Below are 144,179 nucleotides of genomic sequence, written 5' to 3' on the forward strand. Positions count from 1 at the left end.
AGTCTTCCCCTCCGGGGGTTTAGGGCATGGAAGGAAGGAGGAAGAAGTCCGGGAATGGTGACTGAAGTAAGGCAGGGTCCCTGTTGAACACACACTCGGTGCCCACACGGTTCCAAACACTTGTGGATTAATGCTCTCAGAAGACAATGAGGTGGGGACTCTTTTTATTCCTGTTAGGGAGCTGAGGCCCAGAGGGGTTAACTAGCCTGTCCAAGGTGGCACAGCGGTGGAAGCAAGACTAGAACCCACAAAGTTCTGTACGAGGCTGGGGTGGAGGGTACGAGGATCCATCCACCCATCCATTCAGGACATGTTTGTTGAGCACCTACTGTTCCCAGGGCCAGTGCTGGATGCTAGGGAGAGCGCAGAGACCCCACAGACGCGCGCCTGCCCCCAGGGAGCTGTTCGCTGGGGAAGAGATTGGCAGGGAGGGAGATAAATAAGTAAAACCTGTCATTGGCGATTCCTGCTGTACATAAAAAACAGCAGAGGGGAAGGAGGCAGGCTGGGGTGTGTTTCGATTTTAAATAGTGGGGCGGGACCTTGTGGGCTATTTGAGACTTTGGCTTTCACTGTGAATGAGGTGGGAGTCATGGGGGGTTCTGAGCAGGGGGGGACACCGGGATGACAGGCGTGGGGACGAGGATGGAGCTGCCTTTGAGTGGGCAAAGGTGGAGGGTTCGGTTTCAGACGTGTCCATTCGACCTGTTAGTGTGCATGTGGTCTGGGTTAATCCGAATAAAACACCTCGCATGGACCTGGCAGGCACACGGGGAGCCACGGGCGAGCTGGGATCGCCGCTACCGCTGCGGCGGGTATTATTACTACCGGAACCCTGGAGGGATCGCTTCTACGTCTTGGCTCCTCCCCGGGCTGCTGCCTTGTCCCGTGCGGCCACCAGGTGGCGCCAGCGCACAGCGGGCGGGCCCGTCCCTCCCAACTAGCCCCGTTTGGAGGGGATCCCTATGTGGGGGGGCCGTCCTGTGCTCTGTAGGTCCTATAGCAGCATCTCTGGCCTCCACTCACTCGAGTTCAGCGGCGACCGCCCTCCTCCCCAGGGTGACAACCTAAACCACCTTCAGACATTGCCAATTATCCCCTGGAAGGAGAATTGCTCCGAGGCAGTCAGGGCCCCTGCCTTGGTCCCTTCTCCACTGGGTTCATTCACTGCTTGCCCTATGTGTGCTGGACTCAGAGCCCAGAGGACCTCCCGCTAGCAGAGATCACGCCCAGACAGAGCTGGCCTCCAGGGGCGGGTTAAGCATTCCAGGCAGTGGAAGACCAAGGGTCAAGTTCATCCCTCGCCCCCTCCATGGGGGAGAGGAGCCCTGGGTTCAACCCAGGTTTTGCCAGTTATTAGCTGTGTGACTTAGGGCAAGTCACAGTAGCTCTCTGAGTTTCCCCATAGGTAGAATGAAGTAGGAGTCCATTTTGGAGCCGAGCCCCATGCTGGGGCCTGGGATCCAGCCGCAGGAAGGCCACCGTCCCCCGGCAGGAGCTCACAGGCTTGGACGAGGTGTGGCGTCTGCAGGGTGCATGCTGCATGTGCCCACACACTCCCCGACACTCCCGGATGCTTCTCTGCTTACATTTTCTCCACTCCATCACCTAACATACTAATTATTATACTCACTTCTCTGGTTTATCATCAAGCTTCCATGTCAAGCATGTGAGCTCCCTGAGGGCAGAGGTTTTTGAAGTGGTTCACTGCTGTATCTCCGGGCCTAGGACTATGCCTGGCACACAGTAGGGGCTCCATTTGGTTGGACGAATAAATTCCCTTCTTCCATTTTTGCCCCACCTAGTCCATTCTCAACAAGGCAGCTTAGGGGAGCCGGCGGAAACCCACCTCAGGTCATGTCCCTTGAACTCTTCTCAGAGGGAAAGGCAATGTTCTCCCTATGGCCCGCACAGCCCTGCATGACCTACCCCGCCCCCCCGACCAATCTCATCTCCCGCCATCCTCCTTTCAGTCACTCTGCGCCAGACACGCTGACCTCCTTGCTGCACCTCACACACATCAGCATACTCCTGCCTCAGGACCTTTGCACTTGCTGTTCCCTCTGTCTGGAACTCTCCTTCCCCCAGATATTGGCATGGCTCCTTCCTTTCCTCCAGGTCTCTGCTCAAATGTCACTGCCTCAGAGGGGCCCCCTGCCCAGACTCTTTCTATCCATCATCAGATTATTTTTACAAAACGTATCATTAGCAGAAAGGATTTTATTGGACTGATAACTTCTTTATTGTTAGTCTCTCCCCCCGCCACACACACACACACAAAAGACAAACCCCTTCCCTCTTAGAGCTCATATTATAATGATCCTGATGGTCAGGAGGGGCCTGTTTGAAATGGTGACATTTGAGTTGTGACTTGAAGGACGAGAAGGGACTGGTCATGGGTGAAACTGAGTGAAGGTCTTTTCTGACAGAGAGAATAGCAAGTGCAAAGGCCCGGGGGCTGCTCAACCCTGACTGTCTAGGCAGGCCCTGTTCATTTGGGTGGTGGTTTCCCAGGCCATGCCCAGCTGCTGGCTGAGAGCCCTGAAATCATCAGGAAGCTGTAGAGTGTAGCTGGGGGCTGGGCCAGACCTGGCCACACAAAGGCCCATTGATAGCCAGGCAGGAACGGCCCGAGGTGGCCCAAGCAGTGGCTCCCTCTTGCCAGCTCCCAGGAAGCTCCGGCTGGAACAATTGAAAGCCCGGAGCTCTCGGTAGACTCCTGTTTGCCAGGGTAGGGGAGAAAGATGCAGGCACGCAAGACACGCAGGGCAGGGGTGGGAGGGCTCTGAGGTCCCACAGCCTTGTTCTAAATCCAGCCCCGCCCCTGGCTAGCTGAGTTGACCTTGGCCACATCACCTCACTGTCTGAGCTTCTGCTCACCCCTAAAACAGGGTGAAAAATAGGACCAACACTACAAGGATGGAGGAGACCATATACGAGAGCAGCGGGAACCAGACGTGACCTGGCACGTGCCTGCTAGCAGGTGGCCAGCCGTGGTGTCGGTCATGGGGGTCAGCCGCGGGGGCCAGCTGCGGTGGCAGTTGTCGGGGAGGCTCTAGCAGGACTAAGCATGAAGACCAGCAGGGGAACATGGCTTGGGTTTCTGGTTCAGACAAACCTGGGTTTGGCTCAGGTTTCCTGCTTTCTGGCTGGAGGCAGGTGGGACTCTCCCCAGGCCAAGCCTCAGTTTCCCCAACTGTAAGGCAGGGATAACAAGAGCCTTACAGGGGGAGATGACTGTGAAAGAGCCAGCATGGCTGACAGGCCGAGGGCTCAGTCTGATGACCGAGAACAGAGAAGGCGTCAAGCCACACTGGAGCCGGGAGGGGAAGGAGGATGTGAGCAGGGCCTCGAGGCAGGTGGGCGACCCCTGCACGTTCGTAAGCTGGACCACAGGTTAGGGTAGATGAGCACATCTCAGGCTGGGGGGGCAGCAAGAGCAGAGACCCTGGGAATGGAACACCACACAACAACGACCTGGCCCCGGGCGTCTTGAGAGATCCTGCTAGAAAAGCTGGCTGGCCCCAGACTGGGGACAGCAGACCTGGAATGTGGACTTGGGCCTGGGGCGACGGGGGGGCTTGCAAGGCTTGGGAACTGAGGGCCACGCCATCGTGCCCTTGAGTGTTGGCACAGCGAGGACACCGCGCCCCACGGCTTTGTCCCCAGCCCCCAGCTCGGGGCCTGCCACACGGCTGGTGCTCCAGGAGATGGTTTTGACTGAATCCGTGAATGAATGGGGGCGAAAGCTGGGCCTTCGCTGGCCCTTTTCCGCCCATACAGCGCCGGGGGCCTTAGAAAAAGCTACGACTCGTACAGTCTTGTTTACTGTGCATCTACTACGGTCCTAGTATTGGCACAAGCCAGGAACGAAGCAGATCTAGTCCCAGCAGGCGAGGCACAAGGAAACCAACAAATAGCATTCTATCGGGTAGTGTTCAGGGCTAGGGAGGAAGCAGGATGGGAGTGTGAGGGAGCGAGGAGGGGGACCGCCGGAGGAATAGCTGAGGGAAGGGCATACCGGGCAGAGGGACTGGCACAGGCCAAGGTCCTGAGGTGGGAATGGGCTCAGTGAGATGGAGGGGCAGCTAGGAGGCCCAGGAGGCCAGGGCAGAGAGAACCAGGGGAGAGGCGCCCAGGCCCTGCAAGGCCTGTGGGGTGAGGAGTCAGGAGGGCACGTCTGGAAGGTTTTGAGAATGGCTTGATCTTATCTGCATCATAAATCCTCCTTTCAAAGGGCTTAATCATTGTTATCCCCATTTTACAGATGAGAAAGCTGAGGCTCCAGAGTTTTAATGATTTACCTTAGGCGCCACGGCTACTAAGAGGCAGAGCGGGGGTCCAACCCCAGCCTGTCTGTCTCTGGGGTCTGCAGGGCTGGAAGGGGTTGAAAGCTGCCTGCTGGACCCAACACAGTTCTCCCGAGTCATTAGACTGGGCCCAGAGCTCACCTCTAGCAGCCAGGAAGTGCCCTGGGGAGGTGTCCCTCACCATGCCCCCAGGGGCAGCCCCAGGGTGCATCCACACCCTTTCACTCTCTGGGCAGTTCCGGTCATCAGCACCAAGGCTGAAAGCTTTGTGGGAGACTGAGTCCAAGCTGCCACCCGATCTGCCCTCCTGCTTTTGCTATGTGGCCTTGCATCAGCGCCCCACCCTCTCTGGGCCTGCTACGCCCCTCCCTTTGTCCTAAGAGTCCCGGCCCCCTGCTGCTACAGGTACCAGGCTGAGGGCAGAAGGGCAGGCAGATAAAGGCAGCCCAGATGTCTGGGGGTGCAGCAGGGCTCAGGCCCCACCCAGATAACAGGACCCACGAGGAGGGAGACTCCTGTGCCAGAACCTGGCCACCCTGTCCCTCCCACCCCTCCCACATCAGGTTTCTGGGGGGCGGTGTCCACACTGCCTGACCCACTTCTCACGCTGCCCCCTCCTCAGTGCCCTCCAACCAGGTTTCCACCCTCTGTGCCACCAAATGGCTCTTGATGTCACAATTCCTGCTGCCAAGTCCGATTGTGGCACCCTGCGCTCATGGTTGCCTCTCAGCAACGTTCTTGCTGAGCTCTGTCTTTGGGGACACTGCCGCCACCGCCCCCCAGCCCCGCTGGTCCCCGTCCTGGGTGACCTCCCTCTTCCCGCTGCTTTAAAGAAACGTGTGTGTGTGATGAATGATCTCGGATGCCCATCAGCATCCTGATCTCCCTCCTGGGCTCTGCACTTAAAACATCCTAAAAAGACATCTTGATTTCCCCAAACACATATCCCCCTCCAAGCCCACCCAGAACCTCCAGTCTTCACTTTTCTTTTACTTCTGTCCAACTCCACTGCCACCACCCTGGTCCAAGCCACGTTTGCTCCCAACGGCAGCCAAAACAGGTCACTCCCCCGCTGAAGCTTTGCGTGGTCTCTGGCTGCTCTCCCCCAAACTCCAAAGTTCTCCCCATGGCCTACAAGACCCTACATTGGCCTCCTCCCCTCCCTTTCAGCCAGACTGGCTTCCGTTCACTTTCTCCAGCAAGCTAAATTCTTTCCTGCCCCAGGGCCTTTGCACTTTGCCCGTCCTCATCCTGTAACCCTCTTCCCTGTTCTCTTCATAACTGCCTTGTTTCTTTTAAACGTCATCTGAATCATTACCTCCCTAGAGCTCTCCTCCCTGACCATCCAACAACCGAAGGAGCCTGACCCTGTCCCTGGTCACTCTCGACACCATCACCCTGTTCATCTCCTTCATAGTTGTTAGCACGTCTGGAACCCACTTACTTACTTTTGTATTATCTCTCTACCCCTCCTCCCCAGAATGTTGGTTCCATGAAGGCAGGGATTTAGGTCTGTCTTGTTCGCCGCCAGAGATGGAAACCAGGAATGCAGCAGTGTCTGGCACATAGTAGATGCTCAATAAATATCTGTTGGCCGCAAGGATGGCTGCATGGACAGGTGGCTAGGCAACCAGATAAATGAACTTAAACTATACCTGTCATCGTACCACTCTCCCGCTCAAGAACCTTCCTTGGCTCCCCACTGCCTATAGAATAGACAACAAACTCTTTGTGCCTTCAAAGCTTTCTGAACTGGTCCCAAATAGGATGGTGACTGCACCCCCGGCAGATAAACAAATCATTCATGCTAAACCATTAGGAAGGGGGCCAGTTAGCCATCTGGCTCCCCATCCCGGCCAGGAGCCATTTGAGAGCAGGGTCTCAGTCATCTTCGTCCCTGTGTCTCAGCATGCAGCCCCTGGTCAGCAACATCAGAGAGGTTTGACAAATAAATACAAGAATTAGTGAGTGGCTGAGTGAGCGAGTGAAAGTAGCCCACTGTGACCCGAGCAGCCAGCAAGTAGGAAGGCTCCGAAGCAGACGCTTCAGACCCAGACAGCGGACCTTTTCAAATTTAGAAGATGGGAGTAGTTTTGCTGTTCAGGTGACTCTTCCTGGTCAGGGTTTCAAAGTGTATAAAGCTGGAAAGTGTGGTGACACGGAAACTTTGAAGCCTGCCAGAAATGAGGTTGGCAGTGTGTCTCGGGAGGGGACGATTTGAATAACGACCCGATCCTCCAATTAGAAGAGCCCTGTGGCGACAGGTTAGTAAAAACACACTCCTATGCAATTTGAGCGAAAGCCACTAAGACCCACAGCATCGGGAGCGAAGGTTCTTGGGGCTTCTAGAAGCTCTTGCCGGCCCACTTCTGGTCTTTGCATCCCTCTGAGCCTTTCAAACTGGACTCTCTTGTTCCACAGGTGGGATGGGGGCCTCGCGGCGATGGAAGCGAGGTGGCCGTGCTGCAGTGGGTGGGGCCCTCCCTGAGTCACCCGCTCCGGAGAACGGACCTGCCCCCACAGAGTGACACAGCCTATTTTATGGCTCTTCGGATCAGTCCCTATCTTTGGCTGGGGTCACTGGAAAGCAGACTCAGTGATGGGTGTGCACGCAGGCCATTTGTCGGGGCCTCACCGGCGAGGGAGTGAGGACAGCGACACGGGGCCCAGGGAGACACTGGGCTGCTCTGAAGCGGGAACGGCTCCTCTGCCCCCATCAGGGCAAGGGGACGGGGTCTTTGGACCAGGCATTGGTTGCGGGCGCCCCTGAGGAGGGGGCGTGGCCACAGGCTGAGCGAGTCCTGGAGAGGGCTGACTTGGTCCTCCACGGGGAGCTGGGTGGCATTCCAGTGTCCACTGTGGTCCGCTTCTCTGCACCTTCACCACCTGGAGCCAACCACCACCTGCCACCTGGGTGGCTGTCGTAAGCTCCCCACTGGTGTCTCAGCTCCCGCTCTTGACCCTCCACCAACACCAAGTCCATCACCAGGGATCTAAAGCCAGAGGAGCTCTCCCAGTGCATACATCAGACCGCTTCACCCTGGGACTTAAAGTCCTCCAGTGGCCCCTGGGGATATTCAGAGCAAAATCCCAATTCTTCGCCACAGTCTGCATGAACCCCGCCTCTGCCTGTGACCCCTCTCTCCATCCTCCATGGTGTGCCAACCCACAGCCTTCTCTTTTTCTGAAGGCAGTGTTCCACCTCAGGGCCTTTGCACGTTCCCTCTGCCTAACACTCCTTCCTTCAGATCTCCCATGTCTGATTCTCTATCCTTTACTTCTCATCTGAAATGTCCCCTCCCTGCAGCCCTGAGCCACCATCAGGAGAAGGAGCACCCCTCAGGCCTGCTATGAGCCTCCTGCTGTGTGGCAGATGCTCCCTCCAAACCTGGCACCCATAATACTACAGTAGGGCGGGGCTGAGCTGTCCCCCTAATGCCCGTGATTGCGGAGTCATGATTCATACTTACCATCTCCTGCGAATTCGCTGTGAGGACAAATTGCTAAGGGTAATTTATGCCACGTATGCAATGAATTCTGCTTGTTGCTGGGAGAAAACTTGCCGGGGAGCGTATGAGCCATGCAGCTCCCTTCCGAGCACAGCCCTCCACCCTTCTCTGTCACCCCCAAAAGCAGATCTTTCTGCTCTGCCACCTCGCCCAGGCCCCTCCTTGCCTCACTACTGCTTGCCAGGGCGCGCACCACAGAAGCGGTGTGATTTATTTCCAGAACGATGGTGGGTGGCTTAGCGAAGTAGCCAAATAGGAAAGAGGTCCCTGCTTTGTGGGGAGCTTGGGGGTAAGGAGTAGGGGAAGTTGTGGAGTAAATCTCTTAATTCTAGAAAGAGCAGGGATGTGGGTAGATGCTCTATGGCCAGATCCCACGCCTACAACCAGAGCTTAGCAGCCTGGGGAAGTCACTTCCCTTCTCTGGACTCCATTTCCTTAGCTGTCAGATAAAGAGCCATTAGATGAAACCAGGGGTGGCCCATAGTTTTGTAAGAAGGACAAATTGAAAAGCCTAGGAGTCTGGGTAGAAACACCCCCCCACACACACACACATACACACACATCCGGTCTCTCTCCATCTGTCTTTCATTCGACAAATATCTTAACACCATCTCCTGCCACAGGTGGCTATGGATGGTGGAGAGCTGAGAGTCTTTGCCTTCAGAAGTTTACAGTGTTGGGGGGAAGACAGCTCATAAACCAGGGAACAACCAAACGAACAAGGAGATTCACCTAGTGATGCGCTATGAAGAAAAAAATCACACGGGACTGGGACCGCTGGCTGCTTCCGACAGGGTGTTCAGGGAAGACATCTACCATCTGAAATCAAAGAAGTGTCCCCAGCACAGGGAGAAGGGAAAATCCCCCGAGGCTAATGTCCCCAATGTCAGCTTTAAATGCACTCCAATTATTTACTTACCACCCTGCATGCAAAGTACCAAGGCTCAAAGACAAAATTTAACCTTCTGTACATGAAACGAATTGGTGAGGCAAGAGGCTGGCAAACATTTCCTTGTGTCACGGGCCAGAGAGTGAACAGTTTCCATTTGGGGGCCACACGTAGCCTGTCATGACTACTCAGCTCTGCTGTGGTCCACACGTCAACAAATGGGCATAGCTGTGTTTCAGTGAAATTTTATTTACAAAGACCGGCAGCTGGCTGGCCATCGCTCGCTAAGCCCGGAGTTAGGCTAAACAATAAGAGAACTATGAATGGAGAAGGAGGGATCACAGGACAAGGAAGGAGTCCAGGAAAAATGAAACCAACAATGTGTACTAGTTGGTTCATCGCCATGTAACACATAATAGCAGTGACATGGAAGGAAATCAAACTGCTCAACAAGGGAAGAATAGACAATCGAGGCTCTGTCAATGCAAAGGAAAAGGGAGTGACAGTGAAGAGTGACAGATGACACAGAAACAAGGAAGAGCCGGGCTGACGAGTGCAGGAAGGACACGCCCCAGGAAGGACGTGCCGATTACAACAATGAACTGTGTTTTCTTTGATCCTTGTCATGGCTGCAAGACAGAGCTCCTGGTGATGGAGGGCAATGCGGGACATGACGTTTCTGTGTCCGTCATTCTGCCAGAGCAGATGACCAAAACCAGCACACAGGCAAACCAGATTTTTAAAGAATTTACAAATTAATTCAGCAGATATTTAATAAGGGCCTACTATGTTAGGGGGTACCAAGACTTCAAGTGGAGATCATGGAAGTTCCTACCAGATGAGGTTAATGAGTAGAATTTTTTTTTTAAAGATTTTATTTATTTATTTGATAGAGCACAAGCAGGGGGAGCAGCAGAGGGAGAGGGAGAAGAAGCAGGCTCCCCGCTGAGCAGGGAGCCTGATGCAGGACTTGATCCCAGGACCCTGGGATCATGACCTGAGTTGAAGGCAGATGCTTAACCAGCCAGCCAGACGCCCCTAGAATTTTTTTTTTAAAGATCTCGCATGGGCGAGAGTGGGGGAGGGGCAGAGAATCTCAAGTAGTGAGCACGGGCCCGACCTGGGGCTCAGTCTCGTGACCTTGAGATCATGACCTGAGCCAAAATCAAGAGCCAGACCCTCAACCGACCAAGCCACCGAGGCACCCCTCATACGTAGAATTTTATCATTTTTAAGACTGTGGTAAAAATATGCATTACATACAAGTTAAATCTTAACCATTCTTACACGTCCAGCTCCGTATTGCTGGATATATTCACAGTTTTGCAACCAATCTCCAGAACGTCTTCATCTTGCAAAAATGGAATTGTACTATCGTTGACCACCAGCACTCCACACCCCCTCCCTTCTGAGACTCAAGTTGACCTAGTTACATCCGGGCCCTCAGATTTGCACACAGCTGTGCTCACTGTGGGGCCTATGATGTGACAGTAGAAAACTGAGAACAGCTTCCAGGTCCATCAGGAGGGAAGGAGCTACACAAAGGCCACCCGTCCATACAGGGGTTACCCCGTGCGGCCGTTCAGAGGAAGAAGGCAGTTTTCGTTCAACAGAGATTCCTAAGAACCTACTCCGTGCTGGGGCCCGTTCTTGGCATCAGGGATAGAGCAAGAACAAAGCAGTCTCTACCTTCCTGGGGACGACATTTTAGTGCGGGTGACAGCCCATGAACAACGAACCAATAAAAACAACAGGATTCAGAGTAAGAAATCTTGTGGAACAAAATAAAGGAGACCATTTTAGCGTGGTTCTCCCACAATGCCTCTCTGAGGAGGGGACGCTGAGCTTTCTTTGAGGAAGCCTTTCAATCAGAGAAGACATCTCTGCGAAATATTAGGATAAAAACCCACAAGTAATTACAAGACAACTTCTGTTGTTCTTTAAAGTAAACGTGTCTTTATTTTCCCATACGTGCCGGTAGGCAGACAGGCATCAATACCAGCCAAACTCCTACCATTCCAGGGGGAGGGATTTCAAACTTTTCCGGTGAGCCTGTACTCACTTTTATTAATCACACTATTTATGAACTGTCTGTAAACAAAAGGCATTTAAAAGCACATATACAAAAAAAAAAAGTAGCGTAGGGGTTCAGAGCATTTACCTCGGGGTGAAAACGACGGGTGTTCAAACCCCAGCTGTGTGCTGGTTCTGGGGCCTCCAGCGAACAGTGGCTTCCGTTCCCCAGTCTAGAGCCGCGGCCACCACCGGGGGATTTTGCTCTCCCCAGGGTCATTTGGCCATGTCTGGTGACAGTTCTGGCCGTCACGACTTCGGGAGCTAGGGGTGCTGCTACCGGCCTGTAGAGGGAGGAGGCCAATGGTGCAAACGCCCCTCATTCCCGGTGCAGAGAATGACCCAGCCCCGAATGTTAAGAGCCCAAGGCTGAGCACCCTTGTTCTAGAAAGAGGGCAGTGTCTCCCTCACAGGGCTGAAGACGAATTGGCAGAGCCGCTGGCAGAAAACAAACATCAACAAATGGGAACTACTAATTTTAGGGCTGTACTTCCCCCAAATTAAAAAAAAATTTGTTTTTTGAGTGGGGAGGAAGTGGTAATGCCAGGAACCAATTCTGCCTAATTCCAATTCTGGTGACTTATGACTGAAAGGGATCCTTGAGTTTTTGAACAGCCACCCGAGTCTTCACAGGCTGTTTGGGTCTGCCGACGCCCTAGGAAGGGCTCCTAATTCCCCCCGGCTCTCGTTCGCTCTCATCTGCTGCCAGTACTGTGGGAACATCCCTGCTAAATTAGCCTCTGTCTCTTGGATGTTCAGCTTGCTCTCTCTGGTCCCCATCTCCCTATGGTTCACACCACTCAGGTTTCTCTTGTTGGAAAATCCTGAGCCTCACACGCTTCCCTCAGCTCCCAGCCTTCTCTTCTCAGCCCTTCACGTGGGATTCGAGAGGCGGCTGCCCCCTCTGCTGCTTCGGCCCCCTTTCTCAGCCCCTCCCCTCTAGCCTGCCCTGCAACGGTGACATCCTCCCCATGCCCCACATGCCCCACAACAACGAGCCTCATCTTACCAGCACTCAACACTGTGGACCCCTCCCCTCCCTTCACTTTCCTGTCCTGCCCACTGCTGCTTCCTCCTACCACGGTCTGCCCTGCTCACTCCCCCTCTGCTTCCCAACTGTTAATAGAAAGGGAGCTCTTAGAGGCCTGGGCCAAGGCCACCTTCTCCCTCCAGGCGCCTGCTCTATGCAGCTCCAGAGCCAACTGCACTCACTCCTAGATGTGTGCTCATCTCCCACAGCAGCGACTCACGACCCACCCTGGTCCCCACTGTTCCCTGGAGTCCCCAAACCGGACTATGTTCAACTGTCTGTTTGCCTATGTGTTCAGTGGGGAAGCCAGAAGCTAGGTGGGTTCCTCCCTCCCAACAGCCATCTGTTCCCTCAGCATCCCCCCAGCCCCTCCTCCATACCGTCCCTGCCTGACTTTGTGCATTCACCTGGTCCCCTACTTCTCTGCTTCTCTACAGCCCCATTCTCCCTGCAGCCGAGCCATCCAGTAAGATTACGTCTAATGACATCACACGCAGCCCCACCTGCTGGGAACTCTGGAGGCCACCGCTCTAAGGATAAAACCCAATGTCCTTACCTTGGCACACGAGGCCCCACAAGGCATTCTGGGCTCATCCACCTCCTGGCCTAGCAGTCCCCAGTCAGCCCTTTGTCCTTTGCACCAGCCAGACAGTATTCTGTTCCTGCAGCTCAGCAGGTAACCCGCTGGTCTCCCCTCAGCTCACCCACCTCCCGCCAGGGACCCCTTCCACACCGTGCACCTGAGGCCTGCAGCCATGTCCTTTGCAGCACCCCTTGTGGGTGTTAATTTTTTTTTAAAAAGATTTTATTTTGGGGAGGGGCCAAGCAGACTCCTCGATGAGTGTGGAGTCCGACCTTGGGGCTCAATCCCAGAACCCTGAGGCCATAATGTGAACCAAAATCAAGAGTTGGACGCTTAAACAACTGAGCCACCCAGGCGTCCCGGTTGTAATTTTAATCATAGGCTCCACCTGGGGGTGTGGGGCAAGAGGAGAGTAAGTTTTATGAGACCACTGACCCCATCGTTTTTGCTAATCATTATATTCCTAGCACCTGGTCACAGAACTTTCCACTCAGTATCAGAGTGGTAAACATTCAACAAATAGAAGCTTTGATTACAACCTCCAAGCGGAACCAGGCAGACAGCAAACTCTCGACTGACCCCAGAGGACCTTCTTGATTCAAACTCCATCCACTCTCATCTTCTCATTGCCCAGATGTCTTGTTTGACTTGATGGGCATCACATGGGCCCATTCTGGAAAGAAAACCCAAGTGTAGGAGGATGCCTGGATCGTACGGTGGGGTTTAGTGCTTTTGCTCCATCAGCTGAGTTTTTCACTCAGCTGGTCTAGTCACTGGGTCAGGCGGGCAGTGTTTCTCGGGAGCACCCAGGGGTCAGCCGAGCAACCTGGAAGCCAAGCCACTTGAAGGAACACACAGGAGCTGAACTCCCATGAGAAAAAGAGAGGAAAGGCCTCCAAGAAGCCAAACTGTTCTAGGCAAAGACAGACGACCACCAAGGTTTGGTTCTTGAATATGTATTTTTTACTGAAAAAATCATTCATAAATTAACATACAAAAATGTACAAACACATGAGTAAATAATGTAATGACAAAGGACTATTTTTGTGAAAAGTGTTTTTAAAACATCTTTAGATTTCAGTGCAAAAATGTACCCCTGGCACCTCTTACAACATAAGAGCAAGCTCAAAAAAACATCGTGATGGAAGGAAGCTAGCTACGTTCAATGCCATTGTCGACGGTGAGTGGACACAATCAGTACATGCAGCTGGTGCTCAGCTACTCGTGACTGTGGCAGAGGAGCTCCAACAAGAGCCTGTCGTGTCAAAAGGAGTATTTTTGCAGTAACTCCTCACCCAGAAAAACAGCGTGGAAGGGGAAATGTTTCCCTGCACGCAGCTGAGACAAGACTGATTGAAGGGGTCACCCATCAGTAGCCTTAAAAGAATTTCAGCTGCCAAAATACACACAGGGTCACATTTGGTTTTTATTATTATTTTTTAACATGAGAATCTCACACCATTAACAGCTCACGGGCCTGGCTGTATGTTTTCAACTTCTGTTTTTCCCACACAATACTCAACTTGGTGGGTAAATAACTAAGCGGTACGCAGTAAGAGATTTCACACTAATAAGACAAACTCACACATGATCGCAAAATAATTTCAGTGACCTTACTTCAAGCAGTGAAAAGACACCTTTCCTTTTGTCCTCAAATCAGCATTTTCTTTTTCAAATCAGCTGTTTAGCCTTTTGCCAACGTTTTGTTCTTGGTGGCAAGTATGTTCGTGAAAAGCTTCGAACGAGACCATTTTACAACACTGCTGTGTATCATCCTTAACCAAGGATCGGTCTGTTCTGGCAAATTCTTCCAAATGACATCATGGCTGTGTCCCACTGAAAGCCGCTCACGGCCTTCAGGGATGGGAGAGGACAGGAGGAGGAGGAGGAGAGTCAAGGCCAGCACACAGGCCCGAGGGGAGGCAGGAGAAAAGGGGAAAGAAATCTTTATTGCTCTGTGCACCAGACTTCAAAGGAAAACCAAGTTAGCTCCTGTGTGTAATGTTCCCTCGTGAAAGTCTTTTAAAGCATGAGATGCTCAACATTCTTTTAAAACATATGATACAACTTACCAGCATTTTCAAGGGCAGCAGCCTGCTCTCTCATATGAGCCGATAAGAGCTTTGTAATGCAGTTGGTTTTCTACAATACCACTCTATTCTTCAAAAGAACAAAAGCATGAACAAAAAACAAGGCCTGGCCAATCACTCCCACAGCTTGTGGGGATCATACGTCCATGGAACCAATACATGCAACAGAGAAAACCCCAACCCACACGTATATACACAAATATACCCCCTACACACACATCCATGTAAACCATGAAAATTAAGGAAGTTGAAGGCAAACAAGGCAATTAAAAAAAATATGAAGTACTTTTCAGAAAGTACTCCTAATCACAATATATAAATATGTTTTATGGAAAAGGAGAGGAAAGGACTGGCCTTTTTCAGAATCCTGCAGAAGCCAAGAGGGACTACGAATTGAGGGATTTGGCTCAGGGGAAAACAGAGAGGCACAACTCCAAGGGCAATTTAGACTCTACCTTCAAGAAGTGCATGGGGTATGAACCCAGCATTCTTTTGGGCTTGGGTCCTGGCATCCGCGAGCTCCGTCCATCTACCTGCAAAGCTCTGACTGGGTCCACCCCGGCCCCCAACTGACCCACAGCACTTAAGTGTCACCTGCTCTCTGGCTGACTTCTTCAGTCCATCGCTCGTTAGTTCTATGAACTAGTTCATAATGTTGACAAAGAATCTTTCCAGAAACCAAAAAGGTAAATATTCAGAGGAATCACCGAAGCTAGTTGATAACTTAGGCACAGATTTCAGGAATTGTGGCCAAGTTCCACAAGAGCAAAAAAAAAAAACGAAAAAAGGAAAAACGAAGAGGCAGAAAACCCACCCACCCGACCCCACCACTCTCGGTGATGAAAGGACAAAAACTAAACTCCAGAGACCCAGGGACATGTGCACAGGGAGGCCCCCCGAAGGGGTCCACTTTGAGCAAGGAGGGCTCCTGTTTAGCAGGAGACTGGGATGAGAGTGTACGTGCCCAACAGGGAAGAGAGAAGAGAGAGTCCACAGCAAAAGTCAAGAGCAAGACTTCTGGAAGAAGATGGGAGGGGGCAGGAGTCAGCTACCAGTGACAGACTGGACTGTCCTGATCTGTTTGTGACATGCCCTATATCCACTCCCTTCCAAAGTGGTAGCAATTCAGGAGGTGATACCCTTCTCCACTGCATTTTAACTGAGTTCCTGCATTTGCCAACCAAATAAGCGATCTAATATATAAATCCTCAGTTTGAATTGGAGCCAGCTATAAAATTAAATTTAAAAAAGGCATTTTACATGGCTTATTTACAATTATACTTCTTCAAGAAGTGATTGTTACAGGTCTATTTATCTTCCCCAGTCCCTCCCCGCACCCTCAATCCCCACCCAAAGCAGGTAATTTAAAAAAAAAAAAACAAAAAACTGAAACCAAAGAGAACACCAGTGATGGAGAAGAATGGTGTGTGGAGTTTCATTTGCTCTTCCTAAAAGAGCCCTGTGGTGGGGTGCCTCTTTGCTCTGAAGGCCGAGAAGCTCCAAAGGCCATTCGTAGGAACGGGCTCAAAGCCAGGACCCACAGCAGATGTCAGTTCCTGTTCTGGAGAGCCCGGCTGGGACGGGACGCTGGGGTTCGAGACCAGGGGAGAAAAGCAGCAGGACCGACGTCCGTCTTGTGAAAACAGAAAGCCAGTCCTGATGAAGGACGTTCCCAGCCACAGTGAAGGCATTTTGTGCGTGTACTCTGTTCACATTTTCTCCTCAAACCCTGTGATCCTTCATCAGACACCACATTTCTATTCTCTTCCTGTGTGGAGCCCCAAGACCTCTCCCCAGGTGGCTTTCTTGGTGGCGGTGGGTAAAGCAAACACAGCTTGTCTCCTCATCTCAGTACTCGGTCACCTGAGCCAGCTCAGGTGTCAAGTTGACAGTAATGTTTTTATACAAGGCGTCATATGTGATGTTTGCAAAGTAGTTCAAGTTGTTGAGGCCGTCCAGCCCTTGCCGTTCTTTGGACTTGCGCAGCAGAGCATACCTGTTTGAGCAGAGAGCAGAGGGGTGGCTCTGAGTGAGGGCCCGATCTCCTCAGGGCAGAGGACAGAGCAGGGCAGCCCACAGCAGGGGCCACAACCCAGGACAGCTCTCCTGCATCACATGGCGGAGGGATTGGCCCACCCCGCCCAGATGCTCCCTGCTGAAGGTTATTATTAGAAACATCTCCTACCTCATGCCAGGGCTTTACTTATGACATTTCACTGAATGCACCGCTCCTTAAGCAAATGAGGAAACCAAGGCTCCCAGTGTTCCATGACTTGCCCAAGGTAAGGTCACGGAAAGGGGAAGTGGGAGGTAAGATATTAAAAAATACATGAGATGAGCCAGGGCGGGGTCTGCATTCAGTGCCTTCTTACTTCCCGGACAACAAAGTTCATGCAGTCAGACCTCGTGGTCCAGAGAGCAGTCCTCCTCCCAGTTAACAAGACAAAAGGTACTCCTGAAAACAGAGATGTCACTCCGTCCACATGCCCCAATTAGTGCAGTACGGAACTTCCTTATCAAGTGCACCCGCACGAACAGAAGCTCGGGGGCACCCTTCCAGAACTGGAGCAGGCAGAAAGGGTGCCAACTCTGCTTTGTCCTGTCAGTGGAAGTTACACAGGGACCTTTGACCGAGTGGATCTCTCTCCAACTCCCTGAAGGCTACAGAGGAGACCATGAAGCTTAAGAGGCCAAATGAGTGATTTCCTTCAAAGGTCTACGATCAAAATTTTCACCGATAATCTGATTTCACACAAACGCCTGCCTCACGGGTAAATGAAAATCTATCTAGGAACTATAAAGCAGCCACAGCGGGACCGTGGAGAGGAGGAGGGGAATAAGCTGAGGGGTTGCAATATGATATGCTCTGGGACATCTGGAAATGCAAAGTATAAAGGATATTTGTAAGAAGAATAAATAAATTGTGCCCACCTTCCAAGAAATTGGACTTCTCCTCGATGGTGATGAGGAATAGACTTGTACTTCCCTGTGTCACCTTCTGGCCGGCTCACAGAGTAGCCTGCATTCTGTACTCTGTCCGAGACAAAGAGATTGGGCTTTCAGATAAAATGATCAAGTACCAAAGATGACCACAGATGGCCAAGGTTGAGAAACCCCAAGTTGAACAACAGAACTCCTTCTGTGTCTGAATATTCAATTGCCCATCCCTCTGGGTAAGTTCATGGCTTGAGAAAAGAGGTCTACAATACCAGGAAGTTTTGAAAAACAAAAGGAATTCAAAATTCTTTTTTTTTTTTTTTTTTAAGATTTTATTTATTTATTTGAGACAGAGAGAATGAGAGAGACAGAGAGCACATGAGGGTCAGAGGGAGAAGCAGGCTCCCTGCTGAGCAGGGAGCCCGATGCAGGACTCGATCCAGGGACTCCAGGATCATGACCTGAGCCGAAGGCAGTCGCTTAACCAACTGAGCCACCCAGGCGCCCAGGAATTCAAAATTCTTGAGAGTAAGGTATGACACAGGTTGTCAGTGACAGGTACAGCAGTGAGCATTCCCCAGGAGATGAATGTGCACTCTCTCCCCGCTGGCTTGTTTGGGTCCTATCAAAAAGGCTTTTCTCACCAGTGCACAGCACCTTTCCTGTCCACAACCTACTATAAAGCCAATCAGTAAAAGTCAGAGTTGCACTGTGTTTTCCCTGCTTATGAACTTAATGATTCTGCCCACCTCCCCCATCACCAGGAAGATGAACTAATTTGTATGATGTCCTCTGATCTCAATGTAAAATTTCACATCACTAGGAGGAAAGCAGAACTTAAGGAGGTATTTGGTTATTTATCCTTAATGTGATAAAGACAGAATTTCACAAGCTGGATTTACTGGAAACTTGATAGGGGTGTAAGAAATAATTAATACATGGAGGTAGACTTTGGATATCTACGTGAAATCTATGGTTGTCTTTACATTTTAAAACTTTGGAGAATATTATTTCAACATCCTCCTCTCGACTCCAAATTACACTCTCCTTTTGATACTGGGAAATGTGTTCTCGCTCTGATTTGATAAATATATAGAGAACGCCTACTGTGTGCCTGGGAACTGTGCAGGGCACTGGGGAGAAACAGCTCCTGTTCTTGCGCCCGGGGGCTCCTGCTGAGCTGGGGAGAGCTCGAGCTGAAAATTATGACAGATATCCTGGGAGAGCTCAACTGGATTCAAGGACCAGTCAAACCAGTTATGTTTATGGAAAAGCTATTCATCCTCACTAGGTTCCTAAGAAACCCAAATTAAGAGGATGAGATGCCATTTTTACCTCTCAGATTGAGAAAGAATTGTCTGGAGCTCCTTTGTCCAGTACAGGCAGCCTCGAGCCACACATGGCTGCTGAAGGGCTGAAATGTAGCAAAATGCAAAAGGTTGTCTATAACCAATGTTGGCGGTGATGTGAGAAAGCGGGAATGCTGATGCACCGCTGCTTGGACTCTTTCTGCGATCTCTTTTGGGGAGAAATCCTGATGGTAACTATGCAAATTTAAAAGAGCATTTACTTGACTTTGCAGTTCCACAACTAGGAATTTAATCTGAAGAGCTATTTGCACACGTGAACAAGGATATTCAAAATTGTAAACAATGTTCATTGACAGGAGAGGATTAAAATAAAATACTGTGTATCTCCATAAAGGAAAACCATGCAATTGTTAAAGATAATGAAGTGGCTCTCTCTGTATTAAAATGGTTGGGAGGGGAGAAGGGATGGGTCTGGGTTGTTTGTATATGAATACAAAGAAGCAGAGAAAGAAACAGCCCTGTTAAAATACTACTTCCTGGGAACAAGACAGCACAGCAATGGGGATTAAGAATTATACCCTTTGGTTGATGCACCTTTATTATCTGAATTTTTACCAGCAAGTATTACTTTGTAATTAAAAAGCAACATATAATTTTCTTTTTTAAAGCCCATCTAGAAAGTCAACAGATACAAGGTGGAGATTCTTTTGCTTATTTGTTCCTTATTAGGTTTAACTATTTACTTAGTCTGTAAAAAGATTAGTTTACACTACTCAAATACAGCATCATTCTCACAAACTTGTGTAATACAAGCCTTATCCGATAGTATAGATAAATCTGTGTACACCTATCACTAATACATGACCTCTGGTTTGGGGAGGTTTCAGTGAAACGTGCTATGAATGTAAAATAATACCAGATTTCAAAGATATTATAAGAGAAACAATAAATGTGAAGTTTCTCATTAACATCTCATATTGATTATATGTTGGAATGATATTATTTTTGATATATTGTGATAAACATACTATTGGCATGTTTTATTACTACACTAAAATGAATTCCATCTCAAAAAGTCTTTTTTTAACCTTTTTAAACATGGCTACTAGGACGTTTCACATTACCTACATGGCTTGCACCCCATCCCTCCTGTGTGGCTCTGGTCTGGGGAGCCAAAGGTGGCATTTCTAGAAGGCCCCGGAAACTGGAAGAGGGGAGTACCTGTTCCACAGGTCGTCATCTTCTCCACCCCAACCCCAGAAAGCATTCGGAAAGCCATTGATCTTCCGAAACTGTTCCACTGTTAAGCCGCTCACTCCACCAAAGAACTCAGCGTAAGGAAGCCTAGAAGGAGACACACAGCTTGAATCATCTGGGAATCAAAGGCTGGTTTCTTCCCCTGGGGAGGGCCACCGTGGCACTGGAGAACTGCGTCCTACACGACACAGCGCCTATTGCCCTCAACCACCTGCAACCATTTCCACGCACTGAGACGCATCGACCTTTGTGGGGAACTGCATCTTTCTCGAGTTGATTTGTTTCGTAACAGCTTTACTGAAACATAACTAACATTCCAAATGATTCACCCATTTATAAAGTGTGCAATTCCATCATTTTTAGGATATTCATGGAGTTGTGCAACCATGAACCCCAATCCATTTTAATACCTTTCATCACCCCAAAAAGGAGCGTTGAACCCATCAGTCACTCCTCATTCCCACTCTGCAACCCGAAGCAACCACTGTTCTGTCTCTACGGATTTGCCGATTCTGGACAAGTCACAGGAACACGATCATGCAACATGTGGCCTTTGGTAACAAGCTTCTTTCACAAACCAGTGTTTTCAAAGGTTCATCCCTCCGGCCATATGTAGCAGGACTCCATCCCTTTTTACTGCCTAATAGCATTCCGTGCTGTGGTTGCGCTCCATTCTGTTTATCCATTCGCCAGCCGATGCACGCTGGGGTGGAGCTAATTGGATTTTGCCATCTTTGCATCTCTCAGCATCCTTTTAGATTTAACCTCTTCCAGAAGAAATGATACTCACAGATACATATACTTGTCCAACTTAGTTGCAAAGTGCCTTGGCATCTGCCCACAACCATAGTAGTTCCGATCGCTTTCTGGTATATGATCCACATCGTGAAAAATAAGACAGTCCCAGTCCAGATCTTTCATTGCTTCTTGAAAACCGACGTTGAAAAGCATGGCTCGATTAAAGGGTTGGGTGCCAACCTAAAAGAAGCAGAACTTTATTTTTAAAAGGACTCGTGGAGCAACATCTTCGCTGCCTCAGCCCTGCCTAAAGGAGAGTTTTAAGGAACCTGACTGGGACAGATCACCGAGCCAGAGGTGGGCTTGGCCAGCACGCTCTTCACTGCCTCGCAAGCCACTTGACATCTGGCCTTGATTTCCTTAGAAATAAGAAGGCTAACAAGACCAAGCTCTTCTCTCCCAAGACTGTCATGAAAGCAGGCATCTGACCTATCACAGCATTTGGACAAGTATCCAGCCCCATAAAGGGAGGACAGAACAGTAAGGCCATTTCTACCCATGGCTCCTTACCTTAAGGGGAATTTCCTGGGTCTGGACGCCAAAGACACCACCCAAATCAGCTCTGGCTAAAGCACCACACAAGCGGCCTTGATTCAAGATTAAACAAAGTTCCATCCTGGACTCACTCAAGTCTGCCCCTGTTGAGTAACATCTCAAACCAGAAGCCCAGAACTGCTCTCTGCTCCTCCTCTCACCTCTGGGTAGCTCACTCCTAAGATCGCAGTTTCACTGGCTCTGTACTCCAAAGGTGGATGGACTGGCTGAGAGCACTCTGAACTGCTGTCTCAGAACAGAAAGAACAGCAAAGGACAGGCCACTCACCTGCTCAACCACATAAACCGCGAACCGCAGGCGCTGGCGCTGAAGCATGGGAATCAGGTGTCTGAGCAGGACCGGGAGGTGCTCGTGGCGGTTTCGGAAAGGGATGAGGATCGCCACCTGGAGAGGGTCACAGCAAAGAAGCCGCCCCGTTAATCCCCTCAACCTCCACTTTGTAGCTGGACACGGCCACAGAATCGTGACCAGCCTGCCCCTGGGGCGTTCTGGAAGGCTGCCTTGTCTTCGACCTCCACTAAATGAAAAGCTATGCTGGCAGGGAGACCCTTGTAAGTGGACTTTGTTTTTACACACACCATATTGTGTACGTAGTCGGCCCGCTGAATGGATTCACTCCAGACCACATCCCAGAGGAAGATACTCATTCTACACCATGACCCGCACACAACTAAAAGGCACTCCACAAAACAGTACTCCCCCTTAGGACGTGCAGTGCACCTTGACATATATGTATCTTTTATGTATATACATTTTTTTTTAAATGCTGGTCACTGAATTGATATGATATCCCAGAGATGGGCTGGAAATGCCCACCTATTTCCAGATCTGCCTTGCTCATTGCAGGACTGGCACAGAAGCACTTGAACAAATAACTTGCTAAAAGAATGAACTTAAGCCAGTGTCATGAGCCAGATCCACATACTGATGGCTTCGAGTCATGCAGAAAACCACTAAGCAATTCTCAGTGTCGGGCTGGATAGCTCCGCTCTTTGTTGCACTAAACTCATAGTAACAATGCCGGAAAAGGCATGAAGCAGTGAATTTGTGAAGATGGCTTTTACAAATGTGGTACACGAGACCTACGAACCCTCCCCCTTGCTTAGCCAGTATCCTATGAAGAAGACAAAAGGGTCCTGCTCAGTCATCGGAGCGATGCACGTTTCTGGGGCTACAGAATGTCCTTCAGGAAACCCATGCCTCTGAAGTGTTTCCATCAAATGCAGATACTCTGCATCGGGTCATAGCGTGCAAATTACGAATTACCACAGTCCGTGAACCCTTGGAAGGATGGCAAGGCCAGGTGGGCCTCCCAGCACCTCGGGCCTGACTCCACACCCTACCTTCCATCGAGGCATGCAATCTGAAGGCTTCCAGTGACCTCCGAGCTTGATGGCTGGGTCTTTAGAGAAGATTTCATGGATGTCATCCATTGCAATTTCACTCATGTTTATGTCTATTGGGCCCTCTGAACAGAGAGTTGGGGTGGGGGGGAATAAAAAGAATTAAGAGACCAGAAAGTGTCAGAATGTTCCCCGGCCATGACCAGGGTTTCACTCTCTAGGGAGGTTCAATGCTTTTTTTTTCCAGCTGATTTGTTTTTCACAGAGATGGGAGGCGCTTCCCCTGCTTTGCAACTCCCTGCATTTCAGTTCATCACTAGTACTGGGCAAAGCAGCAAGTCGAGAAATTAAGACTGAGTGGAACAGCAGTTGAACTTCTCAAAGAGGAAGGAGGAAAGAGCAAGGCTAAGCTTGGAGCCTCTCTGCGTGCTCCAGAGGCAAGCAGACACAGGGCCCCAATTCACTCATCAGTGATCCCGAGTGATTCTGCCCAAACCCCAAACACTTGTCATCACTGACGTAAGTGAAGAAGGGGCCCTGGCCGAGAAGCCCAAAGGCACGGAAAAGGTAGAAGGGCTTCCTGCCATTGCTTCAGATTACACATGAGACGCTAAGAATGAAGAGAGAAAAAGACCCCAGAATTCTTCTGAACCAGCACTTGGAGGGAGTCACGTTCGTCGTATGATCAAACAAGTTATAATCAGCGTGGGATTTTATCTTTCATATTAAAAGATAAAGCTGGTTGCCTGTACTTTCTCTAGGACATCTTACAGACCCCAAGTCACGGAGAAGGGGGTACCTGCAAAGGAAAGCCTGAAAAATATGGTAGAAAATGGCACCAGGAACACAGGCAACCTTGCAGAAGGGCTGAAGAAGGGTCAGGACACAAGTAGCTTTTGTAATCCCTGTTTCCAGTTCCAAATCCCTGTTCTATTCTCCACACAGGGGAGGCATCCTGAGAAATCAAGAATACTCTCCCTTTCATTTTAATCAAAGAAACACACACGTCAGTTTGAAAAGCAGGGGACGCTCTACTCACTCATGGAAGGGAGCCTTTCGGGGCAGGTATGGTTTGCAAAGTAGGTGAAGTCTTCAGGAAGAAATGTTGTGGTTTGTAGGAAGGTTTCACTGTGGTTCAAGTCAAGAGGATAATCTAGAGAGAGAAGAAAATAGGCAGCTCAGGCTGGCACAGGTCATCAGTTCTGCAGCTCTCAGAGGCCTACCAAAGCATTTTGCTTAGATACCATCGTTTGCAGAATCAGGACTCTGGACTAGCTCTTCACTGGAGCTAAAAATTTGAACCCATCAATAAAAAGGTTAACCAGATGATACTATTTTAACCAGTGTCTCTATTCTTACTGTTATTACAGCTTTATAAGCACTCAGTGTCCAGTCGAAGAACTCTACGAGGTAATTAAAAACAAACAAAAAAACAACCAGCACCCCCCTCCCCCCATGTCTTACTCTCTACAGGAACTAGTTTCATTTCTTTTAGCCAACTACTTTAGTATTTACTTCCTATACAGCTGTTCCAGATGCTTAAGTCTTACCCACTGACTTCCCACTGTGGGGCCTGTGGATTTTGCTTCCTTCCCTCCCCTGCCCCCACCACACATACCCCCTTTTACCCTCCTGTCTCCCAACATCTATGGTCGCTGTGGTTTGGCCCATCTTTAGTATTTACACTGAAGTATTTATTCTATAGATACTATTCATAGCTGAGAAATGTGCAAAGTTACGATTCCTTTTCTTTTCCCACATAATTTGTTTTTCCCTACATAATTTGTTTTTTCCTGAAGGGACTGGTTCTCTGTACGCTTAGTTTTATATGGCATCACGACTAACTCAATACCATGCCCTCTGCCACTACGGTCACTCTTAGGATGTCCCCCAGCATCAGGCATTCTCTCAACTTCGTCTTCCAGACCAGCTCTCCCCTGGGCCCGCTGTGCAGACGCTGCCCTGCGGTCTCCCCTCCTCAACGTTCTAGAGACTCCCTTCACCTCTCACCAGGGTGAAACCTCACTGTGCCTGGCTTCAATGTCTCTCTTTTTCTTGCTGGAACACATCTTCCAAGTAGCTTCCTAAGCAGGGGGAATGGGAAGTGGTTTTGCAACCGTGTACATCTAACTGTTTTTGTTCTTTCTCACTTGATTCATGGGTTGGCTGGGTTTACAGAATGCTCGGCTGGAAACAACTCCCCCTGAGGACTGGGCAAGTGCTACCCACTGCCTTCTAGATTCCACCTACACCTGTTAATTCTGAAGCCATTCCAACTCTGGCTCTTTGTGAAGGTGACGGAATTTCTTTCTAAAAGTGTGATGAACTTTCTCTTGGTTGAGGAAATGTCACATTTCTATTTTGAGTTCTATTCTCACCCACTGTGTTAACCATTTGACCTTCACAGTCTAGAAATTCATGTCCTCCTGTTCTAGAATTTGGGGGCAGGACTAGAGGTATCACTGTGGTGATGATCTCCCTCCCTTCTGTATTCTGCAATCTCTTTCTGGAGAACAGAAAACATGAGTTAGATGTTGGACCTCCTGGTCGTCTGATTTTCTCATCTTTTCAATCTTTTTTTTTTTTTTTTAATTTTATTTATTTATTTGAGAGAGAGAGCAAGAGAGCACGAGTGGAGGGAGGGGCAGAGGGAGAAGGAGACGCAGACTCCCCAGAGCAGGGAGCTGGATGCGGGACTCTATCCCAGGACCCCAGGATCATGACCTGAGCCTAAGGCAGCCGCTTAACCAACTGAGCCACCCAGGCGCCCCTGGCCATTCTTTTAATTTTCACTTATGCTATTTTTTAATTTTAAAAAGTCCTTTTTATTTTCTGAATATTCATTTCTTACAATATACTCTTTTTGCATGTTTGCAATTCTCTTCCCCTCACCCTCGAGAATGCCTGATAGCTGTTTCGCATTTTCTTCTCCCAGCATAGCCTGTTCTCTCAATTTGCTGAGGCTTGTTTGTTTTGATCCCTAGCACAGTGCTCCTTGGTCACCTACTAATATTTAAGAGGGGGGCACTTGGGCGCCTGGGTGGCTCAGTCGTTAAGCGTCTGCCTTCGGCTCAGGTCGTGATCCCGGGGTCCTGGGATTGAGCCCCGCATCAGGCTCCCTGCTCAGCGGAGAGCCTGCTTCTCCCTCTCCCACTCCCCCTGCTTGTGTTCCCTCTCTCACTGTCTGTCAAATAAATAAATAAAATCTTTAAAAAAAAAAAAAAAAAGAGTGGGGCACTAACCAGCTAACTGGAAGGGCTTAGACTGAGGTTCTTCATTATACAGTGTTCTGGCCAGAAGTCTGGTTTGGAAGCCTCTAGCATATCTTAGGGTCTTCTTGGTCCAATCAGATTCCCCAGAGAATGCTATTCTTTTTTCTTTTTTTTTTAAGTAATCTCTACCGCCAACGTGGGGCTCGAACTCACAACCCTTAGATCAAGAGTCGCAAGCTCTGACTGAGCCTGCCAGGTGCCCCCAGAGCACTCTATTCTAACCTCCTGCCAGAAGGGTGCAGTCCTTGCTATAAGCACACTGGGACAGAAGAGAAGAAAGGGGCTGGGGGCACCTAGGCCAAGCCAGGAGCCCCCAAGTTGAGGGACCCCTGTTTCACCATCCCTGAGGGTGATCAAGTCTCTAGTCCTCTGCCAGGATGGGGAAAGGACCTGGGTATCCGACTGCTTTTTAAATAGCTTTCAACCAATTTTTATCTTAGTTGCCACTTTTATTCTTATCTGCAGAAGTACGTGACACTGCTAATTCCTGAGCTTCTGGGGGATTCCGGGGCGGTAGCGGCTTTCCCTGCGGCCACATCAGCAGTCCATTTTCTTAGATCTGTTGAGCCCTGTATCACTAGTCTGTCTGCTTTCCGACTTCCAGCTTCTTGTTCTCTTCATTCTCTGGGGTTTATGTCATTGAACACACACACATGCATGCAAACGTGTGCGCACGCACACACCCCCTCTTTACTGTCATTTTAGTGGGGCTTTAAGAGTGTGAAGCGGATGCCTTCTTCCTAGGGAATCTGCATGAAGGGGGCCCTCCAACTTCTTATTTTTTTTACAGATAAAGAAACCAAGGCACCATATACACAACTGGTATAAGGAGACTTGGCTACTGTACAACAGAGACCCGACTAAACTCTGGGTTAGTGATCTTTCCAGTACACTATACTATTTTTTCAGAGTATTAAAATCTCTCTCACCAATCCCCTTGGGATTCATGCAGATTCTATGAAAATGAAAACTTCCTATTCAAACTCGTTTTTGCACCGGAGAATTCTACAATCTTCAACTCAGATATTTTTTTTTAAGATTTTTTATTTATTTATTTGAGAGAGAGAATGAGATAGAGAGAGCATGAGAGGGGGGAGGGTCAGAGAGAGAGGCAGACTCCCTGCTGAGCAGGGAGCCCGACATGGGACTCGATCCCAGGACTGCAGGATCATGACCTGAGCCGAAGGCAGTCGCTTAATCAACTGAGCCACCCAGGCGCCCCTAACTCAGATATTTTTTAAGCAACACTGTGAGAGGGTTTCCAAGAATCCACGGCTAATAAATACGGTGAATCCTTTCATACAGGCACACGCTGTCTGCTCTACAAGGGCCCACGGGATACAACTCAGTGCGAGTCAACTGGAAGAGAATTAAGTCTCTTAACAGGGGAGGAGAGGAACAGAATGCTTTCTGTCCTTTTCAGCGGTAGCTTTCCCGAAAAAACACCAAGCCTGCATTAGACAGACATAATCAGAGCCAGCATAAACCCTAAAGGCAAAATTACATTTATGCAGAAATTAGCCCGAAAGTCCTCGGTTCGTACATGCAAACCTGTCCTAAATTGATCCTTCTTGAAGGTATTAACACTTCAAAAACCTATGTCAAGAATCTCCAATACTCATCATTACTCTGGATAATTCTGATTTTGCTTCTTAATTATGTGTGTGTGTGTGTGTGTATAAATATACAAATGATTCTCTTTCAGAAAAGTTCATGTGTACTAGAAAAGGTGTATTTTGAGATATGCACATGTGTGGAGGGAGAAGCTGTTCCAAAATAGCATCACAGTAACTACATTTGCCTCCGAAAGAGAAGAAGTTCCCAGAGGCATTATAATAGCATTTTCATAAGCAAAAAAAAAAAAAAAAAGCCACAGAAGAAGAGAATAATAATTCTGGGCAATGACAGAACCAAGCCTTAGAACTACAACCTAAATAGGAAATAAGAAGTAAAAACAAAAACAGGGTGCCTGGGTGGCTCAGTAGTTAAGCGTCTGCCTTCGGCTCAGGTCGTGATTCCCAGGGTCCTGGGATCAAGCCCCACATTGGGCTCCATGCTCGGCGGGAAGCCTGCTTCTCCCTCTCCCACCCCCCTGCTTGTGTTCCCTCTCTTGCTGTGTCTGTCTCTGTCAAATGAATAAATAAAATCTTTAAAACAAAACAAAACAGGGGCACCTGGGTGGCTCAGTCGTTAGGTGTCTGCCTTCGGCTCAGGTCGTGATCCCAGGGTCCTGGGATCGAGCCCCACATCGGGCTCTCTGCTCAGTGGGAGGCCTGCTCTCCCTCTCCCAGTCTCCCTGCTTGTGTTCCCTCTCTCGCTGTCTCTCTGTCAAATAAATAAAGATCTTAAAAAAATAATAATAAAAACAAAAGCAAAAAACAAACATGTAGAAGAGACAAGACACTTTCTAGCCTCAATGATCCTACCTTTGGGGGTTTACGTGAAGACACAGATAAAGCCTTTTCTATTCCCTTCAAACATTAATAAGCCTAGTAACAACCAGCATAAAACAAAACAAGACAAAAATCAGCACCACTTATTTTTCTTCTGATTACTAAATTAATGAAATCATTTTTTATAGACCCCACAAACACACAACTTCCAAGTGGCAGTAGCCTTGCCCTACACCTCGAGGGGAAAACCTCCCCAACAAAAACCTTCATTTCCTCCTTTCTAATTTTAAATTCTTTACATAAAAATGCAATTGAAATCTGCTTTCTCACCAACAGAAACCTTTTAAAGAAGTGGAAGAGGCAGAGGAAATTAACTGCTCGTAACCTGGTAACGCTGCATGGTTTCTGTGGGGTACCAGCTCTCCTCCCCAGCTGCCCAGAAATGGGCATGTCCCAATGACAGCTCCTTCCTCTTACTCTTTTTTTTTTTTTAGATTTTATTTTTAAAGTAATTCCTACACCCAGCGTGGGGCTCGAACTCATAACCCGGAGATCAAGAGTCGCATGTTCCTACAGAGCCGGCCAGGCACCCCTTCCTCTTCCTCTTCCTCAGCGTGTCCCTACTGAACGAGGAAGGAGCTGCAAGAATAAAGCGAGCCTGCTGAATTTCTATGGCCATGGCTTTATTTTTTAATTTAAGTGTAATCTATTTTAAATCAGGACATGTCCTCCTAGTAAGGGAGGTAGAAGGGCAAAGAAGGCACTGTTTCTACATTTATAAAAAGGAAAATCAACGGACATCCTTCCTACCTACAAATTCAGATGGCCTGATGATTCAACTTTGCTTTACACCAATGGTTCAGCAGCCACGCCTGCACATTAGATCATCTACGAGGCTTTTAAAAATCCTAATAATGCCCAGGCTTTTTCCCAGACTAATTAAACAAGAACCTCTGGGGGTGGGGTGCAGGCTTTGGTATTTTTTAAAGCCCCACCTTGGCGGGGGTTTTCAGATGCACTGGGGTTGACGTGACTACCCCAATACACAGGGGTAGCAAAAATCTGCCTTCTCCCTTATCTTACCAAATCCAGTGGGGCAGGGACTGGGAAATGCTGAGCAAGAGATTCCAGGAAGGACCACCACCTTCCCCTTCCATTTGAGAAAAGACCAAACACTTCCCTCTCTGCTTGGAAAATGTGCAAACTTATATATGCTAGAATGATGTCATCAGAACAAATATCTATAAAATAAAATTAGCATTTTTCACAAGTTAGCACACCTAAGGATGACCGTGTACCTGCTGGGTGAGTGGACGTAAGGAAGACTATGGACTAAGCACCTAAAAACCAGAGGGAAAGAGGGTAAGAATATCTACTCATTGACTATATTACAAAGCACCCTAGCAATGACTTTATTCACTTTATTCACCTATGGCAACAATCCTGTTTCCAAGGATGTGGGCAAGAGAACATTTTTCTGAGTATGTAAACTACAAGAGAGTTGGGGCCGAAGGTGTGGGAAGGTTTGCATGCATGTGTGTACATACGTGTGTATAGAGGTAAGAAATCTCCCTCTGGGTGAAAGTTACAGGTAGAAGGGCACCTGTAAACTCATATTTAAGGATGAGAAAGGATAGGCCACCCAACCACTCGCCTTAACTATAAAACTAAGTGGCTGGGGGGGCGCCTGGCTGGCTGAGTCAGAGGAATGTTCAACTCTTGATCTCAGGTGGGCCTGAGTCCCACTGCGGGGGTTGCGATTACTAAAAAACATAAATAAACATAACATAAAAAAAAAACCTAAGTGGGAGTTTTCTTCTGATGCCAATGTTCTTTTGAGCATCTCCCCCACTGCTCACAGGAAGTTCTGCGGATTCCCGATCTCATACCCCACATGGCTTTCAGTGACAAGAAGCCTCTTCTCTAGGTTATCATATCAGGTGTATTTTCCTGGCTCACAGTCCTCATCCCCTAAAGTGCATTCTTTTTTTTTTATTTTTTAAAGATTTTATTTATTTATTTGACAGAGAGAGACACAGCGAGAGGGAACACAAGCAGGGGGAGTGGGAGAGGGAGAAGCAGGCTTCCCGAAGAGCAGGGAGCCCAATGCGGGGCTCGATCCCAGGACCCTGGGATCATGACCTGAGCCGAAGGCAGACGCTTAATGACTGAGCCACCCAGGCGCCCCACCTAAATTGCATTCTTATTAGACAATCACCACTTTAACTTTCAAGGGTAAAGAAAGCTAGCATTACTTATGTCACACGGAGCTTTTCAGCTACACTTGGCCTAATGAAGGCCACTGAATGTGGGTGTGTGCCCCCAGCACTGTGTCCAGGGTGGGGCAGCAGAGCTCAACGACCACCTCAGTCCTGCTATGCTTGTCAAGCCCCTGGTGGCTGCTGGTGGGAGTGGTCGGGTCAGAAATGACAGTCACCCAATTATCTCAGCAGCTTCAGGTCCAGCGTGCCCTCCCTGATGGTGCCAGGCAGAGAACTGCTTCGAAATGAATAAAAATGGTGGGTTTTCACTGGATACACCGCCAATGAAATAACATTTCCTCTTTAATACCCACTCCCCAAGGATGTGCCAACAACACAGAAGCCAATTAAGATGGTAATCTCGGAATTAGGTCACAACACTTAAAATGTTTTCTTGTTAAATCTATTCACTCCCGCACTCAAAAACCACTTCCTGATGGCCTACGCGCTAGGCAGTGTACAACGCACCGGGGCTACGCAGACGGGAGAGACCATGAAGGCGCTGCCAGGATCCAGAGGTCAGCAGGCCCAACCCTGCAGCCGCACCCCGGCCGAGACTCCTGGGTGCCTCCACACTCTCATCCAGCGGGGACACAGCAGTTACCCTACTGAGTTCCTGACAAGTCCACGAGGCAATGCAAGTTACGTGTCCAGCACAGAGCAAACATGATAGCGAAGCCTGATGGCAAAGACTTCCAATTTATGAGGGAAATAGACACCATGAACACAAAATGGATGATTATTCCAACCAGAGGGATGCTGGGAAAAATTATTACAGTGTATGGTAATTTGAAAATAAACACATGCTAAGTCACATAATAATGGGTCCCTCCTGGATATGCCTTCCAAGGGCACAACTCACTTGGTGCTTGGTTTTCAAGGACAACCACCCGTGGGGGAGTTAGTGAGATCCTGTGCTTGTGGAGGGACGGGATCCTGCTTGCGCCCCTCTAACTTCTGAGAAAGGACAGACTACTTCACCAAATGCCCAGATGGAAGTCCTAGCATCATCTGACCTTGGAGAGGCATGAACACTTGGACAGGATAAATGTCACGGCAGCACAACGTTCCTTTTTCCTGACTCATCAGGGGAAAGAGCTCTGGAGAAGCATTCAAAGGACTCCCTAGTTTCAGCACACGATGACAAGCAGGTTCGGGGCGGGGTTCAGGGAACACATGGCCCAGTCACTCCAAACCCCCCCCCCCATTATCTGTACTACACCTAAGAAATGAAGTCACATAAAATCCTGCCTACCCGACAGGGCCATGCTGGAGTCAAGGGAGACAATGTGTGAGGGGACTGTTTGCAAAACCTATTGCCACACACGATGATTGAGGAAACAAAAGTGTGCTCAGCCTTCTCCCATGACTTCAGGTGCTCATCCGGTTCCTCTTCCAGGTCTGGGTCCGAGCTCAAGTAATTGTCCCCTGAAGCCACAATTTGGCCGAAAAGCTCTGAAATCTCAAACCCCTGCTCTTTGCAAACAAGAAGAAAGGAAGTATTAAAGCTTCGGTTTGCTAACTACACTCCTTTGTTGCTAAGTCGGCCAGCAGGGCAGACTGAAGATAAACGAGGATGTGGTCTGTTCGGGATTCCATTTCCCTTTGAGCGACAATGCTTTCTCCTGAGATCCCAAGCACCACAGAATTCTCATTTGCAAAGTTTGCAAAGCAATTTCACATTCTATAGTGAGCTCTGGACAATTACAGAACTTACTACAGAAGAAAAGAGGAAAGAGTATTTCTTAAACTACACTCATTTTATAATACTGCATTAGGCTTGAGTGAAATCAGTAAAGGGCCACAAGAAAGCACACCAGTTCTCAGTTAAAGAAATAAAAGGCAAATCATAAATGCTTAGCAAAATAAAATCCCAGAATCTATTTTTTAAATAAAAATCATCCCTGGCCAGACAGGAGAAGCCGCACGACTGTCCCATTTAACCATGTGGAAATACTTCCTATGTTCAATTTTTGGAGGAGTTAAAAAGAGAGACAAAAAAGATAGCTCTCAAAGGTGAAGCACTTGCCGTGTTTAGCCTTTATAAAAATAGTTAGAGTCAAAACCATGAGTCAGGAACAAGTTCTTTTAATATAATGTTAGGCAAGCCATCTAACCTCTGTGTTCTTTTTTCCTCTTTATATAATTAGTGCTTATAAGATAATAAAAGCCACAGGTAAAAGCTCCGAAGACTGAGAAGGCAGAGATGTTCACTCTTGTGTCTGTCATTGCTGTCTTTAGCTAAACAGTCTGAAAAGCTTTCTGCAAAGCTGAATGATTCCGACCACCAAACTCAGTCACGTAGCTGGAATTAAACCACAGGATGAAAACCACACCTGACGAGGGAAGGTAAACCAGGTAAATGATTAAATTGCTTTTTTAATTTGTGGAGACTGTCCGAGATTCCGTGATTACTATGAAGTAGAAATTTGTTAAGCCTCGAAGCATCCGTAAACAACGAGGTAAACAAGTCCTACTGGACTGACCAAATTTGAGGAGAGTCCGACGGGAAGAACAGAGTTGAAGCAACTCTCCCAGTGCAGCGACCAGGGCCAGATTTGCTCTGAAAACACTACGGACCACTACCACCACCCCAGGCAACCAACCCACCCCACAGTGTTGAACCCCACAGTAAGTAAGCAGAAGGAAGTTTGGCTGTGTGGAACATTTTTTCTGAAATCAAAGTATTTCCAGAAACAGCTTTTGGTGCTCCTGTTTTGCTTGTGTCCTAAACACAAGCTTAATTTCGGTACCCTCTTGGAGGCTAGTGAACTGAAAAACGGGGTCTTAGAGGGTATTTCTTACCTCCCCGACCCTGAAAAGTCTTAGGAGCAAAACTGGAGTCATCCGGCCACCCTTAATATACTGTTAGCAAAACGAACAAGGATTCATTTTGCAAGAGTCTCTTTTTTAGTAATAAGGTAAGACTCAGCCAAACCTTCTTTTGCAATGCACTTTTCTCCAACAAAAATAATTATTCGAACCGAATTTACCTCTGTGGGGAGCAGACATTCTAATCAGACCACCTCTTTACTAAAAATATACCTGAGTCATTCATGCTACTATTCCTCTTGGCATAAGCACTCCGAACCACCTGCTCATAAACCTGAGCGCCAATTGTTCTCATGTTGTCCCGGATCAGAATGCCTTGAGCTTGCATCATGAAGAGGTAGGTGTTCACTGGGGAAAACAGAAGGGGAGGGAAAAAGAGGTGAATTCAAAAACAATCATTAAAGCAAAACAAAACAAACACACATATTTGGGGTTTCTTTCTTTAAAAAAAAAAGAAAAGGAAAAAAAACTTTTCAGTTCTAAAACCCCAAAATGCCTTAACTCTATTTTCCATTCTGGGCTCGATGTTTCCAGGTTACCAACATTTCTTGGGTAGCTCAGTAGGACTAAGGGGAATTTCTGTCAATATTCAGCAGTTTTAGAAAAAAAACAAACCCATAATTACAAAAGTTCTATTCCATCAGGTCTTCAAATATCCAATCTGTATTCTATCACTGTGATGATCACAAAACTTTATGGATTGGATTAAAACACTTAAAAAAGATCTCATCTTGCTTTAAGGTGACCTTCTCAACACTCAGTGGCTCTACTCAGAGAAAGGAAATCACTGTCCACTCTGCCTACTAGAAACATTTAGGTCCAGATCTGGTCTTGGCAACCTTTGAAAGTGGTGGACTAGGGCTCCAGCTACCTTTCTTTGGGGGATTTGGGGAGACAAGAAGATAATGAGAGACCATCATCGGTTTGACTACCCACCCACCTAAGCCCGAAAGCCCAAAGCAATGGGAAAAGAACACGCAACTTGATCCAAGTGTCAACTGAAACATAGTCCCTTCATAATATATACAAATACTGAACTATTACATTGCACACCTGCGACAAATATGTCAACTATATTTTATTATTATTATTTTTTAAAGATTTTATTTATGTGACAGACAGCGAGAGAGGGAACACAAGCAGGGGGAGCAGGGAGCCCAATGAGGGGCTCGATCCCAGGACCCTGGAATCACGACCTGAGCCGAAGGCTTAAAAACTGAGCCATTCAGGCGCCCCTCAACTATGTTTTAATAAAAGCAAAACAAAACAAAAAATTTACCCTTAACAAATAATTATTCAGATTAACCGGTCATCATCATCTCTGGGGAATGATCTCCACTCGTGTTTTTCTGAAGTGTCTCTGAGATGGGAAACTAGGGAGTCACAAAGAGTTAGTACGGATCCTGTATGCCCCCTTGCAATCTCAAACACCATGCCATTCATTTTCAAGAAATTACAAGGTTTCGGGCGCCTGGGTGGCTCAGTTGGTTGAGCGACTGCCTTCGGCTCAGGTCATGATCCTGGAGTCCCGGGATCGAGCCCCGCATCGGGCTCCCTGCTCAGCAGGGAGTCTGCTTCTCCCTCTGACCCTCCCCTCTCTCATGCTCTCTCTATCTCATTCTCTCTCTCAAATAAATAAATAAATAAAATCTTTAAAAAAAAAAAAGAAAGAAATTACAAGGTTTCAAAACACAACTTTTCTTAATTTTTATAATTTTTTTAAAAGATTTTATTTATCTGACAGAGAGAAAGAGAGAGCACAAGTAGGCAGAGCGGCAGGCAGAGGGAGAGAGAGAAGCAGGCTCCCCGCTGAGCAGGGAGCCCGACGTGGGGCTCGATCCCAGGACCCTGGGATCATGACCTGAGCTGAAGGCAGACGCTTAACAGACTGAGCCACCCAGGCATCCCATCAAAACACAACTTCTTAACCAGCCATTCTAATCTACCCTCTTTTCTCTTCACCACTGTAGAAGAGGGGTGTCCCTCAGGGGTGGCACATTTACACATCCAAACTCCGGTGTGTGCTGGAGATCATCTGAACACTTGGCTGCCGTCCAACCAGGCCCCAGGCAGGTACGCTACCAACCGCCTGGGCCACTCTGCCAGGCTCGATACACGAGGCCTCGGGCTGTCCTGGCTCTTCCACGAGGCGTATTTTATTGACACCACTTCATCATTATTATCCACAGTGTCCTGCACACAATAGGCAGTAAATAATGACTAAATGGATGAAGCACAGACGTCAATTTACTTTATTTCAAGCTACTCTGGTGCTTAAACTGTGACAGGGTTGGGGATGGGGACAGACCAACTGGCACAATTGTCCATGAAAACCCCAGGTGGCCCACATTAAACAGGGACATAAAATCTTGCAAAGGATTTAAATGATCTCTAAGGTATATCCTGAGCCATAAAATAATAAACAAAAAAAAATTAATGTCTATAATGCTTTCAGAAATGAAGTGGTTTCCAAGTAGGCCTTGCACCGACCGACTGGAAGACAACCACACATTAACCTCTGACAGCGGCAGAGAAGAGATCAGATAGAATATTTATTCTCTATGGCCAGAAAAGTTATAGGAAAAGACAGCTTCAAGTTCTTAAAAAAGTGTAACTCTGTGAAGCCTCTGAAAGCAAGAGTCACATCCCAGTTTTTATCTACAGCAGATAGACAGCACAGGTCACAGGAGGTAGGCAGTCTAGAAATATCCCTAAACAGATTTAAACTCCATCCAATATCAAATTTCTAATGTTTCATGGTATTTTTTTTATCATTTGGGCTATAGAATATGTACATTATACATATTGTATATAACTGCCCTGAAATCTTCCTTCCATCCCCAACATAATACTAAACCAGCTGTCTTCAATATGAAAACAATGAGGTGCCTGGGTGGCTCAGTAGGTTAAGCGGCTGCCTTTGGCTCAGGTCATGATCCCAGGGTCCTGGGATCAGGCCCTGCGTCAGACTCCCTGCTCAGCAGGGGAGCCTGCTTCTCCCTCTCCCTCTGCCCCTGCTCATGTGCTCGCTCGCTCTCTCGCTCACTCTCTCAAATAAAATCTTAAAAAAAAAAAAATGAAAACAAATATTCATTAAACATTGCATGTAAGGCTGTTAGCTGGGCCCTGCAAAAAACATACTACTTCCCTTCCCCTAAATTTCAGTCTTCTGGGTACGTTTATCTTCTGTAAGGACACTGTTGTTGGCCCCTCTTTTAAATTCTTCCTCCCCTTTTTAAAGATTTATTAATTTATTTTAGAGAGCAGGGGGAGGGGTAAAGGGAGAGGGAGACAAGCAGATGCCCCACTGAGCATACAGTGCAACGTGGGGCTTGATCCCAGGACCCCAAGAGCCGGATGCTAAACCAACTGAGCCACCCAGGGGCCCCTCTCCCTTTCTTTGATCTGGAATCCCAAGTGGGGCCCATGAACTTGCACCTGTAGCAAGCTCACAAGTGATACCAATGTGGGGGGTCTGAGGACATTTCCAGAACCATGGCTCTAGAGAACTTCAGCTACATAATAAGCCATGAGTAACATTCATTGAGCACTTAATTATTATCTCATTTAATTCTCATAATTCTCCTAAGAGACAAGTAATACTATTCAACTTACAGTCCATTTCTAGGCTTCAGTTTCTCCATGCAGCTTCACCAAGGTCAGCTGAGAATGGACCCTACACCAGGTGTACCTGTGCTCAAAGGACTAAGCTTTAAGACCTTGCTCATCCATGCTATAGCCACAACTTCTCCCTCAAAAGATTTCAGGAACCCACATGGCTTACACGATTACTGCTAAGGAGCCAGCTCTCCAATCTTCATCTCCTCCACAAAGCTGCCAGATGGATTTTCCTTAATTACAGATTTATCCACACTGCTCCTGCTCAAAAGCCTTCCATCCGGGGGCTTCTGCTCTCCTGTCTGCCATGCAAATCTCATTAAACTTTCAACCCCCCGTTTACATCCTTCTTCAGTCCTCCTCTTCTGGAATTTCTGTGGTACTGTTACAGATTATCAGAATTTTGCCTCTTGTTTATATTTTGTCTTAGTTGGCTAACAACTGTTTCACATGTTGGTCTTGCCATTCAACTAACAAACGTACACAAACCACCTATTAATGCTTTTTTTGATTATCTACAGGAATTAGCACAACGCTGAAAAAAATAAAAGGCCGAGGAAATAAATTTTGCCAAACAAAAGAAAATAATCACAAATTCACAGACTCAGCATTGGATGGGATTTTAAAGGACACTTTTCACCACCATTTAATGCTTCCACACCAACCCCAAAACTGTGCCTTCCAAGAAGACTGAGTCAGTATGTAAAACACAGCCATCTTCTTAGAAAATCCTACTTTGGGTTCGGTCCAAAATGTTTCCCAATCACTTTTACCCACTGGTTCTCATTCCACCTCTTGACCGAACAGTCAAATCCCTTTCCCCCACCTAGGATAGCCAAGGACAGCATTTTCAATCTCCCTGCACCTTCACCTCGACCCACCTAATAACCTTCTCCTGCCCCTCAAGGCTAGGCAGCCCTACTTCCTTTGTGTGCCCCTCTGCATCCTGGCTGCTGGCCTCTGGATACAAGCCCAGCAGTCTACACTTGACAGAGGGTGGTGCCATGCTGACAAAACGGTCCGGGTGCAGTCTGATGGGCTCAGAAACAAGCAGGACCACCAGCAACCCTGTTCCATCTGTTACAAAGTGGTCCACTCGACCCCCTCTTGGAGATTCACAATGCAGGTAACACAAGGCCAAAGAAATTCTCCAACAATGTTCAATTATCTAAAACCGGCCACTTCCCAAACCAGCCCCATTTCCTCTGATAACTGGCAACAACAAGTGATTCTCTGCAGAACTTTGGGAAATTCTGTTTTAGGTATTTCTATTAATAGAATTTAGAATTTTCCATTACCTGCAGGTAATCACCTGGGAATTACTGAATTGTCATTGATAAACAGGAGTCACACCACACTGATTCATATGAAGCTTGCTGGAGTCAAAAATCCTCAATCTTTCCAGATACGGGATGCTAAAGCTGCTCCCTTCCTCTTCTCTGCTCATGCAGCTGGTTATATAGCTCAAACTATAGGACCTTACAAATGACCCCATTAAAAGTCCTGTCACTAAATTTAGCGTGTGGCTCTGGCCTAAACTAGGAAGTGCATATGCACACACACACTGCTTTCAATCTAAATTATCTCATCTAAAATTCACATCTTTGTGAGGTAAATATCGCAATTTTTTTATTTAGAAAAGGAAGACACAGAAGTCATTTACCCACGGTCACATGGTCAGCAAAGTCAAAAACCAGAGAGAGGTGAAATGAGGTGTTCCCTAACATTTTGATGAGCTTTTGGGAAAACAGTACTTTCCAATAATATGATCTTGATCAATGGTGGCTGAATCACACCTAAAAAACCCTAATTTAAATTGGCACACAGTGGCTAAGTCCTCCATCGTGTCAATAAGTATCTACAGAGCACCTGCTTTCCTGGGTACTTTTTACAGGCAGTACTAGGCCACAGTAAGGTACAGACACAAACAAGAAATTATAATGCAGGGTGATAAATGCTAAAATAACATTTACTACTAATTCAGGCTTACTAAAAACTTTTTTACACTTTCATGAGAAACCATAATTATTATCTAGCCCCAGTATCTGGGCTGAGGGATCTCTTACGACCATAATGTAGTGGAGGAAAGTAAGCCCCATTCAGGTTTGCATAATTGGAAATTTCCATCCAGGTGCCAATGTAAGCAGCCTTGGGCCATGGCTTTAACTAGAGCTTTTGTGGGAGCGAATCACTGGGTCTCCCAACCAGAAGACATACGCTCTCCTCTCCTTTAGAATTCTAGTCAGCCCCCATATCCATATGAATCAGGTAAATGATTTTCACTCGAACACACACATTAATAAATGACTCTGACTCATAAAAATTCCTCACAAGATAATGAGATCTGACATCCCAGATGAGGAGCAAAATAATCTGAGGAAAAGACAAAATTACAAGATCCTATATACTTAAAGAGTTCATAATTTTTTTATCCCACACATGTGTATTCTTCATGTTTGTTACATCTGCCTTGGCAAACTACAAGGAGAAAAAGAAAGACTTTCTTTTCCTGACCACTCATGAAGATCTATGTCTTACCCCCAACACGCACACATGCACATATACACGCAGCCCAATCTGCCTTCCCTGCTTTATTTTCCCATTTGACATACTACACATTTTCTTACTTGTCTTGTCTACTGTTACCACCCTTACAAGAATGTGAGCTCCATGAGGGCAAAGAGCTATACCCTGGTGGCCAGAAGAGTGTGTCTGGAACCCAGAAGATGCACAACCAATATGTGAGTAAGTGAGTAAGTCAGGACACTAAACAATGGAATCTTCTGAACTAGGCTGTGCCCAAGGAAGCAGAGATATGGGATTCCAAGCCCTTCTCTTACATTAGCTCCCTCTCCTTTATGAGAGAAACCCCAAATGTTGTTCCCTAAACTAACCTGTTCCTAAGAAAAGTTCAGCAATTCCTTTTTACCAATTGAGCAGAACTGCCAAAGAGATTAGTTTTTTTCCCCAAAATATGTTCTCTGGTACTCTCCCTCCTCATGAAGTTGTTTGGTTTTCTTTCATGTTCCTTAATATAATGTGCAAGATTATTCAAAACCTCATACAAAAAGGGGCGCCTGGGTGGCTCAGTCAGTTAAGCAACTGACTCTTGGTTTCAGCTCAGGTCATGATCTCATGGGTTATGAGATCGAGTCCTGCATCGGGCTACCCACTCAGCGGGGAGTCTGCTTAAAGATCCTCCCTCTCCCTCTCTTCCCACCCTCATGCATGCTCTCTCTCTCAAATAAATGAATAAATCTAAAACAAAAACAAAAAACCTTGTACAACATTATTTGTAACAGAATAACACTGGGAAAAACCTAAATGTCTATCCAAAAAAGACTAGTTGAATAAATTATTGTGTATTCACATGGATGGAGTACTATGAGGCCATAAAGAGGGAAGAACCATTAATAATAGCCCCAAACTGGAAAGAACCCACAAGTCCATCTACAGTAAAACAGATTAAAAATTTGCAGCTTATCTGAATCTTGGAATACTATACAGCAACCAGAATGAACAAACCATAACTATATGCAACCACACAAATGGATCTCTCGTACATCATGTGGAACAAGGACACCAAAGAGCACACAGTATCATTCCATGTACATAAAGTCTAAAACAGGCACAACCAGTCTATAGTATAAGAAGTCAGGAAAATAGGTATCCTTGGAGTGGGCAGTGGGGTTGGAAGGGGGCTTCTGGTAATTGTTTTATTTCTTGGGCACACAAACGTGTGTTCATTTTGTAAAAATTCACCAAGCTGTTCACTTATCTGTGAATACTTTAATAAGTATATTTCCATAAAATTTACCCCTCCCCAAAAGAATAAAGAAAATCTGTGAACTGAATTCCAGGATTATCTTGTTAAATGAAAAAAAAAAGCCAAGAGCCTTAAGAGCATGCACACGCATGCCTGGGTGCTATTTCAGCAATAAGGTGAAATTTATACACTCACACATTTTTATAAAAAGAAACACACAAAAGGCAAACCAGGTAAAACACTCATTATACCCGGATTATGTGCCAAGAACTGCCCTCTGCTCTGTGGATAAAAAGTTAATTATAAGTAAGATACAGTCCTTGTGATTACCTGTAGTGTAGGACCCAGACAAGGAAACCTGTAACTAGTCATGTTTCCAAGGGACAGCAGAGTGGCTCCTAAATCAGACTGTGAGGGCGGGGAAGGGAAAATACTCTCAAGGAGAGGCTGAGTCTAGGGGCGCCTGGGTGGCTCAGTCAATTAAGCGTCGGCCTTCGGCTCAGGTCATGATACCAGGGTCCTGGGATCGAGCCCCGCATCAGGCTCCCTGCTCGACGGGGAGTCCGCTTCTCCCTCTCCCATTGCCTAGCTGTGCTCTCCCTCTCTTGTCAAATAAATAAATAAAATCTTAAAAAGAAAAAAAAAAAAAGAAGAAATTGAGTCTATGGTTGGGTCTTGAAAGAAGAGTGCAGAATAGGCTGGGGAAGAGCACCCATGAGGATGAATGGGTATCAAGGGAGAAAACATGTTTGAGGATCGAAAAGCAGTTCAGTATGGCTGGACTGAAGGGTATGTACAGCAAAAACGAGAGAGGAGGCTAGAAAAACAGAGGGGGCGAGATCATAAAGGGCTTTATGTACTATATTTAGGGGCCTGACACTGAAGAAATAGTCCAGGATCAGATTTCCAGTGGGCCAACTAGTAGGTTATTAAAACAAGTAAATTCACCCCTACTTACATTCATGGCTCCAGATAAAGGGCTGATATTTTTAGGATCTAGACCTAAGTTCCTTAATCAAAGGAAGGAAGTTCTTTGGATGAACTGACTGAGGCTCTGTGTGCAGAATCCCACTTGGTTATTAAAAGTTGGGTGTCCAGGGGCGCCTGGGTGGCTCAGTTGGTTAAGCGACTGCCTTCGGCTCAGGTCATGATCCTGGAGTCCCGGGATCGAGTCCCACATCAGGCTCCCTGCTCTGCGGGAAGCCTGCTTCTCCCTCTCCCACTCCCCCTGCTTGTGTTCCCTCTCTCGCTGTCTCTCTCTCTGTCAAATAAATAAATAAAATCTTAAAAAAAAAAGTTGCGTGTCCAAATCTTACCAAAGGCCGTATTTTCCCTCGACGTGAAGCAGCAGGAGGAATCTCCTGTCTGCCAAATCTTGGAGCCAGCAGATGGAGAGAAGATGTCAAGATAGAAAGCTGGAGACTACTCATACTAACTACAGCTGGGGAGGGCTGGGGTGCGGCACGGGCTTTTGACAGTCCGCAAAGGTGCTGCTTAGCATTCGAGTGGGTTGCCAGACTCCCTGTTCTTCCCCTGGATTTACTCACACCAGGCATCTCTGTTCTGTACCCCCCTACAGACCACACAATGTGTGATTTATAACAGTGTCAAATACATTCCAGGAAAACACTGCAACAAATCTTATGAACCAGGGTTATACCCCATTCGGATGTCCACGCTCTCAAAATAAAATAAAGGTTGGGGAAAGAGAGAGTGTAAAGAGAACAGAAGAAGCAGAAAAGGAATAACTAGAGGAAAACAGGAAGGCTGCTCACTTTCTCTCCAGTCCCCCACATACAAGAGACACATAGAAGATTCGATACAAATGAAGGGGAAACAAAGAACACGGATGTGTCTTGGGAGTTTTGGACTTGAGTTTTGCCATGCAAGAGTCTATCTGCAAAACCTACACTACCTTTTTTGACCAATATTTTCTGAGAAAAACAAGAACCAGAAAAAATTACTGATCTCTACCACCAAAAACAGAGATTATCAATGTTCACTGCTCTACACAGAGGTGTTCTGTAAAGAATGCATTCACTGATTCTGCTTATAAGGAGATGGATTCCTGGGGGACGTAATACATTTACTGAGCCCCTGTGTGCCAACACTTTCCCAAATACTTGTGTCCTCTCATTCTCTCCTTACACTAAATCAAGGCAGGTTATCCCCCTCATTTTATAGATGTGGGGACTCAGGCCCGGAAAGGTAACTTGACTGTGTGTAACCAAGATTTGTCTCCAGAATCCAAGTTTTTAACAAATACTATGTTCCATCATCTTCTCAGGTTCTCAAATGCCTAGAAGTCCCTTGAACACACAGCTCTTACTCCCACACTTTGCTTACAGATTCCTTTTATCTGGATCCTCAGTGTCAATATTTTATACCTGATTGGCTCCCAGTATCCCACTTCAGTAGTGCATGCCAATGTTCATGATATATAGTATGGTGCGTCCCTAAAATCTTATTAAGTTTTATAAAAATGTAGTAAGTTTGAAGCTCTAATGTAAATCCTGATTTTTTGCGTTTCAGATCTACTTAAAATGTTGGAGGCTCACACTATACACTGAGAAATATTAAGATCCAAGGTTGTGGGTGCACAGTGACACATATTTAAGAAAGAAAATAAACCTGTTCTGTTTTGTTTTGTTTTTTTAAGATGCAAGGAATTTTTTCGGGGCACCTGGTGGCTCAGCCGTTTAGCCTCCGATTCTTGATTTCGGCTCAGGTCATGATCTCAGGGTCCTGAAATGGAGCCTGGCGTGGGCCTCTGCACTGGGGTGTGGAGCCTGCTTAATTAAGATTCTCTCTCTCCCCCCATCCCCCCTCTCCTCGCTCGTTCTAAAAAAAAAAAAAAATGCAAGGAATTTTTTGACAAGCAATTTATAGCCTTTGGCATATCTATTTTAATGTTCAAGAGCAACTGTGTGGCAATTTTCACACAAAAAGTATTTAAAGAAAACTGGGTGTTGGCAGGGGAGACATTAAGAGAGTAAGGAACCCCCAAAATTATTTTGGGGGAAAAATTTCACTTGACAAGTCTTTTGCTTTCCTAGTTCTTCCCATCTGAAGCAGAGAAACCACCAAGTTGATCACAGGTTCTGTTTTCCACCCTCTCTAGTTATTATACCCAGCTATTAAAACAAAAAAAACAAGTGGTAAAAATTAACAACTATGAAATACTCTGTAAACATTTCTACAGACCTGTTAGTCTATTATCTGTTAAATTATTAAACTGTACATGAGATCAGAAATGAAAATTCTGCCTAAACAGATATTAACTAGCTGAGCAGCCTAAGGCAGTCACTTTAGCTTTGTTTCCCCCCAAATTCTTAACAGCATGGTTACCAACCTCCACAAGTACATACCCACAAGGGGCTCAGCCAACACGGATGCCCCAATCTTGCACTGTGTAACCTGCATGGAACCCTGGGTCAGAGAAAACTAGAAATTACCTTTCTGGTACTGTTCCCATTGAATACCTGCAGGTACCCTGGCCCTACCCTGGGGGGTAAAGTCTCAGAGAGGGTGGAGATGTCACTGTTGGGACCAATGAGCAACATGCTTTCGGCAGCTGACTCCAGACAAAGGCTCTGCCCACCTCTTGGGCCTCACCTCCCCACGGCCAGGCAGAACCGCTCCTCCGTCTGACTGTGCTCTGGTGATCCCTGCTCATACTCATTCTAAGCTTTCATGGCCCCTTTCATAGCTTTTCCTGATATCATCCCACCCCCCAGGATTACAACGGTCCAGACTCTTTTCCAATTGATACATAAACTTTTATCCATGACCCTATACATCTGAGCAAGCTGTAAGAGTATAGAATGCCTTATTCTTTCTCTTTTTTAATCTATAATGTCTGATATAGTAGACACTTAGCTATTTATTAAATTAATGAATTACAGCTCAGCACACAGCATGCTGTTATGGCCATTTGGTGGAGGTGACCTGTTTTCAAAAGCTAGAAGTATACTGGCTTTTCTGCAACCACACCACACAGATTCAGCCAGAAAAGGGCAGAGTGAAACATACACTTGACTAACTTTGCTAGTGTAAGTGTAAATTGGTATAACCCTTTGGAAAAACTGTTTGCAAATTCAACAAAGAGCCATAAAAATGCTCATACCCTCTGATCTAGCAATTTCAAGGAAACTTTTCCAAATATGCAGACATTCTTTGCACAGTCTTTTATTAAATGATTTCTAAAAGCAAAAACTTGGAAAACAATTCAAAAGCAACAATAAGATAACAGATAAGTTAACTGTGATACATACACTTGACAGGATCTTATATAGCTTTAAAAAGCTATGAAACCTCATAAACGTAACAGATGTAGAACACCTAGCACAGACTACCACACTTAACATGAAAAAAGTTCTGTTATATTACTGTAACTAGTGCTAAAGAATAAGCACATGCATAAGGCAAAAGAAGACTAGAAGCAAGGATACCCATGTGCTTAGGTGTTAACAGCATGTGAGTTGACTTTCTTCTGCTTCTACAACTTTTCTCTACAACAGTTTTTAAAAAATATATATATACATAACACAGAAAAAAAAAATAAACGATTCCTCCAGCCAGACTGAATTTATCTGACAATAGACATTAATAAACAAAACATTCGCAATTTCATTCTTTAGCTGTCAGACTGGGGGTGGGGAGAGGAGCAAGTATGTAAAGTATGCAGCTGTCATACTTGAATTATCTCCACATCAACATTCTGTTCTAGAAAGGTGGTCAATAACGGCCACTCCTCAAGTCCTCCCTACCCTGAAGCCCAGGAATGTCTACAGAATCCAGGAATTTACGTACTGACAAGGAGTTCTAGTTTTCTGTCTTTGGGGAATGGAGCATCCGTATACTGCACAAATGACAGGAAGAGTAAGAAACCCCTCATGGGGCACCTGGGTGGCTCATTCGTTAAGCATCTGCCTTCGGCTCAGGTCATGATCCCAGGGTCCTGGGATCGAGCCCCGCGTCGGGCTCCCTGCTCTGCGGGAAGCCTGCTTCTCCCTCTCCCACTCCCCTGCTTGTGTTCCCTCTCTCACTGTGTCTCTCTCTGTCAAATAAATAAATAAAATCTTTAAAAAAAAAAGAAACCCCTCACAAAAATCTGCCTTCCAAGGAAGATGGTGGAGAGGAAACTCGACTGGAGAGGTCAACAACACCGGTTTTGAGTACCGTCCCTGGCTGGCTCTGTGGTCTCTGGACCTCGGCCGCTCCATCTTTACAACATTCATGTTGAACTGCATGTGGTTTTCTCCATCTTTCCAACCAAGCCTCAACCCCCATCACTGATACACAGGAGATCTGTGGATAAAATTACACTACATGCATTCAAAATATAAGGTTATATAATACCGAAACCTTCTGATTCTTCTCCCTTCCCTTTGGACCTTGAGGATCACTGAACTGCCAAGCCTCCTTACATTCAAAATCTCACAATTCTAAGTGTGTTTTCTCCTTTCTTTGCTTTGGAAAAACTGGCCTACATACACCTCAGATTTACGGTTGTCTGCCTTCTCTCCTCTCCTTTTCCATAGCTGGTTAGGGTTTGACTGTCCTACACTATTGGCCTTCATTTCTAGAACAATGGTATTTCAGCCCCCTTTGTGATAAAGCTGGAGGGCACCTGAATGGATGGGAAAGCACATTCCCAGAGCCACCTCCTTCTCCAAACAAGTTGGTCAGGATATTATACTGGAGCTACCCACAATGAACGAGGATCATAAAAGGGCTTCTAATTCTCTGTATTTCCTCTCTTACCATGCTAAAAAATTATAATTTAGTGATGATTTAAAAGAATGCAATTCTATAGCAAAGAGTTGAATCTCTCTACTTCTGAAATGCTATCTGCCTACAACTAAGTTTCTTCTATCCTTTTGCAAATTTGAAACATAAGATTTTAGGATGAAGCTAGAAGTTGCTTGCATTTTCAAAAGACTGATAATAATGGGGGTGTCGGGGTGGTTCAGTCAGTTAGGCTTCTGACTCTCCATTTCTGCTCAGGGTTGAGAGTTCAAGCCCTGTGTTGGGTTCCAGACTGGGCATGGAGCCTACTTAATAAAAAATAAAAAAGGGACTGATAATAATGAATGTTGGTGAGGATGCAGGGAAATAGGTATCTCATGCCTGCTGAAAGGAACATAAATTGGGATAACCAACCCTTAGAGGGCCATCTGGCAATGTATATCAAAATGAAATGCTCACACTCTAACCCAACAGTTACCACTTTCAGGTATTCGTCCTATAGAAATAACTGGATAAGTAAGTGTGTTCAAGGATGTTTATCTCGGTACTATTTATAAAAGCAAAACCACAAACCTACCTAAATGTACAACAAAAGGGACTAGGGACAAAAATTATGGCAAAGTCACGCCATGGAAATCTAAGCAATCATTACTTCATCTAAAAAATCATCCTGTAGAAGAATGTATATAGTATACCACATTTGGATTAAAGAAAAAGACACAGAGGAATATATACTCATAAAACAATTTTTAAATGTTCAGTGCCATCTCTGCTTAGAATTATGGGGTCATCTGCACTTTCTTTTCTTTGTTACAATGCAGCATTTCCATAGCCATCAGAAAAATCTTTGTATAATAAAGAAGTTCTCTGTTCCAATAGTGAGAGCTCTTGCAGTAACCGAATCTGTCTGAACTGACCCCAAATTTTGAAGTTTTCAGAGTTACTGAGAATGCCTTTTTCACATAGCACCCACTGAGTATCTATGAACACACTCTAGGAACGCTGCCTTCAAACATGGTCTTTTTCTTTCTTTTCATTTTTTTTTTAAAGATTATTTACTTGAGAGAGAAAGACAGTGAGTGAGCGAACACGTGCTCAAGGGGTGAGGGGCAGAAAGGGAGAGGGAATCTCAAGCAGGTTCTGCGCTGAGCGGGAGCTAAAGCAGGGCTCCATCTCTGACCATGAAATCATGACCTGAGCCAAAACCAAGACTCGGATGCTTAACCGACTGAACCAGCCAGGTGCCCCTCTTTCTTTTCATTTTTTAAAACAATCATACATTTTAATGGGGGGGGGTGGGGAGAAGCAGGCGGTACAAGAACACAACTGAGCTTTTGCCTTATTAGCCCCTCACTCTTTATTGCTCCAGCTAATTTCCCTGATCTTAAACCATTATTCCACCTTCACCTACACCCAAATGATTCATAATTAACCTAAAACTTCTGATCTTTCTAGTTAAAACCCCACCAAGCAAGCTTCCTCTACCTAGCCCACAATCCCAAAGTATTCATCCACTGACAGTTCTTTGGCCTCCCTCCTGATCCTCTTTTGGAAAGGAGATTATTCTCCATGTCCTATGGGGATAATATATTATAATCATATTACTATTAGCCTGGAAGACTGTAACACACTAATAGGGTTATCTACTCTTTAGGAATTTGTTTCCAAAAGGCATCATTCTAGCTGAGATTAACACTTACACTGTCAGACACATGAAATTAGAGCCATCATTTCCATAGAAAGGCAAAAATTACCAGAGAAAGCACTTGAAAATGTCTTGACTCTCGGCATAAACACTTAGCAAAGAAAGATCTTCCCTTGACAGCCCATAGGTATGAACCCTTCCTCCAGACCAGATGGTTTGTCCTTAGCAGACATGAAATTGTCCTAGAAAGGGGTCCTCTGAGCCATGCAAAGCACTGGACTCATTTTCTCTCATCTCTTATATTGCTTTGTCTTTTACTTGATCCAGGATATTCAGACATTAGCATTTCTTTCTTTAGCTAAGTGATGTTCACATGTTTAAGCAATGCAAGACCTACCAAGTCCACAGAAACAGAAGGGCCAACCAAGAGAATCCTGGAAAGCGTAATGCATGGTCAGAACTTGTAAGACTATTCCTAAACATTAAAAAAAAATTCGTCCCACAGATTACTTGATTGCAAAGAGGAAAATGTACGTTACAATGGAGAACTCAGACAGGCACCCCTTGACCAAGGGATCAAGCTGGACATCCCTAACACTGGAACTAGCTGACATTACCTTCAGAATATTCTTGCCAGAAATTTGTAACCTCAATCTAATCAAGCTTTCAGAACTGTCTCCCAGTTTAGAAAAATTCAGGGGATTAAAAAACACATCAAACTGACACTAAGCAATTCCAGAATGTAGAACATTCTGTAACAACTGGCCTGGTCTCTTCAAAAAGTTACTGTAATGAGGAGTATGGGGAGGGGTGGGAAGGCAGCTACAGACTGAGACCAAAGAGACAAACTCAAATATAGTATGTGATTTGAGGGGAGGGTGGCTATAAATAACACTTCGAGCACCACTTGGGAAATTTGGATATGGTCTGGATATCAGAAGATATTTTCAAAGCACTGTTAATTTCAATAACAGTATTGTGGTTATGTCTATCATTTTTTTTAAAGATTTTATTTTTAAGCAATTTCTACACCCAACGTGGGGCTTGAACTCACAACCCCAAGATGATTAACTGCATGCTTCACCAACTGAGCCAACCAGGCACCCCAATCCTTGTCGTTTTTAAGAGATGTGTGCTGATGCATTTAGACGTTAAATGTCTTGCTGTATCTACAGTTTAATTTCACATGGCTGGGGTGCGGGGGGAGCCGGAGTTAAAATAAATAAAGCAAAATGGTAATAACTGTTGACCCTAGATGAAGGGTAATGTGTATACTGTGTTATTCTTTTAACTTTTTCTGTAGGTTTAAATTTTTTCCATAATAAAAAGCTGCAGGAAAAGTTTGATTTTGGATGCTATCTAAATTGCCAACTAAATCTAAATTAAAGTATATTAATACCATACTAAGAATCCTGTAAGTGGATCACAAATTATAATATGGGGAGTAAATACCTAAGTAATGTTTACATAAGAAGTTAAAGCATTCGGTGGCTATTCTATGCCAACAAAAAATTATTTTGTTTCTGAAACCAAGAACTGCATTTACTCTTTTCATATAATTTCATAGGAGAACTGAAGAGAAATTACAAATAAATTTTCCTGTTGCTCCCTCAATTTATATTTGAATGGCTTTCCACTGCCGTCAAGGTCAAGTTCAAATTCCTCTTGCATAGCATAACTTACAAGAGTCCAGGAAACCTGGCCTGTCTCTGCAACTTCTTATCTTGCCACTCCCCAATCCCACCCTCGATGGGCATCAGCAACTCTCTGCAACCAGCCAAGATCTCAGACAACACTGCTCCTCTTGCCTGGAACCTAAAGACACAAAACCCAAGATAAAGACAAGGAAAAAGTTCCAGGAAAAATCAACCATCACAACAAAAGCATGTGCTCAGGATGAAAAGGGAGGGGGAACGGAGAAGATGCCAGCAAACGCCACACCCTCTCTCTTAGCAAGTAGCATTCCTAGCTTGGCTTGTTTGCTGCTCCCTTTCAAAATTACATCTGCAGGTTTACCGAAAGGAAAGTAACTAAAAATTCCTGAGGTTGACCTTACTCTCAGACAAAAATTCCTAGGACTGCACAACCCACAATCAAAAAACAAAAACAAAAAAACCTTTTATAGGTTAAGAGTTAAAACTCAGTATGCCCAAAGACTTTTCAGACGACTCTGGGTTGACAACCACAGAGCACTGAAATATCACAAAAATTAAATTATGGTGCTTTGTAATAGATTTAGCATTATTTTTAAATATTAACAAGACTGCCGGAGGGAATAAGTTTATCAAGGGATAAGAATCCTAGCAGTATACCCAGTTCACTCAGAGGCCAATTAACATCTCCCACCACGCCCAAGACCTAGACTCTCCAGGCTTCCAAGTTGCTGTAGGGCCCTGTGGGTTTGTCGGCAGGGGCCCCTGACCAATAAGCTACCGCAATCAATGCTCTAGACGCTCGGTGCACAGGGAGGCCGAACTTGAACTAGTATAACCACGTGAGCTAACCTCCCATGTCTGTACTCTGTTTTGCTTCTTTTGCTGTCTGAAGACCCCAACACCCAATAATGTGGCTGTATGATTTTTAGTTTCTCTTCTCACCTTGGATTTTCCTTTCCCACAGTTATTTTGAAAATCAGCAAATGCCTAACGTTCATAAACTGTCAGTAGCCATCTGTGATTTTTACAATTAGATCACTGTTAAAAGGGAGCATAATTTTTAGCTCTAGACTTTACTTCAACAATCTGGCAAATTATTAAGGGGATGAGTGATTTTACCTTTAGAGCAGGGTCATTGTACTATGCCACCCTAAAAAAACCCAATTCTTTTTTTTTTTTTTTTAAAGATTTTATTTATTTATTTGAGAGAGAGAATGAGACAGAGAGAGAGAGCACGAGATGGGGGAGGGTCAGAGGGAGAAGCAGGCTCCCCGCCGAGCAGGGAGCCCGATGTGGAACTCGATCCCGGGACTCCAGGATCATGACCTGAGCCGAAGGCAGTCGCTTAACCAACTGAGCCACCCAGGCGCCCCAAAAAACCCAATTCTTAAACGACTACAGGCCTGGAGTCTTCTGGTTAGAGAAGACTCCCCTCTCCTCCAAATCCAGCCCCCCAAACAAAGCTTGGCACTTTCTGGATCCCTGCTCATAAAATGACCAGGCCACTGAGAAATTTTTGAGGGGTTATTATCAGGTAAAAAGAGAAACTTAAAAAAAAAAAAAAAATTGTTCTAGGAAAGCTGTGAACTATATAAGAATAAGAGTAGGCACGCCTGGGTGGCTCAGTCAGTTAAGTTAAGCATCTGACTCTGGATCTTAGCCAGTTCTTGATCTCAGGGTTGTGAAGTTCAAGCCCTGCATTGGGCTCCACACGGGGCGTGGAGCCTACTTTAAGAAAAAAATAAATAAATAAATAAAAAGAAAATTAAAAAAAAAAAAAAAAAAGATCAGGGAACACCAACTAAACCTCTCTAAATGGACCCACAGATTTTCTTGAAGTGTCTTTTGCTAATTTGCGGCCAGAGTACAACACACTCAAGAAAATGATGCTCATGGCAGGACACTAACACCAAGTAATTTTATGAGATTATGTCTGCGTCTGTGCTAAATAATTTATGCTGGGAGTGGTAATAAAAGCAGAGATGAAGTTAAGCTATTGATTGAAGATACTAACCTTGTCAAACAGAGAGAGAGAAGGATGAATGGGTACCTTCCAGACCCAGCACAGATGAACCTGCCAAATGATCTCCTCCTCCTTGAAGAAGTCCCGTTGCTCTTACGGGCAACACTGTTTGCACCTGGCAGATGCGCACTGACTGCAAAGTGTGCGAAGGCCCCCCAGAGTAGTACACAGCTAAACTACTAAGAAGCTGGCTGAAGGGAGGAGAAGCACCACCGGATACGAGACAGTGAGCAGCTGTGGCAGCCCACGCTCGGGGAGGAAAAGGAAGCACTGCACAGTGAGTGTTCTCACTCTTTTAGAAGAACAAGGTTAAATGGCATTCATCCTCTGCGTTTACAGTGATGAGTACCTGCTGCTTTCCGGTGAGTGAAAATGAAGGGGAGTCATTCTGAGAAGCAGAGAATTACTTCTGTATTCCTCTACCTACATAAAGGCATCATCATCCTCAAATTATGGGACCGGGGCATTCGAATACCACCCGATGAGGCGTGTGCCTATCTTTCAAGAGGCGCTACAGTTTTGCTGACTTCTCTGTCTGCGCGCAGCCTTTTCAGAAGAAGCTTAGAGTGTTAGCCAGAGAGCACTACAACTTTCTGATGCTATGTGGTGAGCATGGGCTAGAAAGGAACCACAGGGCTTCAAAGGTGGTCACAACCAAACGAGCTGCTGTGCATAGATGACCCACACTCAATTAAAACATAAGTTCCTCCGTAGTATGAGAAGTCTGAATCTCCCTCCCCAGAGCCCGGCCCTAAGGTAACACTGCGTCTGGTAAAACATGCATCATGCCATCCATCCCGCCCCCCTCCCACCACCGCCTAGCACCGCACCCAATAGCAGTTTCCCCAAGGCAGCACTTCCCGAACAGCACTGCTCTTTAATCCACAGACAATTCAGGCTAATATGCACTATTATTTCTAATTTTTAATCCCCTTTCATACCACTTAGACTGTGAACACCGATCTCTGATCCCTAATGCTAGGTGCACACACTTCTTGGCAATGATGTTAAAGTAAGGCTTCCTTGATTCTTATTCGATCTATTTCTGATTTCTTAAGTGGAACTCTCTCGTAGGGAAAGGGGGGAGACTGCTTTTTTATTATGCAGCTGAATGGATAAAACAAAATTTAAATATAACCAGAATGCAATACAAAATAACAGTTATGTCCTGCAAAATTACATATAGATTTGGCTAACGTGATAGGCGAAATATCTTTTAGGTCATAAGCAGGTGTTCTAAAAGATATTTTCCATCTTGGGGCGCCTGGCTGGCTCAGTTGGAAGAGCGTGCGATTCTTACTGTCGGCGTTGTGAGTTCAAGCCCCACACTGGGCGTAGAGAGTACTTAAATAAATTTTAGGGGCACCTGGGTGGCTCAGTCGATTGGGCATCTGCCTTTGGCCTGGGTCCTGGTCCCGGGGTCCTGGGATTGAGGCCCGCATCTCCTCGCCCCCACCTGCCGCTTGTGATCTCTCTCTGTCAGATAAATAAAATCTTAAGAAAAAAAATTAAATAAATAAATTTTAAAAATAGCAATTTTTTTGAAAAGAGCTATTTTCCACCTTCAGACACAGAGTAAATAAATTTTATTTCTTCAGAGCACAGGAAAATAGCAAAGTAGAGAATCAGATGACATTGGAAGGGAGCCTAGATCTCACCCCTCCTGATACACCAATCAGATACAGCCTAGGGCTCCTGAGCTAAATTAAAAGATGAAGGTCAACTTGGTTACTAATTTCCCAGAGACAGCCCAAGGGAATCAAGATAGAAAAGCAGAACCAACCCTGGAACTCAAATAGGATTAAATGCATGTCACAGCTTTATTTATAGTCCAGAACAAGTAGATAATAATTCAGCTGGACAAGAGTTTAGGCCCTTTCCTGAGCTGATTCACCTACTGTTCAAAGAATGTAGGTACCTTCCTATTGTAGACATGAGCTAGGCACCAGCCATGAGTCCTTAAGCAGATACACCCAATGGTGTGGACACTGCCTCTGCAGGGCAAGACTTAACAATCAGCTGGCCAGGACGTCTTGAAAAAAAGCCTACCAATGCTTGCTTGATAAGATACATAATCACTGAGCCCTGGAAGCCATCCAGGGACTCACGGGGGCTCTGGCAGGACAAAGTGGGGCAGACAGGTAACAAGGGCATATTCTTTTCAAACTTCCTCCTTGCACAGGCCTTAATCAAGAAGAAAATTAAGAGTTAAGGGGTTTCATTTAATTTCGATGAAGCATCATTATTTCCATTTTATAGAAAAACCAACCGAGAGTCAAATATTGCTTTGATCTGGCCTACAAGTTCTAACCAAGCTTGCTACTAAGGCCTTGGTGACCCTTGGCCTCCGGAACCCCCTCAGTACAGGCTGCCATTGCCCTTACAGCTAATGGGCAAAAATGAAAAGTCCTCAGCATTCATGGAGCCCAAAGCAAAGTCCCTTCCAATCTCCCAGATATATTAATTTCATCCCTTGCCCACTAGATGGTTACATAAAAAGAGAAAAAAAAAATTTTAAAAACCTAGCGCCAGACCCAAAACTAACCACAGTTCGAAAGCAGAGAACGATGGATACTTTGACCTTCCTTTTCAACTCCTTATAGTGGACCGTTTTCAGCACTGCTGGGGTGACTCAATGAGCTCTGGGAAGTGACGTGAAAACTCTACCTGAAACTACTAGCTCAGGGCTGGGTCCTGAAAACAACCTCTTGCCTCTAACTTTATTCTCAAAAAAAAAAATAATAATTTTTTTTGACAAAGATTTTTTTTTTTGCAATTGCCAGTCTTCAAGTGAAACTGAAAATTAATTTTCATTCTACTCTCCATCATTCCCTGCCACCACAGTAAAGAACATTACTGAGCCTCGCCTAGAAAACTCAATGGTTAGACAAACAACGCCTTGTTCACATGTCAACTGAGCTTTCAGTGGACTTAACTCCTGACCCCCAAAGGAGGGCCAGGTTCTCCCTCAATGCACTCCCTGCCATAAATACTGCTGTTAACTAGCAGAGTCAAGAGCTTATTTAGGAGATATGGCGAGTAACACCACAAATGCCTTGATGCAACAGGCAAACGTTACAGGACTTGCCCCCAATCTTAGCAATTTGTCAAATGCGCAAGCTGTAAAATTATGCTCTCCAGAAATACCTCTCATCCCATTTCCAGAAGGATCTATTCTGACACAATGCTACCTATAAGCTGTCACTTTTTAAGGTTTTCTATCGATTTCAAATGAGACCACCTTATCCTCCGATTAACAATGCCATAATATCAGAAAATCCATCAGATCACATTAGAGAGTCAATCATCCAGCTATTTATTATCATTGTCACTATTTTGCTGGTTGCACAAATAAGAAGGGGGCTACGTGGGCTGAAGGAGCACTTCCTCAAGCTCTTAGGGCTTCCCAGATGCACAGACCAGGAATGTTCTGGAACACAAGGCTGAGTCATTGAGACCACTCAGAAGCAAGGCACTCCTCTTCGAAACAGGACTCAATATAAGAGGTTTGTATTAATTAGTCAAAGACGTTTAAAAAAAAAATAATGAAAGCACTGACAGGCTACAACGTGGATGAACCTTGAGGATGTTATGCTAAGTGAAATAAGCCAGACACAAAAGCACAAATATTGCATGATTCCATTTATACGAGGGACCTAAAACAAGCACATTCATAGAGACAGAAAGTAGAAATGTGATTATCAAGGACCAGGGAGAAGCAGGACTGGGGAGTTGTTGTTTAACAGGTGCAGAGTTTTTGTTTGGGATGAGCAAAAGTTCCAGGAATGCACAGGGGTGATGGTTGCACAATATTCGCAGTGAACTAAATGCCGCTTGACTGCATACTTACAATGGGTACAATGATCAATTTTATGTTATGTGCATTTTACCACTATTTTTTTTAAAAAAGCTGTATGTAAGACCTAGAATTAGTAAGATCAGCGGTGGTAAATAATAAGCCTAAACCAAGGGGCATGAAGGTTCTGTACTTCAAATCCATTTAAGAGTGAAAAGAATCAGGGCGCCTGGGTGGCTCAGTCAGGTAAGTGTCTGACTCTTGATTTCAGCTCAGGTCATGAGATCGAGCCCTGAGTCCGGCTACAGCTCCGGGCTGGGCGTGGAGCCTGCTTAAGATTCTTTCTCCCTCTGCCCCTCCCCCACTTCAAAAAAAAAAAAAAAAAGAACGAAGAGAATCCACACTCCCAAAGTGTAGAAAGAGTCCAGACAAAGCTATAGCCACTCCCACTCTTCTCCATCCAGCCTCATGACCTTGAATGTTACGTTCACGCTGAAGGCTCCCGACTGAGTCCCGCCTTGACTTCTATGCACTGGTCTGCAGGCCAACTGCATCCTTGACGTCCCCACTTGGATGTCTTAACAGTCTCCCCAAACTTAACTTGTCTAAACCAAATCACTGTCCTCACCCACCACCTGCCCCACCTACAGCCTTCCTGTCTTGGTTTAAGTACAACCCTACCCTGCCACCTCACCCCTTCACAGCCATTCTCAACCAGGAACTGTGAGACATCCTTCTTAACAGATGGTTTCAGTCCTCCCTCTTCAAAAACTTCCAATGAATCCTCATTTCTCTCGGAGTTAAAGTCAAACTCTGGACCATGGCTGTCTCCTAAATCACCAGATCCTGCCCACCCCGTTTTTGTAAACAAAACATTACTGGAACACTGCCATACCCATGCGTGTTGTCCATGGCTGTTTCCACCTCCAAGCTACAAGGAGTGGAACAGTTGCTGGCAGAGACTGCACAGCCTGCAACAGTTATAGCTGGCCCTTTGCGTATGAAGTCTGCCCACACAGGCTCCAAGGGATTTGTGCCTTGTCCTCACCCCCTCTGAGGGCAGGTCCTTTTTCTCTCAGCCTCACTCGTCTGCTCCAGCCACAGTGGTCTTCCTGCTGTTCCCGGGTACCCTAGGCAAGCTCCTACCTCAAGGCCATTGCCCAAGGAGCTCTCTCCCCACGCACCTGCAAGGCTTGCTCACGCAATTCCTTAAAGTATTCAGTTGTCACTTCAGTGAGATCTTCCCCAACCACACTATATTTAAAACTGCAACCCTCGCCCAGCAAAAAAAAACCATACCTGCACCTTCCCTTTTCCTGTTTTATCTTTCTCCACAGGGCTAATCACTTAATATGATAATTTTCTTTTTTGTCTGACTTAACCCTATAGCTCCAGAGGACAGAGATTTCTGTGATTTCTGTTCGCTTATCCCAGTGCCCAGCGTACAGTAGCAAGCCCAATAAATGAATACATGTTACCTAGAGCTGAGTGTGTGTGGTATGGCTAGCTAGCCTAAGGAAAAATTCAAGGTCTCTATCCTAATGGGGGGAAGGGTCAAATGATTAACAGAAGAGATGGAAAAAATCAGGATCCATACTTAAAAAGAATCTGAAAATACAATTTTGGCTTATGACACATTCCAAATATAGACAAATACCTCTAAAATTAAAGACAAAATTTTCCATTAAAAAAAAAATCAAACACAGGTCTAGAGTTGCAATTAAGTAATAAATACCATCTGTGCTCATAATTTGAAACCTGTTTCAAGCTCTAGCTTTCCAATTTATTCATATCCTACTGAACTTTATTTTTAATCTTCAAAGTCAACATCTTAATTTATATATATCCTATCATTCCATTCCAGCTCCCATTAATACTGATTTTTATTCCACCTTCTTGGCTGAAATGATCAGAACTAGGTGGGAAAAAAAAACCCTCCTGTTTTGAGGTTAAAGAAAAGTTGTGTTAGCAAAAAAAGACACCAACCCGGAGCTGAGAAAATGGATAACTCTAGTTTCTTTTTTCTTTTTAAGATTTTATTTATCTTTGAGAGAGAGAGAGAGAGAGTGAGAGAGCACAAGCAGTGGGGAGGGGAAGAGGGAGAAGCAGACTCCCCGCTGAGCAGGGAGCCTGGGATCATGACCTGAGCCAAAGGCAGACGCTTAATGGACTAAGCCACTCAGGGACCCGATAATTCTAGTTTCTATAAGCAATATTTAAAAGAAGAAAAACGGGTGCCTGGGTGGCTCAGATGGTTAAGCATCTGCCTTCGGCTCAGGTCATGATCCCGGGGTCCTGGGATCGAGTCCCGCATCAGGCTCCCTGCTGAGCAGGGAGCCTGCTTCTCCCTCTTCCTCTCTCTCTCTCTGTCTCTTATGAATAAATAAATAAAATCTTTAAAAAAATAAAAGAAGAAAAACGTATCATGCAAGAAAATTCAAAAATGGAAGAATGGTAGTAAATTCTTTGCCCAACAATCAAGAACATCAAGGACATTTCTAACAAATTGGCCTTAAGGGGCAACAGCTTGATAAATACAACTTTGACATTTAACAAGAATAATATACCTGAAATGAACTAAAAAACTATTATTAGTTTATGTTTAGAAAAAAAGATTAGAAAAATATGTACCAGGCTGCTTAATAGCAATTACTTGGAGGAATGGTGGGGTTATGTGGGGCTTTTAACTTTCTAAGATTATACATTTATGTAACATTTTAATCTTCTATAACTCCATATTCTTTTGCAAAATTAAAATATAGAAATGATACAGAAGAGTGAAACAGCTTAGATCCAGCAGATAAAAATTCCCAAATAACAACTATTAATGAAGCAGTTATGTTAGAAATAAACTCTTTTGATCTGACAAATAATTAATGTTCAGATGAGAAGTTGCAAAGTATCTACACACAAAGGTTGTTTTGTTTGGCCTATCAGAGCTCTTCCGGTTTCCTTTTATCTTTAAACTGTGACTTAACTACCAGGTAAATAGTTTGGTAGCTAAAAGCATCAACTTTGGGGGCACCTGGGTGACTCAGTCAGTTAAGTGGTTAAGCATCTGCCTTTGGCTCAGGTCATGATCCCAAAGTCCTGGGATGGAGCCAGCGTCAGGCTCCCTGTTCAGGGCGGAGTCTGCTTCTCCCTCTCTCTCTCCCTCCCCCCCCCACTCATGCTCCATGCTCTCTCTCTCTCTCAAATAAATAAAAATAAACAAATATTTTTTTAAAAAGTATCAAGTCTGGAGGTAAAGTACCTGGGGTTAAATCACAGTTGGCTGAATGACCTTAGGCAAATTACTTAACCATTCTGTGCCTCAGTTTCTTCATCCATAAAATAGGGACAACAATATTTGTACTTCCTTTAGGATTAAATGAGTTAATATTTGTAAAACACCAAGAAGAAAGCCTAGAACATAATAAGAATTACATTTATTTAAATGCTTATTATTGGAGAGCCTGGGTGGCTCAGACGTTAATTGTCTGCCTTCAGCTCAGGTCATGATCCCAGGGTCCTGGGATCAGCCACCCATCAGGCTCCCTGCTCAATGGGGAACCTGCTTCTCCCTCTCCCACTCCCCCTGCTTATGTTCCTGCTTTGGCTATCTGTCTCTGTCAAATAAATAAATAAAATCTTTAAAAAAAATAATAAAAATAAATGCTTATTATCGTTCATATAAAAATCCAGATTTCTACAGTCTCTCGAAATATTGGAAGATCTAGCAAAAACGAGCATAAAATTCCCACCTTGCTACCTTGATGAAATCATAGCCCAGTGGCTCTCTCCTTTGAACAGAACACAATCTTTTTAGTTGACCCTAATCTCCCATTTATGCCCTCTATCTAAACTGAAAAAGGAAAATATTTTATAAAATCATGTGTTTCTATTCTCCAAGGAGTTACTTTTATATTATTAATCTAACCATAGGGGCGCCTGGGTGGCTCAGTTGGTTAAGCGACTGCCTTCGGCTCAGGTCATGATCCTGGATTCCTGGGATCGAGTCCCACGTCGGGCTCCCTGCTCAGTGGGGAGTCTGCTTCTCCCTCTGACCCTCTTCCCTCTCGTGCTATCTCTCATTCTCTCTCACTCGAATAAATAAATAAAATCTTAAAAAAAAAAAAAAAACTAACCATAGAGGTGCCTTTTAGGCAACATGCTTGAGCAATGGAAACATGACCAACCCAGACGGGCCCCACATTGACCACTGAGCTGAATGCAAACCAGCTCATTAGGTGACCCACCTCAAAATACCCACAGGCCCTAACTGACCAACGGGCTACTTACAACCAGGCACAGTTGCCAAAAAAGGGAAAATTCCCTATGTCCCCAAACCTCCTCACCTTCCCCCTTTAAATATGGCCAGATAGCTGCTCCCTTGCTGTGTATTCAATAAACTTCCATCTGCCTCAGGTGAATCCTGTCACGGCCACGGACTTCCACCCAGTCGAGTCACCCCACATTTGGAGGCCCCCATCCAATCGGAGAGGCACCCCACTAACCATCCATGAAACAATGAAGATCCAAAGACACTAAAACGGGGCTACAGCTTTAAGAGCTGGCCTCCAGAGGAAACCCCCTGGACTTGAGCGCAAGCTTTGTCACATATTAACTGTGTAGACGTGGTCATGTTACTTAGCCTCTCGGAACCTCACTTTCCTCACCTATTAACATGAAGCAAATAATAACACCTATCTCACTGGGCTAGGGAAGAAAACCAACACATGCAAAGTTCAAAGACCAGGACCTTGTATATGGTTAACACTCGTGTTAGTTCAAAATTTACTGAAAGAAATCACTAAATTGTACACCTGAAACTAATATTACACTGTATGTTAACTAACTGGAATTTAAATAAAAACTCTTAAAAATTAATGGAAGAAAAAGAGAGAAAAAGTTGGTCCCGGAGCTGATGGAGGCCACACAGCAAGAACACGCGTGTACAAATCAGTTAAGGGCCACGCACTATTCCTGGTGCTGTAATAGAAAGAAACCGAGGCATACGTGTGGGGGCTTAAACGACAGGCTGAAGAGCCACTTGTTCAAATACTTCTATCCCCACTCCCCAGCAGACAGAAAGGAAGCTGAACGGGGTGCGATTCATCTTTCCTTTGGCTCTGATCCTGTGGTCCTGAGCTCATGACCGAACTTCTCACAGTCCTGTGAGGCTTAGAAATAACAAATGTCAGACCCCTGAGTTAGTGATTAGAACAGAGTGGGCCTTCAGGAAGTCACGGTTACCCTTTTTACATGCCTTCGATTTTAGAGTAGTGTTAGATTTACAGAAAAACCGTGAATACATTACAAAGAATTCCCATACAATTATGACTTTTATCCACATTGTTATTCCAGTTGTAAAGACAGAGAAATGGCTTCCAAGCTACTTTTAAAACGCATGACAATAGTGAAGACAGTCACTCTGGGAAAGTCCTGTCTGAAGCACTTAAACATACCAGACTGCATCAGTGGACCGATTTAACAGGTCTATTTAGATGTGTCGTAAGATACGTCTAAAGGCAGACGTGAGCAAGAGGCTACGATGCTCATCACAGGCGTTAGCAACACCTTCTCCAAGTTACCATCTCCGACAGGAGCTTCAGCAGGTGTGGGGTATCTCCTTGAGTCACAAAAACGCCTTTTATGCCCTGCAGAGCCGATCACACCACAGTATTTCCTAACCAACCAGAAAATGAAAAACTCTGTGGCCCAGACAGGGCCTGCATTTTAAAGCAGCAGGGATAGCATCTGCTGGGCTCTCGAAGGTCAGACTCTGAGTGGCCACCCAGAATGCTGTGGGCTGGCAAAGGTAGGGGAAAAAATGTTGGATGTGAGCCTGGATCCAAGCACGCACTGAACAATTAATTACCAGTCCCATTCCTTCATATCTGTTTGACTCCTAGCAGCCGCCTATCGTAAAGGTAATGTAAAAATACCACTTTATATTTTACAAAATAGAAATTAGAGACTCAGAAGAGACATGTCCAGACAACAGCTAGAAAGGCAGGAAAATAACAGCTATTGTCCCAGAAATTGAGTATGATTCACACTAACATTTGGACCAACTTTTTTTGTTTCAGATTCACTTTGACAAGCTCTCAAAAACCTCCTGCCACAGACATTTCTGAATAGTTATTTTATTTTATTTTATTTATTTATTTGACAGAGAGAGACAGGGCGAGAGAGGGAACACAAGCAGGGGGAGTGGGAGAGGGAGAAGCAGGCCCCCTGCGGAGCAGGGAGCCCGATGTGGGGCTCGATCCCAGGACCCTGGGATCATGACCCGAGCTGAAGGCAGACGTTTAATGACTGAGCCACCCAGGCGCCCGTCGGGATAGTTTTTAAAGCCTCATTCTTTTTAAGGTACTCTTTTTTTTTTTTTTTTTGAGAGAGAGAGGGGACGAGAGGGCGAGCAGTGAGAAGGGCAGAGGGAGAGAATCTTAAGCAGACTCAGGGCTGAGCACGGAGCCCGATGTGGTCCTCGATCTCACAATCCTGAGATCATGACCTGAGCCGAAATCAAGAGTCGGACGGGGCGCCTGGGTGGCTCAGTTGGTTAAGCGACTGCCTTCGGCTCAGGTCATGATCCTGGAGTCCTGGGATCGAGTCCCGCATCGGGCTCCCTGCTCGGCAGGGAGTCTGCTTCTCCCTCTGACCCTCTCCTATCTCATGCTCTCTCTATCTCATTCTCTCTCTCAAATAAATAAAAATAAAATCTTTAAAAAAAAAAAAAGAGTCGGACGGACGCTCAACCGACTGAGCCACCCAGGCACTTTTTTTTTTTTTTAAAGATTTTTATTTATTTATTTGACAGAGAGAGACACAGCGAGAGAGGGAACACAAGCAGGGGGAGTGGAGAGGGAGAAGCAGGCTTCCCGTGGAGCAGGGAGCCCGAAGCGGGGCTCGATCCCAGGACCCTGGGATCATGACCTGAGCCGAAGGCAGATGCTTAACGACTGAGCCACCCAGGCGCCCCCACCCAGGCACTTCTAAAGCCTCATTTTTTAAGAGTAAGAAGAAAGCATCGTCTGAATCTAGGCGTTAGAGTAATTCGTGTGGAACACTTGCTACAGATATATGTGCAAAAAGAATGGCAGTGTTTGGGCGCTGCAGAGGATTTCTCCTCTTCACCGGTGCTGGGATGCTGCTCTGCCATCCCCTGACTCAGCACCTAAAAGGCACGATGGGAAGGGAGTACCATAAAAAAGCCATGCATTATTAACAAGAGCCTTGGCATCAAAGCAGAATGATTTGGAAAACAGGAAACTGTCTGCAGAGTAAGAAGAAGAGTAGCAAGCAGCTTAAATCACTTTTGGCAGCGTCATACCATTCAGAGATGTCCACTCGAAGTCATTTCTCTTTGTAAGCAGGCTTTCTCTCTTTTAACCCTTAGGTTTAGCCCTAATTTGGCTCTCTTTATGTCCTTCCTACCTTAAATTCCAAATGGTTATTTACATTCTCTGAGCAGATTTCTCTGTGTTCGTTTGCTCCCGTCAGCTTAAAGGCTGTACACGGGCCAGACCACAGTGAGAACAGACTGCAACGATACTGTTCTGCAGAAGCCCGAGGAGGTACCACACACGGGCGACAACAGTCCCTGTCAGCGAGAAATCAGGAGTCTGTCCTCTCAACTCTAGGAATAGTGAACAAGTGACTTCAACTCCCCATTCACAGCAGACAAGCGAATGGTGAATGAATCCATGTACTTTTTTTTTTAAGATTATTTATTTATTTATTTATTTATTTATTTATTTATTTATTTGAGAGAGAATGAGAGACAGAGCATGAAAGGGAGGAGGGTCAGAGGGAGAAGCAGACTCCCTGCCGAGCAGGGAGCCCGATGCGGAACTCGATCCAGGGACTCCAGGATCATGACCTGAGCTGAAGGCAGTCGCTTAACCAACTGAGCCACCCAGGCGCCCTGAATCCATGTACTCTTAATACCACTTTAGCACCCCAGTATCTACCATCAAATGATCAGACAAGAATGAAGCTGAAAAGCCATCCAAGGATGGAAGACAATGACCTGCGTAACGCAGAATTCATTCCACTTCTCTGGCATTATACCAGATTAGGAAAAATAATCCTGCCTCTTAGACCAGTGGTTCTCAAGCAGGGGTGATTTTGCTCCCCAGGGGACAGGCTGCAACACCTGGAGGCATTTTTGGTTGTCGCACATCAGGGAGAAGGGTACTACTGGATCTAGCGGGTAAAAGGCCAGGGACGCTGCTAGAATTCTGCGGTGTGCAGGACAGCCTCCAACAGCAAAGCGTTATCCAGCCCAAAATGTCACTAGTGCCGGGACTGAGAAAGTCTGCGTTTAACTTATGTTAAAACTTACTTTTAAGTTAACTGTTGGATACTGTTACACAAAAAGCACAGTAGTAATGTACAAGTAACTTTATAATGGTGGTTCATTTTAGATTAATAAACAGATATTTCCTTCAATTCCCTTTGAACTAAACGTGTCTTCTTTAATAAATGCAGCATGAACTAATATCTTTTCTACAACATAAGGAACAAAACACATGAACAAGATTATACAAAGTAGCTTCTGCTTCTGACTATGACTGAGTAGCTTGCTGTTGATCAGGGATCCCTCAGAGAACAACTAGAAAAGCCAGATTTAAAAAAAAAAAAAAAAAAGTATGACGTCTCTCGAGAGCTGCTGAGGCAACCAGGACTTCAGGGGACAGGATCCTGGAGAAGGGTGAACCCCTTAGAAGCGAGCCAGCTTACTGCAATGGGTTTATCATTCAGGGCACTTGCCAGTTACAGGTACCAAGAATAAGGCTGAGGGAGCAGGCAGTCTGGGCCAGGACTGGAGTCACTACTAAGAGGCAGAGAAACCAGCAGAACTTTGGCAATACCTCATCTGAAGAAACAAAAATAGAGATTTAATGGGCCAGAACCCTAATGAAAAGAATTGAACCAGTTTTCCCCTTAAGAGATTTGTAGAATCCCACCGCTGCAGAGGTTAGGAGGGTAAGACACCAAACAGAAAGCCTCTGAAGAGCAGAGTAAAGTTCATCCATTCAGTGTGCTAAGGAGACAAAGACTGAAGTCCAGGACACACTGGTGAACATCTCAGGTTCTCAGAACTCCCAAAGGGCTACCCCCTAAGAGTACAGGCAAACCAGAGGTCAATGGAGCCTTACCACAGCCACACCCTACCTTTGGTGGCTCACTCCCTGATAGGATGAATGGGGTCCCCACCCTATTTGCCTGGCAAATGGAGTGAGCCCACTCCAGAGAAGCATGAAATCATACAGGACCTCTTTAATTTTTTATACACAACATCCAGTTTTCAATCAAAATTACCAAGCATGCCAAGAGACAGGACCAAATGACTGAATATCAAAAGAAGAACCAGACAACAGGAAAAGAGCCACAGTAATACATTAATGTAACACATTAATACACTGTAATACATTAATATCACTGTGTACTAGCGAGTCAAAATTTGCTTCATTTCTAAGATGCACTGTGAAGAAACTCTACGAAAGTGTGCCTTTTAAAATCTGTGTTTACTGATTTAAAAAAAAAAAGAATAAAGATGAGGAGGAAATGGAGAATTTCATCATAAAATTGGAAACTATAAAAAAGTACCAAGTAAACACTGTAGAACTAAGAAATACAGTAACTGAAATTAAGAAGTTAACTGATGGGTTTAACATTGGATTAGATACAGCAAAAAAGGAGAATTAGTGAACTAGATGTCAGGGCAATACAAAATATCCAGATTGAAGTCTGGAGAGAACAGAAGAACACAGATTTGTACTGAGCATTAGCCTTAGAAAGTGTCTTGGCAAACCGTGTTCATGTGTCCATTGGATACTGTATGTGGAAATGAACACCGGTGCTATACCTCTTTGACAATTATACAAGGTTTATGTTACTTGGTTATTTCTGGAACAGTAAAATAATCAGACAATAATCTTGGGACTCAGTGAGAAAGACACTGAGAGAGTCTTTTCCTTTTTTAAAAAGATTTATTTATTTGAGGGGGGGATGCACACGCAAGGAGTCGGGGGGGCAGAAAAAGAGGGGGGAGAGAGAAATTCAAGCAGACACTGCGCTGAGCTGCTGAGTGTGGGGCCCAACATGGGGCTCGATCTCATGACCCTGAGATCAGACCTGAGCTGAAACCAAGAGTTGGACGCTTAACTGACTGCGCCCCCCAGGTGCCCCGAGATTCTTAACAGAGCAAAGATCAAGAATCCAACAATTCTTAGTTCTCTATCAGTCTCAAAGTTAAAATGATCAAGGCAGTGGTCAGATTCAAATGGCTCCATTTCTGCCCCATGGTGACAGAATCTTAGAGATACTAATTTACAACATTATGTAAACCATCATTTCATTATGAAAAATTTCAAACATACAACAAAGTTGAAAGAATTTTACCCATATACTCACCATCTTGATTCTATTCTTAACTTTTGTATCACAAATATATCCATCTAGCCATTCATCCATTCATCTTATTTTTTTCATGCATTTCCAAGTAAATTGCAGAGATCAGTAAACTGCTCTCTAAATACTTCAGCGTATCATTAGTAAGAGTTCAATATTTGCATTAATTTTTCCCCTTTGGATATAAAGTTTCATAAAATGAAAGTGTGCATTTGCTGAGTTTTGATTATTGCACACCTGTGTAGCCCAAATCCCTGTATCAAGATATGAAACACACCATCACCTCTGACAGTTTCCTCAGCCTCTTTCCGGTCAATCCCAATGCTCACTTCCCCCTCCCAGAGCAAGTGTCATTTCTAACCCACTCATTTTCAGAAATGCGTTTTGAATAATCTTCAAGTCTATGGTGTGAGGAATCAATCTTAGAAAAGCAATGTTTAAAAAGACCATTTTAATTATAAAATATTAAATGAAAGCGCATTCCTAAAGTTAAAACATATATACAAAAAGTTGGGAAAAAGTGACATCTTTAAATTCCTATAGTTCCTTTAAATTCCACTTTAAGTGATATTAATCTAACAGTTAATTTGCTGCCAGTACCTTTTAATGTAATAATATTTAGCCCCAAAGGCAGCCCACTGCTTGGTATGCGCAACATATGAATCCTTTATTTAACAACTATTCTTGTTTGCTGAAATTCTATTTTTATTAATTCATGGAAGCATAAAATATTCTAGGAAGAATCCCTCAGCCACGGATTTCAATTTTATCCATAATTTCCATTCCTTGAATACTTGGATTTCCCTCTCTGTGTATGACCAAACCGAATCTTTCTTGGCAAGAATGGATTGTTCTCTCTGCTGTGAACTATAGTTACCTCGCTTTATCTGGCAACCGGTTAATTTAACATTAAATTAGCAGGCTGCCTAAGCTCTGGTCCTAGAATATTATTTAACAACAGATAAGAGCTATAAGTGATCAAAACAGCGCTTGTTGAGTCAGGCAAAACTTCCTTGAGGATTAATTTATTATTTTAATTTCTGAGACTGCCTACAGATGGGGAAATATGAGTCATACTGATAAAAACAAAGGTGCAGCACTATCAGCCTGACTTAGACATTACTACTATATAAAACATAGCAAAGAATGTGCTTCTATGGCATGATAAAGTCCACATTTTCACAGAGGACTGGAAACCTGACACTCTGCCTCTAGATTATACTTTAACATTTTAAGTTAATATATAAAACCATACATACAATATGAGCTCAATTATGTTTTTGAAAAAACACACACATACTAAAAAAAAAAAAAAAAAAAAAAAAAAAAAACCCATAAAACCCAAAATGTTAATAGTAAATTATCTTTGGGTTATGAGAATTTATGCTGTCTTTATTTTCTTTATGCTTGGCTGTATTTTCCACATTTTATACTTTCAGTGTATTACTTTTATAATCCAAAATAAGTATTAACTACTGGGGAAAAAAACAAAACCCTAGCAGTAACTGACCTGTAATGATCCCCATCCCACTCTAATTATGGAGCTACAATGCCCTTTGTACCTGTTTTATCCTTGCTGCTCACCCCAAAGATGCATATAACCTGGTTTTCACAACAGCAAAACACCCTTACATCCCACTTACCCCATGTCTGTAAGGACAGCAGACAGTACTTGGGGGGTGAACTGTTTTAAACCCATGCCCCCACAATCATGCTTTCTCACTATCTTCAGTATATTCCTATCTGCCAAGTTTTTTTTTTTAACTTATTCACTGTAGTCTGCATTATAAAAACAATAGGTATGTTGAGTGTGCTTTTTCTATTTATACACAAGCCTCTCTCTGCCTCACCCCCGACGACAACAACAACAACAAAAATCCTGGTATCATCATATCATTATCATCATCATCATCATCACCACCACCCAATGCCACCTTTATGAAAACCCTTGGTTTAACAACTAGACTGGTACTGCCCGGAAGTCTGAGTAAATCCTTCACCATCTCTAAAATTCCATTTCCCATCTGTAAAATACAGAGGTTGTTCCAGTAATCTTGAATATCCTCTCCCACTCTTTTATGTTGTAATTCTTTGGGCCTGTTCTATTCTGCATATGCAACCTAGTGCCTAAAACACATCTAAGATTATAATCTCCCAGAGGGCAGAGTATCAATCATAGTAGCAGCTAACATTTATTGAGTATGGTTACCGTTGCCAGGAACCTCGCTAAGCACTTCACTATGGGGTAGGAACTATTATCACCCCATGAGAGAGCTCAAGTAGGAACGGAATGGTTCAGTAATTTGCCCCAAGTCACAAAACCAGCAAACTGAGGAGCTGGGACATGAGCTCAGAAGGTGTGGCTCCACAGCCCAATGCAGTTTTTTATCTCCTATGTGCAGGCACATTCCCTTTGTCCTGAACAAAACAGCAAACACAGTATGTGTATAACTTGGGTGTTTCTAAAGGTCTGTAAGGCAGACGACTGACAGATAGATTGGAAGAGTAAAGAGAGAGAGAGAAAGCAAGCTAGCTAGCTTTCTACACCTCTGTTTCAAGGAGTCTAGGGATTGAGTACAAATATCCTTACTATTCTCATGGTTATACATCATTAAGAAACAAGCTTACTTTCCTCAGCCACTTTTCAAAAGCCTGGCTGACAGTATGTTTATTCTCAGATACGATTAGCTCAGCTCCATGGTTAGAGAGCAGTGCAAATGAGGTTACGGTGCCAGTTTGACTCCAGGGCAGGCCTGCAGCTTTGCATAAAGAACAACTCTCTGCATAAGGAGCAGCCTGGGGGAAGCTCCCCAGTCCCACACGGCTGCCTCAGAGAAGCCTGACACCAGTCACAAGGGAGAGCTGTCGTGAAGGGGGGCAAAGGCACAAAACAATTCATCTCTGCACCTGGAAAGTAACTCAAAACCACATGATGGACACCCACTTTCAACACAACAATTAGCCACATCGTTCCATTCACAGAGAAATGACAAGACTGAGATGGGCTGATAAACTGAGTCAACTCAAAGCTGCTCCTCCTTACAGAACATCAGACAGCTTAAATATACTTTATGAAAGACCTTATTAATATTCACATTAGCTTCCAAACAGAAGTTAGAAAAGTTTTGATCCTTGTACTTCAAAGTGCCCTTTCTGTATGAAGAGTGGAATTGTGCCCAGATCACAGGAGAAATGGGCTTATCCAGCCTCCACACCAACCACTCCTGTGGGCCCATTCCCGTTCCAGGAATACCTAAGTGGCACTGTTTCCAAACAGCCAATAGCATCTATTCTTCTTCCAACTCTAACTTTCGAGAGCTTATGCTTCCTCTTCCTAAATCAAAAGGAAACAAACACTGTGACTAAAAAACTCAGTATCAATCATCAAATTTACCATAATCACAGAGGCAGCACAGACATAGTCAAGAGCACAGGCTCTAGAAAAAAAAAAGCAGGCTTGGATTCAAATTATACCTCTAACCTCTTATAAGTCATGTGACCTTGAACAAATTTAACCCCTCCTAGCCTTGGTTTCCTCAGCCATAAAACACCTATATCTCACAGAGGTAGGGTGTTTTAATAGGATAATACATGCAAAACACCTACAGAAAAGGCTCAGCCAATGGAAGCAGCACCTGCTGCCACTGTCATTTGGGACACACGAAGGCCACCGAGCTAGAAGGGACAGACAGAAATGCAAATTACTGACCAAGACAGTCACTTCTGGAAAACAGCCTTTTTCAGACACCACAGTCCCTATCTACGCCAGAGGAAAGATTGAAGAAGGGGGGAGAAAAGACTCATCAGGATTATGTGGGTTAAATGTTTCACTTTGTCACCCTCTGGTCAGCTAAAAATGTGCAGCCTATAGGAAGAAATCAAGAATAGCCTGTCTATCGAGAGACACAGAAAATAACCTAAAAAGAATTTCAGACAGGTGTGGTGACTGTATTTTCAGAATTGCAAAACCAGGCAATTTCCCCCCCACCGAAATGTGAATTTACGTACCAGAAAGTTTTATATAGACTCTTTCCCCTTTTCCAAAACAATTCAGTCCTAAAGCCATTAGGTGGGGCCCAAGTGGGGTGCGGAGGACACCCATGCAGGCAGGTGGGCTGATGCAGGGTGTGGGAGCTTTAGTGGGATGAGGAGAGAGGAAAGCCCAGTAAAGGGAACTGAACTGTTTCGGGTGAAAAGGATGTCCAAACAGGGAGTGGGGATAAAGCAGCATGCTACATACAAGGGATTGATCAACTAAGTAAGTATATTAAGAAAAATGGGAGCTAGGATTCTCACTGCCAGAGAAAGGAGTTACAAGTACAGAAAGGGAGAAAACTAGAATGAACCCTGAGGTGTTAGATTTAAATTACAGGTATGGATGTGAACTCCACAATTTCCCATTTATATACATGTAGAAATACAGATGTCAATGTGCGTGTATGTATACACATACATATATATTCCGTAGCTTTATACATCAAGGCAAGAAGCCTTAACACTCCCAACAGCAATGAGTACCCCCAGCACCTGGATCTTGGCTTCTAAATATGCATTCTCCACTAACAAGACTCAGAGTTCTTTGGAGAAATAGCTGATTCCAGGTCTGGGATAAGGAAGGCACAAAGTACCTAGAAAATGTTCTTATGCCAGAAAGTAAAAAAGTGATTCTGAGCTGAATTCTTTTTGATATAAAAGACATTACTGGGGCAACTGGCAGCACTCTGACAGGGGATGAAGGATTAGATGACCATAAAGTTTCAATGTTAATTTCTTAACTTTGATGGTTGGATGGTCCTTTGCTGGAATATCCTTGCTTGTTCAAAAACATAGTCTAGGATTTGGGGGTTATAGAAAATCATGTCACCAAACGATTCAAGAAGTCGATGTACTATATAATTGCACCTTTTCCGTAAGTTTGTGATTTCAGAACTTTTAAAAAATCATTTTTAAATAGTCTCACACATGTATCCAAATTAGATCACATTTTGTCTTTTTTTTTTTTTAAGATTTTATTTATTTATTTGACAGAGAGAGGCAGCGAGAGAGGGAACACAAGCAGGGGGAGTGGGAGAGGGAGAAGCAGGCTTCCCGCTGAGCAGGGAGCCCGATGCGGGGCTCGATCCCAGGACCCTGGAATCATGACCTGAGCCGAAGGGAAGGCAGACGCTTAACCGACTGAGCCACCCAGGCGCCCCCACATTTTGTCTTATAGACAGTTCTGCTATGATGCTTATTTTGAAAATGCACATTTGTTCCAAGACAATTGATATATTTGACAACAATGAACAAAACTAGAATTTCACATTTGCTTATGTGCAATTTCACCCATAAGGAACACCCAGAAAACTACACCCAGCTGAGCACACACACGTACATACCCCAAACATCTACCATTTACCTCACTTCACCGAGCAGGTGTGTCCTATACACGTCTGACGTGACATCTGGCACTGTATCAGACAATCCTCCTTCCACCACTATGTAATAACTCACGGGTGCTGTCCCAATGCCCACACCCATGAGCAAACTTCTGGTATTTTCAAAGTAAAGTGCCCTATTTATGGTTTTTCCTAACCATTTAATAGGTGTAAACCTGTGCTCTGTTTTCATTAGTTTCCTTTTTCATTAGGTTCCTGTGTTTTTTTAAATGAGTCACTAATAAAGCTCTTAAGCATTATGTACCTAAACTCACTTTTTCCATAAGTTCTATGGCTTTTATTCAACAATTTTGTGGAGCATGGTGATTTTTAGGAATGTTTAAGTCATGTTATAACAGAACTAACTGTATTTAATATAACCACCTTTACAGCGAATAACGTGCATGACATACATGGTGTCCCTATTCTGTACGTATTAGGTACAGAAAAGAGGTGGAAAAAGAAAATGTGACATTTAGTTGCAACCTAAATTTCCAGCAACTCAGAAGCAAAGGAATATCCTGAATTTTCACTCTGTCTAATGGTTCCAGCTGGGATCTTCCAAAGGACTAGAAAAGCCCAGAAAGCCCAGAGCAGGCCACACAAATTAACTACATCGTTAATTCCTTTAACTACAGATTTAGAGGGCATATGGTGTCACACAGCTACATTTGAAAACACCAGGGAAACGATGACAGCGAGGTGTGCGTTTAATGTGGCCAGGGGAGCCCAACCGACCCTCTCTGTTTTGATCTGCTCTGACTTACCTTTGAGTAACTTCTCCGTCATTCAAAGTTTAGTTACTTCTGACAAACTAGAGAAAAAATACCAGACTGGAGAAAAATAACCACTAAGTACAACAAGATTTCTGAGAAAGCCTTTATTTCTACTTTGCCGAATCCAATCAAAGGAGGAACTAGATCAAATATTACACTTTCACATTAAATTAGCCACACTGGTGTACGATTTCATGAAATTTTAAATTCTTCCACTTAATTTTACTAATAAGCTTTAGAAATGAGATTAAATCAACTTGACACCAAAGGGGCTACAATTTCCTATCAGGTTTTTTGCATATCAGTAAACACAGCAATTATTTTCTTTATAATTTTCTTTCCAGAATTCCCTTGCCAGAAATAATCTTCTAGCAAGCCATTATGTTTAGTTATAGTGAGGGAAACACAGAACTAACCAGAAAAAGATGTTACGGCAGAGAAACTGCAAAAGATTATTTCAGCACAAAACGGCATTGACTAAATTGCTACCACTCTTCTAAAATCAACTCTCTCAGACTAACAATTCCTAAGGTGCAAAATTTTCAAATACCTGAGTGTGTATAAAGATGAGAAGGAAACCAAGAAATGAAAACACTTGTGATGAAAATGTGATTATGAATAAATTATTATAATTTTATCATTGTTGAAGTTGATTTAATAGTTTACCAATATTGTTCAACAGGAGTGGTAACATTTGTGAGTTTCTAATTAAACATGATCCATTCCGGAATGTTTCTGATGACACAAACTTTTTAATCTACTGGTAAGTTTAATCAGATTTCACAATGAAAAGAGTCAGTTTTTCACACATACAATCAACCCAAAACTATAGCCTCAATCTATGCAGACTGTTTTACTATTTTAATTATTGAACTATAAAATTAACCAAATAATACTAAAATTAAATCAGTGGTGGTAATGTTTAATTTGTGGATCCTGGGGAATGTTACTAAACACAAACCACAAAACCTATGCCAAAACAAGTCATAAAAGAGGTATTTTTTTCCACTTTCCTTTGCAAGATTTGTATTTGGCTTTGGTCAAAGCTGACATAAATAGCTACAGAAATTAGCAATATATTCTCAGGAAAAAAGGCCATGGAAACCAAAAGAACACAGGTGGTACACACACTGGCAGTAATGGTCTGCTCCCAAGGGCCCCCCAAGGCTTCAGCATCCTTAGCCATAGCACCTGCTCCTCAAGCTCAGCGGAACCTGCCAGGTAATACCACAGCATGGAAAGATTTATCCTTTGCAAACGTGCTGACCCTTGTTCTTCTAGCTCTAAATTCTGAGGGTTCAAATGAAGAATGGGGTAATGGAAAAAATTAAATCCTCCAGAAACTTCGCTGCAATCAACTGCTTCAGCCCTGGTCTACTAGACACCCGTTCAGGGGAGCTGGTAACCCTAGCAAGGAAGTTTCTTGATTTCCCTTCCTGTCTCTACTCCAACTGAGCATTGTGATCAAGAGGCTGGGGAAGGAGGAGGGGACAGTGATCTGGTGAATACCTAACTAGTACCAAGACTTGCAAACATGTGATGATCTCTCTCCGTTATCGCTGCAATAATCCTGCATTTATATACTGCGTTTACATATTAAGAAACACACTCACTTAGGTAACTGGATCAGCAAGACATCTGACCAAAAATGAAATCGAAAGCTTTAGGGGCGCCTGGGTGGCTCAGTTGTTAAGCGTCTGCCTTCAGCTCAGGTCATGATCTCAGGGTCCTGGGAGCGAGCCCTGCATAGGGCTCCCTGCTCAGCGGGAAGCCTGCTTCTCCCTCTCCCACTCCCCCTGCTTGTGTTCCTTCTCTCACTGTGTCTCTCTCTGTCAAATAAATAAAATCTTTAAAAATAAAATAAAATAAGCCTATTCTTATGTTTTGTTTGTTTTTTTTGTGGGGTTTTTTCTTTTGGAAGGGGGAGTCTTTGGGCCCTTTTACCTTCATATTCTTCATAAATACCAAGGTCACGTCAAAAAATTACCTTTGTTACAAACAATGAATCATGGAACACTTCATCTAAAACTAATGATGTAATGTATGGGGATTAACATAAGAAAAAAAAATAAATAAAAGATGAAAGTCTTATTGGAAAAAAAAAAATTACCTTTGTTCATGGGGATCCACTATACTATTCACTCTGTTTTTGTATAGGTTTGAAATTTTCTGTTAATAAAATTAAAAAATTAAGGGGAAAAAATGATCTCAAAACATAAAGCCAACCAAAAAACATAGCTCTTACCTGAAGTTAATTGCCAATGGAGTTCAAATAAATCCAAATCTTCTGATTCACACAAATCCTAAGATTTCTCAATACTTAAAACCAGAATGAAAAAGCCAGACAAACCAAGTCAACGATGAAACAGACAATCAAGCCAACAGCAAAACATTTCACTTCCCCCTCACATACATTCTCTCTCTCTCTCACACACACACACAGCACAATGGAGAATTCTAGCTGTCCCTTCCAGACGGAGCAACTGATGGGTGTTGGCCTAGCACCAATCAGCTCAAGCTTTTATTGAAAACATAATCTTAGTGATAGAGGCAGGATCATTTCCACCTTGCATCCAGTATCATGAAGCACAAGAGACTAGTTATTTATGAACAGGCTTACTTTCCATTCCATCCACATGGACTTTCCGATTTCAGAACGTGTTTTATCTTCATCTCTTCCTGGATGAAGTAAAATATAAAACAACTTCTCATGTCCTAGGCAAAAACTCTCTCTCAAAGATTGGCAAGCATACGCACAACATAAAGGTGTAACTTTTATAAATTTGAAAACACCAAAGCCATTAACCTAAATACTTTTCTAATTAAAAATCAGAAACAATGCTCCTAGCAATATACAAGAATGACTGTAGTTGCCCCATCCTAAATCAGGACTGATTGTTTTCCTACATTTGTCCTTCTTTTCATCTGAATACCGAGTTTAGCTACAAGACAAACCCATTAATAAATTTATCTGTGACATCCAATTCCAAAGCATTATCATACACATAGTATGTACAATACCAAAGAATTAGAAGGGTTAAAATCCTTGTTGAATACAAAACGGCAAAACCTAAAAACTCCTACTTGTCATCTGCCTGCAAACCAGGCCCCCACATAACCAAACATTTGACTGCACTGGGCATAATTAATCTAAAACTATGCTATGAATCATATTTTCAATTATACTGAACATATTTACAAATCCATTGTGCTTTTATATGATCCTTTTAGTTCCTCACCTTGAAATCTTAATGATTAGCACAGCAACCTTTAACATACCCAAAGGAGCAGGCTGAGCAGGGAACTGGCTAACTGTACTTTTCAGCACCTCAGATCGATTATCCACCTCTACTTCACTTCCCTGACTTAAATAAATATTGACTGAGCACCTACTGTGTGCCAAAACAGTGTTCTAGGCAGGAATACAACAATGATCAAGAAAGGTAAGTCCCACCCATTTAACACTGAATTAGCGGTCTGAGGATGGGAGGAGTATAGGAGTCAGTAAGGAAAAGGAAAAAGCCTAGTCCATCCTGGAGGGATAGGAGAGAAGTGGCATAAAATGAGGCTGGAGAGGGAGACAGAAGCCAGATCACGAAAGGCCTTTCAAGCTACAACAAGGAGTCTGAACTCTATCCCAAGAGTAATGAAAGTCACTGAAGGGTCAGAGACAAATTCATCATGTCTGACAAATGCCTCCTGAGCACCTACTCAGTGCCAAACTTGTATTCTAAAACGAATACTCTTCAAGGTAGAAGGGAAGAGGCCTTGGCATGTAAATGCATGCCTCCTCCATTGGTCCAGGGAGCACTGGTGTTATAAAGAAACTTCAGGTCACTGCTTACCACCATCACCATGACTCCACTCGGGAGATAAACAGCAGACACACTGCTTGTAAATATGACCACCACCAAAATCAGGCACAACCAATGAGCCAACGGGGCAGGAAACTAAATGTGTTTTCAAGAATTTCTTAAAAGCTTTTTTGCTGTCTTAAATACCCACAGTTAAATTATATTCACTATTATTTCTAGCAATTAAGGAATGTTAACACCAACTGAACAGCAGCTGAACTGATTGAACTGACCTTCAAATAAACACACCCAACCAGGAGTATAAAATCACTCAAAACTGAAAACTTCTTACTACGGGAAGCTGTACTCCCTAGCTGAATACTTAAAATGTAACAGAGCTGGGCACCTGGGTGGCTCAGTTGGTTGGGCGACTGCCTTCGGCTCAGGTCATGATCCTGGAGTCCCGGGATCGAGTCCCGCATCGGGCTCCCTGCTCGGCGAGGAGCCTGCTTCTCCCTCTGACCCTCCCCCACTCATGTACTCTCTCTCTCTCATTCTCGCTCTCTCAAATAAATAAATAAATCTTAAAAAAAAAAAAAAAAAATGTAACAGAGCTGTGGTGTCTGCTTCATTCATCACTGAACCCCCAACCCAGCACACTGTAAGGGTGTAATACATAGAGATTAAATTAATGAAGTCCACTCTAATAGCCAAAATCAGGCAAATGAAAATCCAAGTTTATATATTTTTTCTTTTATCACAGGCCTCAAAACATAAACATTTTCTTTTTTTTTTTTTTTAAGATTTTATTTATTTATTTGACAGAGAGAGACACAGCGAGAGAGGGAACACAAGCAGGGGGAGGGGGCGAGGGAGAAGCAGGCTCCCCCCAGAGCAGGGAGCCCGATGCGGGACTCGATCCCAGGACCCTGGGATCATGACCTGAGCCGAAGGCAGTCGCTTAACCGACTGAGCCACCCAGGCGCCCAAAACATAAACATTTTCTAAGCACCCACCTGTCTTTAATCACTACCATTATCACTCACATTTAGATCAATACATTTGCAATTCAGCTGGTACCCAGGACAAAAAAATACAATTGCTGTATTTTACCTTGAGGTCTAGGAGCTCAGCAGGTTTTACCAATTAGATTTTTCTATACTCCTCATCTTCAGCACTCCGTTCATTTTCTGATGTTATTTATGAAGGAAACAGGCGGGAAAAATCCTGTGTGTGCATCGCACACTTCCCAGTCATGCAGGGACAGGTGGCAGGTGGAGGTAAGGAACGGTGAGCCCGTTCCTTACCTCCACCTGCCACCCTTTGCCTGTGCCGTTGACGGGGAGGCATGGGGAACCAGAACGCTCTGGTGAATAAGGAATTACCAATTTTCACCGAATTAGAAGACAGAAAACAAACAAAACCCCACACTTGATACCAAACTGAAAGTCATGCCTCCATGTCTTGACTCTAAATAACAAAATACAAAAGGTGCTGGTTAGGGGCGCCTGGGTGGCTCAGTTGGTTGGGCAACTGCCTTCGGCTCAGGTCACGATTCTGGAGTCCCAGGATCGAGTCCCACATCGGGCTCCCTGCTCAGCGGGGCGTCTGCTTCTCCCTCTGACCCTTCCCCTCTCATGCTCTCTGTCTCCCATTCTCTCTCTCAGATAAATAAATAAAATTTAAAAAAAAAAAAAAAGGTGCTGGTTAATGGAGATCTGGGGTCAAAAAAATGCCAAGTAAAACTTACTTTTCCCTATCTTAAAAGTCATCAGCCCCTTTCATTTCTGTATGGAAAGTAAGGAGTCCAGTGTTTCATTAACTATGTTCACCAATCTATAATATTTTCCAAATTGCTCTTCTATAGCATGTGTTTAATCGGTAGACTGGATTGCCCCCAACACCAAAAATGTGGTGTCTCAACATCTGGCCTTGCCTTACATGGACTTTCTGAGAACTGCAACTAGAAGCAGAAAACACTTGTTACATTTCAGTCCTACTAAACAAAATAATTAACAAACAAAAAACATCAAAGAAGATACGGACAGTCCCCCTTCCACCAGAAAGTCCTAGGACCCTTCTAAGACTTGAACTAGTTAAAACAATCCACAGAGCATGTCAAGTGTGACAAAAAGAGTAACCATTTTAATGATTTTATTTGAGAGAGAGAGGGAGGGCAGGGGGAGACGCAGAGGGTAAGAATCTCAGGCAGACTCCACGCAGAGCCCAACTTGGGGCTCGATCTCACAACCCTGAGATCATGACCTGAGCCGAAAACAAGAGTAGGAGGCTTAACTGACAGAGCCACCCAGGCGTCCCACAGAGTAACCATTTTAAAGACAAAAAGTCAGAAATCAAGCAACCAGCATCAAACTTAAGGAGGTTAAGAGCAAGATAAACCAAAAACCCTTGACTCCTGCTTCCTCAATAATCAGATCAGTAACAGCTTGTGCAGGAAATGCCTTTCGGTAACTAAAGCATTTAGAAGTGCCAATCAGACCTTCACGGGCAGAGGAAGTAATGGGCACGCGGTAGGGAGCAAAAGTTAAGTGATACTTAGAGAGTAGTACATTTTTAAAAATACAAACAAAACAAAAAGAGATAACTTGAACCTCATTAAAATTAAAAACTTTTGCATATCAAAGGACACTATCAAGAGAGTGAGAAGACAACCCACAGAATGGGAGGAGATATTTGCAAACCGTACATCTGATAACGGTTTAATATTCAGAAACTACAGAGAGCTTCTCACAACTCACAACAGACAATCCAATTTAAAAAATGGGCAAAGGACCAGAACAGACATTTCTCCAAACAATATACACAAATGGCCAATAAACACATGAAAAGATGCTGATCATTTGTCATTAAGGAAATGCAAAGCAAAACCACAATGAGTCATCATTTCACACCTACTAAGATGCCTATGCTTTAAAAACAAAAACAAAGGGGTGCCTGGGTGGCTCAGTCAGTTAAGTGCCTGCCTTTGGCTCGGGTCATGATCCCAGGGTCCTGGGATCGAGCCCCACATTGGGCTCCCTGCTCAGCCGGAAGCCTGCTTCTCCCTCTCCCACCCCGCCTTTTTGTGTTCCCTCTCTCGCTGTCTCTCTCTGTCAAATAAAGAAAATCTTATTTATAAATAAATAAATAAATATATAAATAACAGAAACAACCCAAAAAATGGATAACAAGTGTTGGCCAGGATATGGGAAATTGGAACCCTCATCCACTGCTGGTAGGAATGTAAAATGGTATGCAGTCACTGTGGAAAAGTCAGGTAGTTCCTCAAAAAATTAACTAGAATTACCATATTACCCAGCAATTCCAATCCTAAATATATACCCAAAAGAATTAAAAAGAGAGACTCAAACATATACTCAAAAGTTAAGCTGAAGTTACTCACATACCCAAAAGGTGGAAACAATTCAAATGCTTAACAACAGATGAATAAACAAAATGTGGTGGCAGACACATGCAATGGAATATTACGCAGCCATAAAAAGAATCAAGTTCTGATACATGCTATCACATGGATGAGCCTTGAAAACACTATGTGATGTGAAATAAGCTAGATACAAAAGAACAATATGATGATTCCACTTATGTGAAGCACCTAGAAAAGGCAAAGTCATATTGACAGAAATTAGATCAGATGTTAACAGGGGCTGAGGAAAGAGGGGAATGAGGAATTATGGCTTAATGGGAACAGAGTTTCTGCTTGGAGAGATGAAATTTTTAGAAACTGGTGATGGTTGCATAACACTGTGAATGTAATTAAAGCCACAGAATTACACATTTAAATTACCAAATACATAGCAACATCATGTTATATGTATTTACCCAAAAGAAACAGCAAGGAAAACAACACTCCAAAGTAGTGTGGGGCAAAATGAATTCAGAATCACTTCAAAATCAGGATTAACAGAAGAAGCAATCCTTCCCGCAGAGTAAATGCAATCCCAACAATGAAGAGACTGGTTGACCCAGACAATAGTTATCTTCATTCGTTTCATTAAATGTTTAAGTGCGTACAATGTGCTGGGCCCTATCCTAGGTACGAGAAAATCACAATCCAGAAAACCTTCCTATCACTACTCTATCGGTTATGAGGATATGGATAAAGTGAGTTTTTCTTAGTGAGTTTTTCTTAATAAGTTAAAAGATTAAATATTTTTATTTAAAGTATATAGTTTCAAAAAAAATAAATAAAAAATAAAGTATATAGTTTCATAATAAGTACATCAAAAATCCTAAAGCCAGTCTACTACCATCTTTGGTCCATACGATTTAACTTCCTTAAGTTGCCAATTTGTCATTTTCTAAACTGGAATAAAGGATTTTTTTTTTTTAATACACAAACATGACCACAGCACAGCAATTAGGAAAATGCTATTTTTCTGACCTTCACAAGACAATGGTCTACCAATCAGAAAATAAAGGGGCACCTGGGTGGCTCAGTCGGTTGGGCATCCGATTTTTGGTTTCAGCTCAGGTCATGATCTCAGGGTCATGGGGTGAAGCCCCTGCCATCAGGTTTGATGCTCAGCAGGGAGTAGGCTTGGGATTTTCTCTCTCTCTCTCCTTCTGCCCCTCCTCCCACGCATGCTTTCACTCTCTCTCAAATAAATAAAATATTTATACACACACACACACACGCATACATCAAAAGCCTTAGTATAATTTAGGCATGGTGCCTAAATGCAGAACTCCTTAAAATGGGATAATTAGTAGTTTTACAAGGAAAAAAATACTCCTGTCTTCCCATCTTTCCGAGTGCGTGGTTGTTCAACAATGAGAACTGAGCAAAAGGTTTAAATGTCTATTAATCATACTTTTAGGACCACCTGGAGGGTGAAGAAAACAGTTCCCTCTTTATATCTACATGTTTTACATCTCTTTAATAAAAATAATAAACAGTCGTGCTCACTAGCATAGCCTAGATTAAGTTTCAATACACCACACTGAGCTTCCCTACAATCTTCGCCTGTCTGTACCTGACACTCCACAGCATTTTCATCACCATAATTAGGCCACAAATCGCCTCAGAGAACTGTTCATAATTGATGACAGTAACTAAGGCAACTCAGAAACAATAACCAGGTTCCCTTCTAGTCGCTGCAAAGTACCTGGGTATCTGTAACCTGGGAAAGAGGAGAACACCACCTAGAGTCTAATAATTGCTTACTCAAACTAACGAAAGGAGGCGGGACAGGGGCACTGGAGAAGAGAGAGTACTTCAAATGATTCAGTGGGGCTCCTGTGCCTGGGAAAACACTGCATTCAGGGGATCAGCAGGAGGCATGAGTGTTCTTCAGGATAAAGCCACAATATAAAAAAGAATTTACTGGGTCAAAATGTAATACTCATTTTCACTTAACATCCAATTACCTAGAGGACAGAGGATGGGGCAGGAGCTGATGAGTCCAGGGCTCTCTCTCATGCTTAACCGCCAAAGTGTGAAACTAGGGAAAGGACGGATTTAGCAGATTAAAACTTAAAAGGATTTCCCCAAGGACAGGAAAAAAAAAAAGAAAAGAAAAGAAAAAAGGGGGGAGAAATGGTCTTAACATCCTGAAGATATTCCCATAAAATTCTTTTTAGTTTTTTCCCTTGACCAAGACAACACAAATTTTTTATCATAGTGATTTCAAACATATAGACTTCAGTGCAAAAATTCTTTTTAGGGCAAGTGTCGGAAAACAACAGACTGCACAGTGTGAACTTCATCAGCCCAAAGGGTGAAGCCGGGCCATGTGTCGGTTCACACAAACACTTTGCCACTCTAGCCACGCCAGAGAAGCCACGCTCAGGACTGCACCAAAGGGGGGACACCAAGTGAGGGGGAAATCTGTATTTTTAAAAAATGGGGGGCTTTTACTTGTCACAAGTTGTCATTCCTCCTTCCACTTCAAGGTTCAACCCATGCTTGCTTAGACTCATGTAACTTCAGATCTGAAAGGGACCCTAGAATCTGTACTATCATCCAGGTCCTCCGTTCAGATAGGAGAAAAACTGAGGTAACACTTCCTATCTAGTTATTGGTGGTAAAGTCGGACTGGAGCCTGCGGCCTCCCAGCTCCGTGCCGCACCAGCATGAGACCAGATAGGACATCTCCCACTTACAAATAATCATTATAAACATGGAGCTTGGTGTCAAGCTCTGTGTAAGCCCTTTTACATGTATACTTTACTTAATTCTCACAACAACCGTGTAGAAGATAGTATCTTCTACTTGGTAGGTAAGAAAATTGAAAATAATCTGCCCAAGGTACCTGGGGATGCCTCACTCAGTAGAGCAGGTGACTCTTAATCTCAGGGTGGTGAGTTCTAGCCCCACACTGGGTGTAGAGCCTACTTAAAAATAAATATCTTAAAAAAAATCTGCCCATTCAGTGGGTTGATTCAAACCTAGTTCTGGCTGATTTCAAAGCTATTATTCACTCCTACAGTCCTAAGTAAATATCTTAAAAAAAATCTGCCCATTCAGTGGGTTAATTCAAACCTAGTTCTGGCTGATTTCAAAGCTATTATTCACTCCTACAGTCCTTAACCATGGCTCCAGGGTCCTACACGGCCTGAGCCCTCCCACCTTTCTGAATTCATCTCCTACCACTCTCCCGTCACTGAAAAAATCCAGTCAACCTTCACTCAAACTCATCCTTGCCTCTGGGCTTTTACATGTGCTGGGCGCCGCCCCCCCATCCCCACCCTGCCCCCCACTCCAAAACCTGTAAGTGACTCACTCTACACCTTCAAGGCAAGTATCACCTCTTCAACAAGGCTTTCCCTAACCACTCAATCTAAAACACTCAGTCACTCCTACCACTATCTGAAATTGTCTTCTGTATTAGCTGTGCCCCCATTAGGATAAAAGCACCATAAGGGCAAAACAAAAACCTTTCACTGAAATAAAAGCCACCATGACGGTAGAAACGTTCTGCCTTATTCATTTCTAGAATGCTCAATACCGAGGAGGAGGCACTCAAAAGAACTACTAGCTGAATAAAGGAACGAATGCCTCTTGGGGCGCCTGGGTGGCTCAGTCATTAAGCGTCTGCCTTCAGCTCAGGTCATGATCCCAGGGTCCTGGGATCGAGCCCCACATCGGGCTCCCTGCTCAGCGGGAAGGCTGCCTCTCCCTCTCCCACTCCCCCTGCTTGTGTTCCCTCTCTCGCTGTGTCTCTCTCTGTCAAATAAATAAAATCTTAAAAAAAAAAAAAAAAGGGAACGAATGCCTCTGTCTGAACTCCCATCTCATTAAGAATGAGTATCATATAATGTAGCAACTTACTACAAACTATCTTCTATTTTTCCCTAGTTGTTTCTTGTGATTAATCTTGTCTTTTCAACCATATTGGGTGTGCCTCAGGGATATCTTACCATTCTCAACTTTGGGAGAGTTAATGACTCAGCATGGGCTTAGACGATCATCTATAAAACGAAAGCAGCAGTCAGAAGTCTAGAATTCAAGTATCTCCCATAGCTGGTAACATGATAGGCGGACACTCAAATACTAATTATTGACCCATAGATCTCAAATTCATTTTCTCACAACCTTCTACAAAAATACACCTACTGTGCAAAGGCAGGCACACGTTTACTTAGCAGTATTATTAGAAACCTAAAGAATAAGGACTCTTACGCGAGTAGTGCAGGCCTGCCTCTCAAGACCTCTCCATTAACCTCTTTTAAGCCATACCCAATCTGTTTGCTTCTGATTATCCTTTATCTTGACCAGTGTTAACCTCATTTTCTCTATTTCTTTGACAGGTCTCAGCAGCATCACATTCCTTATTTCTTGCTTGCTCAAGTTCTGTTTGCTTTATATGGTTGTGTCCGACAGGTCTTCTGTGATCAAAAAAGCTGCAGAATTAGGGAAGTCTATAGCATTTTGGCTTCTACAGCTTTGGAATTTCTACTCTCCTGAAGAGTTCTAAAGAGAGCAACAGAGACCCTTCTTCCTGGTAATTTAATATATGCTGCTCCCACTGGCGTGTCAGGCTGGGGGCGGGGGAGGGCGGTGGGCAGGAATGGGGAGAAATGTCAGAATTCGAGCAGACTCAGGCGCCTGGTCATGATCTCAGGGTCCTGGGATCGAGTCCCGCATTGGGTTCCCTGCTCAGTGCAGAGCCTGCTTCTCCCTCTCCCTCTGCCTTTCCCTCTGCTTGTGCTCTTCTGTCTATCTCTCTGTCAAATAAATAAATAAAATCTTTAAATAAATAAAAAAAAAAAAGAATTCGAGCAGACTCATTTACTGGCTACACTACTGATGGCCTGGAACAGTAACTGACATTGCTTCTAGACTGTCCAAGATTAGCGTATTTTCACCGTTAAAGACATTTTGACTCCAAACCCAGACCTTGTTTCCAACACAGCAAAATTCTTCAGGGAAGATGTAAAACATCACCGAAGTCCTGGTCAAAAGTGTGCTGTTTGGTTTTAAGACTTCAACCTGTTCCCTAATTATGGTTTCCTTCTAAGAATGACACGACTCAGAAAATATTTGGGTGAGTGAGTGCTCATGAGCATGTGGGAGGTGAGGATCTTTAATAGGATGACTTTTTTACCTTTTTACAATAAAGAAACACACATTCCACCGCATGTAGATCCTTCTACAAAAGCTCAAGAACTATGTGCACTGAGGCATTTAGAGGGCATTTTCATGGGGGGGGGGGGGAAGAGGCCGTTCTCATACTAAGCTGGGGAATCTGAAATTTTCCTGTGGTTATTTGAAAAAGTTGCATTCGGGGGGCGCCTGGGTAGCTCAGTTGATTAAGTGCCTGCCTTCGGCTCAGGTCATGGTCCCTCTACTCCCCACTTGTGCTCTTTCTAGCTGTCTCTGTCTCTCTCGCTCTCTCTCAAATAAGTAAAATCTTTAAAAAAGAAAAGACAAGAAAAAGTTGCATTTGATTACATAAAACACACCTAAAATCTTGGGTCCGATATTTATACAGAATGAATGAATGATCAACTTTCTGAATGTAAAAACATCTCATTAAGAGTTTGGTTAAGGGGCACCTGGGTGGCTCAGTCGATTAAGCCTCTGCTCTGAGGATCGGAGCCCCACGTCAGGCTCCCTGCTCAGCAGAGAGCCTGCTTCTCCCTCTCCCTCTGCCCACCTTGTGCATGCACACTCGTGCACACGCTCTCTCGCTCTATCTCAAATAAATAAAATCTTAAAAAAAAAAAAAAAGTTTGGTTAAGATGCAGCTCTAGTTTTCCAAACAGCTTTGGATTTTTGCCAAGTATAAGAGAATCAAGTGACTTGCTCAAGGTCACTTGGTCAAATGAGGTGGGATTAGAATTACTGGTTCCTGCCTTCCAAAAGCCAGCCGTAACTCAAACTTTTCTTGGAACTAAGCAGACCAAAGGGAAAAATCATTCCCCATTTCCTTTTCTCAATAATCAAAGGGCAAAAGAAAAATCAGTTTAAGTGGCAGAACTTCAGTTAATAAAGGTTCATCAATACATAGACTACTACCTCTAACCACGCACAGGCACCTCTCTCAAAATCCGTAACTGTTTTACCAATTTGCAAAGGTCAGTAAATCCACCATCTCCATCACTGTTTCTTTCTTTTTGTTTTTCTCTTTTTTTGAAAGTGGGAGTGGAGCCCAATGCGGGGCTTGAACTCACCACCCTGAGCTCAAGCCCTGAACTGAGATCGAGGCGGACACTTAACTGACTGAGCCACCCAGGCACCCCCACATCACACTTCTGCCCCATCCTTTTCATTTCTACTTTCAAACTGCTGATATAAGACACTACTTTTGAATTAGTAACAAAAATGTAATGTCCAGTGAAGCCATACTTTGAAATCACTAACTGGATTGGGATAGAGATATTAAAATTAGCTGAGAACACTCTGTATTTGCTACAAACACACCGTAGTCATATTTAGTTAACACTCCTCGCATCCAATTTTCTAAGTCAAATGGCACCATTAGCCCCATTTCGGATGACCCTCAAATCCAGGAAAATTTCCCTTTGCTCTAAGACTATAGGTCACCAATATTAAGAGCTGGCATTAGATCTGAAAAATATTAAGTCAATGGGCAGGCTGACATTGTGGCTGGATTATATCATATATGAACAACTTTAAAACATTTAGAACTAACATGATTTTTCTCTTATCTCAAATTCAATTCAAGCCTACCTATTTCTGAATATAGTTGTAACACACTCTTTGGACTGATTTCTCTTTAGGCCCTTGAGCAAAACACGGTCACAAGGTATACACAGCAATTCAAAAGCAGGACTGGAAAAAATTAAACCCGGAAGGAAATATGTCTAACACTTTCCATTATGCCAAAAGTCAGGATTGTCATTTTTTGGAAATGAATTAGGTTGAGCTACAATGACGCTGACACTTTTCAACTGTTTTTGACCTGCAAAAACGGAAATTTCAAATGGTTCAACCTAATATTATTTTCTAAGCTCATTTTAATAATTGTCTCAAATTAAGGTCTTCACAACCCAAGGCACATAAAACCTTATATTTCTCTAGATTACCTTAACCTTTGGAAAGATCTGCCACCCCACTGTCCAAAGCTGGTCATTTGAAAAATTAAGTCTATTAGCAAGAAAGCCAAGATTAGGGGCGCCTGGGTGGCTCAGTTGGTTAAGCGACTGCCTTCGGCTCAGGTCATGATCCTGGAGTCCTGGGATCAAGTCCCGCATCGGGCTCCCTGCTCAGCAGGGGGTCTGCTTCTCCCTCTGCCCTCTTCCCTCTCGTGCTCTCTGTCTCTCATTCTCTCTCTCTCAAATAAATAAATAAAATCTTTAAAAAAAAAAAAAAAAAAAGAAAGCCAAGATTAAAAACACACACACAAACAAAACCACCAAACTGCTGAATGCAACTGTGCTTGCAGGAACCCTAAAGCCATTCCACATCTTTTTTATGGCTCTCCTTTCCCACTAACAGAATTTGAGTCCTAAGTAGATCTGCCCTTCAGAAGACTTCCATTTAAGGAGAAACTAGTGAAAATTTAAGTGCTTTGCATCTTTTTCACTTATCAGTGATACAAGAATCTAAGCACAGTAGATGCCCATCACTTTACACTGGGGTTCCACTGACCTAAAAATCTATCCTTGGGTAATTTCTGCTGGAGAATCTGGCTTCTAACCTTTCTAATCTAAAAGGTGATCACCATCCCAGTGGGATTATTCTGCCATTTGGATATGGATGATTTATGTACAAACAACAGAAATAACCCCCATCACTTACAGCTCCAAGACTGCATCTAGGTCCAAATCTATCATTTCACACCCATTGTTATTAAGTCTGATATCCAATATGCTAATGACCTCTTTTCTCAATTAGTTCCACTAATTACACACCTGTTCTTGGTCTGCCAAAATTCCTATCTCCTCATCTGATCCATCAGGCCACACACTGTACTCTCCTAGAGGGATGCTTTTTCCTTAGATACTTCATAAACTGTTAGGGCAATCTGATGTTGCCTGTTCTACCTTCCCAGATCTAGTTTATAGTACAAATCATCAATATTCACGATCAAGTGAAATATGCTCTAAAAAAAAAACAGGAGAGAATCTCCTGCTCGATCTGGAAAGTTCTCTATTCAGCTAGTTCAGTGTTGACAGGTCAACAGAGAATGGCACTAGTCATTACTACAATCCTAAAGAGCATTCCCCTAGAGTTAAATCATCAACCCTTTCCTAACATCCAAATGACCCAGACTTTTTAGAGCAGAATTTACTCTCCTTGCCCCAGCTCCAACGGCAACTTCTGGTCACTTTTTCACCCTGAACTGAAGTTTTCTCTAGAGCCCGTGGTGATGCCATGTCAGGCAAATACATTCTTTAAACTTTCCATCTACTCCCTTCTTTCTCCAAAGTTATATATAATAGCTGCTTTAAAAAACAAAACAAAACTCCTATGCATCGTATGTGCTTTAAAAGGGAATTCATCTATTTCCTTAAACCCTATGAGGTTAGGATTAGTACTCCCATTTTACAGAGGAGAAAAGCTGAGGCTTAGTAACTTGCCCAAGGTCATAAAGGGCAGGGATTTGAATCCAAGTCTGACCTCAGTGTCCTCTAACCTTAACCCTCATGCTGTATTTCCTTCCAGTCTCTTTCTTCATGTCCTAAATGTCTGCTCAGTGGTCTTACAAAGTCTATGGGCAGTGTTCAGTTTCCCCAGAGACTGTCTTGCCTTTAAAGGACATGCCTTTGAGAAGAATGAGTACCCATTCCATTTTTTCTCCATGCTCCTCCTTCCCACCTGGCACCATTTCCCCAAGGCTCTTATCACAAATCCTCCTCTAGGGCCAATTTACATGTCCTCTCGGTCCCTGAGCAGGAACCATAGGATACTGAAGGGCCACCTTCTACCTCAAGACTAGGAGAGGGCAGCAGTGAAAGCGTGGAAAGATCCAGACAGCACCCTCTCCCCAAGTCTTCATTCAAGGAGGAAACTGTGGCCGAGGACCGGAGGAGGGCGGGGGGAGAATTTGGGGAAGGAAAAGAGGTACAGGGGCGGAGGTAACAACAAGGGTGTGCCCTTGGGGGAGGAGGGAGGAGACCGAGATGGGGAGGCGACGTGGGAAACTCAGGGGTTAGACTGAATGGGGGGTGGACCTCCATAAGAGGGGGGTGTCACCCGCTGAGAAACGGGGCCACTAGGAGAAGGAGAATGTGTATGCTGGGGAGGAGGACCTGGAGGTGGATGTAACAGGAAAGTGGAGGGAAGAAAGGGTAGGGAGGGGGAGCAGGAAACGGTGAACTCAACCGGGAGGAAAGGGGAAGGATGGATGCGAACCGGGGAGGCGGGGCGCCTCGAGACCCGAGCCCCTGGGCTCGGCTAGGAGAAGCGGGCGGGCGGAGGGGGTTCGGGGTCCGCGGAATGCCGGGAGCCGGGGCCTCGGGAGACCCCGGGGGAGGAGGAGCGGGAGTTCTCGAGCCGAGCAGCCGGAAGGGGGGCTCGAGGGGGGCAAGGGCGGGAAAGGGGGCGTCCCGGCACGGGGGGGTGGGGATGGAGGTACCGTCGGGTTCGCCAGGGGATGGGGTTAGGAGGGCCGGGGGTGCGTGGGAGGCTGGCGGGGGATATGGGTTCCCGGGACCGTCGGGGTGCAGAGAGCGGGAATGTCCTGGCGTCCCCCGAGGGCCGGGCGTGGGGTCTCCCGAGAGTCGAGCCGGGGTCCCCGCAGTCTTCTGAGGGCCAGGCTCGGGGTGGCCTGGGGCCGGGGTCCTCTGAGGGCCTGAGTCCCATCAGGGTGGGGCGGGGGAGGGGTTCCCGGGATCCCCCCCCCGAGGCCGGAGCGGCACCCCCCCAGGCCCCCAGGCCCCCAGGCCCCCTTCCTACCTATGCCGGGCGCCACATAGACGAAGTAGAGCAGCGAGGACGAGAGCGAGAAGAAGAAGAGCGCGGCCAGCAACGAGCGGCGCGGCAGCCGCAGCAGCCCCCGGCGGACGCGCATGCTGCAGCCGGGCGGCCGCTGGAGAGTCGGGCCGGGCCTGCTCCCGCCGCTCCCCGTCCGCCGCCTCCTGGGCCGCCGCCGCTGCCTGGGCCTCGGCCACCACCTCCCGGGCCTCTCGGGCCGCCGCTCCCAGCCGCCGCCTCGCCGCTCCCAGCCGCCGGCCGCCGCGGGCCGGGCCACATGAAGCGGGCGGGGGCCAGAGCGGCCCGGAGCTAGCGCAGCGACAGAGACGGGGCGGGGCGGACGGCGCGGGAGGCGGGGCGGGGGCGGGTCCAGCGCCGCCGGGCACCGTCGCAAAAGACCGGCGCGCGCGCGCTCTCCGCCTGACCCCCCCCCCCGCCCGGTCCGGCTCCCGCGGCGGAGCGGCGGCCCGCAGGGAACGTCGCTAAATGGTGACAGCCCCTCTTCTGGCGCAGCCACCGCCCAGGCTTTCGGGGAGCGTCGCTCAAGTGCCGGCCGGCTCCGCGCAAGGGCGCCCCCAGCCCCGCAGCCAAGGGGCGGTCTGCAATGTCGGTCGCGGCTGGTCGCCCACTGCGACAGTGGAGCGGATACTGTAGGCACAGGGGCTCGGCATACACCTTCCCTCATTCATTCATTCATTCATTCATTCATTCATTCATTCAATTCACCATTTATTGAAGGCCAGACGTAGACCAAACACTATTCTTGGTGCTAGGGATTCTACAAAGAACAAAACAGACAAAATCTGCCTTCATGAACTTACACTCAAATGGGAGGAGAAAAGGAGACATCAATTCATAGTATCGGGTGCTGATAAATGATATGAACACAAACAGGAGAATGTATTGGAGGTAGGCTAGTGTGGTCAAGGAAGGCCTCGTTGAGAAGATGAGACGAGATGAGACATAAAAGGGTGAAGAGCAGGCACAAAGACCCTGAGGTTAAAAAGCCTCCTCTGTCTCCTGGTTTTCCAAGGTCAGCACAGATAAGATCTAGTGAGGCAAGGAGAGCGGCAGGAATAAGGTTAGATCTCTAGGCAAGGCAAAGTCCACATCCCACAGAACCATAAGGAGTGTTATGATAACGGTTATCAATGCGAAGACTTGCGTGGAAAGACGCGGGTCTTTACTTATCTCATTAAACTGCCCCAGCAGCCCTAAAATGCGTGCTCTTATTATTCCTATCCTACAAATGAGGAAACTGAGGCTCCTAGACGGAGAAGCAGTTCGCCCAAGCCTTGCAATAAGGGCTCACATCAAAACTGACCTGCCTGCCACAGCCAACCTGTGACTACTAGGTGGTAACTTACCTCAGCATTCCCTCCTGCTCCTAATTCTCATCCTGCAGGCATACTGGTATCCTACTCAATAGGATAGTGTGCACAGCAACCAAAACAACGCTTTAAGATCAGCCTCAGGCCAAAAGACCTCCAGAGACCCTAGGCAATCACCGCAGACTCGTAGACTCACGGTGAAGCCTAGAAGAACCAGCCCCAGCTTCGAGAAGCTGCCAGCTGAATTGGGGAGGAAAGTGTTCCCTGTGTAGCACATCTCAACCTGGAGAGGCTGTCTTGGCAGAAGCAGTCAGGAGGAGAGACGACTCGGCAGGATTCTTTGGGAACCAACAATAATCCTGCTTTCTATTCCTAAAGTGTTTCCTACTTTCTACAGTGTTTAACCCTTCAAGTGAGGGCTCTAGAGCCAGACTATCTAGGTTCCCTGACTCTTACCTCTTCCATTCTTAGCTGAGTGACTTTAGGCAAGGTACTTAACCTATCTGTGCCTCTCAGTAAAATGGGGGATATTATTAGTAATAACTGCATGGGGTTGTTGTGAGGATTTGAGTAATAACAAGCAAAGCCAGGCACACGGTAAATGCACATAGCTCTCACCTGACCAACACCCTTGGGAAACATGATGGGGCAGAAGAAACATAAACAACAAAAAAGAAAAGCAGAGAATTTTGATTCAGATTCGGGTTCAAATCTTGGCTTGGTCTCAGCTGGCTGTGTGACCTTAGGCTAAGTCACTTACCCCTCAGATTCTATTCATTGTCTGTAAAATGGACCCAGTGTTGCCCATAGCCGCAGGCAGATGATTTGGAGTAAGTGAGATAGCTGAGCTGAGGCCCTAGATCAGAAATGTCAAACTAGCTGGAATAATATGACCTGCAGCTACTTTTTGTTGGGCGCACACCATGGCGCCTCCCCTACCATGTCTGTAATAAACATTTTCCAAACATACAGACAAGTTGAAAGAATAGTACAAGGAGCACCTGTGCACTCTCCACCTGGATTCATCGATTGTTACCATTTTTCCAGATTCATCTTTCTATATTCATAAGTCCAGATCCCCCCCACACACACACACACCTCAAATTATTTATTTATTTATTTATTTTTAAAGATTTTATTTTATTTATTTGACAGAGAGAGACACAGCGAGAGAGGGAACACAAGCAGGGGGAGTGGGAGAGGGAGAAGCAGGGTTCCCGCTGAGCAGGGAGCCCGATGCGGGGCTCTATCCCAGGACCCTGGGATCATGAACTGAGCCGAGGGCAGACGCTTAACGACTGAGCCACAAAACCTCAAATTATTTAAAAGTAAGTTGCTGGGCGCCTGGGTGGCTCAGTTGGTTAAACAACTGCCTTCGGCTCAGGTCATGATCCTGGAGTCCCTGGATCGAGTCCCTGGATCGAGTCCCACATCGGGCTCCCTGCTCGGCAGGGAGCCTGCTTCTGCCTCTGACCCTCCCCCCTTTCATGTGCTCTCTCTCTCTCATTCTCTCTGTCTCAAATAAATAAATAAAATCTTTTAAAAAATAAATAAAAGTAAGTTGCTGCCTTACTGGTGGTACTTCATGCAGAAATCCTTCAGCAAAAATCCTAAGAAAAATTACATTCTCTTACATTAACCACAATAATATCACACTGTAATATGCTGTAACAGCCAGGGCATTCCTAAATTTCCCCAATTGCTTAAAGGATGTCTTTTATAGCTGTTTTTCTCAACAGTATCAAATCAAGGCTTATACATTACCTTTGGAATGATTGCCATAGTATTTATTTACCTACAACCGCGTCTGTACCTTTTTTTCATCATTTCTCCCAACATTTTCTTAAAACATTTTTAAACCTATAGGGAGGTTGAGAGAATGATACAGTGAACAGCCGTATACCACCATGCAATGTTTTGTTAACTGAACTAGCGCTGGATCAGTTGGATTTCCACGTGGGGAAAAAGAGGACTCTTCACTCCTACCTTACACTATCCACAAAATCAATTCAAGATGGATTATAAATCTAAATGTGAACGATCACAAGAAAGCTTTTAGATGAAAGCAAAGAAGAATATCTTCATGTCCTTGGGGTGGGCAGAGATTTATCAGAGGACACAAACACCAAACAGAGGGGAAATTTTTGATAAAATGGGCTGCATTAAGATAAGAATTTCTCGTCATCAAAAGGCACCAGTAAGGAAAATGACAGGCAGCACAGTAAAAAAAGAAAGAAAGAAAGAAAGAAAGAAAGAAAGAAAGAAAGAAAGAAGAAATACATAACTTATAAAGAACTCAGACAGAATTTTTTAAAAACCCACCAACTTACAGAGACAAGACTGACAACCAAAGAAGGAAAGAAAAAAAAAAAAAAAGACTTGACCATGCAGTTCATAAAAGAAGGTATCTAAATGGCCAATAAGCATATGAAAAGGTGCTTAAATCTTCTGAAAAATGCAAAGGAAAACCACACCCCGATACCATCTGTGGGCCCTGGTTCTAAGGAAGAGAGGGAGAGCTTGCAGCCAAGGCTTTGAATGGCAGAGTAGTAGGAAAGTGTGAGTCTGCCAAGCAGACGGAGAGGCAGGAGGCAAAGCCAGGAGGCTGAGTGCTCTGGAAGCCAAGGGAAGAGGTGCCTCTGTCCTTGTGAGTAGGCTGACCTGGCTTTGAATGCCTCTTTTGGAATCCAGCACTCCGTCGTTCCCCATCTGTAAAATGGCACTCTTAGGACTGATTTCCTCAGTGTATAAGGGGGTGGGGGGTTCTGGAAATATCTCAGGGACTTGTGCACTTCTGACCACGCAAGGAAAAAGAGGGTCTGGCCCCTCTGGAGGACACAAAACGGGCTCCAATTAGGAAGGGGGTGGTGGAGATCCAGCCGACTCAAAACAAATGCCCTCTACAACTGGATTCCCTCACCATCCACCTCCACCCTCACCTAGGTGGGCAAGGAATTCTGCTGTTCCCCTGTAAAAAGAGACAGAGAAGCCTTCCTACTACCTACTGGACTAGGTACTGATGACCAATCTCTTCTCCTGTCCCATCTGAGATAACGCGGTATTGAAAAAGATTGGGGTTTTATTTAACCTTTTCATCTCCTTTTAGGTTTCCAACTAGCTCAGACATGCTTCCATTCATTCATCCTTCATTTACTATTCAGCCCCTCAGTCAAACAAGCTCACTGCATTCTGATCTCTGCTTAAATGGTACCTCCTCTAAGAGACCTTTCCTCTAAAATATCTTTCTCCCTACCCCGGAACTCTCCCCTTACGTGGCTTGTTGTTGTTGTTTTTTTTAATCTTCATAGTACTTTTCATCTCTGACATGATATTATAAATGTATGTGTTTATTTTTTCATTTTCTGTCTCCCATATCAGAGTATAAGCTCCATGATGTCGGGGATTTTGTTTCATTTTCTGCGGCATCCTTGCATCTAGCACAGTGCCTGGCGCCCAGCAGGTGCTCAATAATTGTTAGAGGAATGGCGAAGAAATAGCAGGTGTGCACTGAGCATGCTGGGCATGGTGGGTACACAGGTGCCTAAGAGGAGGTTCTTGGAGTGCGGTGGTGGCACCAACAGGAGAGTGGAACTGTGCTACAAGGTGATATAGACAGGACTCTCACGCCAGCAGCCAGGGGAGGCATCTTGTAAGAGTCTAGATGGACTTTGAAGGGGAGCTGAGACAGGCTCGCTCAAGGGGCAGTGAGAGGAGGCCTGCCTGGCTGGAGCAGCCAGTCAGCCCAAGGACAAGGAGAAGAAAAGGGGCAAGGCTGGAGGTAGCTTGACCCTGTGGCTGGGCAGGGGCCCCTGAGTCAAAAAGATCTGGAGACCAACCAGTCCTGCCTCTTCCTTGTTCTCACCCTGTGATCTGGGCAAGTCATTCCACCTCTCTGAGCCTCCATTTCTACATCTGGTTCTTTCTTCCAGGGTTTTCTATGAGGAGGATTTGAGATAGTATCTATAAAGTGTCTGGCACACATCAGGTATTCAATCACTGTTGCTGTTCTCATACTTTTTCCTGTGGGCCATATGGAGCCCTTGAAGGTTTTGGAGGAGGGGAGTGACCTAAAGAAAGAGAAGTCCCTGGAGAAATCCCAGAGAGCACAAGTTGGGCCTTATGTGTGCTTGTCAGCACCCAATTAACAGGCTTGCCCAAATCAAACACATAAAGCAAAGGACCCATAGCCTGAAGTAAAAGGTCACAAGTGATACCATGCCCTTCCTACCCTCTCCTTCTCTACTGGAGAAGGTTCCAGGAACCCGCCCTGAGGAAGCCATTGCTCAATCCAGGAACACTAATCACGAGTAGTATGATAAGATCATAGAGCAATGACTATCTCAGTTTGAACTCCCAGAGGCATGAGCAGATAAAGATCGTTGACATGTATGTGACCGCCCTCCAGGTCCAAGGAGCCCTGGCGCCGAGTGCCTCCGGCGCCAGGAATTCCTGTTGACTGAGCATTGACTGGGGGGCTCACCCTGGTAACCTGCAGCCACGCAGTGGTTTATCAGCCCCTTTCAGAGGCAACTGAAGTTCAGAGCAGAAGTGACAGGTATCCCTACCTGCCAGCAGGTTTCAGGGTCAGTGCATCCTTTGCCTCTCCTTTCCCTCTGCCACAATAATCTTCAATGTTCTGCAGAGCGGATGCCCCATCAGCTGAGGTCCAGAGTGAGGAGGAAACTCCTCCAACCCCACCATGATCAAGAAATAAAACTTTGTTTTAAGCCTCAGAGATACAGGGGCTATTTGTTACTATGGCACAATCTGGCTTATCCTAACTGATCATGAATATACTTTTCTGCAACATGCTTTCTTTCGACATTATTTTTATAAAGCTATATTCACAGTGAAGCAGGTAGCTTGACTTTATTCATTTGCACTGCTGTATGGCATTTCGCCATATAACTAGGCCACACTTTTTAAGTCTTCTTCCCTGATGATATCTATTCAGGTTGTTTCCTTTTTTGCTATTACTGGTCCAGCAATCCTTAGCTAAAATTCAAACTCCAAAAAAACCTAAGACCTGAAAGCTTTTTCATAATTTATTTGGCAACAAGACCTGACCCGACCTGAACATCTTTAGTGGCAAAACTTGACCTCGATAGACAGAAAGCTGTCTATAATCTTTATCTCACTGTGAATATTCACATGTTCCACTGAGAAATACGTAGATTTTTGTTTACAGAGCGACCCATCCTTCTCAAGGGGTGTTATATAAATATTCAGTGTATGTACAGTATAACCTTTCAAAATTTTGTGATTTTCACAGTTTTAAAACACATCTGACCCCAAGGGATTTGGATAAGGGACGGTGGCCCCAATACAAACACTGCTGCAAGGAGCATCTGTGGCAGAGTGTATTCTCCAAAGATGGTCTCAGCAATATTTCCCATCCCCGTGCTCTTCTAGAACTTCCTTTAATTCCCCTTTCTTTGAATCTGGGTGGGATTGTGAATCACATATAAGCCGATAAAAAGACGTGGAAGTGACACCACACAGCTTTTGACTTGCTGGTTGGGACACACACCTTTGGAACCTTTAGCCACCATGCTATGAGGAAGCCACATGGAGTGGCCATAGATAGATGCTCTGGTCAACGGTCCCAGTGACCGTTGGCCCAGTGACGCCAACAATCAGCATCAATCACCAGACATGAGAGAGAACATATTCCAGCCCCTAGCTGTGAAGTTACCCTAGACCTTCCAGTCTTCCCAGCTGAAGCCCCAGACATGCTGTCCCCACTGTGCCCTTTCCACATCCATAAGCATAATAAAATAGTTACTGTTTCCACACCAAGCTTGGAGTGGTTTGTTATACAGAGATATTAACTGTAACAGCACCCTTCTATACATATCCTGTGCATATGGACAAGAGTTTCTCCAGAGCACATACATACGAGAGTGGATTTGCTGAGCAATAGGGTTTGCCCATCTTCTGATTAACTATTTCCAAATTGGTTTTCAAAATGGGTGTACCCATTTACACTCCTGCAGCAGTGAATGAGGGTTCCTGTGACTTCCTGCCTCACCCACAGTTGCTCTGATCTGACTTTCCCAAGGCTCTGACCTTCTGCCGTGAAACTCCTCTGTAGAGAGAAAGATATGAGGAACTGGTATAAAAGAGCCAGCAAAAGTCTTCCAAGAGCATTGATTCTATAGAGGGCTATGTCTTTGCAGTCAAAGACTGACTTACATCCCTTTTAAAAATTCTGCCACTGTCCTTTCTATCCTGGATAGGAAGGCCTAAGGCATAAGGGCTGCTCCTGGGAAGTATTAGCTGATAGAACTAATTTTCTTTTTTGCTTTTTTGTTTTGTTTTGCTTTTAAGTAGGCTCCATGCTGGAGCCCCAATGAGGAGCTTAAACTTATGACCCTGAGATCAAGACCTGAGCCAAGATGAAGAGTCAGACATTCAACCAACTGAGCCACCCAGGCGCCCTGAGAAGCAATTTTCTCATTCAACAAATATTTATCAAGTACCAAACTATGTGCCTGGCATTTTTATAAATGCTAACAGAAATGATGATGAGGAGGATGATGAGGATGATGTCTAGGTACCAGGCATTTGTTGAACTTTTTAAGCCACTTAACATTCATTCACCTTCCACAACAACTCCAATTTCCTTCTTTTGCTTTCATTCTATGTGGTTCTCCGGGGTTGCTGACTCCACTTCCACCTTCAGACTTGTTATGTGAGCCAGCCTGGTCAGTCAGAACATTGTATTCCTCTGGTAATAGTGATTGGTTTGGGGTTGGACAGACTGGTCAGATCCAATGAGACTCAACTCCCAGATATGTAAATGTGTGCATTTGGAGAAACCAACTTTCTCTTTCATGCTAAACATAAATATGAAGTGTTGTGAGGTTGGAGCAATGGCAGCTATTTTATCAACATGTGGAACCCGGGAATGAAGCTGGCATATGGAAAGAGACTGATGCAAGCAACGAGAAATTGAGTCCTGATGACATAATTTGAATCCTGAATCCAGTTAGCCCTGGCGGCCATTATTTTACCCCCCAGTTTTGTACGTGCTGAGGTTTTTCTGTTTTGTTTTGTTTTGGAGAGAGAACAAGTGAGCAGGGAGGAGGGGTAGTGGGGAGGGAGAGAATCTTAAGCAGGCTCCACACCCAGTACATGACCCTGAGATCATGACCTGAGCTGAAATCAAGAGCCGGATGCTTAACTGACTGAGCACCTGGCGCCCCTGTTTTGTTTTGTTTTGAAGTATAACATAAATACGTAAATATACACATATCGCAAGTGTATAGCTCTCCTATGTAGAGTAACTATAGACACCTCTATTAGAGCACTAGTCACACTGTTTTACATGTACATATGTACACAAGGACGTTATGTTCGAGTGAATGTACATATTTAAAGAAGCACTTAAATCATACTTAGTGTCAGGCACTGTTCTAAAAACCTTGTACATAGTAACTTACTTAATCCTTACAAAAACATCTCGAGGTAGGCACTATCATTGTCCTCATTTGCAGATGAGGAAACTGAAATCTAGAAAGATTAAGGAACTTGCCCAAAGTCACACAGCTGGTTTCTTATAAATTATATGACAGTTCTGGCTAGATTATACATTTCTTTGAGGGCAAGTGCTGTCTTTTTTTCTACTTTTGCCCCCCAGTGCCTAAATCCGGGCCTGGCACAATGTAGATCTTTGAATGAATGAGTGAATGAATGAATGAATGAATGGAACTTTATGAATTCAACTGAGTCTGCTGTGAGAAAAATTTTAAATACCCCAAAATCCAAATATTAAAAAAAAAATGTCAGGGTGTTTCTTCTCCCCATAAAGCACAGAAAAGCAAACTTCTTTTGTAAAGGGCCAGATGTTTTTGGTTTTGAAGGCTCTGTCACAACCACTTAATTCTGCTATTGTACAACAGCTAATGTGGCTGTATTCCAATTAAAGTTTATTTTCAAAGACAGGTAGTGGGCCAGATTTGGCCCCTGGCTTGTAGTTTGCTAACCCCTGCACTAGAGAATGAGTCTTTATTTTATCAAAGTATTTACTACAGATTATTGCAGTTAGTAAAATCAATCAGTACTTTAATTTCTGCTTTGTTTCAAGGATTATTTATTTATTTATTTATTTGAGAGAGAGGCAGAGAACATATGGCAGGGGAGGGGTAGAGGAAGAAGCAGACTCCCTGATGAGCAGGGAGCCGGATGTGGGGCTATATCCTAGACCCTGAGATCATGACCCGAGCCAAAGGCAGCTGTGTAACTGACTGAGTCACCCAGGCGCCCCTGTTTTAAAAAATTATTCTTTTTTTTTTTAAGATTTATTTATTTATTTATTTATTTATTTGAGAGAGAGAGAATGAGAGACAGAGAGCATGAGAGGGAGGAGGGTCAGAGGGAGAAGCAGACTCCCCGCCGAGCAGGGAGCCCAATGCGGGACTCGATCCCGGGACTCCAGGATCATGACCTGAGCCGAAGGCAGTCCCTTAACCAACTGAGCCACCCAGGTGCCCTAAAAAATTATTCTTAAGCCACTACCCTTTAGTTGATCTCATGTACTTCCTTCACTGTATTAAGCTTAGAGAACATAATTTTCATCATGTCACTTTACTAATCAAAAACTTTGGCAGCTCCCTGTAGCTTATAGGACAAAATCTAATCTTCATTTGACCTTTAAGACCCTTCATGATCTGATCCTGACCCTTTGTATCTCTTCTTTCCCACGTGTAAGTGGGGATGTAAACATCTCAAGTTGTATAGCGAGGAGTATGCTTAGTAACATTCTATGATTCTCTACTGTAGCGTGCTCAGTCAACATTCCATGATTCTACACAGAGGAAGGGGGTTCAGCTAACATTCCTTATGTCTATACAGATAAAGAAGCTCTACAGACATTCCATGATGATAAGCAAAGAGGCTCTGCAAACACTCGATTTTGTAGAGGCAGGTGTTCTGTAAATCATATAAGATTCAAGCCACAAGAAGAGGCTCTGCAAACATTCCATGATTCTGTATATACATGAGGGTGTTCCTCAAAAACAGTTCATAATTCTATATACAGGAAAGAAAAGTTATTCAAACACCCTAAAATTCCAGATACAGGGAGTGCTCTGTAAACATTTTAGGATTTTATACCTAGGAGGAGACTACAAATATTATGTAATTCTATAGATAGAATAAGGCTATGTAGATCTTCCTCGATTTCCCGATGTGCTTTGCAAACAGTTGGTGATTCTGGAGAGGGATCTGCAAACAATTAATGATTCTACATGGAGGAGAGTGTTTATTCCCCTGATTCCACCTAGAACAGGGTGCTCTATAAATATTCCATGGTCCTAAACATAGGGAACTATATGAAGTTAGTGCTGCTACAGATAGGAGGGCATTCTGTAAATATTTCTTGATTTCACACAGAGGAGGGGGTCGTGCATGCCCGCCATGATTGTGTACAAGATGGTATTCTGCAAATAGCTCATGATTTGATATGTAGGAGAGGGTTCAGAACACATTCCAAGATCTTACATAGATGAAAGGGGTCCAGCAAATACTCCTTGATTCGACCAAGAGGACAAAGAATCTCTGCAAATATCCTCCAGTGTTACATATAAAATGGTATGGAAGCAGTTCATGATTTAATACACAGGAGGGTGCTTGGCAAAAGCTTGAGGATTTTGTGGGCTGTAGTGGGCTTGGCAAATCTGGTCTTATGAAGGAAAGCTAGGGGTTGGGCAGTTTTACCAATGGACACCAGAGGCCAGAGGCTCCAAGTATTTCAAGTGCACATAAAAATGTTTTAGACCTAAAAACAATATTGACCCCAGAATATAAAATGGAAGCTGCAGGGGCGCCTGGGTGGCTCAGTCGGTTAAGCGTCTGCCTTCAGTTCAAGTCATGATCCCAGGGTCCTGGGATCGAGCCCGCATCAGGCTCCCTGCTCAGCAGGAGGCCTACTTCTCCCTCTCCCACTCGCCCTGCTTGTGTTCCCTCTCTCACTGTGTCTCTCTCTGTCAAATAAATAAATAAAATCTTTTTTTAAAAAAAGGAATCTGCTGGGGCGCCTGGGTGGCTCAGTCATTAAGCGTCTGCCTTCGGCTCAGGTCATGATCCCACGGTCCTGGGATCGAGCCCCACATCGGGCTCCCTGCTCAGCGGGAAGCCTGCTTCTCCCTCTCCCCCTCCCCCTGCTTGTGTTCCCTCTCTCGCTGTGTCTCTCTCTGTCAAATAAATAAATAAAATCTTTAAAAAAATTAAAAAATTAAAAAAAAAATAAAAAAAGGAATCTGCAAAAATTGAAATTAATCTTCTTAATTAAAATGTCTACAAAATATAATATTAAGGCAACTAGTCAACTGCTTCTGAATTCACATGATTACATCTAATTGTATCTAGTGGGTCATGGGGGTACATTTTGTTATGCTTAATAGGATATGGATGGGCCTTAAGAAGTCATGCCAGAAGCCCAGGAAGATCCTAAAGTGGCTCCAGATGGGGAAGGTGCTGGAAAGTTCCTGTGGGAAGGTCAGAGGACTCCTATCTCCAAGTCACCTGCTGCCCCTGTCCAGCCTAGCTCCTGATCAGAACACTGACATTCCAAAGCTGGGAAACTCCCAAGAGATGGACTGGGCTCGAAATATCACCACTGATTAGGGGAAAGGAAGCCCATGACAGCAGCAGGGAAAGCCAATTAGCCAAGGGCATTACATTGTGGCAGGTGTCTGGCAGAATCAGATATTGTCATGGTCTCAGGAAGGAAAAACAGCTGTTTCTGTTTCTCCGCCTTCCTCCCCCTACACATCCTCTGAGTCTCAAGGGAGGGCTTTGAACTAGCAGCAGTACTTGGAGCAGAGTAATGGGGGCCAGAGCAAGGAGCTATGACCATAGCTAAGCCCCAGGGTCACAGGCAGGAAAGAGGAGTGTTGATCAAAGACAGTGAGGGAAAATCTGAGTCTAGGGTCTTAACATCCCAGAGCCCGGCCATAATCAATCAACCCACATGACAGCAAATATAAGATTGCCCTGAGCTAGAGGCCACAGGATGGGCAGAGGTTATAGCTCTGTTTCTCAGTTTTCTTAACCCATACCCCATTTCAATAAACATAAAAGCATCTCAGTCTCCTTTGGCACCATCTTAGATTATAAAAAAAATTTTTTTCTTCAAAAACTCTAAAATGATGAAAGAAACACATAGAAGAATATCTTTAAGACTTTGGAGAGAAAGAGATTTCCTAAACCAGGCACAAAAAGCACCAACTATAAAGGAAAAGATTAATATATAGGAGTAATTAAGACACAAAGAAATGGAAAAACGTTCCATGCTCATGGATTGGAAGAACAAATATTGTGAAGATGTCAATGCTACCTAGAGCAATCTACACATTCAATGCAATCCCCATCAAAATACCATCCACTTTTTTCAAAGAAATGGAACAAATAATCCTAAAATTTGTATGGAACCAGAAAAGACCCCGCATAGCCAGAGGAATGTTGAAAAAGAAAAGCAAAGCTGGCGGCATCACAATTCCGGACTTCCAGCTCTATTACAAAGCTGTCATCATCAAGACAGTCTGGTACTGGCACAAAAACAGGCACATAGATCAATGGAACAGAATAGAGAGCCCAGAAATGGACCCTCAACTCTATGGTCAACTAATCTTTGACAAAGCAGGAAAGAATGTCCAATGGAAAAAAGACAGTCTCTTCAACAAATGGTGTTGGGAAAATTGGATAGCCACATGCAGAAGAATGAAACTGGACCATTTCCTTACACCACACACAAAAATAGACTCCAAATGGTTGAAAGACCTCAATGTGAGACAGGAGTCCATCAAAATCCTAAAGGAGAACACAGGCAGCAACCTCTTCGACCTCAGCCGCAGCAACTTCTTCCTAGAAACATCACCAAAGGCAAGGGAAGCAAGGGCAAAAATGAACTATTGGGACTTCATCAAGATAAAAAGCTTTTGCAAAGCAAAGGAAACAGTCAACAAAACCAAAAGACAACTGACAGAATGGGAGAAGATATTTGCAAATGACATATCAGATAAAGGGCTAGTATCCAAAATCTATAAAGAATTCATCAAACTCAACACCCAAAGAACAAAGCATCCAATCAAGAAATGGGCAGAAGACATGAACAGACATTTTTCCAAAGAAGACACCCAAATGGCCAACAGACACATGAAAAAGTGCTCTAAAACCATAAAACTACAAAAAAAAAAAAAAAGAAAGAAAGAAAAAGTGCTCAATATCACTCGGCATCAGGGAAATCCAAATCAAAACCTCAATGAGATACCACCTCACACCAGTCAGAATGGCTAAAATTAACAAGTCAGGAAACGACAGATGTTGGCGGAGATGCGGAGAAAGGGGAACCCTCCTACACTGTTGGTGGGAATGCAAGCTGGTGCAACCACTCTGGAAAACAATATGGAGGTTCCTCAAAAAGTTGAAAATAGAGCTACCATACGATCCAGCAATTGCACTACTGGGTATTTACCCCAAAGATACAAAAGTAGGGATCCGAAAGGGTATGTGCACCCTGATGTTTATAGCAGCAATGTCCACAATGACCAAACTGTGGAAAGAGCCAAGATGTCCATCAACAGATGAATGGATAAAGAAGATGTGGTATATATATACAATGGAATATTATGCAGCCATCAAAAGGAATGAGATCTTGCCATTTGCAACGACGTGGATGGAACCGGAGGGTATTATGCTGAGCGAAATAAGTCAAACAGAGAAAGACATGTATCATATGACCTCACTGATATGAGGAATTCTTGATCTCAGGAAACAAACTGAGGGTTGCTGGAGTGGGGGGTGGGGGGGGAGGGATGGGGTGACTGGGTGATACACACTGGGGAGGGTATGTGCTCTGGTAAGTGCTGTGAATTGTGCAAGACTGTTGAATCTCAGATCTGTACCTCTGAAACAAATAATGCAATATATGTTAAGATAAAAAAAAAAGAAGAAGATAGCAGGAGGGGAAGGATGAAGGGGGGAAATTGGAGGGGTAGACGAACCATGAGAGACGATGGACTCTGAAAAACAAACTGAGGGTTCTAGAGGGGAGGGGAGTGGGAGGATGGGTTAGCATGGTGATGAGTACTGGGGAGGGTGCGTTCTGCATGGAGCACTGGGTGTTATGCACAAACAATGAATCATGGAACACTACATCTAAAACTAATGATGTAATGTATGGGGATTAACATAACAATAAAAAATTTTAAAAAATTAGAATAAAATTTCAAATGTAAAAAAATATATATATATAGGAGTAATTCAAAATTGAATATTTCCTGTATGGCAAAAGACCTCACAAAGGGGAAAAACAAGTGACAAGCTGGGAGAAGCTACTCGCAACCAATGTAACAAAGGAATTAAATCCAGAATTTATAAAGAACTCATATAGATTAATAAGAAAGAAAAAACAATCATCCCAATGAAAAAGGATGGACGGATTTGAAAAGCATTTCTGTGAGAATGGGAAACATGAAAAGATGTTCCATCTCCAGATTAATCAGGGAAATGCAAATTAAAACCAGAATCAGATACTACTTTACATCCAGAGATTGACAGAAATTCTACTTCTACGTATGTGCTCCAGTGAAATTCTGGCAAGTGAGCATAAGGAGATACATACAGGGTGTTCATTGCAGCACTGAGTCTAAATGTGAACATTTGCAGGCAAACTAAGTTCTGTTATTAGAGGAACAGGCTAATAAAATATGGTTTTACTAGTCACATGACAGCATACTATGCCGCAGTTATAAGGAATGAACTAAAGCTTCTCTATGTATCAATGTGAGAAAACAGCAAGCTACAGAATGAGACACAAAGTAGGATAACATTTGGTTGAATTGTAAAACATATAAACAATGGAACTATAAATATGACAAGAAAATATGAAAGAAGCCTTTCTATCTATGATTAAAAGTCCAGAAGCCATAAGGGTGCCTGAGTGGCTGGGTTGGTTAGGCATCCGACTCTTGATTTCTGCTCAGGTCATGATCTCAGAGTGGTGGGATGGAGCCCCGCATCCGGCTCTGTGCTCAGTGGGGAGTCTACTTGAGATTCTGTCTCTCCCTCTGCCCCTCCCCATGCACTCTCTCTCTCTCTCTCAAATAAAGTAAATAAAATCTTTTTTAAAAAATCCAGATGCCATAAAAGAAAAGATTAATAAATTTGAGTACATTAAAAAAAAACCTTTATGGCAAAAACAGAGTAATAGAAAAAAACCGCTATATACAAAGTCAAAACACACATGACAAACCACGGAAATATTCTTGCACCTCATACCACAAAGAGCTACTCTCCCTCATATAAGAAGAGCTCTTAGATAAGAAAAATGGACAACAGCCCAATAGAAATAAAAGGACAAAGGACACAAACAGACAGTTCATAAAGAAGGAAACTCAGATGGCTGTTAAACAGACGGAAAAACTGCTCCTCGGCTCTCATTCTAAGAAATGCAAATACAAACCACCCTGCTCCGTCTCGCACACTGGCAACGTTCTGGAAGCCTGATAAGAGTTTGAGGCCAGAGGGCACCTTCAGAAGTCCCGGTGGGTTATAAATTGGCCCAACCTCTCTGAAGGGCAATTCGGCAAAATCTATCAAAATAACACATACATAGACCTTTTTGATCCAGCAATCCCATTTCCGGGAATTTGTCCTGCATGAGTGAGATGACATTTGTATGCAATCGTTTATGGAAAGTATGGGTTGTAATAGCAAAAAAAAAAAAAAGGAAAACAACCCTACTGTCCATTATGAGGAGACTGGTAGCATAAGTTGTGATCCATCAAATCACAGAATACTATGCAGATTTGGAAAAAGAATGATAGTGTTCTCTACAGACTGGTACGGAGAAGTCTTGGACATACACTAAGTGCTGTGTGGAAAAGCAAGCGTGATAGTATCCACCTTGTATAAAAACAGTAGGAAAACAAAAATGTATGTTTGTATTTGCTTATGTATGCCAAAAGAAACTCCAAATGAACACATAAGAAATTAAAACAGTAGTTAACTCTTACAGGGGGCAAGAAACCTATAAATCATTGCCCATTTAGGGATTAAATGTAAAAACAATGAAAACACACATTACACACACACATAAATCAGTTTGTGTTTCTTCTCTGCTTAAAAGGCTCCCATAGGGGCCCCTGGGTGGCTTAGTCAGTTAAGCGTTTGCCTTCAGCTCAGGTCATGATCCCAGGGTCCTGGGATGGAGCCCTGCCGTCAGGCTCCCTGCTCAACAGAGAGTCTGCTTCTCCCTCTCCCTTTTCTGTTCTCCCTGCTTGTGCACTCTCTCTGTGTGTCGAATAAATAAATAAATAAAATCTAAAAAAAATTTTTTTAAAGGCTCCCAGAGCTGCCCCCTGAAATCACAATAAAACCCAACACTTGACTGAAGCCTAGAGTCCCTGTGTGATCAGGTACCAGCCTTCCCCTCCAACCCCATCTTGTCACAGTCTGCCCACCTTTCTTCACCTCCTTCTACCTAGATGCTCACACAGTTGTGTGTGTCACAAAAAACCAAAAGGTATAAAAAGGTATCCAAGGGACGCCTGGGTGGCTCAGTCGGTTAAGCGTCTGCCTTCGGCTCAGGTCATGATCCCAGGGTCCTGGGATCGAGTCCCACATCGGGCTCCCTCTTCCACGGGGAGCCTGCTTCTCCCTCTGCCTCTGTCTCTCTCTCTCTCTCTGTCTCTCATGAATAAATAAATAAAATCTTAAAAAAAAAAAAGGTATCCAAAAATTGGAACCCTTGCACACAGCTGGTGGCCATGTAAAATGGCGCAGCTACTTTGGAAAGGAGCGTTGGCAGTTCCTCTGATGGTTAAACATTGAGTTATCAAATGACCCGGAAATTTCACTTGTACATCTATGCCCAAAAGAATTGGAAATATCTGTCCACACAAAAACTTGTACACAGATGTTCATAGCAACATCAGTCATAATGACCCCAGAGTGGAAACCTTAAGTGCAGATTACTAAGTGAAAGAAGCCAATCTGAAAAGGCCCGTATACTGTATGATTCCAATTATATGACATTCCAGAAAAAACAAAACTATGGAGACAATATAAAGATCAGTGGTTGCCAGGGACAAGGAGTGGGGGAGATGAAGAGGCAGAGCACAGACGATTTTTAGGGCAGAGAAATTACTCTGTATGTTAATGAGGGATACATGCTGTTATACTTTTGTCCAAACCCATAGAATATACAACACCAAGAGTGAATGTACAACTCTAAGGTAAACTGGGGACTCTGGGTGACTATGATGTGTCAGGACAGACTCATCCTTGTAAAAACATGTGCCATTCTAGTAAGCGATGTTGAAGATGGCAGAGGCTATGCATGAGAGGGGGCAGGAAGTATACTGGCAGTCTCTGTACCTCCCTTTCAGTTTTGTTGTAAACCTAAAACTGCTCTTAAAAAACAAGATCTTGGGGGTGCCTGGGTGGCTCAGTCGTTACGTGTCTGCCTTCGGCTCAGGTCGTGATCCCACGGTCCTGGGATCGAGCCCCGCATTGGGCTCCCTGCTCCGTGGAAAGCCTGCTTCTCCCTCTCCCACTCCCCTTGCTTGTGTTCCCTCTCTCACTGTGTCTCTCTCTATCAAATAAATAAATAAATAAAATCTTAAAAACAAACAAACAAACGAACAAGCAAGAACTTGGGGCACCTGGCTGGCTCAGTCAGTGGAGCATATAACTCTTGATCTTAGGGTTGTGAGTTCAAGCCCCACATTGGTGTAGAGATTACATAAAAATAAAATCTTAAAAAAAGATCTTAAGAGCGCACACACACACACACACACACATACCCCAAGACAGAAAAAGACATAATTAAAAAAAAATTGAGTGAGTTAGTGATGGAAATGAGACTGAAGGTCACTGTAGCCAAACACGGCCAGCCAAGAATAGCAAAGTGCCCCCGGAAAGACTGAATGGGCTAGGGAAAAGCAAATCAAAATATGTCCTTCCTTTGCTCAAAACTTCCATAACTCCCCATGGCCCTCAAGAGAAAATCCAAATGCCCTGTGTTTGCCAGGCTCTGCATGAGCTGGATTCTATCTTCCTCTCAGTTTCTTTTCAAGAACATGGATCTCACTGGTGGTTTGCTTTTATGTTGCTTGAATGAACCATTCCCTTTCTCTCTCTCATTGACTCTCTCTTTCCCCCCCTCTCTCCCTTTCTCTATCTCCCCACCCCCCTCACATACACACACACGGTTTCCCTGAAACCCTCCCCTGCCCTTCCCACTCTCTTAGGCTCACACACACCTATACACCTGCCAAGTTCAGCTCAGACTTGACCTCCACCAGGAAGCTTCCCTGATAGAGGTTACAGCTCACACAAGAGCCCAGGGGAGGGACCACGGTGGTGAGTTGGGGCAGCAGGGAGGAGTGGAATGAGGGGGGAGCTGGAGGAAGGAGATCAGAGGTAATGCGGGGGGGGGGGGGTGCCATCACAGAAAGCCTTATCAATCATAGTAAGGCTTTTACTCCAAGTGAGGTGGGAGCCATGAGCGTTTTGAGCAGAGGGACATAGTCTGACTTAGGATTCCTTTGTGGGGCACCTGGGTGGCTCAGTTGGTTAAGTGACTGCCTTCAGCTCAGGTCATGATCTCAGGGTCCTGGGATCGAGTCCCACATCGGGCTCCCTGCTCCTTGGGAGCCTGCTTCTCCCTCTGCCCCTCTCTCACTCTCTGTCTCTCATGAATAAATAAATAAAATCTTAAAAAAAAAAAAAAGGATTCCTTTGTGTTCTAGAGGGTGGCTGGTGAGAGCAGAAGCAAGAAGACCCAACACCCTCAATCAGAATTAATGCCCACTTGGTCTGTGCACCCAGAACCCATGCGTGAACTGCTTTAAACAAGCAAAAGCCTTTATTTCTTTTGTTCTATATTCTAGTTATCTATAAGCAGGTGCAAAGCACAGTGGTTAAGACCAAGGGCTCCAGAGGCTGGCCCCTGGGTTGAAGCCCAGCCTCTCCACCTAATAATCCAGTGTTATTTAGTTTGTTGGAACCTCAGGGTTTGGTTTTTTTTCCTTATAAAATGGGGTTGATAAATTGTACTGACCTCCACAAAATTGTGAGGATTAAATGAGTTAATCTATATGAAGGATACCAAGAGCATGGTCAGTGCTCAGTAAATATTAGCTGTTACTACAAAGTGTCTGTCTGCAGGACTCTAACAAGAACTTCTCAGGAATTCTGTGTTGATTTCATCTCGGTGCCCATAGGCAACCCTCAGGAGAGATTGGTGGAGATTCAAGCCTCTGCTGACTGCAGGTGTCCCCCACCCCCCACCCTGTCCGGGGTTTGTTGTAATCCTTTTTTTTTTTTTTTTTTAAGATTTTACTTATTTATTTATTTAGAAAAAGCAGGCAAGCAGGGGGAGTGACAGAGGGAGAGGGAGAGAGATAATCTTAAGCAGACTCCCCACTGAGTGCAGAGCCCTAGGTGGGGCTCGATCTCACGATCCTGAGATCATGACCCGAACCAAAGTCAAGTGTTGAACGCTTAACTGGCTGAGCCACTCAGGCGCCCCAGTTTGTTGGGATTCTTGCAACAGGTTCCTACAGAGTCTTTACCTGTTAACACTTCCAAATAGCTCCCTCCAGTGATCTATGGGCTTCCTGGACAGGTGGACATATGGGTGGGGACATTCAATTACAGGATGGAGGGCTGGCAGGGCCTCAGAGCCCTTGTCCAATGTGCATCAAGGGAAAGAAATGGAGCACTGGAATGGTCAAGCCGCCAGGCACGGCGTGCATGAGTTAGGAACAGAACCGGGGCAGGAACCCAGGTTTCTCCTCTTCAGGGCTGAGGTACTTTTGTTTCCTTTTATAAATGTTTAATTACACAAGTAAGGCAGTCTCCTCATTTTTTAAAAAAATGCAGGTAAGTGTAAAAAATGTCTTTGATGATCACCCTGGGCCATCTGCTAGCATTCTTTTTTTTAAAGATTTTATTTATTTAACAGAGAGAGAGACACAGTGAGAGAGGGAACACAAGCAGAGGAAGTGGGAGAGGGAGAAGCAGGCTTCCTGCTGAGCAGGGAGCCCGATGTGGGACTCGATCCCAGGACCCTGGGATCATGACCTGAGCCGAAGGCAGACGCTTAACAACTGAGCCACCCAGGCGCCCCTTCATCTGCTAACATTCTTTATCCACACCCTCTGTTCTGTTTTTCACCAAAGCACCCATTTCCACTAAACATACCACCCACTGGAACAAAAAGTCCAAGAGGGCAGAGAACTGGGTCTGTTGTGTTCACAGCCGAGGTCCCAGTTTGAGGATAGTGCCTGGCACAGAGCAAGGGTTCAATAAACACCTGTGAAAAGAATAAATGATATTCTGCCATCCTTCTTCCCTCCATGCCAAAGGAATTGCTATTATCAATTTGGCTTTTTTTTGTCTATTCCAAGTTACTTATTTTATGCAGGAGTTTTCCCTCAATTTGGCTTTTTTTTTTTAACCATCCAGACCAGCACCATCCAATAGGATGTACTATAACGAAGGAGATCGTCTATATTTGCACCATCTAATACGCTAGCCGCTAGCCACTGGCCACGTGTGGCTACTGAGCGCTTGAAGTGTGGCTCATACCACCAAAGAGCTGAATTTTAAGTTTTATTTAATTTTAATGAATTTACATTTAAATGTAAATAGCTACATATGGATGGTGACAACTGTAGCTGACAGCACTGTTCTGGACTTTTTTTTCCCCGTGCATTTACATATGTATGTTACTGATAGACCGTTTTGCATTTTTGTGTTTTACATAAGTTTTCATGTTCCTTTTATCCTTCTGCTTTTTGCTTCATTTGGCTGAACACTATATTTTGGAAGTCCTTTCATATCAGGCCATATAGCTCTGCCCCATTCTTTTCTTTTCTTTTTTTTTTAAAAGATTTTATTTATTTATTCATGAGAGACAGAGAGAGAGAGAGGCAGAGGCAGAGGGAGAAGCAGGATCCCTGCCTAGCAGGGAGCCCGATGCGGGGCTCAATCCCAGGACCCTGGGATCATGACCTGAGCCGAAGGCAGCCGCTTAACCATCTGAGCCACTCAGGCGCCCTGCCCCATTCTTTTTTTTTTTAAGATTTTATTTATTTATTTGACAGAGAGAGACACAGCGAGAGAGGGAACACAAGCAGGGGGAGTGGGAGAGGGAGAAGCAGGCTCCCCGCAGAGCAGGGAGTCCGATGCGGGACTCGATCCCAGGACCCTGGGATCATGACCTGAGCTGAAGGCAGTCGCTTAACCAACTGAGCCACCCAGGCGCCCTGCCCCATTTTTTTCAACGGCCGCACAGAATTCCATAGTGGGGATGTACGGTAATTGGTTTAACCATTTCCTACTGAGAAATATTCAGGCTGTTTTCAATCTGTTACCATTAAAAATCATGCTGCAATGAATATTACTATCCTATCTCCTTAGGCATAAATATGACCTTTCTCTCGTGAATATTAATAATAGTTATTGTGATAATTATAATAATAATCTCTTGTATTTATTCAGGCTTTATTATGTGCCAAGCATTGTACTGAGCCCTTTCCATGTGTTACATGATTTAAATCTTATTACAGTCTAATAAAGGAGGTTTTGTTGTTATCTATATAGTACAGATGCAGAAACTGAGCACAGAGAGGTTCAGTAATTTGCCCAAAGTCACACAGCCGGTAAGTGACAGAGCCAGGATTTGAGCTCAAGCAGTTGCTTCCAGAGTTGCATGTCCAATTTCAGTTTTCCTAGCTCCTGCCAAACTACTCTGCAGAGGGTAAAGGGGCCATGCCAGTGTATTCACAGCCATAGGTCCCTCCCACGGGGCTGAAATGCCACCCTAGGGATCTCATTTCTGGGCTGAGACCCTGGGATCCTCGTTCTAGGGTAAGTCACACATCCCTAGAAACTGGAAACTTGGTGGGGCCAAGCTGTGATTTGGGTCTATTTGGGCAGCACCAAACTCCTGCTGATATGCCCTGCGTCTTCCTCCCAGGCTGGTGTGAGCTCAGAGAGGTACGGAGACAAGAGAGAGAGAATGAGAGCAGCTGGTGGACTTACGCAATCTGGTGGAAAGTGATACTGGACAACTGGCTGATTGGAAACAAACAGGAAAGGAGTCAGGCAGAGCTTCCTGGAATCCAGGTCTGCGAGTTGCCAAATACAGGCCTCTTCTCTTAGGAACAATTGAATGTCACTGGGGTAACTGAACACTGCTGGCAAGAGAGGCCTCCTGCCCACAGCCTCACAGAGCGGCCTGTGTGAGCTAGGCCAGGCTCCAGAGGAAAAAGGGCCTGGCAAGGTGCCCTGCGAGGCCATCTGAGGAGACACTGCAGTCTCTCACCCTGGACCGGACTTCACCGTAACCAGGCTGATGGACCACAGGCTTGGGAATTCCCAGGGTGAGACTCAGGCACGGAGACGGCTCACGGGGAGGGCTCCTGCCCAGTGGTCAGGCCCTGAACTCAGAAGCCAGGATGCCTGAAAAGCAAAGACAGTAGGTGTCAACTATCCCACCCAGCTGTCTTTATGTGAGAACTGCTGTTATCATGGCAAACCCAAGGGCAGGAAGGGCAGTGGCTTCAGACATTTCTGGACCTAGCATCTGAAAAGTCACCTGGAATTATGGCATCCATAGTCTGTGTCCCTTTATCATTCTGCCCACAGATTCCTTCATCTCTGCTTCTCTTCTCTCTCACTCTCTCCTTCCCCAAGCCCACGACCAAATATGGCTACCTCATAGCACCTAAGCACGCAATCCCTTCCTTAAGCCAACAGCTGACAAAAATCACTCGATCATAATCCCAAAATCTCAAGAGAGAGGATCTGGTTGGCTCATTTAATCAGGTCCGCAGCTTTATCCAGTCAGCTCTGGCTGGAGGGCAGGGTTGTGTAGTTGTTAAGCATGGCTTCCTAGGGTGTCCACACCTGTTGCAAAGAGAGGGGCTGCCATGGACTGGCCAGACCCCACATAATGTGTCCCCGATGCTCTGTACCTGAATGAGGTAATCTACAAAGAGACTGAAGCCAAGTTGCAGAAGCTGCACCAGAAGCCAGGAATCTGTTTCTTCAGGACAGGACGGAGCCTTGCCTCTGGGGGAAGGCTGAGGCTGCTTGCATGAACAAGTGGACCCAGCGGTCGGGTGGAGCTCTGCAGGGCCTGGAGGAGCATCCAACCAGAGCCTTACCCCACCAGGAAGCCACGAGAACACCTACAGGAAATATCAATCATAATAATAATATGAAAGAGTGGTAATAGTAATCCTTATTCAGTGGTACTACCAGGCTTCGTTCTAGATATTTTAAAGGCATAATATTTTTAATCCTCACGATGATACAATGAAATAGATACTTATCATCCTCAATCCAGAACACTTGTTGAATGACTTAGCATTAACTGATCGCTTATCTCATTTGTCCATTTTCACTCACTCCCTAAACAAATATTTAATGAACACCCACTGGGTGCTAAACATGTGTGTACTGGGTGTTGGGCCCACAGTAGAGAGCAAAAATGATCCTGCCCTCACGAAGGTTATAGTCAAAGGTTGGAGGGTCTGAAGGACCGACAGTCATTAATTAGACAAAGAGGGAAGGGAACAGCATTCTAGGTAGAGGGAAGAACATGTGCTAAGGCCCTGTAGGGGGAGGGAGTGTGGGAAGCAAGAGCAATGCAGGCAGACTAACGGTGAGCCAGGTAGACATACTGAGAAACAAGCAACGTGCACCTGCTGACTCATTGAACCCTTACAACAATCCTGTGAGATTTTTAGTATCACTTTTGCAGATGAGGCGACTGAGGCACAGAGAAGGTAAGTAACTTGCCCAAGGACACACAGCTCCATCAGCAGTGGTGGGATGGGGGTTAGAACCCAGGCCTCTTTACCTGGAATCCCAAGCAGCTCTAATTCTTAGGTAAAGAAAGGAAAGAGACATTCATCCACTGGGGGCAGGTGTTTAGTGTGGGGGGCCTTCCAGGACTATTTTTACTCACAGCTGTAGCCACAGGATTTGTGGTTTCCATAACAGAGGGGTAAAGAGTGCATACAGCCTTTCTCAGCCACAGACAGGAATCCTTCCAGGCCGGTATTGACATTCAGCTGTAGGAGATGCCACAGGGAGACATACCGAGGAACCAGCCCAGGGAGAGGACAGTGAGGAGACCAGCCTTTATCCTGGAGGGGCTCATTAGGAGTGAGTCTGTTAGAATAGAAGAAACGGACTCTGGGGCCAGGCCAACCTCTGTTTCAAATGGCAGCTCTGTCACCCACACGCTCCGTGGCCTTAGGCAAGTTACATTTGAGCCTCCATTTCCTCGTACAAGCAGAATAATAGTGTCTAAAAAGTATCATTCTCTCTCCTTCCTCCATCCCACTGCTCCCAGTCCCCCCATCCCCACAATGCTTTCATCATTACTAGGTTCATATATCACCTTCCAGGTAAATTTTATTTTATTTATTTTTTAAAAAGATTTATTTATTTTCAGAGAGCAAGTGGGGAGAGGAGCAGAGGGAGAGGGGGAGAGGGAATCCCAAGCAGACTCCCGTTGCCCGACATAGGGCTTGATCTCATGACCCTGAGATCACGACTTGAGCCGAAATCAAGAGTCGGACGCTTAACTGACTGAGCCACCCAGGCACCCCACCTTCTAGGTAAATTTTAGATTAGATAGATAGATAGATAGATAGATAGATAGATAGATAGATATACCTATATATGATATGTATACATACACATACATGTAAATGCCTATATTATATCTGTTAAAATGTTTTTGGCTGTAAGCACCAAAAAAGAAAAAAAAACCAACCAACAAATGTATTTTTAATTATCAAAAGTCTGGAGATAAAAAATGCCTGTTTCATGTGTCCACCTGTAACCTATTGATGTTTAACAGAAATCTCAAATTTAACATGGTCAAAGTTGAACTTTTGATTCCTGAACCCCCAAAAACCTATTTCTCTCTTACTAAACACCTGGTTGCTCAAGGCCAAAAGCTCATTAGAATCACTCTTGATTTCTCTCTTTGACTCACTTGTTCCACCCAGTCCATCGTCCAGTCCCGCCTGGCTTTCCTGTAAACCCAGAGGTAGATGTACCATGAAGTGAATGAGGCAAGAGTTCGGGGTGCCTCACCTGGACAGTGCTTTCAATGTGGCCACAGGACCACGTGATTCTGTAACACCTGCAAAGGTAAGGTGTTGTAACTGCAATCATCAAGTCGGCTGTCTCTCCAGCTTCCCCACATCCCTGCCTTAGCATCAGGTGGCATTGGGGAGCCATGGCACTTGGGGGGATCAGCTGAAGATAAGCTACACTGGGGACTCCATTCGGTTTAGGCTTAGTGGGTGTGATCACAAAGCTGTCCATCTCTTCTAAGCACGGTGAAGGTACGGCCTGCTGTCCTGACATAGCAGTGGCTTCCAGAACCTTCATATGGCCCACGCACTGACTCACCTAATACCGAGACACAAAGGTGCAGAGACAAATGTCATACTGCTAAGGAGGCTGGAGCAGAGGGAGGGAAGGAATCTGGATCTTTGATGATATCATTGCTCTCCTAAATGAACCAACTCTGAAACTGTTCTACACCCAGACATCTTATAAGTAAGGCATTCATTTGTAAATTGGGTGTTGTTTTGTACTTAGAGCCAAAAGGATCTCAATAGATACAAGGACATATGCTTATGTACATCTGAGGTTTACCTGGAAGGGGATGTGGATGCCGCCTGGGAGGGGGACGGGAGGCAGTGAGAAGCCGATGAGAGGGAGACTCACTTTTTTTTTTTTTTAAGATTTTATTTATTTATTTGAGAGAGGGGGAGAGAGAGTGTGAGCACCAGCAGGGGAAGGCAGAGAGCGAAGACTCCCCGCCGAGCAGGGAGCCCGAGATTCGAGGCACGATTCCAGAACCCTGGGATCATGACCTGAGCTGAAGGCAGATGATTAACCGGCTGGCCACCCACGCATCCCGGGGGGAGACTCATTTTTTCTGGATATTTTTATTCTGCTTGAATTTTGTTTACCTTGAGTCAGCTTTTCCTATTTCAAAAACTAGAAAGTAAAACTTCAAAAGTCAGTGGAACAATTGAGTTTTACATTTCTTTAAAGTGCACGAAATAAATAAATTTAATCTGGCAAGCCTGGTCCTTGCTGAAATAGTCTCCGAGAGGCTGTTAGGATGGCAAAAGAAGAAATGTTGACAAGTTCAGTTACTTAAGGGTGGGAAGGTGATCTGGGACCCAGCACGCAAAGCTCCAGGGACATTCAGAATTTTTCCTGCCTACCTTCCTGCCACTGCGCAGCTCAGTCAACACAGCCTGACGTTCCAAAGGATTTCCAGGAAAGGAACACCAGCCACACCCCCTTAACATTCTTTTGAATGACTATTTCAAATGCATCAGCCTGCTTCCTCTTTGAAGACAGTAAAGAAAATGTTGCTAACGAGCTAAGAGACTTCAAAGATTGTTTTGCCCTCTGTTTTAGAAGTCAGGAGGTGGGATTTTTTTTTTCAAGGTCACACAAAGTCTAATTGATGACCAGGAGGGAGTAACAAGGATTCTCCTATCTGCGTGGGTGTATATAGTTTGGCCCCTTCATGCTCCTGGTCTGCCTGGCGTTCCTTATCTCTTCCTAAGGGCCTCCCTGATACTCAGTGTTAGCGCTGGGAGGATCGCCTTGAAAAAATGACCTTGACATTTAAAGTCCATGAGTTTAGAGAATGCTGCTTTCTATTTCTATAGCCCCTTTCTGGAGATTTACAGAGCATGTTAGCAAATGAAAGCCTCTGGAAAGTCCTATCTAAAGGAAACTACTCAAAAAAAGAAAAAAAAAATTCCCCCCCAAACAGAAGCCCTGGAATCAGTCTATCTGCATCCAAAACCTCACTCTTCCACTTCCTGGCTGGGGGGCTCTGGGCAAAGCACATAATGACTCGGACTCTCAACTTCCACATCAATAAAATGCAGTTATTAGTAGTACCCATCTCACAGAGTTGTCATAGAGGGTGACCACTGTTTCAAAATATAGAAATTTCTGGATTTTAGAAAAGTAATGTGATTTATATGCCATATATTTTATAGCATCCCGTAATCAAACACATTGATTTGAAACATGAAGGCAGATTCACATGAGGAGGGTTTGACAAGATTATAAATAACCTCAGATCAGGTCAGCGTTTGCTCCCAAATGAATTTTGGTGCCAGACTTTGGGAAACTGTTGGTTTTCACAGCTTTTTAAAACAAATTTCAGAATTGTAGATAAAAAGAATGGGGGCTTGTGAGGAAAATAACTAGTATCTGTTGAGCAGTTATTTGAGCCAGGCTATGTTGCAAGCACTTCCCATGGATTAACTTCGTTGAATCCACAGAAAGACCCCAAGTGATAGATGCTATTGTATCTCCCCATGAGGCAGATGAGAAAACTGAGGCATAGAGGGGCTAAGTAACTCATTCAAGCAGCAGAGCTGGGATTAAAAGAGAATACGAATGGTATATCACAGTGCCTGGTACATAATTACCATTCTATAAATGGTAGTTATTATTGTCTTAATCATATCCTCATCGATGGTGGAAGAATTATGATTGATTTTTGTTTTCTTCTTTGTGCAAAGGTGCAATTTCTAACTTTACTATAATAAAAGTATTCTCTGGGGGGGAAAAATGTTTTTCTAAGATGAAACTCAACCTAATCTCTCAATTGTTCTTCTAACTCTTTCTGTCAAACTTGATGCCAGCCCCGGGCAGAAATGGATTTGTCACCTCAAATTTGACTTCCTTGGGCACAGCCAGGCCAGACCCTGGACATCCTGTGACAGTCTTGAAGGGGCATGCCTTCAAGAAGAACGTGCTGTTCCCCTGTGAAGAATGCAGTTAGCTGACAGCCTCCAGCTGCAGCATCTTTGGAATCTGTCTCAACTTTCAAGCCAACGCCATGCTCTTCCTGAGTAGCCCCAGGTCAATGACTGAGCATGGGAGGGTTCCAGGGCTGGCCATCTCTGCCCAACATGGGGCTCCTCTAATCTCTGCTCTGGGGCCCCCATGGAGTTGACAAGGACTTGGCAGATCTGCACGGCAGCCTGAGGCTCCCTCGATCAATTCTGCTTTCTCTCATATTTATTTTTCACAAGCATAACACCTCTCCTACCCTCTGTAAACCTCACTCCATCTTAGCATCTGCTTCCCAGAGGGCGTGAGCTGACACGCTGCCCCTTGCTGCCCCGCAGGCATTCCCACCCCACGTCCACATCTTCCCTGCCCAAGGAACCTCGATTTGGGGCTCAGTGAAGAGGTAGAAATCCCTCGATCTTTGGAGGGCGGGTTGCTCTCCAGTCCCGGCAGATAAAATCATGACCGGTCTTTAGGAAAGCAGTGATCCCATTCCCCTTCAGCAATGATTGGTCCAGAATGGGCACATGATCCAGCTCTTGGCCAGTGAAAGGTCAGGGGAAATCTGGGGATTCGCTTCATTAACAAGATAGAGCATCAGGGCATGAAAGCCTTTTGCCCCCGTCCCTTCCTTCCTGCTTTGATCCGTGTCCTGTGATCAAATGGCATGTGATGCCTCCATAGCTGTGATGGCCGATGGGTCTGAGGCCGAAAGCCAACGGCTGGAGGAGACAGAGCAAAAAGATGAGAAGAGCCTGCCTGGGTCCTTGACAACACCATGGAGCCACTGCAACAACTTCAGAGCTGCGGACCTTCAGACTTTTTGTTATAAAAGAGAATTACATTTCTTCTTCGCCGAAGCCACTTATTAGTCAGACATGCTGTCACTTGCAGTTGAAAATAGCGTAACCAATGCGGTCACTTTCCCAATGCTCTATTACCCAGATTGCCTGGGGGGAATAGAAGGAAAGGAAGGAGGAGGAGAAGGAGGAAGGAAACCACAGCTGGCAAACCCTTGAAGGTGCAGAGCTCAGAGTTCCCGTAGGGATATTTGGACTTTCCCTGGAAGGGAGACATTCAGAAAATCCTCCCATCTCCAAATTGCTAACATCTACATATGACACTTACCTCTCCCCTGCTTCAAATCCTTCCATGACTTCCCATTGCTCTTAGGACAGAGTTCAAACTCCTCATTTTAAAGACCTGCAAGCACCCTGGCATCACTCTGACCCTCTTTACCTCATACTTGGGCCCCAGCCAGACTGAGCTGCTTTTAGTCCTCTGATATCCTATCTTACCTCTAGGTGTTTGCATGTGCTAATTCCTCTACTCTTCCCCCCATTTCCTCTGGCTCTCTCTTTACTCTTCAGGTCTCAGCTCAAATGTTGTCTCCTCCAGGAAGACTTCCTTGATTTCTAGACTGGATTCAGTAAATCCTTACAGCTCTTAAAAATTGTACCTTATGCTAACCTCTATTAAAACACTTATTAAGGGGCACCTGGCTGGCTCAGTCGGAAGAGCATGTGACTCTTGATCTCCAGGTCATGAGTTCAAGCCCCACATTGGGTATAGAGAATACTAAAAGAAAGAAATAAACTTAGAAAAATCCTTATCAGACTAGATTATAATTGTCTGTTCTCAGGACTGGTGAACTTGTCTTTGCTCTCCACTATGCCATGTCCAGCTCTTTCCCGTTAGTCCTGCTGACCGAAAGCTACCTTGGGCCCATGGCCAGATGCTTGGCTGTTGACTCACAGAGGCAACTGCTTCCCATAGATCTCTCCAATAACTCCCTTGACTTGGGGCTCAGCTAAGGGGTAGAAATCCCTTGATCTTTGGAGGGTGGGTTGCTCACCAGCCCCAGCAGATAAATCATGACCCATCTTAAGTAGAAGCGGCGATCCCATTCCCCTTCAGCAATGATTGGTCCAGAATGGACACATGATCCTTCCAAATCAGTTTTACTTTTGCAGCTGGACATACTTTGTTTCTCAGTTTGACTGGTGACTCTTTTCTCTTCTAAACCTTCACTTCCGACTCCTCTCATAATTGTGGGTGGTCCACTTCCTGTAACACATCTCTTTTCTTTTTTTTAAAAGATTTTATTTATTTATTTGAGAGAGAGAGAGAATGAAAGGTGGGGAGGGACAGAGGGAGAGGGATAAACAGACTCCCTGCTGAGCAGGGAGCCCGGCATGGGGTGGATCTTGGGACCCTGGGATCATGACCTGAGCCCAAGGCAGACACCCAACCGACTGAGCCATGCAGGCACCCCTACAATAGCTATTTACTTCTATTATTAATTCTTTTTATTCATTTTTTTTTTCTTTTTAGAAGCAAGAAAAAAATTTTTTAAAGTAGGCTCCATGCCCAGCCCATGGAGCCCAACACGGGGCTTGAACTCATGACCCTGAGATCAAGACCTGAGCTGAGATCATGAGCCAGATGCTTAACGGACTGAGCCACCCACATGCCCTGAGAAGCAAGAAAAGAATTTAGAGAGCTGGTGTCATATGAAAATGATAGTAGACTCCTTAGGAAAGGGTTCTTTTTTTTTTTTTTTTTTTAAAGATTTTATTTATTCATTTGAGACAGAGATACAGAGAGAGAGAGAAAGCATGAGCAGGGAGAGAGGCAGAGGGACAAGCAAGGCTCCTCGCTGAACCAGGAGCCCGATGTGGGACTCGATCCCAGGACCCTGTGATCGTGACCTGAGCCGAAGGCAGACGCTTAACCATCTGAGCCACCCAGGTGCCCCCTTAGGAAAGGGTTCTAATGATCATTTAATTCAATCCTTTTTTATTACAGATAGGGAAACTGAGACTCAAAGAGGAAATACAGCTTGCTTGGGGTTTTATGACTAGGTTCTGTTAGAATAAAAATTAGAGGACAGATTGAGAATGCACAATCTGAATCTGATCATGAGAAAATATCAGACAATTCCAAAATAAGAAATATTATTTAAAAAAAAAAAAAGACAAGGGGTGGGGGAGACTATTATTCAAAAATGTCAATGTAATAAAAGAAAGACTGTGAATGTTCCAGATTAAAGGAAACTAAAGAGATGTGACAACTAAATGCAATATCTGACCCTAAACTAACTGGATCTTGTGCTGGAGGGAAAAAAAACACTTCAGAACATTAGCGGATCAATTAGTAAAACTGGTATGCAGTTGGTAAAATTTGTATTTTATTGTAATACAAAGAGTAGAAATAGTAGATTAAAGAATTTTATCAATGTTAAAGTACCAAGTTTGGGGGGGCGGTGCTGACTGGCTCACTTGGTGAAGCGTCTGACCCTTGATTTTGGCTCAAGTCATAATCCCAGGGTCCTGGAATCAAAGCCCTTGTTGGGCTCCCACTCAACGGAGAGTTTGCTTATCTCCCTCTCCCTTTACCCCTCCCCCGCTCACACTCTCCCTGTCTCTCTCAAATAAATAAATAAATATTTTTAAAAAATACAATCTTTAAAAAAAAAGATACCAAGATTGATAACTGTATTGGAGTCCTATAAGGAATTTTCCTATTCTTAGCAAATATATACTAAAAGCATTTAATGGTAAGGGGCCATGATATATGTAACTTATGCTCAAATGGTTCAAAAACTTATGTCAACAGAGACAGAGAGAGAGAGAGCAAGAGTGAGGGACAAATGATAAAGAACAAAAAGTAAAATATTAACAATAGGTACATTGAGGTGAAGGGTATATGGTGTTCTTTGTCCTATTTTCATTCATCTAACTCTTCTGTAGCTTTAATATTATTCACAAATAAAAAAAATTCAAAACAAAAATTAAAATGTTAGAGGCCAAACTCCTAGGTCAGCCCAGTCTTACCCTCTACGTGGTAAATGCTCACACAGGGTTTCAGGCAACTTTTAGACTTACGAGGAAGTTCCCAAAATTCAGTCCAGAGTGGTAGGGTCCTGATGAATTATTAATGCTTATCAGCTGCAAGAGCTTCATAATGGAACAGTCAAAGAGCAAAATGAGAGAAGTGTGATCAGCTTTAGAACCAGAAAATCTCAGAGACGTGGTAGCCTTTTTTGTTCTGCCCTCCTGGCCTTAAACTTTTATAGTCTAAAGGTGGACCAGTTAGGGCGCTTTGGACTGCAGGTAACTGGACACTCCATCGAGAGCCTTAAATTTGTCGATCTTTGTTATCTCAGGTAACAATAAATCAACAGGTAAGGTGTTTCAGGATTGGATGTTTTGGCATCTCAGTATTAGCACAATGGGTCCGCTTCTTGAGGATTCCCTTCGCCTTTCCCTTATAGTCTCAGAATAACTGCTGTAGCTCCAAAGATCACATCCTAGCACCACAATGTCCAAAAGATGGAAGAATGTATGTATGAAAGAGAAGGGGTTGGGGGAGAAAACATCTCTCTTTTAACTGGGAGGAGAATCCTGCCTGGAAGCCTTCAGCAGACTACCCCTGCTGCCTCATTGGCCAGAAGTGGGTCCCATGCTTACCCCAAGACTAGGACAAATGGAGACAGGATTGCCATGGCCGGCTTAGACCAATCAAAATTCATTCTCTGGGGGCACGTGGTGGCTCAGTCGGTTAAGCGTCTGCTTTCAGCTCAGGTCATGATCTTGGGGTCCTGGGGTCGAGTCTCACATTGGGCTCCCTGCTTAGTGGGGAGTCTGCTTCTCCTTCTACCCTTCCCCCCTGCTTGTGAGCTCACTCTCTTTCTCTCTCAAATAAATAAAATCTTAAAAAAAAATTCATTCTCTGAGCCTTACATATTGCTCCTAATCCCAACAAAATTAGGTTCTGATAGCACGGAAGAAGGGGAATGAAGCCATCAACAGAGTCTCCTTCATGGTTTTGGTTGTTTCCTGAGTGGGTGCCTTGGTTCTCTTCTCATGATCTGAACCAAAGAATACCTTAGGCTCACAAGAGTGCCAGGAAGCCCAGAGTCCTCGAGATACATGGCCTATACCGGGGACTCTACACTGGACACCATTGTCTTGCCTGTCCAGCATTCATTGCCCCATGTTTCTTACAGCACTTAGTATTTCTTTGGGGAACTTCCCCTTCCAGTGTCCAGTCCCTGTAGTTCGGGTGAGGCTATCTCTACCTCAACAGGCACGTGACCAGGCCTGGACAATCAGAACATTGTCTTCCTGGGGTGACAGTGATTGGTTCAGAGACAAACCATGACCTAAGTTAGTCCAGAGTGGATGCTGGAACTACAGCAGAGTTTTCAGGAAATGACCCTCTTTTTCCCACCAGACTTGTACCTGGCAGAATGTAGGCCTAGAGCTACTGGTCGCCATCTTGTCAAGTGGAGTCTGAGAATGGAGCCAACACACTGGAGAACAAAGGCAAGAGATGGCAAGAGACTATGTCTGGCAACTTCATTTGAGTTCATGGATCCAGCCAGGCCTAAAGCCAGAACTCTCCAATTACTTCAGCCAGTACTTTTTCAGTTACTTAAGCCAATATATTGCCTCTTTTGCAGAAAGCCAGTTTCAAATGGGTTTTCTGTCATTTATAAATAAAAGAATCCCAAGTTTCTCAACCTTTGGAGAAGCATGTTTGAAAGGTCAATTCCCTGGTCTGGTCCCCAAAGATTTGTGACTGAGTCCCCCTCCCACCCCACCCCCCCCGGGGCTGGGCCTTGAGACTCCACTTTGGAACAAGCTCCTCCAAGTCCCCAGTGTAGGTGGTCCTGCCCACCCCAATCTGAGCCTCTAGGACCTTGGGGAAGAATGTTCTGTTATCCTCACTAGGGGTAAAAGAAATTTGGACCTTTCAATCACAAAGTCCAGCTACCTTCTTTGCAAAGAGTAGGGGAAATACCTTTCATTCTTTCTCAATGACTCTGGGGTTGAGGAAATGAAAAGCAGTTGATTTCTCAATCAGGTTATGCCGTCCTGTCACCGTAAACTTCGGTAACTCCCCTTGCTCCACAGTGTTGCTAAAGCAACCCAGAACAGTCAGGCAAGAACTATTTCCCAGCTGAACCCAGGGACTGCAAACCCTGTCACTTGGGGGGCCAGATAGGGAGAGCACACCTGTGAGGCAACGGGAAATAGGCCTGCCTATGGGGAACAGGAGCGCTCAGGATGTCCCACGCTAATAAATGACATGTAAAATTATGTCTACACTGTACTGGATTCAGGGATGCACAGATGGCCACCAAGATCTGACTTCTCTTCCTCAACTCAGCACCACTGTCCTCTGAGGTGGCTTCATTGTCAGGGAATGCCATCCCCCAAGCCAGTTCCCGAACAGTTTAGGAACCACAGCAGAAAGATGTTCTCGTTCTCAATTGTTTCACCAGAAGTCCAGGAAGAAACTGCCATTGCGGGGCGCCTGGGTGGCTCAGTTGGTTAAGCGACTGCTTTCGGCTCAGGTCATGATCCTGGAGTCCCTGGATCGAGTCCCGCATCGGGCTCTCTGCTCGGCAGGGAGCCTGCTTCTCCCTCTGACCCTCCCCCCTCTCATGTGCTCTCTCTCTCTCATTCTCTCTGTCTCAAATAAATAAATAAAATCTTTAAAATAAAAAAAAAAGAAACTGCCATTGGCCTGGCTTGGGGGTCACATGGTGATCCCTGAACCAATCACCGTAGCCAAAGAGGTATGGTGCTGTGACTGGTCAGATGCAACTCATGTGCCCACCGTGGAGTTGCCGGGTGGGGTCAGTCTCACTTCCACCACATATAGTTGGAAACCCAGGAATGGGGAGGATAGTTGCATCCCTTAGCTTGGGCTCCCCTTCAAGGAGACCCCAATACAAAGATTTCAAGTGCAACTGATTGGGAGATGATCCCAGGTAGCACCATTAGGCGCTTGAGGGAATGAGACAGGGAAAGGTAGGCAGTCAATATGTTTTCTTCTTTTTTTTAAGATTTTATTTATTTGTTTGACAGAGAGAGACACAGCGAGAGAGGGAACACAAGCAGGGGGAGTGGGAGAGGGAGAAGCAGGCTTCCTGCTGAGCAGGGAGCCCGATTCAGGGCTCTATCCCAGGACCTTGAGATCATGACCTGAGCCAAAGGCAGACGCTTAACGACTGACCCAGGTGCCCCAGTCAATATGTTTTCGAACAAGTTACCACTGTGGGCAATTGGAGCTTAATCCCATCGGGGAACTCTGGGAGCCAGTGTAGAACATGCATCTCAGAGTTATCCCATTGTAGGGTTGAGGGCACTGAGGGGTTTATCTACCAACTCCTGTTAATCCTTGTCTGAGAGCTACTCCCAGGAGCGTTAATTACCCATAATTTTAAGTATGCAAGAAACAACTGGTCCCTGGCGACCTAAAAAAGTTCTCAGACAAAGAGAGAAAGTCTGGGCCAGCGTCCACGGAAGGTTCGGACTGTGGCCAGGTCAGGAGATTGGAAATGGGCAGTTGGAGCAGGGTGATCGACCATCCCAGTTTAGGACAAGAGGGTTCTGGTCAATGCTGCCATCCTCGTGTCACTCGAGACCCTAACTCCAGTTTGAGAAGTGTAACCTCTGTACTGTCTCCTCCTCCTAACAAGCTTCTCTTTCCCTTCATCACTTCCTCTTTGACTAAAAGGTGGCCAGGCCTTCTGCCTACGCTCTGTCCTCATTGTTGGACCTCCTTGGTCCTCCACTGGGAACCGAGTGATGCCAGAACCTCTGTCCAGCTTCCAGAATCCCCCATGTCCTACCATCTTGTTTCTCGATCATCTCAGCCCCGGGAGTCCAGGGCTTGTGGAGCTAGAAATGAAGGACCAGAGCAGACAAAGCACTTGCTGGTCCCACAGAAACAAAGTCAGGACTCTGTACCCCTCAAAATCCTTAATGTCTGTCATTCAGCTAACTGGACATTTCTCCAGAACTGAGATAAACTCCCTCTAACACACTCTTGTGGTCAGCAGAGGGCAGAAGGCATGTCATGTCATGTGGTCTCAAGAAACACTCAGTGAAATACCTCTAGGGTCCCCTTCTAGCTCTCAAATGATCTCTGGGACTGCTTGACCTGTCCAAACACAAGTTATCACTTCCATCCCCCAAACCTGTCCTCCATCATCCCCCTCCATCATCCTCCAAGCTGGAGGTGGCTTTTCGACCCCAATAACAACAGTATCCTAGTATAAACCGAGGTTTCTCAACATTTACACTATTGACATTTGAGGCCAAATAATATTGGGGGGGGGTCCTGTCCTGTGCACTGTAGGATGTTCAGCAGCATCCTTTGGTCTTTACCCACTCGATGCCAGCAGCCTCCTCCACTATTGTGACAATCACAAATGTCTCTGGCACTTCCAGATGTCCCCTAGGAGACAAAATCACCCCTGGTTCAGGACCACTGATGTAGACCATCGATGTTTCCTTAATATTCTATAAAGCATAACAATAAGCAACTTAGAAAATATAGTCATTTGCATTGAGCTGTGGATACCATCTACACAAAAACCTCAAGCTCATCACACACATGCCCCTTGCCATGAAGGCCCTGGCATCCCCTGCCAGCCAGTTGGCTTCTCCCAGTGAGTCACACATGGACTCTGGCACCACTATCCACGCCACCCCCCCCCCCCACCACCACACAGAACAATGGAATTCTCTTTGGCTCTCCAACCTTCTCCACACACCCACTTAACTCTATTTTCCTGAACTGGAGAAGGCCTTTATGTTGTGGGCAACTGTGTTTATGCTAAGACAATAGAATGGTCTCCTTGGCCTCCAACCTCATGGCACATTCATATATTTAACCTAGTTTCTTTTTTTTTTTAAGATATTATTTATTTATTTATTTGACAGAGACATAGAGAGCACAAGTAGGCAGAGCAGCAGGCAGAGGGAGAGGGAGAAGCAGGCTCTCTGCTGAGCAGGGAGCCCGATGTGGGGCTCGATCCCAGGACCCCGGGGTCATGACCTGAGCCGAAGGCAGACGCTTAACCGACTGAGCCACCCAGGCACCCCTTAACCTAAGTTTCTTGACCTTGGCCCTATTAATACTTAGGGCTGGATAATTCTCTGTTGTAGGGGCCATCCTGTGCACTGAAGGATGTTTGGCAACGTCCCTGGCTTGTACCCACTAGACACCAGTAGCGCCCTCTCCCAACTAGGACAACCAACAATGTTTCTAGACATCACTGCATGTCCTTTGGGGTACGAAATCACCGCGGTTGAGAACCATTGTGTACAAACCACTAAGGTTGATAATATCATCATTTTACAGATGAGGAAACCAGGGTATGGAAATAGGAGGACTTGTCTAAATGGTAAAGGGCAAAGTAAGGAATTAGAGTTAATGTCCAGAACCAGTGATTCACAGGCTGCCTGGGTGGCTCAGTCGGTTAAGTGTCCAGCTCTGCGTTTCAACTCAGGTCACGATCTCAGGGTCATCAGATCGAGTCCCATGTTGGGCTCCGTGCTCAGCAGAGAGTCTGCTTGAGATTCTCTCTCTCCCTTTGCCCCTTTCCAACCTCTAGAATAATAAATAAATAAATCTTCTAAAAAACACACGCACACACAGAAGACAGTAAGTCTCAAACTCTCCAGCTGATAAAATCCTCATTACCAGAGGTCCCAGCCCCATCCCAGCCTCACTGCGTCTGAACCTTTAGGGATGGAGGCAGCAACTGTTTATTTCCCACAAGGTGGCTTTCCAGATATCAACAATTTCCAGACACCAGCAGCTCTCAATATTTCACGGCTCCCATCCTCTGTCCTTATAGCTTTTCGCCTCGTATGTACCCCCAATGTTTTGAAATTACTTTGCTTATCAAACAAAATCTGCTTTTATTGTAATAATTCACACATTTTCCAGATGGGATTAGCTGGGTTAGCAGACTGAGGTAATAACTGTCACTCACTGAGTACCTATGAAAAAATCCAAGGTGTCCTCAGAGAATGAAGCCAACAGTGTGTCTAAGAACTGGTATTCTAACTTCTGTTGTACCTGGGGCCTTTTAGCGGGGTTATTTTTAAGGCCCACAACAAACATTGGCACATAAGAACCATTCCCATTTTAAAGGAGAAACTGAGGCAAAAAGAGTTTAAGTGAGATTAAGCCCAAAGCCACATAGAAATGAATAGAATGTCATTACATGCCTCAACCCATTATTGGCAAGTAGATGTTATGGCATTATTGCAATTCCCTTAGGCTATATAAGATTTACGTGTGTGTGCACCCAGACACAGAAAATTAGGGCTGAAGACAGGCCCAGCCTTCCCCTTAAACACATGGCCATCCAGTGCTCCCCACCCTCAAAGTGAGGCTCTGTAAGCAAGAAAGAAGGGGCAGGATGATTATTAGATAGGTACCCATCAGCGTCTGCCACATACCTCCCTCATTTTATAGCTGGGAAAGACTCCACAGCAAGTTAATTGGCAAGACTGGACCTTGAGCCCATAGTCTGGGCCAGCAGACTTTCTACACTGTTACAACTGGGGACTGAGTTTCTGCTAGAGACTGTTTCCTGGGGAACAGCAATCAGCCACTGGCCATGCAGACACAGGAGCCTCCCTTCCCCTGACAACCCACCCCCCCGGAGACTCTACTCGGAATCCACCTGCTTAAGGAACAGAACTAAGGTGACCCGCCAGTCACTAGGGGACTCCTTGCCCATGCAAAACCCTGTGAGTCATTCTCCAAGGCTCCAGGGAAAAAGGACTCCCAGACAGGGGTCCATCCCAGAAAGAAATAAAACACTGGCCCAAGGCCCAGACTTTCAGGGAAACCAGCTGGCCCACTGGGCTGGGGATAAGGGGGTCATCTTGAACCGAAGTCTATCCGGACAGAGCTGTTTTCTTATTCAATCACTTATTCATCAACTATGTATAGCTATGCCTTTATTCCTTTATTCAACACATATTATTGGGAGGGGTAACGTAACTCTTTAACAATATCCTTTTGAACTGTATGCACTCAATATGACAAAGAGCACAAGCTCTTTTGTTCAGTTTTGTTTTTAATTAGTTTTTAATAACGAGTGATACGTAAGTACAGTCTCTTTGTAACCACCAAGATGCAAGGTAGCTCACCACTATGACTCATGGGTGGTCTCTTTCCAGACTTCTTTGGTGTGTATCCATGCAGATCCATAGAAAAGTTTTGAATTGCTTTGTGTGTATTTGAAGGTATGCCATCATGAACTGTTTTGCAATTTTTAAAAAAAGAATTAAAATAGATTTTACTGAGATGCTCTTATGTGCCAGGCATGACTAGGTGCTCGTGATACAGCAGTAAACGAGGGACAGCTAGTTGCTCCTTGAGCGTCATGGGAGCTACAACCAAAGAGATCATTATAACACAATCTATTAAGTGCAAGGAAAATGGGGAAATGGGCTGTTTAAAAAATCCAAAAGGGTACCCACTCCATCCCAGGGGGTGTGGGGGGCCAGGGAGTACTAGTAAGGTGTATTTAGGTTTTAAGTGATAGAATACCCACTAACTAGTGAAACAAATGAAAAAGGAGAGAGTGATTCATTGGTTTATGAGAAATCATGATGTAAGACTGCCTTCACGTGTGCCTGGGTCCAGGGGCTCAAATTATGTCAAAATCTACATCTCTCCGTCTCTTCTCTTTCCTCTCTCTGGTTCTCTCTCTCCATCTCTGCGCTCCGCTTTCCTCTGTTTTGGATTTACTTTCAGACAGGCTTTCTGCACCTGTTGACAAAGATGGCCAGGACACTCCAAGTGTCCTTCGTTGCAGGAATGACGACAAACCAATCACTGGGGGGGGGGGGGGGCGCAGATGGAATATGCTGATTGGCCAGGCTCACCCATAGAGCCAGGGGCTCCTACTTGAACCCCAATGGATAAATGTGGGGGAGGGAGTGGTTCCTCAACAGGAAATTGAGATGCTGTTTTCTGATCCAGCGAAAACCAATGTTGTACAGAAAAGATAAAAGATCCCCACTATAGAAAGCTTCCTGGAAACATTGACCTCTAAGCTGAAAAACTCAGGAATAAGCTGGACTATGCCAGGTGACAGGGAGAAAAGGAGCAGAAAGGGTGCACCTGGTAGAGGGAACAGCATGTACAAAGGTCTGGAGAACATTGCTTATTCCAGAAAATGTGAGCGATTTAGTCTGACCCAGGGGTACTGTACGGGGAGGAAGCGGAAGTGATGAGGTCAGAGAGAAAGACAGGATGCCTTTGGAGAATTGCAATTCTAGCCAGGCCCCTCCCCACCCCTCCTCCACCTCCTCACCCTCATCCCAGTCCCGGGATCATGACTCAGTCATGGGGTTTTCACACTCTCTGGCTTCCAGCCTGGCACAGTTTCTGTATCTCAGCAAATGTGTCATTCATCAGCAGATCATGTCACCCCACTGATCCACTCGGTGGGTTCCTGAATGTCAGCTGATAGTCCCAGATTGGACAACAATTCTTCCAGAGTTTCACAAGGCAAAGGAATTCCAACTTGAAAATCAAGGGAGCGTTAATACATATGCTACAAGCCGGGTGCATAGCCCACAGATGTTCAGGCAAGTTTTGTTCAACTGGAAAGAGGAGAATCACATTATAACCAGGTCTACAACCACCTCTTGTTGAGTGTGTCCTGTCCCTAGCACCTGAGTCTCCTTTCCTCCTGAGAAGAACCCTATGAGGGAAATGCTTTGGCTCTCCCCATTTCACAGATGAGAACCGAGGCCCAGAATTTAGGAGACTTGTTCCAAACCTCACATGCACGATCTCTTTTTCATCCTCACTACAGCGCATCCCTGTTTCGGAAATGGGGAAACTGAAGCCCAGAGAAATGACACAACTTGCCAGAGTCACACAGCAAAAGTGAGTTACACAGCAAGAGTCTGTTGCTGTGTGGGAAGGTGAAATGGTGCAGCCTTTTTGGGAAACAGTTTGACCTTTCCTCCAAAGGTTAAACGTAGCGTTACCAACCATAGCACCTAGCAATTCCACTCTCAGGAATAAACCCAAGAATGGATAACGGACCTCCACACAAAAACATGTGCAAGTAGGTTTATAGTGGCATAATTTATTATACCCCAAAGTAGAAACAACCCAAATGTTCACCAACTGATGAATGGATAAAAAAAAAAAAATGTGGTCTATTTGTACAATGGGGTCTTATTTCGCCATGAAAAGGAATAAAGTTGTGACCCAAACGACACCATGGATGGATCCCGAAAACATGCAAAGTGAAAGAAAGACCTAAAGAAACACATATTCTATGATTCCATGGATATGAAATGTGCAGAATGGGCAAATCTATAGAGACAGAAAGTAAATTAGTGAGTGCCAGGGGCTGGGATGGGGTCAGGGGTTGAAGGGAAACGGAGAGTGACCGATAATGGGTACGAGGTTTCTCTTTAGGATGATGTAAATATTCTTCTTAGGCTGATGGCTGCACAGCTCTGAATATATGAAAAACCACTGAATCGTACACTTGAAATGGGGGAATTATATTGTATGTGAATTATATCTCAATAAAGCTGTCAAAGAAAAAAGTGTAAAAAAAAAAAAAAAGAGGGCGCCTGGGTGGCTCAGTTGGTTAAGCGACTGCCTTCAGCTCAGGTCATGATCCCAGGGTCCTGGGATCGAGTCCCGCATCGGGCTCCCTGCTCCTTGGGAGCCTGCTTCTCCCTCTCCCACTCCCCCTACTTGTGTTCCCTCTCTCACTGTGTCTCTCTCTGTCAAATAAATAAATAAAATCTTTAAAAAAGGGCACCTGGGTGGCTCAGATGGTTAAGCGTCTGCCTTCAGCTCAGGTCATGATCTCAGGGTCCTGGGATCGAGTCCCGCATCGGGCTTCCTGCTCCTTGGGAGCCTGCTTCTCCCTCTGCCTCTCTCTCTCTCTCTCTCTCTCTCTCATGAATAAATAAATAAAATCTTTAAAAAAAAAAGAATTGAAAAGTGGTTTTAAAAAAAAAATCTTAAAAAAAAAAAAAAGAGAGAGAGGAGAGACTGAATATCTGCTACCCTGTGCTTAACTAGTCTGAGCCAACAAGGGGCCGGAGAGGGGGGAGGAAGCAGAATGGAAAAGCTCACAGACATTTCAGGCATGGCTGGATCCAGGCGCTCCTGAGCTGTCAATGGGCTTTGTCAAGCTCAGACTAGCCTGTGTTGCCTTTTCAAGCAGGTGACAGAGATAGCTTTGGCTGCTCCAAGCTGCCCAACTCTTAAACACCCCCACCACCCTGGGGATTCTGCATAGTATCAGGAAAGGCTTGGGGGAGGGTCCTCATTGACCTGGCCTGGATCGCCCTTGCCCTACTCACTGTGGCCAGAACAATTTGTTGCTCTGATGGTCCAGGACTGGGTGACATGAACCACCCTAGAGCCAAAAGTACGGTCAGCTCCCCCAAAACCACATGGCCAGAAGTGGAGGCAAATGGGCCCCCAAAAGATAATCGGGATTCTGGGCAGGTGCAATGCCCATGGTATTGAGGGACCGTGGACCCACTGCCCAGGTTGGACTCCTTCTTCCTCCACTTGCTAGCTCTGTGACCTTGGCAAAGTGCTATACCCTTCCATGCCTTACTACCTGTAAAACCTCTGTTTTACACAGATCACAATAACAGTCCCATGTCCATCACAGGACTGTTCTGTGGTGTAAATGAGATGAATTCGGTAAAGTGTTTAGAGGGGCACCTAGCACACCATGAGCAGTCATTACATTATCTACTATGATAACACACATGCCGATGAGTCATCTCATTCCCCACGTCACTTTGGGGACAGCAGGAAGACAGATAATAAGAATATCAATCACTGGTCAAACCGTGAAGAAAGAGGAAGAGACAGCCCTGGGTGTTCCTGGGTGACTGGCTCTGGAGCTGTGGGCCCACGGTCCCTCTACTTCCCCCAGCCGAGCATCACTGAGCTCCCTCTTCTGACTCTTGATGGTTATGGGTTCTGAAGTTTATGCGATTTTAGAAAAAGAATACAAAGCTGTAAATATTAAGTAGGGAAGAAAGTATTTATTGACAAAAAAAATAGCTCATCTCTAATTATTGGACGCTTGGAGAGTCAGGACGCTTTCTTCTGAGATCTCTTTAGGAAATTTATATAGAAATGCTTCCCGATGGTACCCCAGCTGCCCCTCACTGCCCCCAGAACACTCTAGAACTCCTAGTACCTCCCAGTACTGGTAAATCATGGTAAACCTGCCTTTGGACTGAATAAAGATTTTCAATAAATGTCTGCTGAATGACTAATTGGTCAAATAGCTACACCCCAAATTAATAATCTTCACAGTGGACAGTGCACACCCACTGGGCTAAAAGTCATATGCTTTTTTATTTCCTTTAAACAATGAAGAAGGTTTTGAGGAATCTCCTCTCCTTCTGTTTTTTTTTTAAAGATTTTATTTATTTATTTGCCAGAGGGAGAGAGAGAGGGAGAGTACAAGCAGGGGGAGTGGCAGGCAGAGGGAGAAGCAGACTCCCTGCTGAGCAGGGAGCCCGATGCAGGGCTCAATCCCAGGACCCTGGGATCATGACCTGAGCCGAAGGCAGAAGCTTAACCATCTGAGCCACCCAGGTGCCCCGAGAAATCTCCTCTCCTTAAAGGCAAAGATCCTGCCCAACTGATTTTGAGGCCTCTGAAATGAGACTGACCTGGGTTAATTTCTGGTTCCGATCCAATCACCTCGCTTCTCAGAGCCTCAGCTTCCTCCTCCATGCAATGGGCATAATTGAAAAGAATAAAGAGAATCATCTCAAGCGTGTAAGTGACTTCCCACAATGCCCAGAATATGTGTCTAATACATGAACTTCTGTTATTTTTCACTTTTTACTTATTTATTGGGCTAGGTCATACCTGTAAAAAGTACAAAAGGTTGAAAAGTCAGTCTCTCTTCTTCCTTGTTCCTTTCCCCACCCACCTACTTCTCCTTCCCCAGACACACCGCAATCATGGGTTGCAAAAGAGTTTTAAATTTACAGAAATGGGGCGCCTGGGTGGCTCAGTCGTTAGGCATCTGCCTTTGGCTCGGGTCATGGTCCCGCGGTCCTGGGATCAAGCCCCGCATCAGGCTCCCTGCTGGAAGGGGAGCCTGCTTCTCCCTCTCCCTCTGCCTGCCGCTCCCCCCCTGCTTGTACTCTCCTCTCTGTCAAATGAAAAATAAAATATCTTTAAATTTACAGAAATGTTGGAAGAATAATTCTAAGAATTCCAGTATACCCATTACCCCGATTCACCAATTTTTAAAAATATTTTACCATGTTTGTTTTTATCACCCTCTCTTTCTTCATGTGAATATATGTATTCATTATTAATGTTTATTTTTCTGGGGGGCACCTGGGTGGCTCAGTCAGTTAGGCATCTGACTTTTGATTTCGGCTCAGGTCATGATCTCAGGGTGGTGGGGTTGAGCCCTGCAACAGGCTCTGTGCTCAGCGGGGAGTCAGCTTGTCCAGCTCCCTCTTCTCCTCCCCCCACTCATTCTCTCTCTCTCTCTCTCAAATAAATAAATAAAATCTTTAAAAAAAAAAAGAATTCTCTCCCTCTGCCCCTCCCCCTCAAATAAATAAATAAAATCTTTAAAAAATAAATAAATAAAATAAAAAATATATTTATTTTTCTGAACCATTTGAGAATAGATTACATACATCATGCACCATTTGCCCCTTTAAAATTTCAGCATATACTTCCTAAGAACAGAATATTATTTTATATAACCAAGTATAGTTACCAAATTCAGGAAATTTACCTTGATACAATACTGTAATCTACCACCCATATTCCAGTTTTGTCAACTGTTGCAATAATGTCCTTTAATCACTATTTCCTTCTAGGACAGGATCCAGATCAAGACCATGTTTTTTGTTTGTTTGTTTTGTTTATTATTATTATTTTTTATTAACATATAATGTATTATTTGTTTCAGGGTCAAGACCATGTTTTGCACTTAATTATTATGTCTCTAGTTTTATTTTTTTTTTTAAGATTTTATTTATTTATTTGACAGAGAGAGACACAGCGAGAGAGGGACACAAGCAGGGGGAGTGGGAGAGGGAGAAGCAAGCCTCCTGCTGAGCAGGGAGCCCGATGTGGGGCTCGATCCCAGGACCCTGGGATCATGACCTGAGCAGAAGGCAGACGCTTAACGACTGAGCCACCCAGGCGCCCCTGTCTCTAGTTTTCTTTAATCTGGAATGATTCCTCAGCTTTTCTTTGTCTTTTATGACATTAACATTTTTAAATTTTTTTTAAAGATTTTATTTATTAATTTGAGAGAGAGAGAACCCTAGCATGAGCCAGGGGAGGGGCAGAGGGAGAGGGAGAAGCAGACTCCCTGCTGAGCAGGGAGCCTGATGTGGGACTCGATCCCAGGACCCTGAGATCATGACCTGAGCTGAAGGTAGACGCTTAACTGACTGAGCCACCCACGTGCCCCAACATTAACATAAAATCATACAGCCCAATTATTGCATAGAATGTTCCTCATTTAGTATTTGTCTGCTTAACATTGTTGCATAACAAAATACCCCAAATTTCTACAGAACAAGAATTCAGAAAGAGCATAGTAGAGAAGCCTGTAATGTATCAGGCTTACTTATTCACCTATCTGGCTGCTGGCTGGGGCTTAGCTGGGCTCGTGGTCTGAACATCCACACAGGGCATCTCCATGTATCCTGAGCTTCCTTACAGTATGGTGACTGGGATGGAAAGGCAAGCAGCCAAGTAAGAGAGAGAGAATGGAGGAAGCTATACTGTCTTTTATGACCTGGCCTTGGAGGTCATGCACTGGCATTTTGGCTGCATTCTATTAGTTGAGGAAATTATTGTTTTCTACCCAGGTTCAAGGGCAGGGAACATGGACTCCACGTCTGGAGGAGGCATGCCAATGTCACTTCATAAGAAAAGCACTCGGGATGGGATAAATATTGGTGTAACCATCTTTGGAAAATACAATCTGCTCCAGTTTGATTCTGGTTATGCATCCCCAGCTGAAATGTGACTTAAGGGGTGTATCTTTCTCAGGGAGTCACATTTGGAGAGACATAATGTCGCTCTCCTCTCCCTGATGATGTTGATTTTGATCTCCTGGTGAAGGTAGAGTTCTCCTTAAAACTGATACATAATCTGTTGGGGGGAACATGTGAAGACCAATGAAATCTTTTGTTCCTCATAAATTTCTCTGAGCCCTTAGATTAAGCATTCGTTATTAATTTTTGCCTGAATCAGTCTGTGATGGTTTTAAAATATTATATATAATTTTTTCGGGGCACCTGGGTGGCTCAGTCGGTTAAGCATCTGACTTCAGCTCAGGTTATGATCTTGGGGTCCTGGGATCGAGCCCTGCTTTGGGCTCCATGCTCAGTGGGGAATCTGCTTGTCCCTCTGCCCCTCTCCCCACTCGTGCACGCTCTCTCTCTCAAATAAATAAATAAATAAAAATTTAAAACATATATTTTTGTTCACAGAAATATACACATTGGTTTGTCTTGTTTTCTTGTAAAGGTGTATCTTGGAGTGCATCCCATCTCGGTACAATCTTTTCCAAGGTCAGCTTTTATTTTCATAACAATGGATCAGTATAATTTTGGTGATGGCTGCTCCTGCCCACGTTCGTTTGCTGCTTCTCCTCATCTCTCTGATCTTGATCATGTTGGATGTGCCCCGCAGCTCAGTCCGCAAACGTCTTCTCCCAGCCAGACTCCTGGCTTGAAATAGCATCTCAACACTGACATCCCCAGATGTATGTCTTCAGCCAAGACCTCTCTCTTGAACTTCAGGATCAGAGTTCCATCCACCTCTTCCATATCTCCACTTAGATATCTAGCAGCCATCTCAAAAGGAACACACCCCAAATCCAAATTCTGACCTTCTCTGCACCCAACCAGCCCCATCTTAGTTAATGTCTCTGCCCAGGCCAAAAATCTGTGCACCATCCTGGACTCCTGTCTGTCCCTCATTTCCCACATCCAAACCAACCTGTCTTCTTGGTACCACCTTTAAAATACATCCAGAATCAGAATGCCTGGGTGGCTCAGTTGGTTAAGCGTCCAACTCTTGGTTTCTGGTCAGGTCATGATCTCTTGGTTTCTGCTCTGGTCATGATCTCAAGGTTGTGAGATCAAGGCTCGCATCAGGCTCCGTGCTGGGTATGGAGCCTGCTTAAGATTCTCTCTCTCCCTCCGCCCTTCCCCCCTCCCTCTCTCTAAAAAATAAATAAATAAAATAAAATACATCCAGAATCAACACTTCTCTGCTGACACCATTTTGGGCCAAACCACTGTCATTTCTCATTGGGATTATTCTAGCAGCCTCCTGACGAGACTTGTTGCTTTTTTCCCCCCCAATAACTGACTCTCAAATCGAAAGCGAAAGTTAAGGTAGAATCAGGCCACGCCCCTTCCCTGCTCCAATCCCTCTAATAGCTGCCCTCTCGTTCAGAGGAAAAGCCAAAATCCTCAGCCTGGCCCACGAGGACCTGAGAGATCAGGTGCACTGCAACTTCTCTGACCTCAGCTCCCCACTCTCCTCTCTGGCTGGAGAGCCAGCTCCAGGGCCATCTCCTACATGGCCCATATCCTCTCCTTCTTCAAGCCGTTGCTTAAACGTCCCCTCCTCAGGGAGGCATTCCCCGAACAAAAGCCGCAACCTCCCCGAACATGTCTTGCATTCCATAGCCCCCTCTCTGCTTAATTTTTCTCCATGGCACTGGTCAGCATCTAAACCTCCACCAACAGTCAGAGAGAGCAGGGACCACGTCTGTGTGTACACAGAGGCACCCCCAGTACCTAGCACAGTGCCTGGTAGGCGCTCAGTTAATATTTATTGCACGAATGGATAAATGAATGAAGGAAGCATCGTTGTACCAAACACAAACCTGCCTAGAGCTACGTGCATAGCGGGCACCCAAAAAGGGTTGAATTCACGAAATAAAGAATGAAAAGCACGAATCCCACTTGTGAGATCAGTGATCTGAGGCTGCTGTTCATAGTGACTTATGGAAGTTTCCCTGATCAAACAAGTCTGTTCCGTAGCCCAGGAGCTGGTAACGTGGGCAGTCAGGCTGCTGGCAGCAGCCTGGCCCCAGATGTGGTAATCAGGCCACATCACAGGGGAAAGGGGCATTTTGTGGCCAGAGGCTCCAGGGGTGGAGCATTTGGGGAAGCTGATGCCTGTACTTCGGGTCGAAACAGAAACTGCAGTGGCTGGTAAGAAAGGAGGCCCCCACCTGTGCCCCTCGGCCCCTCAGCCACTAACGGCTTCCAATAGACCACAGATACTTTTTATTGAAATGTAACATACATACAGAAAAATGCACATGTAAGTGACAGCTCAGTACATTTCCACAAAGGCAACTCACTAGGGTAACCAGCCCCTAGACCAAGGAACAGAACATTCCCGGTCCCCTTTCCAGTCTCTACCACCACCCTCAACAGTAACCATGACCCCGATTGCCAACACCAATAATTATTTTGGCCTGTTTTTGCACTTCATGTAATGGCATCATACAGCACTCATTCTTTTGTTTATTACTTCTTTGCACAACATTATGTTTGCAGCAACGGCTGCAAAGACCTCACCTCTTCCTCCACAAGCTCAAAGTGGGAATGGGATCCTAGTAACTCCGCTTGGCTGGTTTCAACATACCGGCCATTCCTTAGAGCCTCAAAACCATTCCATGAGCTGCAATTGTTAATGCTTCCATGTCACAGATGAGAGGACTAAGGCACAGAGAGCTTTAATAATTTGTTCAGCTATGAAGCGAAGAGTCTGCATTTGAACCCAGGTCTGTCTGATCTCCGAGACATTTTCTTACCCACCATACACATTTCTTATTGATAAAATGACCACTTATTGAACACTCTCTTTGATCTGAACATTGTGCTTGAACTTTACTTGATTTTCCCAGCCCCGAATGAGGAATATACCTTTATCCCTGCTTGACAGATGATGGAGGTAGGATTCAGGGAGGTTAAGTAACTTACCCAAGGTTGCACAGCGAGGAAAGCATGAGAATAAAGATTTAACCTTTACTGTATTGATTCCAAAGTCCAGTGCAGGATGGTGTCAGCACCCAGCATTTATGTGCATCTTTCAAATATACCTACTGAGGGGGCACCTCAGTTGGTTAAGTGTCTGACTCTTGATTAAAGCTCGATCTCAGGGTCCTGGGATTGAGCCCCGCATTGGGTTCCACACTGAGCTGGAAATCTGCTTGGGATTCTGTCTCTCCCTCTGCCCCTCCCCCTGCTTGCACATGCTCTCTCTCTCAAAATAAAATAAAATAAAATAACAATAGCAGGTGTCTTTTGTAGAGCTTCTCTGAGTCAGATGCTTTGGATCAAGATTATGAATGACCCCCCTCCCCATATATGTTCCTGCCTTCTCTCTACTATTAAGAGAACAAACGATTTTTAGCTGGACCCACAACTTTCAAGGGCTTCACCACATATCCCACCCTTCTTTGCAGTGAGGTGGAGCCATGTTTAGATTAAGTGACAGCCAACGGAAAGCTCTGCTCTCACACATCCAAAGGACCAACTTCTGGGTCCTGCCTTTCCCAAGGAATGGGCAATGCTCTTCCCTCCACTGTACCCCTTCCCGCTGGCTGAAATGACAGCCATAGTATTGGGGAGCCACCCTGGCCCTGGACTACTGACACCCACACAATTCCAAGAAAGATTTTAAAAAGAAATAAAAAACATCCCTCTTCATTGGATTGTCTATTTGTAAGTGGTTAAAATGGTGACTTGTATGTTACGTGAATTTCATCTCCATTTTTAAGAAGACAACAAACTTTTCCCTTGTTAAGTCATAGTTATTTTGAGTCCCTGGTTTGTAGCCTAATATATAACACCTTAGATTCATAATCTTTATTTCTCGGGTCTGCCTCACGAGAGAGGAAGTATGGTGGCCTCTTAATAGTTGAGGGGCTTAATAGATGCTCTAGATCACACAGCTGGGAAGCGCCAGAGCCAACCCTCTGAAACACCAAGTCTTATGTCCTTCACTTACACCTGGGACTGGCAGACGGTGGCCTGTGGGCCCTTGCAGCTAAGGATGGTTGTCACATATTTAAAGGGTTGAAGAGAGGAATATGCAACAGAGGCTTTATGTGGTCTGCAAAGCCTTAAATATTTACTATTTAACTCTTTACAGAAAAAGTTTGCCAACCCCTGCATTACATCTTTTTTTTTTTATAAGAATTTTTTTTTTATTTATTTGCGAGAGAGAGAATGAGAGACAGAGAGCATGAGAGGGAGGAGGGTCAGAGGGAGAAGCAGACTCCCTGCTGAGCAGGGAGCCTGATGTGGGACTCCATCCCGGGACTCCAGGATCATGACCTGAGCCAAAGGCAGTCGCTCAACCGACTGAGCCACCCAGGCGCCCTCTTTCTTTTTTTTTAACCTCTCAGTATCTCTGCTTGGGGAATGAGGGCTTAGATATTTAACAAAAGCAGGGACATATGTGTTAGAGTCACAGAGGGCATGAATTGAGAGAGGAGCTGGGATGGGAGTGTGCTAAAGGATTTGTTTTGGTTAAACAGGTGCTGTTTATTGAGAGGCCACAGGCTTCTAGAGGAAAGATGGGTTAAGACAGAAGCGGGGTTGGGGCGCCTGGGTGGCTCCATCTGTTAAGTGGTTAAGTGTCTGCCTTCTGCTCAGGTCATGATCCCAGGGTCCTGGGATAGAGCTCCGTGTCCTGGGATGGAGCCCCCCTGTAGACCTCCCTGCTCAGCAGAGAGTCTGCTTCTCCCTCTCCCTCTGCCACTCCCCCTGCTTATGCTCTCTCAAAAAAAAAAAAAAAAAAAAAAAAAACAGAATCTGGGTTGCCACTGCCAGAACAAGTGACCTTGGGTTGGACGACCTCTGTCCTCTTGGTGTTATCTACTCAGTGTCAAGTCCCCGATCTCAGGCAACAGCACCCTGATTTTTCCTGGAAGCCCGTGTCTCTACTCCCTGTCCCTGGAAGCATATGGGGTAAACTCCATGCTTGGCTCCAGGGCAGGCCAGGTGCCCTAAACCGGCCAATCAGTGCCTCACCTCTCTGCCCACGGGGATTGGTTCAGGGATGGGCATGCGCCCCACGTGGACCAATGAGCCAGCCCTCGGGTTTTAGAATCACTGGCCTCGCCCTGTTTTCTTTCTGCTGTTCTGGAAGTGTGGCGAGGGCCTGAAGCTCAAGGTGGGCACTAGTGAGAGAGGAAGAGACTCAGCTCTGATAACTGATGAACCCCCTGAATCTAGCCAGCTGTACCTGAAGCCAGCATATCCTTGGACGTGTTATTCTCCCTGAGCCCAGATGGCTGTGTTTTGGCTTGCAGTCACCATGGCAGACGATGTTGGTCCTCTGCCCCTGTATCCCCTTGGCAGTCGTCATTGTGATGCTCAACAACCTAAAGGCTGCCAATCTCCAACCCCTACGCTCTCTGTCGGAGGCCTTTGTTCCCAAAGACCTTTAGCTCAAATAAGCGAGAATGCTGGGGGCTCACCCTCCCCTGGGAGGAGCTTAACCAATGACTGACAGGAGTTGGTGGATAAATACCCCTACTCCCTTGAGCCCTGGGTGGACGATACTGAGGACTGTTCTACTCTGAGTCCTGCGGTTCCACAGTGGGGTTGCCCAGAGTGACTACCTGCTCAGTAACTTATCTTGCTTCTTTCTCTGTCCTGTCTCACTTCCCGCTTCCCCCACCAGGGATCCCACCTGCCATCATCTCTTAAATAAATTCCTTGCCCACACATCCTTGTCTCAGATCCGCTTCTATGGAAACCCAACCTAAGCACTTCCTAAGATCAGCTTTCTGTCACTCACAGCCAAAAGCGCTCTGGCTGACGCGTAGTTCAAGCATTCTTTGAACACATGCCTCCTAACTATATTTTTCCAACCTGTTTTTCAGCTGATAAGCAGCACATGCCCTGGCCTCCCGGTGTACAAGGCAGAAAGGGCCCTGAGAAGAGAAACACCCCTGGCTGGCCCTGGGACAGCTCAGTGATGCCCCTGCCTGTTCCCGCCTTACTTCAGCCTTTCCCTGAGCCCATGCATTCAGAAGCCCCAGCCAGCTGGCCCGCCCACCCCGGGAGAGGGCCCCAGCTCCCTCCCCAGACTCTTTTATCTGTAAGACCTCAATGTTGTCTTATCACTGGCAGGATAAGACATACTACGTCATCTTCCTGTCCCTGACCTTTGCAGGAACAGTACGCATCCAGGGCTTGTGACGTTACCTCTGGGGATAAAAGCAATGAGAACTGGGAGGTTGCTAAGGGGTCACCATTCATCCATCATCCATCCAACAAATATTTATTGAGTGCTTTGGGCAAGGCATTTTGAATTGAAGACAAATAGAAACAACTAGAGCCAGCTTAAGCAGAAAGGGACCTATTAAATGTTTCAGGTAGTACCCTGCATGCTAAATAACCATAAATGGCACGGGTAGAAGCACCAGAGCCGGGAGAAATACCCACCCTCACTCTGCACTGTTTCAACAGAAATGTGGCTACTGCTGTCCCGCCTCAGCTCAGGACTTAGGGAGCTGCTAGGGATTGCCTGATGGGACCCCCCCCCCAACTATTCCCTAGGAGACCCAGATTCTCCGACCGCTGTGCTTGCCCAAAGATGCAGCCTCTTGGTGTCCCACAGCTTGTGTTTGTCTCTAAGGCTTCACCAGGGGAAGCTGGATCACATAAGTCACTCCTGTTTGTCGCAAGGACGTCTGGGAAATGTGTGTTTTCACGGTCTTGCCTTTATAGTACAGGAAGCCACGTTAGAATGGGATTGGGACAGAGTAGGAGAGGCAGGTCTGTAATGCCGGTCACAGGCTCACAACAGTGATAAAGTCAGAAAAGTTCTCTGTTTTCCAAGAGCTCACAGTTGATAGCGGGACACCAACACGAATGAAATAATTCCGGGAGGGGAAAGCATTTTAATTTGAGAAATTATGAGAACATAGACCAGGAGGACTTAACCCATTCCAGCAGGGCCTCCTGAAAGACGTGTCATTGTATGGAAACATGAAAACGCTGAAGCCCAGAGAGATTAATCAACTTGCCTGATGTCACACAGCTGAGAAGCAACAGGATGGTCAGAACAGGGGCGGGAGGATAGGAGGGCTGGCGAGGACAGAGAAGCCACATCTCTATCGGAGGAGCAACGGGAACCACGGGCTGCCCCTCGGGATCCACAAGGTCAGCCTTTGTTCTGCCTGGTTGCTGCCTGGATCGTGCCCGTTGTTAAATCTTTCAATAACACCCCTGCTATTACCATAGACATAAAATGTTGTTTTGTGGCTTTAATGGTTACATAAGTATGATACTAACAGTTTACTTCTGAAAACTTCTTTTCTTACTCAACATTATAAAGACCTATTTCGATCTAGATTATTCATTTTTACTGCTCACTGGAATTCCTTTATGGGAGCATGTCACTGTTTATTTACCCACTGACCCCTATCCAGTTGATTCCGCCCTATTATGGGTGAAGCTACCACGCCCATCTTCACACCTGCTAGAGCTTCTCTAGGGTGAATACCTGGAAGTGGGATGGTTGGGCGCAGAGTGCATGCGTTTCCATTTGCCAAACTGTAGTGTAGGAGAGTTCCCATTACCCCACTTCCTCACCAATTGTAATACATCACCATCACATACGGCACTAATTATGTGCCAGACACTTTCTCAACATTTAACATGAAATAACTCATGTAACCCTCCCAAAAAGCTTTGAGGTAAAATCAATGATCATTCCCATTTGATAGATAGAGAAATGGAGGCACAGAGAGGTAGAGTAACTAGCCCCAAATCACTCAGGAATGGCAGAGTGTTTCTATACTCTGGTATTTTCTGATTTTCAAATTGTTGTCTCTGGCTGTGAAACATCAATAAATATTTGAACTTTCATTGCCTACTTTGGAGGGACCTTGAGGATCATTCCATCCATTTGATGGCCTGTCAGGTGTCCTCTTTGGAAAAAAATGCCCTTTTTTTTAGCCTTGGCTGCTCCTGATTTCTGATCTTCAAAGCAGATGCTCCTGGAGTCTGGAACTCCAGGCAGAGCCTGGCACTGGGTAGGCGCTTGGTAAAAATGTACTGGACCGAACTGGCAGAGTCTCTCACCCTTCTCTCCTCCCAGAAGCCTGATGGTGCTTAATAACACTTCTGCTTATATTATTGGCCCATCGTCTGTGTGCTGGACACATGAGCAGCTCCCTGGCCCCCACTGTGAGAAACCCACTTTCTCCTCTGTGATCTGACTCTAGTTATCTCCCTGATCTCCTCTTCTTGTTTCTTGTGAACCCCACTGGCCATCCGCCTGTCCCTTCAGTCAGCCAACTTCACTCCCACCTCAGGGCCTTTGCATGTGCTATGCCCGCTGCCTGGAACACTCTTCTCATGGCAACTCCATCTCATCCTCAGGCCTCAGCTCAAATGCCACCTCCTCAGAGAGGCTTTCCTGACTATCCTGTTTAGAGGAAACAAAGGCATGAAGAGATTGAGCATAATTGTAATTACACAGCTGGAGTATGGGTAAGATTTTTGAATTTTTTTATCTTATGTGCCTATATTTCCATTTTTTTCTGAAATGGTGATGTATTTCCTACATGTATTTTTTTTACTCAAATTTGAAATTAAGAGCCAATCCTGAGAGAGGACAAATGAGTTTCTGAGGCTCTATTTTT

At 45.0% G+C, this 144,179-nt stretch overlaps 1 protein-coding gene and 1 long non-coding RNA gene across 3 annotated transcripts; both read right to left on the bottom strand.

The window, feature by feature from the left end:
• Positions 1 to 13,339: 13,339 nt before the first annotated feature.
• Positions 13,340 to 113,929, bottom strand: B4GALT5 (beta-1,4-galactosyltransferase 5). 2 transcript variants are annotated; one of them, XM_035025385.1, is made up of 10 exons: positions 113,757 to 113,929; positions 112,759 to 112,974; positions 33,656 to 33,790; positions 23,724 to 23,837; positions 22,685 to 22,809; positions 21,609 to 21,725; positions 20,779 to 20,966; positions 19,953 to 20,075; positions 17,416 to 17,517; positions 13,340 to 16,480 (listed from the first exon to the last, which is right to left on the bottom strand). In XM_035025385.1, exons 3-10 carry the CDS (start codon positions 33,771 to 33,773, stop codon positions 16,333 to 16,335), a joined length of 1,035 nt encoding a protein of 344 aa, XP_034881276.1. In that variant the 5' UTR covers positions 33,774 to 33,790; positions 112,759 to 112,974; positions 113,757 to 113,929; the 3' UTR covers positions 13,340 to 16,332. The 2 variants fall into 2 exon arrangements, with proteins under 2 accessions (XP_034881276.1, XP_034881275.1); XM_035025384.1 differs by lacking the exons at positions 112,759 to 112,974; positions 113,757 to 113,929 and adding an exon at positions 89,415 to 89,671.
• Positions 80,711 to 82,756, bottom strand: LOC118023960. Its single transcript, XR_004682960.1, has 2 exons — positions 82,590 to 82,756; positions 80,711 to 82,495 (listed from the first exon to the last, which is right to left on the bottom strand). It is a non-coding gene; the product is annotated as an uncharacterized LOC118023960 (long non-coding RNA).
• Positions 113,930 to 144,179: the final 30,250 nt, after the last annotated feature.

Source organism: Mirounga leonina, unplaced genomic scaffold (genome assembly GCF_011800145.1).
Source record: "Mirounga leonina isolate KUSES-001 unplaced genomic scaffold, KU_Mleo_1.0 Mir_195, whole genome shotgun sequence".
Classification (NCBI taxonomy): domain Eukaryota; kingdom Metazoa; phylum Chordata; class Mammalia; order Carnivora; family Phocidae; genus Mirounga; species Mirounga leonina.

Bases quoted from the DNA above. Each gene is read 5' to 3' on its own strand.
- B4GALT5 (XM_035025384.1), bottom strand. From the start codon at position 89,529: ATGCGCGTCCGCCGGGGGCTGCTGCGGCTGCCGCGCCGCTCGTTGCTG. The intron at 22,810-23,723 runs GTGAGTAGAGCG...CTCTCTGTTCAG, and splicing joins CGAAAGGCTCCCTTCCATGA to AGGGCCCAATAGACATAAAC. The intron at 17,518-19,952 runs GTACTCCCCTCT...TGTCTCGGACAG, and splicing joins GATGACGACCTGTGGAACAG to AGTACAGAATGCAGGCTACT.